At 28.1% G+C, this 123,618-nt stretch overlaps 10 protein-coding genes and 1 long non-coding RNA gene across 14 annotated transcripts in view; 4 read left to right on the top strand and 7 right to left on the bottom strand.

The window, feature by feature from the left end:
* Nucleotides 1–3,476: 3,476 nt before the first annotated feature.
* On the bottom strand, nt 3,477–9,724 carry LOC112690503 (PX domain-containing protein kinase-like protein). Its single transcript, XM_025564521.1, has 10 exons — nt 9,329–9,724; nt 8,705–8,899; nt 7,612–7,708; nt 6,466–6,692; nt 5,735–5,975; nt 5,425–5,676; nt 5,064–5,275; nt 4,702–4,788; nt 4,516–4,627; nt 3,477–3,672 (listed from the first exon to the last, which is right to left on the bottom strand). Exons 1-10 carry the CDS (start codon nt 9,428–9,430, stop codon nt 3,497–3,499), a joined length of 1,701 nt encoding a protein of 566 aa, XP_025420306.1. The 5' UTR covers nt 9,431–9,724; the 3' UTR covers nt 3,477–3,496.
* Nucleotides 9,725–14,650: 4,926 nt separating this feature from the next.
* LOC112690508 lies at nt 14,651–17,794 on the bottom strand. The gene is made up of 2 exons (XM_025564527.1): nt 16,381–17,794; nt 14,651–16,312 (listed from the first exon to the last, which is right to left on the bottom strand). Exons 1-2 carry the CDS (start codon nt 16,387–16,389, stop codon nt 15,860–15,862), a joined length of 462 nt encoding a protein of 153 aa, XP_025420312.1. The 5' UTR covers nt 16,390–17,794; the 3' UTR covers nt 14,651–15,859.
* A 1,793-nt stretch (nt 17,795–19,587) lies between these two features.
* Nucleotides 19,588–24,553, bottom strand: LOC112690504 (H/ACA ribonucleoprotein complex subunit 4). Its single transcript, XM_025564522.1, has 12 exons — nt 24,363–24,553; nt 23,153–23,313; nt 22,058–22,274; nt 21,833–21,948; nt 21,524–21,773; nt 21,290–21,450; nt 21,117–21,237; nt 20,521–20,639; nt 20,234–20,337; nt 20,116–20,158; nt 19,783–19,920; nt 19,588–19,713 (listed from the first exon to the last, which is right to left on the bottom strand). The coding sequence occupies exons 1-12, from the start codon at nt 24,373–24,375 to the stop codon at nt 19,666–19,668; spliced, it is 1,491 nt and encodes a 496-aa protein (XP_025420307.1). The 5' UTR covers nt 24,376–24,553; the 3' UTR covers nt 19,588–19,665.
* A 9,560-nt stretch (nt 24,554–34,113) lies between these two features.
* LOC112690510 lies at nt 34,114–38,993 on the top strand. The gene is made up of 6 exons (XM_025564528.1): nt 34,114–34,843; nt 35,357–35,444; nt 36,201–36,300; nt 36,588–36,707; nt 36,889–37,047; nt 38,559–38,993. The coding sequence occupies exons 1-6, from the start codon at nt 34,114–34,116 to the stop codon at nt 38,640–38,642; spliced, it is 1,281 nt and encodes a 426-aa protein (XP_025420313.1). The 3' UTR covers nt 38,643–38,993.
* A 1,811-nt stretch (nt 38,994–40,804) lies between these two features.
* Nucleotides 40,805–42,735, bottom strand: LOC112690500 (26S proteasome regulatory subunit 6A-B). The gene is made up of 5 exons (XM_025564517.1): nt 42,569–42,735; nt 42,166–42,477; nt 41,892–42,092; nt 41,219–41,833; nt 40,805–41,043 (listed from the first exon to the last, which is right to left on the bottom strand). The coding sequence occupies exons 1-5, from the start codon at nt 42,623–42,625 to the stop codon at nt 40,933–40,935; spliced, it is 1,296 nt and encodes a 431-aa protein (XP_025420302.1). The 5' UTR covers nt 42,626–42,735; the 3' UTR covers nt 40,805–40,932.
* Nucleotides 42,736–42,874: 139 nt separating this feature from the next.
* Nucleotides 42,875–46,887, top strand: LOC112690501 (mediator of RNA polymerase II transcription subunit 6). Its single transcript, XM_025564518.1, has 5 exons — nt 42,875–43,151; nt 43,321–43,480; nt 45,480–45,654; nt 45,849–46,149; nt 46,601–46,887. Exons 1-5 carry the CDS (start codon nt 43,118–43,120, stop codon nt 46,741–46,743), a joined length of 813 nt encoding a protein of 270 aa, XP_025420303.1. The 5' UTR covers nt 42,875–43,117; the 3' UTR covers nt 46,744–46,887.
* Nucleotides 46,888–49,954: 3,067 nt separating this feature from the next.
* On the bottom strand, nt 49,955–71,909 carry LOC112690497. 2 transcript variants are annotated; one of them, XM_025564514.1, is made up of 30 exons: nt 71,449–71,909; nt 67,355–67,537; nt 67,158–67,298; nt 66,664–66,846; nt 66,436–66,579; nt 66,056–66,370; nt 65,812–65,994; nt 65,610–65,741; nt 65,227–65,541; nt 64,717–64,899; nt 64,474–64,605; nt 64,078–64,407; nt 63,829–64,011; nt 63,596–63,733; nt 62,295–62,477; nt 57,218–57,349; nt 56,971–57,153; nt 56,758–56,898; nt 56,489–56,677; nt 56,187–56,324; nt 55,756–56,067; nt 53,325–53,425; nt 52,780–52,864; nt 52,539–52,670; nt 52,026–52,208; nt 51,814–51,954; nt 51,556–51,738; nt 51,321–51,461; nt 50,995–51,177; nt 49,955–50,336 (listed from the first exon to the last, which is right to left on the bottom strand). In XM_025564514.1, the coding sequence occupies exons 1-30, from the start codon at nt 71,681–71,683 to the stop codon at nt 50,146–50,148; spliced, it is 5,415 nt and encodes a 1,804-aa protein (XP_025420299.1). In that variant the 5' UTR covers nt 71,684–71,909; the 3' UTR covers nt 49,955–50,145. The 2 variants fall into 2 exon arrangements, with proteins under 2 accessions (XP_025420299.1, XP_025420300.1); XM_025564515.1 differs by lacking the exon at nt 55,756–56,067.
* On the top strand, nt 68,927–87,940 carry LOC112690499 (kynurenine 3-monooxygenase). The gene is made up of 12 exons (XM_025564516.1): nt 68,927–69,346; nt 80,762–80,834; nt 80,919–80,988; nt 82,113–82,306; nt 82,451–82,499; nt 82,571–82,658; nt 82,719–82,881; nt 82,965–83,222; nt 83,311–83,400; nt 84,348–84,488; nt 87,427–87,588; nt 87,770–87,940. The coding sequence occupies exons 2-12, from the start codon at nt 80,787–80,789 to the stop codon at nt 87,851–87,853; spliced, it is 1,347 nt and encodes a 448-aa protein (XP_025420301.1). The 5' UTR covers nt 68,927–69,346; nt 80,762–80,786; the 3' UTR covers nt 87,854–87,940.
* A 45-nt stretch (nt 87,941–87,985) lies between these two features.
* On the bottom strand, nt 87,986–88,706 carry LOC112690502. The gene is made up of 3 exons (XR_003149220.1): nt 88,672–88,706; nt 88,316–88,318; nt 87,986–88,147 (listed from the first exon to the last, which is right to left on the bottom strand). It is a non-coding gene; the product is annotated as an uncharacterized LOC112690502 (long non-coding RNA).
* Nucleotides 88,707–89,554: 848 nt separating this feature from the next.
* Nucleotides 89,555–97,489, bottom strand: LOC112690505 (2-acylglycerol O-acyltransferase 2-A-like). Its single transcript, XM_025564523.1, has 6 exons — nt 97,344–97,489; nt 97,044–97,273; nt 92,664–92,929; nt 92,124–92,295; nt 91,850–92,043; nt 89,555–89,805 (listed from the first exon to the last, which is right to left on the bottom strand). The coding sequence occupies exons 2-6, from the start codon at nt 97,265–97,267 to the stop codon at nt 89,648–89,650; spliced, it is 1,014 nt and encodes a 337-aa protein (XP_025420308.1). The 5' UTR covers nt 97,268–97,273; nt 97,344–97,489; the 3' UTR covers nt 89,555–89,647.
* Nucleotides 97,490–107,023: 9,534 nt separating this feature from the next.
* The window catches only part of LOC112690496 (myosin heavy chain 95F), a 23,521-nt gene continuing 6,926 nt past the window's right edge, over nt 107,024–123,618 (top strand). The window contains exons 1-3 of one of the 3 annotated variants that reach the window (XM_025564513.1): nt 107,024–107,397; nt 123,319–123,503; nt 123,587–123,618. The exon at nt 123,587–123,618 is cut by the window's right edge and continues 42 nt beyond it. In XM_025564513.1, the coding sequence (XP_025420298.1) occupies nt 123,320–123,503; nt 123,587–123,618 (216 nt within the window). In that variant the 5' untranslated portion in view covers nt 107,024–107,397; nt 123,319. Of the gene's footprint in view, nt 107,398–123,035; nt 123,047–123,117; nt 123,221–123,318; nt 123,504–123,586 lie in introns of those variants that run through there. The other 2 variants (XM_025564511.1, XM_025564512.1) reach the window with 2 other exon arrangements.

The following is a 123,618-nucleotide window of genomic DNA, read 5'->3' as shown; positions in this document are numbered from 1 at the left end:
GTGGCGAATAATTGTAAAAGTATTTTAATGTTAGGTCGAAGATTGGTACGATAAGAGAGTGAATCTAGAGCAGAATTCGGTTTTGAAATAGTATTTTGACTCCATTGTTGCCTCCATATGAACAGGTCAGCCCTGATTGTAGATGAGGTATCATCATGGAGATCTTGGACATATATTTTAGCAGCTTTTATAATATTTTTATCGTCATACATATTTAAATTGGCCGGAATAAGTCCTTCAAGTGGCATAACATCAATAAGCCTTTGATTAAAACGAGCATTGATTCTATTAAATAGTCAAGATACATTATACATATAAACACGGCCCATGGGGGAGGCCATAGCCCCCTTAGCCACGAAGTCCAAAATTGGTGACAATCCCGGTTTTTCGGGACGTATGGCAACCCTACCATATAGGTCAAAATCCAAGTATATGTTGAAAAAAGGGAATGGGTAAACCAAATATGTGAAATTAATAATGGAGTGATGGAGAACCTAAGTAAATTAATAAATGATGAAGTAATCGATGTTTCGATTGATATTGAAGTAAGGACAAAGGTGACTTATTACGCGTAGCTAAATCAAGAGTGAATCCTTGTTGTATCTATATATTTGTTAATTAAACATTTGGAACCAACAGTAAACATTTCAGAATGGGTTCTAAATAACAAGTTTACCAGAACATTTTTAAAATATTTCTTTAATCGCAATCGAGTGATCCGTAAAAATAGGTAGCATTTTTACGTTATAAAAAATAATCTAGGCTAGTTTTTTTTTTTTTAGCTTTTAAAGTCTATTCAGGGCTTTTGCTGCCTCCATTATTTTTCGCCAATTCTCCTTATTTTCACTCTCTTCTAGCTTCATTCCTGGTGTAATTTTTACCAGATCTATTCTTAAGGATCTTATCTTAATCTTAAGTGTCCATCCATCTTTGCTAGTTACAAACAATAATTATATTGTTATATTTTTTTTAAAAACTATTTTTTTTATTTTCTTACGCGCAATAAAAAAAAATTTAACCGAAAATCGTTTTAAAACAGAAGCCTAAGTTTGGGCGTTAGGATAAATGTAAACTATTGTCACAGCTACGAACGACGTTTCTTTTACGACGATGCAGCCCCGTTGTTCTGATGTATGTTGTGATGATTGATTTAGTCAAAATAGTACCTAGTAATCTATCCAGTGAAACGGGAACTTTAAATATGTTCAAAAGTATACACAAACTTATCGAATTCTGTAGAAAAAAGTACAAAACTCATATACTCGGAGCTCGAAACCGACGAAGAGTGACATAGAAGTAGAACTGGCAAACTAAGAAGTTGATAAGATTATAAAATCTAATATAATAATAATAATAATAATAATAATAAAAGATTATATTTAAGTTGATTATAAATACTAGTACTTATAATCATTAAGAGGATCTATGAAAATATGTTTCCTTGGAAGATTCATAGCGTAGATATTTGTTTTATTTATAATGTAAATTTAATCATGATTAATAAATGATTAATGTTAATGGTTCAGGTAACGCAGTTTATAGTGAGTAATCACGATAAAAAAAATTACTTGCATTGTGTTTACATTTTGATACACACCCAACATAAATTTGCACGAGTGTCTGTTTTTACTATACTCAGGCCCGACGAGAGGGAGGCAGCTGGGGCTGTAGCTTAGGTGTCCGGACTTCAAAAAAGTCCCGGGGTCTGACCAAGTTCACTAAGTCTTAGTCATGGTGTCGAGTTATTTATGGATCACCAATATTAATCGTGCTAATAATTATAGCGTATGCTGTATAGTTATAACGAGTCTACAATAAAGTGAACACTACAATATTGATCTAACACGTAAACAAATAACATTTTCAAGAAAGACCCATAGGCTATAAATAATTTTCATTTAGTCTGTGGACTACTCAATGATTGCGATTACATTATCTCTTTGGTATGTACATCTTAAAAGAAGACACTGGATGTCAGTGGCAAGTTTAATAGGTACGTTGTGTGAGAAGGGCCTGGATTCATTGAATTAATTTGTCCCTGGGGCTCTTGATTTCTCTCCACGGCCCTGATTACACTTTGTGAAACATATGCATTTTTCTTAACTTTATCAGTTACAGAAGTTAACTATGAATGAAGCTATAAAGCCAGCCGATAATAAGTTATTGACTAGAGTTTCGTACATGGTAATTTTCTTCGTGAATACTTGCGAATAGTACATCAGATCAATAGAGATAATCATGCAATTTTACGATTTTCGTAAGGCGTCGACACACACTCCTCACTACAAATTTTTATTTTTTACAAGACTTGAGTAAATTTTTTGTCATACCGTTTGAAGCCTCTGAACACGTTTTAGATGCTAAGTTACAATCCAAATATCAAGATATATAAATGTTTATTATTGATATATTGATAACAAATAACTATAAATTATTTAAAAAAAAAAAAAAAAACCTACAATATTACACAGGTAATATTAATGTAAACAAAAATAATAACAAAAAAATAAAATAGAATTTCATATTTGGTATAATGAATATAGCTTACTTTTAAAATAATATTTAAGTGCACATAATTACTTAACAACTAAAACATTTTTATAGAATTTCTGTTTATTCAATTGAAAATAGTATGAGAAAATAATATGCACTTAAATAATTAAAACAATTATATTTAAAAATAGACTACAATTCATTATATTCTATGATGCAACCTTTTTTATAACAAGTATTTATAAACATTAACAAATGAGCATAGAATACAAAATTTAATGAACCTAATAGGTGTTCTATATTAATATCTACCTACTAATATATTTTGAACAATTGATTTTTGATTCAACTTTTAAAAACTATAAATTACAATTAATACTGACATTTTTAGTTGTACTGTTCCATTATTATTTAGGATTATAAATAGTTCAACATGAACAAATATTTTTTTAATGGGTACAATAGAATTTTAGTTTTGGAACATAGTTTGTCATTAATTAATTAATGTAGACAGGAAAACATTTTTAACAATTCATATTTATCCATAAATACCTCTTTTATTATATTTTATACATAAAAAAAAAAGGTAATTTAAATTCTACTTTACCATATACATAAAATATATAAAAAAAGAAATAGGTATGGTTGGAAATCTGTAATCCAATATTTTTAAATAGATTGAGTCAAAATATCAACATGGACAATTTTGTATAAAAATAGTAGCTTTATACAAATATATTTTACTTATTAGAAAAATGGTAAAAAAATATAATATTGATTTAATTATTTTTTTTAGACATTAATCGATTATTTATACAATTTTAACAAAACGAAGACTAATAAAATTTATAATTTTTGTTAGATTAAATATTACTTGTATCAAAAATAACTATAAAAGTTACGATTTTTATCTAAAAATAATTTATAGCACCTTAGGAACAAGTACAATATTTACTTTAATAATCTAAAACAATAGTATTGCTATTTATAGTATTATACATTGTTATTGTTTTGCAATTTTTTTCAATTTGTTGGGATCAAATAAATTAATTGATGATAACAGAGCCATTCTCTGATTATCTGGTTGAATTAAATGTGGTGAAATAACAGGAATAGTTGATGGAGGAAGTGGTGGTGGCGGTGGTGGAGTAGCTATTAAAGATGATGAGTTTCCAACAACTAGAACAAAATAAAAAATATATATAATATAACTGACATTTTTATTACATTTTTTTATTTTTAGTTCTTACAAGTTATGATGATATCCTTAATAGTATAAGGTTAAACTAAAAAATATTATAATTTAAAATATTTGCTGAAAAATTTAAATATTAGTATGTTCTACATGTACATATGCAATACTTAACTAGAATGATAAAGGGGAAAGTCTGGGTTAATAGCTCCTAAGAATTTATAGAAGAGATACATGGGTCCTAATTCCTATTGTTGATTATATAACATATTTAGAAGAGCTAATCTCCCCTCCAATTGATGCTCTTAAACATATATAAGCAACTTTATTAGATAAGACATTAAGTGGACTATTCACTGTGTGAGTTGTCAATGGACACAGTTTACTGTTCAGTACAATGTGTATAGAGTTATTTTTATGATACTATGAATTAGACTAACAGTTTAAATGGATTGAGTGGTGATATGGTGCCTACTGGGCATATAAATATGAATATTGTATTATCTGTGGAGGAATTTGCAAGGAAATTTATTTATAATATCAAACTAAATACATTCGGGCTTGGAAAAAGTCTATTTATAATGACACATAAATTAAATTTTACCCTATCAAGAAAATTATATCAGATATTACTACTATGTATGTACATAATTCCAATATGGAATTTATTATTTCAGTATAAAATAACATATTGTATTTAAATTTAAAAGTCACCAAATTACAAAAAATAGAAATACAATTATTCTATTTTATTATAAGTAATGAATAACACATTAGCCAATAGGCATATATTATTTTAAAATAAATTATAAACATAGTATAATACGCACTACTATTGGTCGGTGTATCAGAACCATTCGAAGTCAATGTACTGTTACTACTCGAACTATGTGATCTATTACTATTGTCAAGTGAACTGCTATTTTTAATTGTATGAAATTCCTGTTTAAAAATAAAAATAATTACCATAAAGTAATTACAAATGTATATTAAATATATAATCAATAAATACTTACAAAACTTTTAGATTGTATTACTTCAGGACAATTTTCAGAATCATGAATAATTTTATAAATTTTTTTATGGCGTTTTTCTAATGCATTCTAAAAATACAAATTAATTAGTACTCTGTAATTATAAATTTTTGAAGTTTAATATACTAAAATATAATATATAGATAAGTTAACATTTTTTAAAAGAAAAATTAAGTCACTTAAGATAATTCCTGTCTTGGAGTAGTACTCAAAATTCATAGTTTTTAATAATTGCATTCTTAAACTTTATAATGAAAAACTTACAGATAAAAATATATTAACTAAAAAAAAAATTTAAATTAATTGCTTAAAAAATTAGTCTTTTGGTTCTATATTGTACATACTCTTTTTTGATCTTCAAATATTCTAGCCATGCATTTTTCAGCAATTAGAATAAAATGTTCTTTTACTAAAGCCGGTATTTTGTACTTAAAATAGGATGGGTCCTTTTGGTCTTCAACCATTCGTGCATGTTTAAAATTTGTTAATATTGTATTCACATTTGGCATTAATAACTTTGATGAAGAAGGTGCAAGTATAGTTTTCATTTGTTTAACTGCAAAATATTAAGTTATTTTTTTATATATAATCACTAATATTTATGTAAAATTTCTATTATATAGAATACTTTAAAACTTAGGATAATAATTTACATACTTTTATTAATTTAAAGATAAATAGAAAAATAAAAAAGTACTATCTTACTTAAAGTTAATGAAGTTTTTTGTGAAAAATGTTCACAGTAAGGCCTCAATAAAGGTTCATTTTCAGTTAATTCATATAAAATATGACCAAATCCATAAATATCAGCATCATTTAAACTTTGTATACGTTTTTTTCCAAGTTGCACCAAAAAAGAACGGAAAAATGGAGGTAATCCTAATGTACTATTTTCAATTCCAGTCAATTTAATATTCTCAATATCACAAACTAACACATTCCCAGAATGTAAATGACCTAAAAAAAGTTTTAATTAAATAAAAAATTATATTAGATTAAAAATTTACTAACTCACCATAAGGAATATGATTATCATGTAAAAATTTAAGTCCATATAAAATTTGTTTAATAAATGACACCATAGTTTGGTCAGGTAAATAAACATGAGAAGAAGTATCCCAATATTTTTTTAAGAATGGTTGTAAAGGAGTTGTTTGATAAAGTAGATCTCTTAGACTTCCAACTTGAATATTATGAATTGATAATGTATATCCTTCAGGACTTGGAAGTATCACAGGAACATCTATAAGTGGATGCTAAACAAAAATAAATTTAAAAATTCAAATTAGAAAATTAGTTTCAACTCTATAGTTAATTCATATAATGATTTTAATTAATATATTAAAATGTACAGATATTTATTATTTAAACGTTTGTTTAAATTGAACACATGAATTTTCTATAATAAAACAAAAAATACTTCATGAATTTTAGTTTATATATATTTAGGTAAGTAGTTCAGTAATGTTCTGCATTAATCACTAATTATTTAATATTAATGATATCTATACTTCATTGAATATTATTAATATATCAGGATAGTTTTAATTGTTGTCATATAATAATATTAGAATTAATATTGGTTACATTTGAAGTTTTATAAATAAACAGTAGAGTAAAAATTTAAGACCTATAAATAATTATAAATACAATTATTTAAATACTTTTTGATTTTAACTAAGTTTTAATCAAATTTTTATTACAGCACTAAAAAAAGGGTGATCAATTGTTACAGACTAAACTTACTCTAATGCTAGAAATTGATTTTAGTACTGTAACTAAGTCAAGTGATTTAAGTGAAAGATCAGGACCACATTCAGTCCATGATAATAAAAGTTCTTGCTTTGGATCCTTTTTCCATTTAGATAAAAAAGATTTTCTTCTTAAACGCCAACCAATATTTGGTAATTCTTTGGATAATTCAAATTCTCGATTACCTCTTAGTACCATGCCAACTTTTTGGAATAATGATTCTAGAAAAAAAAATATATATATATACAAATTAGTCTTTAAAATATTTAATTATTTATTATACAGGAAAAAAATGTTCCATTTAGAAAAATGTACGTAACCTAATATTATTGCATTCAATATAACATTTTTAGTTTTTTTATAATAATCAGTAATTCAAAAAAGTATTAGATAAGTAAGACTCCAAGGAACAAATTCTAAAATCATCAATCTACATATGTAATACTAGTAATTCCAATTTATTACAAACTAAAATTTTATATTTGCTGATTTTGTGAAATTTTTATCACTCAAAATAGTATTTTCTTTAACTGTATCTTTAAACATTAAAAAGTAGGGATACATTTTACCACTATTAATGTTAATAAATATAAAAAAATTACCAATATCAATAAATTATTTCCAATCCTTAGAAATTAATTTATCAATGGTGTTTAAAAATGTTCTGTTGGATTTTTGTAGATTTCCTAGTACTTTGGCTCAAATCAACTTTTAATCCTAATTTTCATATTAAGATTTTTGCTGTAAACCTTCAAAATTCCTTGTTTTTATATTGATTATTATTATCCACAAAACATAATATACCTACTGTATTGAGTTTAGTTTATTTTTACCTCATGTTAAAAACAAAAAATAAATATCTACCTACCTTTTTTCTAGTTTTTTTGATATTTTTTGATAAAATAAGTACTAAATTATGTATCTAAGACTAAGAGTTATAAATATATTAAATAAAATACCTAAATATATTTTTACCAATTTTTGTTCAGAAATTATTTCTATTAAGTGATAATTTATTATTGATATTAAATGAAAAAAAATGAAAATAGTGGAATTATATCAATTAAATCCAAATATCTAATCAGATTTTTTACTGTTAAAATATTACACCTAAAATTCTAATACCAATATTTATATTACCTTTACAGTATTCACTATAGGATTCTGGATCCAAGAAGCTTCTGACTAGTAAAGAATTGGCTAACAATATATTCTCAACCATGTTGTTTAAAGAACTCTAGAAACATAATACAATTTTGATTAATAAAATAAAATTTAAAATTATTGTTTTTTTTTTTTACTTTATTCAAGAGAAGAAAATCAATAATATTGAAAAATAATAGATTCCATTAAATTTGAAATTATTAAAAAAAGAGACATTTTAATTCCTTATGTAATACATTTTTTGAAAAAAAATAATTAACTTTTGATCCCGTTTCCCTCCATAAATTCTTCTATATAAGTTATATAATGAGGTTAAATATGTTGATAATACGTAACATTAAATAAAAAATTACATAAAAACAGTAGAGTAATATTGTAAATTAGCATTTTTAATCTTTAAACAATGATTCTTAGGTTTAAGCGCATTGGTAGTATCCAAAATGAAAGCGTTTAGTTTTACTTCCACTAAATAAAATATTGTACATTAATATTTTATACAAATTATTACAATAATAAATAAATATTAAAAATAAACAAATCACTTTAAGAATAACTCACTTTGAATTTATACATTTATATGACATTTAATAGACATATATCGTAACTTTAATTTCAGTTGAATAAAATAAAATAAATTAATAAAAAATTAATAATATAATATAATTTTTATACTCAATTATAAACACAATATTTTGAGAAATTAATAAATTAAAATTTATCAACGTATTCAGATATTAATTAATTTATATTAAAATAAACTTTAAAAATTACTATAAAATTAATTATTGCATGCATAATAACATAAATTATTTTTAAATATTTAAATTCAAAACAAAATGTATTTTTGAGTATAATCAGTATAAAATTTTTTCTTTAAAAACTTGAAACTAGGCATACATTGAGAAATCAAATAGAATATTTTCCATCTGATCATCTCTAAATTTAAATTTATTTATTATTGTTGTATTAAAATAAATAATAGGTAACTAGTACAAGTATATTAACTGTGCTCGTTTAATACATTTTAAAAATATAATACATATTATTTGTATTCAAAATTGTTTATTACTTGTAAAGTATTTTGTCGTTGCATTATTAATTTTCTATCCATATTGCCAATGTATTTTTTTGGGGGCAAATCTAAATTAATTTTTGATGACAATTTATGCAACATATTTTGCAATTTGACAAAATCACTATACCGCTTGAATATTTTCCAAGTGCAATTCTCAGCTCCTATCCGAGTAACTTCTATTACATATTCCTTTGATCAACAAAAAAAATAAATAAATAAAATTAACATTAAATTTAAATAAAAATATCTGGGTAGGTAGGAGAAAACTTAAAAAATAAACAGGTACATTTACAAAGAAATTATTCGAATAAACAAAATATAAACAATCTACTAATATTTTAATTTTAAAATTATATTTAACACTAATTAAATTATAAAACATTTTTTTTTCTTTTTTTTGATTCATTATTATATGATAAATTAAATTCATGATTGATCAAATAAATTATTTTTAATCACTTAAAAAGAAAATAAACATAAACAATTTGGTCGGAAAGCAAAGAAAACTAGGTCTCCATTGTTTGTTAATCTAATATAGTTACTCCAATCACCAATGCCTCAATAATGAATTAGAGTGGTAATTATTTATTAAATTAAGAACTACACAAGTAAATTTACCGTGTATCCGTTGGTATTGCGAGTATTCAAAATTGTACATTTTAAAGGATGTGTGTCATCAACCTTGTTCTTAAGATTTGAGGAATTCTCGAACATCGACATCGTTGCTCAAATATCAACACTACAGATCGATTCGGGAATAATGAAAACAATGTTCATGCATCGCGTGAATAACGTCGATTGCATAATCAGTAATCGTAATCATCGAAGACATAATGGAGCATGGCTAGCAAGACTGGTTAACTTTGTGACGCACATTGTCCAACACTTAAAATGGAACGATTAATCTGTAGGGCAAATATTTGTACGGGAATTCAACGGCGAACCATAATAACAACGAGTAAATAATAAAATATGTGTGGTGATAATATTGTTCGGTTATTATCAAGAAAAAAAAAAACATCCTTGAAATATTATCACACAAAAAACGTAACTTAATCAGTGGCAATATGTGGTTTTCCATCGTATATATATATATATATATATATATCTATATTTATATATTGTATATGTATATGTATATATATATATATGTTTGAATTTTTATCAATTTTTAAATGTCTGTATTGTTTCCACACGGACAATATTTTATGTACGGATATACGGTATTTAATGTTCGATTATCTTCGTACAATATAATTTTTAGACATATACTGTACGGATTTACATCCACGAAGAAAAACTCTGTTATTGGGTTGATACGAACTAACGGACGTAGAACAACACGTAGAACAATACGCAGTGGCGTAGCGAACATTAAACCATATGGAAGCGAACAAATTATTTATGACCTACCCCACCCACCCTTCTCCAACTGATGTATACGATACTCGTATAGTTATATGCTCAAATAGGGGGGTGGGGTAGCACCCAAAATAAAGTTGTATCCCCTCTCAAAAAAAAAAAATATATCAAAAAAACTTTAGAAGTCAAAAACTCAAAAAAGTCACAGGAACGGACAACAATAAAAATGCGCAGGTTAGAAGCGTAGGCCGTAATGTTAAACTACAGAGTGCAGAAGCCGTCTATCGAGACGTCGAGTGTCGATGTGAAAGTGTGGACTATTTCAATAATTTAATACATTCAAAATAATATTTTTCTAAAAATATAAATCTTACATGTACATTAACCACTTATCCACGGGTCAGGTACCACCCCCCCCCCAAAAAAAAACCAGAAGCAATTGCTTCTGAAAAACATGATTCGCTACGCCACTGACAATACGAGCGATCGGCGATTGGAAACGACCGAAGGGCAAGGATTACGCGACGACCTCGCAAGGCTGACAAGTGACTCTAAACGGTGCGCGTTAATGCTGCACTCTGCTGGCTGAATATCAGTACCAGAAGAATAGTCTTAATGGGCGGTCGTCAACGTAGCCATCTGGCGGACCGTCAAATCTTTAAGGCCGTCGCTTTGAATACTACGGAAAAGTAATTTTGGGAATACGGGGGGGGGGGACAAAAAAATCAATGAATAATCGTGATCCTTATTACTGTTTCAGTAGATTTCAGCGGTGCATTGATAACTGTTCGAACTATCGAAGTGAATATATGAGTTGTATTAAATTAATTTATAATACAACGAAATCAGTGGCGGGTTTAAAGGTTCAAATGAAGTCGGCAAATCCAAAAGAGGGGGCCTCGTATCACTAACATTCTTAGTCCCGTTTTAAAAAGCTGCTCGCTACACTCGCGTTTCCGCGATACGAAAATCGAAAATAGTACATTAGAAAGAAGGTGATGAAGCGAAACTGATAATATATCATTGTTCATATACTCGTATAGTGTTCATGCTCGGAAATTATATAGAATTCTATGATCAATGTTAATAGTATTTCTATATTTGAGCTTTTCTACTTTGTTTATTAATAACATATTAAATATTCTATTTTTGAAGTATTCGGAGTATTCCTAAGTATTTACTGTATATTTAAATTATTTTGTTATAAATAAAAATGGTAATTGTAAACGATAATACAGTTTGTATTATAATTTTTTTTTTTTGTAAAATAAAAAAAAAATTACTACAACGACGGGGCCCTGTCGGCATTCGTCGACTAAACGACCTTTAAATCCGCCATTGAACGGAATATGGCGTTGTACATTAATTATAATCAAACATTGAACTGTGTGTATATATTATGTTAGAAAACAGCTTTTAACACACCCAAGGATCAGCAGATGTATTAGTTTAACAGATAGTATAATTAAAAAACTATTTAAAATATTATTTATCGATGGCTCTAGTACGTAGGTATCATTCTTCTTCTTCTTACAGTACTCCCTCGTTAACACGAACACGACGGGACCGTAAAATAACCTGTTCTTGTTAAAAAAATTTGTGTAAGCCGATACGCTTAACACGAATTTGTTCGCGTTAAGCGAATTATACTTACACGAACGAATATTTGTGTTATCAGAGGACGTTAAATCAGATTAGCTCATTAAAATACACAATAAAATACGAGTACATTTACTTACCAAATTTTAATATGCATACATATAATAAAATTCATATATAGTAGTTAATTTACATTATTAATATATTATACTATTATTTGAGATACTTTATATATATATTTACTAAATTGATTAAATAAATTAAAACTCACGTAAAAGAGTACTATGTATTGGACGGTTTGAAAAAGTACATGATGGGTGTCTGGGTGAACATAATTTTATAGTTATCCGTGTATTGCTTTCTAATGCTGTTCAACTAGAATTTGCAGTCCACCTCTGGTCTGGTTTGGGAAAATTTGACGAACGTATCAAAAGCTGCCATCACATTAGCTCGAGAAGGTTTATCCACTGGTGGTTCAATTTCTGGAGCTGAGATTTCGGGGTTTTTGTATAAATACAGTTATAAAATATCTAATAAAGTATCTATATGTAAAACAACCAACTATTTCTCAAATGTATACCTTCATTCATTTTTTCATATTCAATCGCGATTTTTTGATTTTGTGGATTTAATTGGAAACCGATCCTATGATACACATATCTTAATATTCCGGGCTACGTTTTTTATTTATTTACTATTGTATAGGTATAAACTATTTATTTACGAGTATTAACTATTTGCTAATTTTTGTTTTATTTTATTATTTATTGGTCATGATATGTTTCATCACAAATGTGAGGAAGGGACATTTGAAAATGTATATAATGAATGCAACTTTTAAATTGCTTTGTGTACAAAAATTTCAAAAACTTATTTCGTGATTTTTCTATTTATTAATATCCAAAATAGATTTCCCACAAAAAAATTAAGCAAATTTAAATACGTTATAAAATACTTTTTTAAAAAATTTTCGGGTACTGATGAATATCATTGGCTTTTAATTTTAGAATGGCTCTCTGTGAAGTATCAAATATAATACAATTTAAATTATCGTAAATAAATAGTACACAATTAACGTTTAATACCAAAATAACATCTATGAGAATCGTTACATCGATACTGGAAATTATAATTTACTGGAATAGGTACCAACATTTAAATTTTTTGAAAAATATAAGAAGTAAAAACCACTTTTTGGTTCTGTATGTACTCTAGCATTCTTCTGTACACATAGCCATCCAGTGGTCGACAATTGTCAAAATTTTAAGCGTGCACTATATTTGATGTCATTTTTTGAAGTTAGATAGCGCTTTTACGTTGTTTTAATAAAAAAGTTGTATTTTTGATTACTGGTAAAATCGAATGTTAATTAGATAGTCTAATAAACAATTGTAAATTAATTACCCTTATTGAAACATTTTAATTCATTATTATTTAGTGAATTTTGGTTAAAAACAATTCACCAATTTTTCACTAGCGGTATCCTTAAAATTACGAGCTGTTTTTTTCTAGTTTATTCTTTTTGAGTAACAAGGATTCGTGATCTACCATGTGTTGTCGATTCTCAGTGGTAAAAAACAATTCAACTTTACTATAGTCATTTATCAGTACGCAGTAGCTGGGTGTGTTGACTCATAACCGAGCAAACAGGGTTTCTCGAACCACATATGGAACTACCGACGATTCAAACTGTTGACCTCGCCGAACACCCGAGTCTCGACCAAAGCTACTGAACACGACACCGACACGAGCAGAAGGATGATCGGCCACTAGCCAACCCAGACAGAAGTCGCTGATTACCCCTCTGGGGAACATGAGGGAGTGTTTAGGGAAACTCACGGTTCCATCACATCCGACGTTTGGGCGCAAGCGAGGAACGCATCGAAACGACTGGGGCTTGGAGCCGACCCCTCCATCCAGAATGGTGGTTCCACGCTGAGAGCGAAGCAGAGGCGGGACGTGATGAGGACAATCCGAGACGGCAAATGACACCAGCGGAGTGAAGTTCTCATCGAGAAGCCGGACCAGGGGCGGGCTATGCAATGTGTTGGAGCCCACCCCACCTCACATCATTTTTTACGGAACGGGGACTTCACGCGGTTTGTCCATTGCGCCCGCCTCGACCACGTGCCGCTCAATGGGGCCTCGACATGGAAGGCTGGTGACCGCAGGTGTAGGTAATGTGAGTACAGATAGAAATTTTAGCCCACGTCGCTAATCACTACATGCGATACACCGCCCTATGCATGGCGAGGCACAACGCCATCATCGCATGGATTAAGAAGGCGGTGGTTCGCAAGTTCGAGGTTCTCTACGAGTACCAGTTTATGAGCAACCATTGCCTGCCCCCGGATTTGGTTCAGAAGAAGGGCTTGAACATCTTCATTTTAGATGCGACCGTCGTCTTCGAGAACAGGATGGCGGCGTTCCAGTCAGCGGCAGCCGAGAAGAAGGTGAAATACGAGGAGCTTCGCTCGGAGATGGCAACTCAGCACGTGATGGAGGTAGCTGTGGTGCTATTTGATGTCGGGTCCTTGGGAGCATGGGATCCCGACAACGACAGCTTCCTACGGCGAATTTATAGCCGCTCATATGGGAAGCTATTCCAAAAACGGTGCGTCAGCAAAACTATAAAGTACAATAGAAATATTTACATTGAACACCTGATCGGAGTCCGTCAAACGGACTAGAACCGATTTTTTTTTTTTTACTGTGTTTTATTCTCTATGTACTATTTTCGTGAGTTGTACTCGATCATCTTTTTTATATGTTGTTTACTATTATTTTTTTACTCATATTATTTTTTATTATCCTTATTTATTACCATATTTTTACACTTCATTTTTATTTTAATTTTTTTCGTTTGCTCAAATATGTTACCATTTATCTATATTTTTTTTCTTGTTTTGTTTATTTATTACCAATTTATATTTATTACTAAAATTTTTATAGCATTTATCACAAATTACTATTTACATGTACTATTATTAAGCCCACAATTATGTGCCCCCTCTAAAAATAATGTATCCCCATGAGTGTTAATCAGCCATAAAAATGTATAATAAACTCTGTTCTTATCAGTTTATCTACGGTCTTTTTGATTCTTGACTCTCGTTAAATAGGTTCCGGGACAGCAATCTCGTTGTGAATTAATTTGGTGTGATTATATCTGTTCTATATGTTACCTCGTGTATTGTATATGGTGTCGTCTTGACTAGGCCCTTCTCTGTATCAGGTCTAGGTGAAATACCACCAGTCGGAATCCGTGAGGACACCAGGTGGTCGAATGACAGACTAGGCCCGACCCATCACCACTCCCACGCACCCCGAGTCCGGCCATACCGCGGGTATTCTTACCTTGAGGTCCTTCGCCGACGCCTGGCCAAAATCAAACTACTGAGTTAGTCACTCGTTCTTGGTCGATCCCCGCTCCCGAGAGCCCGGTGCTGTCCCGATCGGACTCTAAACGTTCCCGCCCGGCAGTTCGAGGTTTCGAGCTGAGGCTCCCTGCTTGTCGGGCGCGTCGAATGCAAAATAGTCGTAAATGGACTTAAAACCGACGTGATGTAATACATAGTAACCATACGGCGTTTTTTAAAAGATCTTTTTCCACGGCAAACGCTCCGCCACAGGTGAGTCCGAACCAACACACCGGAATCAGCTAGGTACCGGGAATGTCCCGACAACCACCGAGAAGAGCCTTTTTACTTGAAGACGACGACGATGAGGCGATGCCAAGGACACTGATAGGTAACAGACCACAGTCAAAGGCGGCCCCCCGCAGGACAGGAAAGGCCCAACCCGCTACGACCAATGTCAGGAAGGCTGTCACTCACAAGGAGCTCCCCCGTTTCACTAACATCGAGACGGGAGGCTCCGCAAAGCGAGCCGTACGGCATGATGCACGCGAGCCTGGACCTATGGCGGTACAACCCGCCCATCGATCACCACCGTCGGACAGCCTGAAGTACAGACACCGGGGCAGGTACCTACGTCCGGCGAACCAAGAATACCGGTAGGTACCAGACCACCGGACACAGGTGGTTCGCCGACTCGGTCGCCGTGTGAGACGCCGGCCAGCTCGTTATCCGGCAGCGTGGGAAGCGACGGATTCGCGGACCATGGCGTAAAGGCCCTTGGGACGATCAGCCCCGACGACGACATCCTCAAGTCTCACCACATAAAGCACTACACGCGATCCTCCAGTGCGCCAGCCACGGAAGCCAATAGGGAAACGTTCGTTGGACTCGTTGACAAACTGACCGCGGCAGCTGCCGTGATCGTCAAACTCCCGGTACCGAGGATAGACTGTCCAGCAGCTATAAATTCTTGGATCCCAACTTTGCACAGGGTATCCAGAAGCATTACAGACGTAACAGACGCCGCGCAGTCAGGCTGATAGTTCAGGGCCAAGACGTGCGATGTGAGGTGCCCGTATAAACCGCCGAGGACAATTTCTGACGAGTCTGGCACCATCCACCTGTGAACCCGCCATATTCCCCCGAGTGACTGGCCGTGAGCCCGTTTCCATGGGCCCATTTTCCAGCGGAGACGTGGCCAAACGTCTCCGGCAGTTTGAGAACACGGCGCCCGGACACGAAGTTCTGACACTGGAGGAAACTGGACCCGGAGTGCAGCGTCCTTAAAGAGATCCTCAAAGTTTGCATCAAGCACAGGAGGATACCTCCAGCTTGAAAGTAGTCGCTTACCGTACTCATTTACAAAAAAAGTGAGCTCTATGACCTCTCGTACTGGAGGCCAATCTCCATCTGTAGGACGGTGTACATCAGCTGTGTGGCGAGGAGGCTCACGAGATGGCTGACGACGAACGATGTGCTGAGCCCCTGCCAAAAAGGATTCCTCCCGTGTGGACAATGTTCTTCTCGACGTCGTCCGCGACATCTACTCTGGGGCCATTTTTTTGGTGAGCACCGCGGGCAGTCGAACGAGGGACATCCAAATCGAGTTAGGTAACAAACAGGGATGTCCTACCAGTGGACTCCTTTTCATCATGGCCATCGATCCCGTCGTCAGCCGTCTCCAAGGTGACAGCGTGGACCATCGCAGATGACCTCTGCCTCATTCAAGACGGTCCAGACGAACTGCAGCGCGGGAAGCGCTGGGGCTGAATCCGGTCAAATGTGCGACGCTCCATCAATCGGAAAGGCGGCCAGTGGACGTTAGGAACACGGAGTTTTAACTGGACAACAGAACCCTCCACCCACTGGCGGAAGGCGAGGCCGCCACCTTCCTAGGCGCACAGGTCGGGTTTGACATTGTGCCACCGATGTCTACCTTGGCCGAAACTATAAACATTGGCTTTAAAATAGCAAGGAGCATGCTCTGTGGTAACGAATCGACGCGCTAAAAACGTTCTTTTTCCAGGAAAAATCCATCTAATGTGCGTCGAATCATTCCCAAAAACAGACTGGGCAAAGGTGGACCATATTCTGAGGCCAGAACTAAAGGCGACACCTTATGTGACCCAGGAGGCATCCAATGAATACATATACGGGGTGTCCAGAAAAGGAGGTGCGGCATCAGGCCGAGGACGACGACATAGACTGAGCATTTAAACTGCTGAACTCGCCCGATCTGCGAGTCTCCACCAAAGCTATTGAGCACGTCACCGTGTCGACCAGAAGGAAGATCGGCCGCCAGCTAACCAAGACAGAAATCACCTACTTCCTCTGGTGAATGTGAAGGCGTGTTCAGGGAGACTCGCGGTTTCGTCATACCCAACGTTTGGGCGCGGGCGAGGAACGCGTCGAAACGGCTAGTCAGCTGGGGACTGGACCTGTGCCCCTCTAACCAACAAGGTGGCTCCACACTGAGAGTGAAGTCCTCGTCAAGAAGCCGGACTAGGGGTGGGCTATGGAATGTGTCGGAGCCCAGTCCGTCTTACATAATGTTCTACGGAACGGGGACTTCACGCGGTTTGTCCAAAATATTATTGGTGATACTGAAAAAGATAATCTGATTAACATACTGAAAAGTAATTATTTTTTCTTAATGGCTGATGAGAGTACAGATAAAAGCACTATAAAACACATGGCACTTGTGGCTCGTATAGTTGATAATTATTTTAATGCAAGTGATTACTTTCTTGCTTTATTACCTGTGAAAGAGGGGAATGCAGAACAACTGTATAATATTATATTGAATTTATGGAAAAAAAAATCTAATCAATTATAAAAAGAATATGATTGGATTTGATTCAGATGGAGCAAATTTTATGATGGGGAAGAACAATTCTGTAGCAAATAGGTTAAAGAATGATAATCCATTTGTTTATAATGAAATGTATCTGTTAAAGTTTCCATCACTAGGCATCTTATGCACGCACAAAATTAGCAAGTTTTGTAGAACAACTAGCCAAAAATGTTTATAATTATTTGAATAGCAGTCCAAAAAAACTTGCTGAATATTTTGAGTTTCAAACATTTTTTAATATAAAACCACATAAACTTTTACAGCTAGCACAAACTCGCTGGTTATTATTTTTCTCTGTTGTGCTGCGTTTAATTAAGCAATATAAGTCTTTAAAACTATTTTTCACTAGATTAGCACTTGAAGATTGTAATGATTGTGCAAAATCGATACTTTTGATATTAACTGCTCCATTGACCCTTCTCTATCTTGAGTTTTTGGAATACATATTACTTGTATTTGATCAACTAAATAGAGAAATGCAATCAGAATCTCCAAAATTATATATACTTTATGATCGCTTTTATGTTCTATACAGGCAAATTTTAAGTAGTCATATTAAACCAGAATATTGAAATTCTACTGCTACAGAAAATGTTCAATTTAGAAATCCTACATATTTTTTAAATCTAGATCAGATGTATTTAGATGGGAAGTTAGTTGATCGCCTATTACCTATGAACTGTCAAATAACGGAGACGAAAAAAAAAGAATTTATAACAAATTGTCTGAGTTTATAAGTAGAAGCCGCTTTTCAGATTTACAAAAGATTTCCATTAAATGATTTGCAAGTTATTCATGAACTTTAAATAATTAATCCTTAAGAAGTTTTTTTTATTTGATATACAATCTATTGTACCATTGGCAACTCATTTTAAAAATATTATTCTTGATACAAACCTAATTGCTCTCGATAATGAATTTTGTTTGTTAAAAAACACATTGGAAATAAAAAAATTAATAAATGATGATATATCAACGTTTTGGCACAAAGTGAGTACATTCAAATATGGCAATGATACTTTGGTTTTTCTCTACTATCAAATTTTGTGAGAAGATTGCTATTTTTACCACATCCCAATGCTAATGTTGAAAGAATATTTTCTTCTGTAAATGTAATTAAAACAAAACAGAGGAATGCATTGAACACAGAAAGTCTTGAAGGGATATTACATTCAAAAACAGCTTTCAAAAAAATATCATGATATGATTATGATATTCAAAAGAACATTTGAATAACATCAATCAGTTTATGTTTGATTTAAAGCAAAAATATTGAATTTAATTATATTTTAATTTTCTACTCTTAAGTATACAGGAAGTTCCTAGTAGTAAGTATTTATTTTCTAGTCATAATTTCACCAAACAGTTGTTACTAATGAGAAATATAATTTATTTTATTTTTAAAATGTTTAATATCTTTTATATTATATAATAGATTTGAGTATATATTTTATAGAATGTTTTGTTTTCATATACTAACTTAGTACCTTATGAATATTGTTTTGTTTGATTTTAATTCAAAGATATAAGAATGTTTATGAATTTGTTATGTTATTTACCTACTGTGATTAAAAAAAGAAATTGTAGATTTTAATATAGAGATCAATTTGTATGATGTTGTCATTATTTTATAATTTATTAATTTTATAGTTAAAATATTTTCTTGTATTAAAAGAGAAGAATACACATCTATAAAAACATTATAAAAAAATTATGGATTTCGTGCATTATCTACGGATTTTTTTTATACATAGTAAGATTTAAAACATTTATAGTTGGCATCACTGTACAGAATCATTTTTGTCTTTCTTCTTCTTTTTCTTCTTTTTCTAAAAATAATTTAAAATATTATTGAAAACGTTAATTTTATTTAAAATGACTAAACAGTTAATTCTTACTTTTTCTTCTACATCATCGGGTGATGACTGAACTTCAGGTGTTTCTTCTTCAATATACTCGGTTTTAATTTTCTTTTCCTTTTTCTCCTTTTTAACTACTGATGTAGGAGATTCAGGTGTTGTACTTATACGTTTTCTCTAATAATTTATTATAATATGTTAGTTTCAGTTATCAGACCTACATATTTATATTTAAATAAATAAATTATAATAGACATAAATAAAAATATTTATGTTTCTCAGCTACATTTTTGCTTATAATATATTCATATTATGAAGCTGAAGAACATTTCTTTTAAAATCTTAATAAAATAACCACTTAAATGTCATTACCTTTTTACTTTCATTTTCATTCTCAGTCTTCATTTTTTCAAATCTAAAACATTTAATTTTTTATTTCATACAATAAATTAATATAACACACAAAAGGAATTAAAAATGAAGTACTTACACATCCTTAAAGAACGTTTGTCTCCAATTTTCAGGGGTATTCTCATTTGGTTTACCATATTTATCTAGCAAACCTTCTTTAATCATGTTCTTTTTAGCACTTGCCTAAAAATAAAAAACCATTTAGATTACTTTTGTATTGACCATAAATTAAACTAATACAACTATCTTGACAACAAAAATCATACAAGAATTATAGATTATTACATGCAAGAACTTTGTTAATAATAAAATTCAATATCTTGGCCAATAAAATTATTTATAAGCTATATACTATAAATAACATACCATTGGTCCAAGACCCCATTTACGGGGATAAGTGTCTCGGTCCATCAACACTCTTTTGATTTTAGCAATAATTCCATGATCACAACTTGAAATTGTAGATGTTGTCATAAGTGCAATACCTAAAACAAAAAAAAAAAAAAAAAAGGAAATAATAAATATATTTATTTTATAAAAAGTTAGTCAAGCAATCAATTATTAATAAAATAAAACAAAAATTAATAAATGGTCAATATTCGTAAATGAATATACAACTAGTTTATAAATATTAATTAATATGTAGCATTGAATATTATTATAAGAGTAATATGGTTTCTGATTAAAACTTCATCAGGTATATATACAAAATCAAGAAAATAGTGACTCAATTATTAACATTAATTTCAGTTATCTGTATTATCAACACATTATAAATACATGAACTTGAAAGAGAATGTTAATAAATTAAGTTATTCATTTTAAGTTATTAAAAATTGAAATTGGTTAATAAATGTAGGAATGCATAGTTGTCAAAAGTAATGTAATATTTTGATGTGAAAAAAATCTTAAAATTTGAATTCACATGGATTTAATTTAAAATTATACAAATTCATAATTACCTAAGGCCACAGCTTCTCCTTTTGTAGAAACTATAACAATTTCCATATTTAACTCAATCCCATCATCATAACGGAGTACTCCAGGTAACATAATTTTAGCTCCATAGCAAATAGCGTTTATCTAAAATATATTATAGTTAAATAAAGAATATATTATAATAGGCTGTACTTACCGCACTATCCTTAACAAATATTCTTTTGTAATTAGTAAGTATACCTTCAAGAGGTCTGACTACTCGTCTTAAATAAGATTCATCTTTATTGTTTTCATACATCCACTGAGCATCTAAAACATCGTGCAATGTTGCAAGGCCATTTTCTTCACTGGTAATTCCTGTTGATTTTAATAAATAATCATTAAGCATGAGTTAAAAATTTTTTTACTTAAGTAAAATGTATATAACTACCAGAACGATTTCTTCGGAGTTCAATCATTTGGCCTCCAGTACCCAACATTAAACCCATATGAACACAAAGTGTTCTTACATAAGTACCAGCCTCACATTTAATCCAAAAAACTCCTATATTACTTTCCTCATCATAATCCAATAGCTTATTTTCATAAATAGTACGAATACGAAGTTGGCGTTTTACAGCTGCAATCAAAGGAGGTCGCTGAAATAAAGCTCCACGCAATGATTCCATAACTTTCTTAATCTAAGTAAAAATTAAAATATTAGTTTGTATTTAATCAAATAAAATAATAAAATATCAACCTCAAGAACACTTTCAACTGGATTATGAAGTTTGAAAACTGAAATATACTCCTTTCCACTAGATTGTTGTGACTTTACAAGCCGAGTTGCTCTTTCAATACATACAACCAGTACACCTTAAAATTAACAAATACATTTAAATAATATTATACCATTAAAATAATTTTAATATAAAAATATTTAATAAACTCTTATAAAATATTATTCAATAATATATTTAAATACCTGAAGTTTTTGGATCTAGTGTTCCAGAATGACCAGTTTTTTCAACTTTTAATATTCGTTTAATCCAAGCTACTACCTCGTGGGAACTTGGATTGGATGGTTTATCCAAATTAATATATCCTGATCGGATATATTCTTTAATATCTCTTTGCAGTGGATTTGACCCAAAGGGTAATGGAGTGTAATGATTTGAACGCACATTTAATGCATCAAAATTCTATAAAAAATTAAACCAGAAATCAGTTTTACTTTAAATATTATTATCATTTAATTATAATATTTTAACTCCTTGTAGCAATTTAAACAAATTATAGCCCTAAATTAAGAGTTAATGTGTACCTGAAACACAACTTCTTATTAAATAATTTATTAACAATAATTTATTTACAAATTAAAATATGAAATTAATTTCTTAGGAACAACTAAACTAGTTCACTTTAGTTATTTTGATACTTGTAAACTAATATTGAATGATTCAGAAAAATTGATAAAATATTATTTATAACAGTTAATAATTAAAGACATATTTTATAAAAAAGTAGGTTATAATTAAATTTATTTATTTTTTTTTATATGCACCTAATTGTTTTGAAATATTTCAACACTGCTTAATAAATTTTCAATATTAATCATATTCAAAAATTCTTAAAATATAGATTTTAATAGAGATCATGCAGAACATGCATGTTATTTAAAATTAAGGAATTAAGTTTTGCTGTCATTTAAAAAACATTGTTTTGTTTAGTAATAGAAAAATTATTTTTATAAAACAGGTGTATGTATGCCAATTAAATGAATCACAACATGCATATTTAATAAGAAGTAATGAAGGCCATTATGTATTGTACAAACAAATCTTGTGGTGAATCTAAAAGGACACCACACTTGCATGAGTTATAAAAAAATATGAAACAATCAAATGTTTAATTAACATGCTTTTTAATTAAGATCATTTGAACATTCATATTTAAAGTATAGTATTATACTATTATAGTAGTAGTATTATAGTATTATATTATTTTGAATGTACATTGTTATTTAATAATAATAATATATTATTTATACTTATATGTAGGTTGATATGCTAAAATTTACCTTCAAAAGCAGGGGCCATTTTGAAGAGTCAATTGTAGCAATTTTTTCAGATGGTTTAATAAAGAATGGAATTTCAGCCTGGACTTGTCCTAAAGTATCTTCATCAATAAGTATTCCTTTAGATTTTCTACTTTTCTTTTTCTTTGCAAATGGTAAAGATTCTAAAACAAAAATGTTTATTCTCTATTACCAATTGAAAGTAAAACCAAAACTGACCAGTTATTTATATAATATTATAATTAATCAAATAAAATGATTTCTGTTAGTTTTTAAAAGATAATTTAAAATTATTTGATGTTTAATGTTTTTGAATATCGTTTTTTAGTGAGTTATGTAAATAGTTCTAAATAAATCTTTACTAAAAGTATAATCAAAATTTAAATATTTAATGCATTTAACCAATATTTAAAATCTCAATTATTTTATGTTTTAATACTTAAGTTGAGTAACTTGTTCAATTTTGAGTATACATTTTAATTGTACTAATGTTTTTTTTATCTATGAAGAACTATGTACAATATAGAAGATTGCAAAGTAATGGTAAAATTGTGAGTTACATTATTGTTTTAAAATATATAGTATGAAAATTTCTAATCTCTAAAATAAATGACAATTTTAATATTTCTAATTTTGTAATTGATCTCATATTACTGTTTCTGAAAATAAGCAAAAAAAAAGATTTTAATAATTTTTAAATTGATGGGAAAAGTAAAGGCTAGGGGTTTTTTAAAACCATAAGTATGATGGGAAATAAAAACATTTGGGATATATTAAGTTATACCAACAAGTTATTTTGGTATATATACAAAACAGATTAAATTATTGATGGATGTTAAATTAAAACAATTAATCATCATTAAATAATAAGGTAAGCAAGTAAGACATCAAAGGATAGTTAGGAAAACACAATAATTCTAATTCATTATTGTATATTTTAGAAACATTACACCATCTATATCGAGAAGTCATTTTTTCGAAATTAATCATTTACGTGATTAAACATCAAAAAAAATTTCGTACCAAATAATAATAATAATAATAACTAACGAAATATTAAAAGATCATCTCGGGTGTGTATCATACAGTTAACGAGTTTGTTTATTGTTTTGTTTTTATCGAACGTAAACATGTATGGAGTAGTTTACTCTCAGTACATTCTTATGACACATAACTAGAAGCAAAAAGTAATTGTAGAGAACCGTGTACTTACGTGGGCTGGCCATTTTGAATAGTTGACAATAATTTGGGCAACAAAAGTTATTAAGACAGTGAAGGTAAAAAAAAAAAAAATCATTGACAAAAATCAGCGAAAAATATTCAACACTTGTAAGGAAGCGATAATGGAAGAATCACGTGCGAGCCGCGCTGCCGCTCACTCGCTTGATCAACATGAATTATAAACATTCGTTCGGTTTTTAGGTTAGTTGATCGTGATACGTCGCACTCCGGCTTCCAATTGATAATGCAGCGCGCCGCATTATCACTCGTTCCTATAGATCAGTGGTTTTCAAAAAATTTTAACAATGTGGCACCAGTGCTCGGCTTGCGGTTGATCGCGGGGGGACGGAGTACCTCAACTAATTTTCAGAAATTTTAGAGTCCTCCTAGTAACATAACGTTATAATTACAACGGTTAACAAGTTTTGGTAACGTTATTTTTTTTCAAGTGAATAGAGTTCTCCTTCTTTGATTTTGTCAAGCGAGCACTGTGCGGCACACTTCATCTCCTACAAATAGTTCGCGGCACACCAATCCGTATAATACGTGCAGCATATTTTTTGAATATGTACATCAGGCGCTTACACAAAAAGAGGTTTTTTAGTGGTCAAACCCTTCCGGAAATTCAGGAAAATTTTTATATTTGTTTTTATATAGTAAAAGTGGTATAATAATTATATGATTATGAAAATGTACAACCTAAACCCCCCTCTCCAAACATATATATTTTTTTTGTACACGCCTGATTTTTATATATAGGTGCACTGTTTACATTCTACTCTATTAGAGGGTTAATGTGTTGGGAAGGAACTCGTTACAAAAGGAACGGGTTCCTGAAACGAGTTCTTTTTGTAAGAACGAATCTTGGAACTGCTTCCTTTAAAAATAAAGGAAAAAGAATATGAACGAATTCTTTATATTGAGGAACGCGAACGAAAATCACAGTTCCTCTTGAAATTTTAAAAAACAAACTTTTAATTTTAATTTAGTTTTTCTTTGTTTCTACGCGTTAACAACTAAGAATGGATTTTTAGTTTATTTACACGATTAATGAGCAATAACATGGGCCCCTACGCATCGCAGTGTTAATGCTAATATTTATGTACTGGATTGTAAGAATACTAGGAATGTGGGATATAGAAATGAATCGATTGACTATAAATGTTATTACTTATATATTTATGATTTATTATCGTATGGTTGATTGATACCGGTTAGATATTATCGTCATAATAATATTATCGGTTAAAGATTTAAATAAATTTTGGTGATTTCCGAATGATTATTACGTAATTGTTATTCTTATGTAGTATGTAGACCGTATAGTCGTGTAGACATCGTGTTATTTTAGCGTTATTATGCGTTGCAAGTTGTCAGATGCAATAAGTATTTTACGAACACCAGTGACCGGCCCGGTATATTAAGTGAATAAAGTAAGTGTTGTTTAATTATTATTGTTATTATTTTATTAGTAAAAAGTTTATTAATTAATGATTAGTAATTACTAATTGCCTATTAGGGCTCCGATATTTATGAATTTACAATTATATTGTATGCAATTATGAACTAAAAAATTACGAAATATGCAATTAAATATGTTAGGTATATACCGTGTGTCCTCAGAAACAGATTATACTTTACCACTCGTTACATTTTATATATTTTTCAATTCTGTTTTCGGAACATTAAATTAGACTATTGGATCTTTAATTTCGATGACTTATAATTTTTTTTATTCACGTATTTTACACATGCGCAACACAATTTCACTTTTTTTTAATAGCAACCCCTATTTTTAATATCATTTTCGGATTAATGGATTTTTTTTAAATAATTATTTTGTTGACATTTATTTTTTAATTTTAATTTTGCGTAAGGATTTGCAACTTTTTTTAGATGATTTACCCTTAGATACACGTAAAAACATGTATTATCAACAAGACGGGAGCACCTGCTCATAATTCCCGAATTGTACAAGAATTTTTAAAGGTTAGATTTGGTGAAAAATGTATTGCAACACACGGACTAGTAGAATAGTTAGTATAGCCGGACACGAAGTCCTGACACTGGAGGAAACTGGACCCGGAGTGCAGCGTCCTTAAAGAGATCCTCAAAGTTTGCATCAAGCACAGGAGGATACCTCCAGCTTGAAAGAAGCCGCTCACCGTATTCATTTACAAAAAAAGTGAGCTCTATGACCTCTCGTACTGGAGGACGATCTCTATCTGTAGGACGCTGTACATCAGCTGTGTGGCGAGGAGGCTCACAAGATGGCTGACGACGAACGATGTGCTGAACCTCTGCCAAAAAGGATTCCTCTCGTCCGACGGCACGTTCGAACACGTTCACACTCTCAACAGAGTGCTCTACAGACCTGGAGACCGCGATCAAGGCAAGCGGTGCGGGCTTCGTTCTCTTTGACGTCGTCCGGGACATCTACTCCGGGGTCTGTTCTTCGGTAAGCACCACGAGCGGTCGAACGAGGGACATCCAAATCGAGTCCGGGATTAAACACGGATGTCCCATCAGTGGGCTCCTTTTTATCATGGCCATCGATCTCGTCGTCAGCCGTCTCCAATGCGATAGCGTGGACTACCGCGTCCTCGCGTTCGCAGATGACCTCTGCCTCATTCAAGAAATGATGCAGAGATCCATTGAGTCAATGCGGGAAGCGCCGGGGCTCCTGGAGCTGAAGCTCAAGGCGGCCAGTGGACGTTAGGAACACGGAGTTTTAACTGGACAACAGAACACTCCACCCACTGGCCGAAGGCGAGGCCGCCACCTTCCTAGGCGCACAGGTCGGGTTTAACATTGTGCCACCGATGTCTACCTTGGCCGAAACTATAAACATTGGCCTTAAAATAGCAAGGGGCATGCTTGCTCCGTGGCAACGACTCGACGCGCTGAAAACGTTCTTTTTTTCCGGGAACAGTCAATCTAATGTGCGTCGGGTCGTTTCCAAAAACAGACTGGGCTAAGGTGTGCCCCAGGAGGCATCCAATGAATACATTTACGGGGAGTCTAGAAAATAGGGTGCGGCATCAGGTTAAGGACGTCGATATAGCCGCCATAGACTAAGCTTTTAAACTGCTGACCTCGCCCGATTTGTGAATCTCCGCCGAAGCTATTAAGTACGTCACCGACACGATTAAAAGTAAGATCAGTCGCCAACCAACCAAAGCAAAAGTCGTCTATTTTCTCTCTGGTGAATATGAAGACGTGTTCAGAGAGACTCGCGGTTCTGTCATATCTAACGTTTGGATGCGGGCGAGGACCGCGTCGAAGCGGCTATAGGTCAGCTGAGCCTGGACCCGTGCTCTTCCATCCACCACGGAGGCTCCACGCTGAGAGCGAAGCAGAGGCGGGACATCATAAGGACAATCCGAGACGGCAAACGACACCAGCGGAGTGAATTCTTCGTCGAGAAGCCGGACCAGGGGGAGGCTATGGAATGTGTTGGAGCCCACCCCGCATCACATCATTTTTTGCGGAACGGGGACTTCACGCGGTTTGAAGACTTGTGGTTTGTCTATCGCGCCCGCTTCGACCTCGTGCCGCTTAATGGGGCCTCGACATGGAAGGCCGGTGACCGTAGGTGTAGGCAATGTGGGTAATTTTAACCCACGTCGCTAATCACTACATGCGGCATACCGCCCTATGCATGGCGAGGCACAACGCCATCATCGCATGGATTAAGAAGGCGGTGGTTCGCAAGTTCGAGGTTCTCTACGAGTACCAGTTTATGAGCAACCATTGCCTGCCCCCGGATTTGGTTCAGAAGAAGGGCTTGAACATCTTCATTTTAGATGCGACCGTCGTCTTCGAGAACAGGATGGCGGCGTTCCAGTCAGCGGCAGCCGAGAAGAAGGTGAAATACGAGGAGCTTCGCTCGGAGATGGCAATTCAGCACGTGATGGAGGTAGCTGTGGTGCTATTCGTTGTTGGGTCCTTGGGAGCATAGGATCCCAACAACAACAGATACTGTGCATCAGTGAAACTATATAGTACACTCGAAGTATGTATATTGAACACCTGACGGGAGTCCGTCAAACGGACTAGATCCGATTTTCTTTTTTACTGTGTTTTATTCTCTTTGTATTATTTTTGTGACTTGTACTCGATTATCTATTTTATATGTTGCTTACTATTTTGTATTACTCATATTATTTTTACCATATTCATTTATTACCAAATTTTATACTTCATTTATATTTAATCATTTTTTAATTTTTTGCGTTTGCTCAAATTTTTTTTCCATTTTTTTTTTTTTGTTTTGTTTATTTATGTTATGATTATTTATACAGATGTACTATTATTAAGCTCACAATTATATGTCCCCCCTTTAAAAATAATGTAACCCCATGAGTGTAATCAACCATAAAAATTTATAATAAACTCTGTGTCCCTCATAGAGGGACTCAAATGTTAAACTATTTTTTTTAAATTTGGTGTACATTTTGAGGCTTGCTCCTGCTCCACCGGTATCGTAGTACCACTGGGAACGGCCCACATATAAAAATGAATATTATACATTACCTTTAGGTTATCTTTCAACACACACACTACATTACTTCATAATATTTCATAAAACGTAATTACCCAAGTAAGCGTCTATGACGATTTTTCCTGTTACTAATTCTATTTAATTTTGTTCTTTCTAACGACTAGTATTTGAATATTAGATTGAATGTAACATAATATGTATATTATACAATTTTATGCACTTTTAAATTACAAGTTAAGAATTCAAAATGTTGTCTAGAAATAATCTAAAATTTGCATTTTAACTAAAAATCAAATATAAAAATCTATGGATCTTATTCCGTATATTTTGGTATTTTTTTTTTAATTTACCTACTGTTTGTATTTTACCTTTAATATTAAAAATTAATTATTATTTGTAAATTGTTGATATTAATTAATTGTTATTTTTATAGTTTTTCAATATTTTATACTAATTTAATGTTCACTTAGATACGGTGGCGTAATTGGGGGGAAAGTGCCCCCTCTGACCATTTTTTGAGAGATAAACGTATAATTTTGCCCCCTCCCTCCAGATAATTCAACAGTACAAATAGCACCTTATTACCTATATTAATGAACTCTTATGAATATTATTTAACAATATTGTTAACAAGTACATGCTACCTACAATTTATGTTTATCTAAACCATAAAATGAGTTAAAAGACGTATGTAAAATCAAACAATTAGATATATTGTACAAAATACATACAATAAAAATGTTTTAACTGGTGAGGGGGAGGAGTGTCAGGGTTTTGGTAATAATAAATATATTATATTGTCCTCCCTCCCCTAGATTTTTTTCCAGTTACGCCACTGCTGTGATACATTGTTTTTTTTTAATTTTTTTTTTTTATCAAACTTATATTTAAAAATATAAGGTAGGGACAAACACAATAACAATATTGATAATTTATTTACCCATTAATATTGGAAAATTTACCAAAGTATAAATTTGAAATATAAAACCATAAAATATGAAAAATAAAAATAGTTTTATTTGATTTAATAAAACGAATTTGTATTCAGGTACACCTTAAACTCAGTATTTGAAAATAATATCGTTTGTGAACGCATGTTCATATTTTGTGAACGATACGCTAACGTCACTCGCTTTTTTTCAAATAAAACGTGAACGTTAATATTTTTAGTGAATTTGAACGATTTTTGGCGCGTTCAAATTTTTTTACGATTTTAATTATACATGTATTTAATATTGACTATAATATGTTTATGGATTTAAACATAAAGTTAAGTAATAAACTAGTTTTTTTTTGTGTATATTTTTCGTATTTTAATTACTTAATTAACATTTTATTAAAATATATTTTTATGGTAACTTTAAATGTTGGTATATATATATTAATAGAAATGTATCTAAATCATTCTAAACAATTTTACAAGGTTCATTTATTTCTTCAAATAATCACATTTGTTGAGTTATTTGTTATATAAGTATAATGTGTAATTACTAGGGCTCCGGACTTCTAGGAACTTGCATGATTTTAAATAATTATAAAAAACATAGCTAAGTAATGTATAAATTTGTTTCATTACAATACAAGTTTATATTTAAAATTTATAGTTGCATATTTTGCATATTTGTCCATTTTTCATTTATAAGTGCATATTTGACCATTTTCCATTTTATAAATGCAAATTTGACAATTATTCATATGAAGGAGTAAGTTTTTAAATTTTATAAAAAAAAATTATAATTTATTTCTTCATATATCATGTGACTTGGAACTGAAGGTGTCTTATTGGTGAACTAACTGAATGCATTAAAATAATTAAAACTACAAAAAACGTATACATTCTGCAAAAATTGAAGAATCTGCACAAGCTAAGGCTAACTACAAAAAATATCGAATATTTTAAATGGAAAAATGAATCTATGGATGGATTGTCCGCAAATATTAGTAGTAGTGACCTACGATTTTTTAAGTTTACACCAATAAGTTCCGTAGACGTGTAACGTTCCTTTTCTAAATATAAAAATATTTTGGCTGATAACAAGCAGTCATTTAAATTTTCCAACTTATGAAAATATCTTATAGTCCAATGTAATGCTCAATGTTAGAAGAATTATAACTATATTAAAAATAAAAAAAAAATTATCAATTTAATTTATTTTTAAAACCATTTTAAATATTTTGTTATAGACAAAAACTTAGTATAAGATAAAAACAAATTTGAAAAAAATAAAAAAATTATCTCAGATCATATCTATCATATATAAAAATATTATTATAATTTATTACTAATTAATTTTTTATTTAATTAATTATTACAAATATAATTTTTTATAAATGTTTATTTTAATAGCATATTTATTGATTATTTAGGGCATAAATGCATACATATTTTAAGGTTTGTAAAGGCATGAAGTCTCTAGCCCTAGTAATTACATATAGCCATTTATAAATACATAATACTAAACATTAAAAATTGGAAAATAAAAAAAATTATATTATGTAGGTTTCTACAAAACATGAATACAAAAATAGGTGGTCATGTCATGTTCTTTATTATAACTAATTCTTCAAAGGTCAGTTTTTATTTACTATTGACTATCACAAGTATTATATCTTTTAATTTCTAATTTTTAATCGGGTTATAAGTATGTTAAATATAACAATTAAAAAACCATCATAACTCGCTAAAAAATTAAAATATCGGATAAAACCGACCAACAAAACACAGATTATGTTCTTCCTTTAACGTTTGATTATAGGTCAGCTAATTTCACTACATTTGAATCGCTGGACGCAAGTTTGCTATGTTGTACGTATGTCAGACGGAGACAACACATGCGGGTGTGACGTCCTCTTAATATTATTATATTGTTATTATTAAATAGTAATGAAATAAAAGTTGAAACTAATTTATTTATTCGTGAAGTAGAAAAGAGATCGGCCATAATATAACGGCATTATGTATTAAAGTGAACACGTTTATTTAAATGTTTTTATTTTATATTTATGAATCACCAATCTATACTGTATAAGTGGGACTTTTATAAAAATGTATTAGCTATATTTTACTTTATGTTTAAAACCTATACTTAAACATGTTATAATCAATATTTATTATTTTTACATATATTATTAAAACGGTAAATAAATTTTAACGTCTCAAAATTGTTCAAATTCATTAAAAATATAAACGTTCATGTTCTAATTGAAAAAAAACTAGTGACGTTCGCGTGTCGTTTACAATATATGAACGTGAACGTGTGTTCACGAACGACGTTTTTTCCAAGCACTGAGATACTACCTCATATAGTTTATAAACTTCATCAATTATTAAGATCTATAGGTATCGCCAAACTTTGATAGTGATTAAATTTTAATTCGAGCTATACTTATATTTCTGTACTTCAAATGGGTTTAAGTTAATTATTGGTTTGATAAAATTACCGTATAGCATCGTAGGAAATTAGGAAAATGCTAAGTAATTAATGCGAGTCGCTGCTCAGTAGGCATTATGTTGTGTTAGTAATACCCTGTGCGTTAATTATGTGCGTTTAAAATAATACCAATCCATTTCAGTTCAAGAAATAAAATAAATACAATTAATTTTTAAATTTAATATAATTTTCAACGATATTTGAAGGTTCGTAAAAATAAGAATTCTTATTTGGCAAACAATGTGAAAAACATTTGAATTAGAAAATTATTAATAAATTATATTTTATAAAATTAGTTTATATACTGCCAAACCTTACTATAATTTTTAGTTATAAATCTGTTAATTTATTGTATTATTTCGGTAACATTAAAATATCTATTTAGTTAATAATTCGAATAATAATAGAAACAAAAATATTGAAGTAAATTAAATATTTTATACGTAGGAAAATTAGAGTAAAATTTACATGAATCATCTATTTTAAACATAAATGTATTGTAACTAATTCTTTAGATAATATAATTTATTATATATATTTTTTTACTCTCTCTATGTCTTAGAAAAAATTAAAAAAACCAAATAAAATTGTTGAGTTTCTTTGTATAAGCATGGTTTCTCTGTAATTTTAATAATGTATTAGTGTTTTAAAATAAATAGTATACAGATATATTTATTCAATTTTATTTACATTTTGATGAATTAAATAGTGATCAAAATTATTTTTTAAATGTTGTGAGGTATCTTAATTTTAAACTTCAAGAACAAACGGTTATTCCATCACATAATATCGTTAATTAATCGAAAAAATAATTGTAAACTATAAAATATTTAATTTTCATTGCATTTCAAGAATAAATACTAAAAAATAACATTTTATGTTATAAATGCCTTGAGAAAGAAAAAATATTTATGATATCAATAAAGTTCGTCTAAAACATTTTGTTATTTATTTGTTTATATAATTCATATGGATACAACATCTAATTACCATAAAATGTAAGAATATTGTACTCGTAATTTATTGCTTGGAATTAAATTGAATTTTTAAAACTATCTATAAAAAATAAAAATATTATTTATATTATACCTATTTATCATATATACAATATAATTAATTTTGTTGTGATACAAAATGTTAATTTGATATTGCAATTTGTGACGTAAGTATAGTATAGTTAGTATAGGCTATAGAAGTGGTTGCCAAATTGTGCACCGCGGTGTCCTAGGGGCACCGCGAGCACTTTCTAAGGGCACCGTGGTTTACGGTTCTTAACAAATAGTTTAAAATGTTTAGATTTTTTTTCCTTAATTGTTTTCGTAAAAACTTCATAGCAAATAATGAAATATTTTCTATTGTATATTCGGACATTCTCATTTTAACCTTATAATATTTTTAATAATAATTAAAATAATGATAACAATAATTTTTATTTATTTAATTAAGTTAAATTTTAATAAAATTTATAAAATTAGTTATCAATGAGTATTTTTTTTTGTCCTGTCTTTCATGTTATTCACAGCAGGACACCGTGGCTAAATTGAGTCCAAAAAAAGGCACCACGGAAAAAAAAGTTTGAGAACCGCTGGGCTATAGAATAAATTGATTATGGAAAAATATGTATACTAACTTTATTAGATTTTAGTCCCCCTGAATCTGGCCCCGTATCGTATAATTCCAGAAAATATGAAAGTTCTACAATTATTTCCTAATATTACCTAATATAAATATATATATATCATATTTATATTTGTATTTTACATTATTGTTGACTAATAGTCTTCATATGTTATAGATAAGTTGATAAAATGGACGCAATGAAAGACAATGAATATATTTTCAATTTGAAACTATCAAAACTAATAGGTTTATATCAAATCTTGGATCCCAATACTATTCAGATTTTCGGTTATAATGTGTATCACATTGGTATCGTGTTCGTGAGCTTGTACATGATGGCCATATCATTGTTAAGTCTTATACGTTTTTATTACTTAATAAATAATATAAATGAATATACTTTCTACTTGGGATGTGTGCTAAATTACATGTTCTCCTGTTATAAAATCATACAAATTGTATACTGTTCAAATGATATATGGAAATGCACCGACATAACGAGCATCAGATTTTTGTCGTATCAATATTACGACAAAAGTATATTTAAAAATTGGCAGGTACGGTCTATACGACTTACAAAAATATACGTGTCACTATCATTCATAGTTACACTTTTTTGGCTAATAATTTCAAAATCGCTCAGTAAAAATATATTCACAAGTAAAAACCTTGATGGTTCACTCAGTAAATACCGGATGAACATTTTCAATTTGTACTTAATAGCATCCGACGAAACGTACAACAGATATTTTAACCTGTTCTACCTCATCGAATTGATCGTCGGAGTAGCGTTTATGTACTTCTCAACACTTTTCGATGTCCTAATGGTTATGATGTGTTTCTCATTTTTGTGTCAACTGGAAACAATCTGTGACGCTATGAAATCATTGGGACACCAATGTTCAAAAAACGTGTTGAGTACGTATTTACATAAAATTTCTATTTTGAAATTTAATTTATAATACTTAAGCAACTACCATAAAGCAATGGCATAATTACGGGGATTTACAAATATACCAATAAGGAAAACTTACATTCCTTGACGTTACTAAGTTTGAACCCTCTGTATTTATAACTATAGTGATTAAGAAGATGACTACATATTTTTCTATTACGATTGTTGAGCCAATCATTATAGAGTATTACACTTTTTGATCTTTGGAAAAATCATGCCAACTTATACTTACATATTTTATTAAAATTGTTTTATACCTATTGATATACATTTTGTACGAGGAACAATTTTTATTTATTTTTGTTTTAAATTATTCAAGTTAGTAAATATTTTTATGTTCCAAAGTATATTAAAAAATACAATCGGAACGTATAGGACATTGCATATGTTTTTTGATTTTCATATAATATACAGTATAATATAATTATATATAAATCAATAAAATGCAAATACCATAATAATATGCATATTTTTAGATATCTGCAAGGAAATAAAATCAGAAATAAGACATGCCGATTTCGATGATTTAAAAGCAATAATTAATGATCATCAAAATGTAATGAAGTATGTGGAATTTTTGCTTTATTAAAATTTTTTATGTGTTGTTCATATTATGAAAATATAAAATGACAGTATCCAATATTACATATATTATCATTGATTTTATGTGCTTAGTTTAAGTGTTATAAAAAACATGAAAAAATACATTTATAAATTATAAAAATGCTTTAATAAATGTTCTTATGTTGTCAATACTTAAAATATGACCATATCTAATAATTTAATTTTTAATAATTTTTTTTTTTGTCATATAATAAATGTTTATGATACATTTTATATTATTTTAATAATTGAATGCAGCTTCGAAGAAATATATAAATAAATATAATAAAAAATGTGTGGTGATAACTGTTGCTGTAGAAGGGGGAAAAATATTTACCTAATATAAAAATAATGTTTAATGATATTTTAAGTGGTAAACTAAATAATTAAAAATATATGAACGTCGAGGATAAATACAATTAAAAGAATCAAAAAAAAAAAAAAAAACGCTTTAAACTAAAAGAATATCCGTAAAATGTCCAAAAAATAATATAAATTAAAAATGTCTGAAATGCAAAGTAATAGTTTAAAAATCTAGTAAAATCTTTGAAGAAAAATTTGTGAAAATATTTTCTTGAGACACCCAAAAACGACTTAATGATTTTTATGTTAAATTCCTGAGCCCTGGGCTTAATCCTAGATGACGTATATTATTATACTGTTAGAATAGTATTAGTAAATATATATTACAAAATCATTGTTTGTTTTGGCTTACAGAAAAATGAATGATTATTATATTATTTTCCAATCAGTTATGTTGACTCAGATCTTTGTAGCATCAATTACACATATATGTATTTGGTTTAATATTACAACGGTGAGGTTAATTAATTAATTATATTCATGCATTTTAAAATATATATAATTATAATATGTGTAAAGATAATAATGATGAAGATAATTCTAAATATACTATTTATAAATTGGACGTTGGTATATTGAGCTCTATGTTATATTATATATTATACATTCTGCATAAATATTGAATTTACAATTAACTTCTTACAGTCTTAAAACATAATCTAGTACATCTAGATATAGTAAATTTTAGGGATTAGAGATCAGAATAATATAAAAATACTTGTATTATTTACATAATTTTAGGGCTTTTTTGGGGACAAAATTGGAGAGTCTGTGCTGTCAATAAAATTGTTTATTATACTTCCATTATTTACTTTCCAACTATTAATGACATGCCGTTTATTCGGGACAATAAACGAAAAAGTAAGTAGACTTTTAATTGTATTTATTTAAATATATTAACTTTTATAAAATATCAATTATATTTATTATATAAGATTAATTTATATATTATTATAATATGTTTTTATCTATTGAATACTACATTAAAAAAAAATATTTCTTCTGACTAATGAAACTATAAGTATTTTATTTATATGTTTAGAAAGATTCAATTATTTACATGTTATACTGCAGTGATTGGACTGGTAAGGACATTAAGATTAAAAAGTTGATTCTGTATACCATGTGTATGAATAATGGCAATCAGATGAAATTAAAATTTACGGTCACCAAAGTTTTAAATTTGGAAATGTTTACTCGTGTATGTATAATTTTAAAAAAATATGTAAAAAAAATTATTTAGGAATGTACTTGACGTTTGATTTTTGGTGTGAGAATGAGGACTGAAGAGCCAACGTGAAATCAATTCTCTTGAGCGATCTATTTTATTATATTCAATAAACCATAACAGTGGCGTGCCGAGATAAAAATGTTTTTGATGCCAATTGCAAAGTCTAGTTTACCACCCACCCACCCATATTTAGATTCATATTATTATTATACATATATTATATACATATTATTATCCAACAACCACCCACCCATTTTTAACTTGATGCCTGGGCATCATTTAGACCTATATTCGGCACGCCACTGAACCATAATATAATATAATCTTTTATACAAACCTTTTCATATGTAAAATGAATCATTACATTTTTAACTTAAAATTTTTCGCCAATTTTTTTCAGTTTAAATTATAACAAGATCACTTAACCTTTATTGGTTCATAGAAGACCTTAAATGGTTTTTGATTATTTTTGACTTAGAAAAGCTCCGTTGACCTGATTCAACCGATACAGGCATTGTTAAAATAATACGAACTGCTACAGCTACTCGTTCATTTAGTACAAAATTGCCCTTGTTTAAAATAAATTGAAATATTTCCAATGGAATATTACTGGGTTTTAATAATTCAGATATTGCTACTAGCTTATACATCATTTCTATTGCATCAATATCTGATTCATTAAGATCTTTTTTATTTTCTAAAAGTAACGAATGAATTTCATGCAATTTTTCATATTTTGTTATATTATAAATCACTTATGTCATACAAAACTTAAAATTATCACAGTGGTTGTGCATTTGTTGAAATATTTCTTTAAGAGAACTGATTACTACGTCTAATACATAAAAATAGAACTCAACTTAAAATTTAGTTTTTATATCAATTATGGTTCATGAGTTTGTCCATAAGAAAAGAAAAAAACAGTTAAACAGTTTAAATAGTTTTTTCGAAAGAGGAGCTTGTTGCGTGAAAGAAGTCTTAATCGTATCATCAACTACCGAGATATTATTATAATATTAAATTTTTTTCTTATTTCATATTAAATGTTTTTCATTCTCAATTTACCGCCCTGGGCAGCTGCCTATTTTGCTACCGCGTTGGATCGGATCTGGTTGTTTTAATAATAAATTTATTATTAAATAAATATGTAAGCCAATAAAGAATTTTAAAGAATTTTTATATGATGATTAGGTTATAATAATAATGGTTAATAGGTAAAGGGTTTGGAAAAATTAAAATTATTTTAAAAATACCTACATTTATATTAAAATTATACCGCCCTTAGCCATGGCATTGACTTTTTCGTCATCATTCAACTGTTTCATTTATCTAGCGATAAAAAATACTTAGAAGAAGAAAACTTAATTAGTAAAACACTATTATAATAGTAATAGCATAATTAACAAGTTACAATATCTTTAAAAAAATTGTTCGTTGTATATTAATAGTTCTTATAATCGTTCTTTTTTAATTTTTTACAGACGATACGGCTGTGTTATTCAATATTTTCGATGCTTACAAATTACAAAAGAAATATTAATCAATTGGATGAAATAAATGACTAATGAATACTCTCACAATCAATAACGTACCCACTCGTAATTTCGTTTTTCCTTTTTTAAGTTTTGCTGTAACTTTTACTTCAAGATGATTAGTATATTTATACACGAAGCAACATAAAAAATAGACGATGGTCATTAAAAATCGAACAAGAAATTGATAAAATATCAAGCATTAATAATCATTGCACAAACACTATAATGTATGTGTGATATTTATTATATTATTATTATGTTCTTTATCGCATTAGGCTCCCACCGCGGCTGACACGAGCAATTTGAAATATTGTATCGTACTATACCTTTCTATATGGTATCATACTCGGTACGTTATTTTCCGTGTTCGGGCAATGTGGCTCGCGACCAGCCAAAAAATCTTTATCATAATAAATATATTCTATAATATATCTTTCTCTATTATTAAGTAATAGACCACCTACAAACATTACAGTATGCCTGGCTCTGTTCTAAAAGAAAAGACAACGGATGGCAGTATCAGTTTTCGTTCGGCGACGAACATCCCCATCAAGCACCTATTTTAGAAAATGCTATTTGAAGACAATCAAATCTAATTTATTTCTCATTTTCATTATGTGAGATACAAAACTACTTGCATCTAACTTAGGGTAGTAGGATACTTCATTTATTAATAGTTTAATAGTTTATAGACTTGTTTTATTAATCAAAAATGCATAGCTAATTATGGCGATTTATTTACATTACTTTTCAATATGAATATTTACATTGTTTTTATACTAATTAATAATTATTAAGCCACGTAGTTAATACAATTAATTTGGAAGTGTTTATTTTAAATACTAGTTTGGCCTGATAAAATGTAATTGTATTTTAACATTAATTTGTACATGCAAGCAATTTGATTTAGGCGAGAATAAAAAATTATATGCTAGAAGATATAAGACTATAATACTAATAGATTTTATTCATTATTTGAACATGAATACTGAAAAAAAAATAGCAAAAATAAAAATGGGTTAAGTTAGGTCTCCGATATAAATATATTTATATAACATATATAACGGTACACTAATCCATAATCAAACTTAAAGAATTAACACTTGAACATAATCTGTGATTGTACATTAATTTTTAAAATATTTAAACTTTTAAGTGAGTCTTGAATAAGTAAAATATTACAATTTAAAAAAACTCATACATTTATGAAGTTAACAGTTCAATCACAATCCATAACTACGAAGTTCAAAGTCATAAGTACTAAATATTTTTGTTAAGAAAAATTATAGAAACCCCCACAAAAAATTTGAAAATACACCACCACTGGTTATATATATTCATAAATTATCATTAAAACCATAACTACTTAGTGATTAAAAATAAATTGATAGTTAAAGTATAATTTAATGATACTCTAAGGAATCATGAACATCGACATTAGATGAAGTGTTCAAATTGTTATTGATTCATGTATAATTGGATGGCTTTTGTTAATAATTTATTAAAATGTACATAAAAAAACATCCAATAGTATTATCTAATATCTTAATAGTAAGCATTACATCGCTGATCCAAATATTGTGCAACCCACCAACTATGACTGAAATGCTAATAACTGTGACTAATGCTTATAATAATACATGTTTCATAAATACATTTTTAACTCCTTGTACTTGAAATCAGTGTAAATTACTGAAATTAATATCACGTGTAATTATACGTATATGATCATATATGTGTCATATCATAGGTGTCACAAATTATATGTTTCAATGGGAATATTAAATAGTATATAATCATGTTACAGATTAATATGGCATACTAGTTCAATATTCTGATCAAACAAAATATACGTTTGAAAATATTATATCATACCAAAATTAATTATTCATAAATATATTTAACATTAATAATCTTACTAATAAATCAGCATTTTATAATAAGTTATTTTTTTAATAAAGTTATTATAATATAAATATGTATGATATATATAATTATAATTTTAAAAAATTATGTTATACAATTGAATAGAACTATGACTTTTAGCTTGTATACAATTGTAAAAATTATCTCCAAATTAAAAATATTAATTTCATTGTTATACAGTTTTATACTCATTATAATAATTTCTTATTTTTAATCTATTTGAATACATGTGTAGTAAATATTTTTTTAATAAATAAACAAAGGACATTTATTTATTAAATTTATTGAAAATCCATCAAAAATGTACTATGAATAATCGAACATTGATAAATTACTTAAAATATGAAAAATTCCATACAAAGAAAAAGTTATAAATGAAAATTGTTTATGTTTTTTAAGCATAATAGTTTAAGTTGGATTTCTTTTTTGCTTGTACTTCCATAATGGCATCCATAAAATCTTCATGAGTCACAGTTGATGCACCTCTCCTTAAAGCAATCATACCCTAAAAATAAAATGTATTACAATATTTTATTTAAGAATTGAAAATCATTTTTAGCCTGTTACTAACAATAAATAATATCAGGAGTATAAACAAAACTCTGAATGTTGTGTTAAAAGAAACTTGAACAGAACCAGAAATGTTAACAATTTATGTTATAAATTATAGTTTAACTTACAGCTTCAACACAAACTGCCTTGCATTGTGCTCCATTAAAATCATCAGTAGACCTTGAGAGTTCTTCAAAATTAACATCAAATTTGTTCATTTTTCGTGAGTGAATTTGCATAATACGAGCACGAGCTTCTTGATTAGGATGTGGAAACTCAATTTTTCTATCTAATCTACCAGACCTTAATAATGCTGGATCCAAAATATCTACTCTGTTAGTAGCAGCTATCACTTTTATATCAGCTGTTGAACTAAAACCATCCAACTGATTCAGAAGTTCCAACATAGTTCTCTGTACTTCTCGATCACCAGCTTTCTCAGAATCAAAACGTTTTGTACCAATAGCATCTAGTTCATCAATAAATATAACTGCTGGTGCTTTTTCTTTGGCAAGGGCAAAAGCATCACGCACTAATTTGGCTCCATCACCAATAAACATCTGCACCAATTGCGGACCCGCAAGTTTTAAAAAGGTCGATTTTGTTTGAGCAGCACATGCTCTAGCTAAAAGTGTTTTTCCCGTACCAGGAGGACCATATAGAAGAACTCCTTTAGGTGGTTGTATACCAAGATTAAGGAATTTTTCTTTGTGTGTCATAGGAAGTACTACAGCTTCAATAAGCTGAAATCATATAATTTATAAATTCAGATTGAAATAAAGAAAAAATACAATAACTTACTTCTTGAATTTGTTTATCTAAACCACCAATGTCTACATATTGTTCAGTTGGTCTCTCATCAACTTCCATTGCCTTAACACGAGCATCATATTCAGCTGGCAATGTTTCTAATACTAAATAAGAATCTTTGTTAACACCAACCAGATCACCTGGTTTCAACTGTTCTGGATCTACCAGACCAATAACCGGTAAGAAATAAGTCTGAAAATATAATATTTTGAAATGTATACAGTAATATGGTATTATTCATAATAATTTAAGTAAAAACACTTACTTGTCTTGTTGATGTTTTAATTACTGCACATTTTCCTTTTCTTTGACTGTCCAAATCTACTACGGCACCATCTTCTTCTGTGTCTTGTGGATCAACATCTAATAACTCAATGACATTTGATACCAAGTAAGGTAATGTCTTGTTTACTTTTATCTTTTCTGTATTTTCTTTAATTTTATCAGCTTGCGATTGCAATTCATGAGATATACGCATAACATCACTTTTCATTACTTTAATATCATTATCAAGTAAACGTGTGCGTGAGGTTATTTCTTCGTTTGACATGAGTAAAATCTCATCCTCAACTCGATCCTATAAATATAAAGGATTATTGTTTACTTAAAATAATAATTACCGTTATGTATTAAAAAAAAAAAAATGCAAACAGTATAAATTCACTTACACTGTTCTCCCACACCGAGGGATCTTCCAATGTCTTACTGGTTCCTTCTTCAGTCATTTTGAAAATATGTTTTAAAATGTTAGTGAATAGATCTGAAAATATTTAGTAAGTACAATTGACGGGACAATGATAACTTTCGTTTGATTTAGAATGATTGTTGATTTTCTGTTGATATCACTTGGCCAATTTTCCTAACCTTAAAATATTATTATCTTTGGATTACAGTGAACCGTCATGGTGGGAAAAAGTTAAAATTGCCCAATTTCCCAAGCACTTTGTAATGGTTTGCAGCTCTTTAATTCAGTCTTATCAAATCGTCACAAATCAATCCCTCACACCTCAGTAGAATTGAACACAGTACATGTTATATAAATACATTTTTATTTTTCGAAAATACGAACTCAACTTGTAACGATATTATACTTAGACGGCTGTAATTGTTGTAATTGCATTTGTGTGATATGTATTCATTACTTACTGAAAGTTAATGAGCTTTATTGAAAAGTGTTATTTCCGTTTTACGTATTGGCTGAAAGAACGGGTTGAACAATGCTCTCAGGACGTGGAGTTGGTTGTTTGCCGGGTAAGTCTAATGTAAAATGTATACAATGCTTATAAGTTATAAATAAAATATAATGTAAATATGGAATATAAAAAAATGTATACGTTAATGTTATAACTTCTAATATTAACATATAGATTTCTTTCCCATGTAAGCATGTAAACAATTATTTCAAATTTTGTTTTTACAGATAATCCTTTGGGCCTATCATGGCATGATAGCAAATGGATTCCAATGCTCAACTCTAACAACATACTCGATTATTTCTCGGAGCTCAGTAATCCGTTTTATGACCGAAGTTGTAATAATGAAGCTATTAAAATGCAAAGGCTTAGCATGGATCAGTTGAGGTGAGTGATTTTAGTGAAGTTAGTATTTTCCACTTTTACACATCTTGTTTTTACAATTTCTTAGATTATTTTATTTACAGTATAGATTTTATCTGAAGAGCTAGTCTTGATTATTATTGATTAGTACATCCTTATTTTTAAAACTAGTTTTTTTTTATCATAGTAGTTTGTAGTCGAAGTTTATTATGGTTCTCTTTATAATTTTATTGATACCCCTTGTCTTAATGTAATAATATTACTTTTGGAATTAAATTAATTATTTATACTTTAACTTTAAGTTTTAATACTATTAATAATAACTATTTTATAATGGCCTAAAAAAAAAATCTGATATAAATAATTTTTCTTTTATAGGTATAATATTTCAATAACAATCCAGTGTAAAAACTATTTAATGAATAACTTTTCTAAGTCAAATTTATTATACACTAATAACCAAAGCTCAGGATTTTATGTGCTTAAAATCTTAAAAATATGCCCATACATATACATCAAAAAATATAAAAATATGCGCTTAAATATGCATTTATTCTTAATTAAAAAAGAAGTACTAATACAAATTTAATTTTTAAAAAAACATATCTTGCACATCATCCGTGGTTCGTTGATTACTGAGTATTGACAGACAAAATAATACTGTGAAAGAATGAAAAATAAAAATAAAATGGGTTCCTGAATAAAATAAGCGGAATAACACTATTGAGTATCGCCTTGTCGGCATTATTGCATAGATAAAAACTGATTTAGAATGATTAATTTATCAGTGCATTTTGTTTTCTAAATAAAATTTTTAAAACGTGTCAATAATAAAAATTTTACATTAGTATTTTTGATTAACTAAAAAAATTGATTTACGAGTAAATTATCAATAATTATTTTAAAATATGCAAGTTCAAATTAATAAATCTAAAAAATATACAATTGAAAAAAAAATCTAAAATATGCAACAATATGCACAATAAACTTTTAAACTTCAACTCCAAACATCACAATACAAATTTGTACCATATTAGATTTATTCTATATACTTCCCAAACTAATATGCAAATGCATAAAATCCCGAGCCCTGCTAATAACCATATTCTGAATTAGTAACATATTTAAATTTAGTGGATCAATGTAGTTAAATTATTTATCAATTATCTAAAGCTTTCCTAAATGTGTCATATATTGTTCAATTAATCAATGTAAATAAATTTGATTTCCAGTTTTCAAATCTTTATGTATATCTTAATAGTCTTATTTAACCAGGACTCATAAGTTCATGCACAAAAAAACCCGTAAATAAGCACGCAATAATGCACTAAAATTTGATAAAATATGCATTAAAAATCTTAAACTATGTACAAAAAAAAAAGAATGTATAAGTATTTTTTAAAATAATAAGAATTATCCATTTATATTTTTAAAAGCTTTATTTTATTTCTTAGACTATATTTTATTACAATTTTAATTAATGAACACTCATTACAACAATATTAAATATGATAAATTGCAATGCACACATCAATAGGAAGAGGGTGGAAGCAGTGTGCGATAACATTATTTCCATAGTGTTACTTTTAACTTATAAAACTCAATGTCATACAAAAATATAAATACTGATAAAATACTAAGATATTGTAAACATATTCAGAAAAGTAATGAAGAATGAATTCAACCATTAATTCATAAAATTTTTTTTTAACATCTACCAAAAAATAATTTTGCTGAATATACATAAAATAATACCCGTTAATAACTCAAAAAAATCAACTATATACCAATACACACAAAATATGTTCTATTAAACTTTAGGTTTTTATTACCATTGTTATACAACTGATTTGTATCTCACTTATCATGTTTTGCGATGTAACATAAAAAAAACATACACGAACTTACAAGTCCTGATAATTACTATTGATAGTTAATTTAAAATTTAAATTATTATTCGTTTTAACTGATGTATATATATATATGTATGTATAAATACTTCTATCTATATTTTATATTTCAGTAATATGATTGGGCTAGAGTATTGCCTTCTACATGTTCAAGAACCTATTTTGTATGTGGTACGTAAACAACACAGGCACTCTCCAACTCATTCAACACCCATTGCTGATTTTTACATTGTTGCTGGAATAGTTTATCAAGCTCCAGATCTCCTTTCAATTATTAACTCTCACTTGGTAATTTACAATTTAGATATTATATAAAGTAATCAATAATTTTCCTAATTTCATAAATGTGCTACAAGAAAAATTGATTTTCTTTTTTAAATTAACATACATTTTTTTGTTATTGTTACATATTTTTTTTTTTAATCAAATATTTTATTTTATAGAAAAAATATTGATAATATGATTATTTATTTTATTTTAAGATGTCATCAGCGTATCATTTAGAGACCGCATTTGAAGAATTAAACTCTTTAGCTAGATTTCATCCATCTAAAGGTTATTCATGGGAAAATCGTAGACCTGGCCTATCATCTGGTCCTGTAACAGCACCTCCACCATCTCCAGTAAAAGTTCCAGGCAAAAGAGACACTGAAGAACCCAGTTCCCAATTCCAAAGATTACGTGTCGATATGTTATTAGTTGAATTAACTAGAAAGTTTCCATTGCCTTTACCTCAATCACTTGCTGCACCACCGCAAAATACTATAAATAATCAACAAACAAGTAATATATATATTTATATTTTATATAAAAATATTTTAATGCCTTATCAACTTAAAATATTTTTTATTTCTTAAATAGTAATTGTTTTATTAACTCTTACATGTTGTCATGTCTAGACTACTTAATGTTATCAGTATGTAGTTTTACTTTGAGTTTGATTGATTACTTGCAAAAAAGTTTGTTTGTGAAGTTCAGTAAGACCCTTGTCCATGGTTTAATATTTATTATATATAATTCTAAAGTAAACCAAAATAAAAATATTCAGTTTAGGTTGTAAATTATTTATGTTTTAAATTTTAATTATTAAGACTTAAGATTTTGACTAATTAGTTATCAGAGGCACTTGTAAATATGAGTCTTAGGTGAGAAAAACTATTTATATTCTATTATTGTTGCACAATATCATTAACAGTTATGAAAATGTATCTTATTATAAAATTTTATGTTACAGATGAAGTGATGAAAAAAGAAGTAAATCAAGAAATAAAGCAAGAATTGATTCATGATATAAATATTAAACAAGAACCACAATCTACCAATTCTTTATCACCATCAATGAGGCCACCTCCTGAGAAAAAGTTTAAACCTGCGTGATATACTTTCTATTTTTATTTATATTTATTATTGATTATTAATATTTATTACTTTATGTATTCAGGATTTAATGTTATGATCCTAAAGATAGTATTTACATTGTACTATATTTTATTGCAAAAATAAATTATAAAATAAATGTTACTTTTTTATTTTTATACTATAATAAGTATAAATCAAAGGCATTTCACATTTTTTCATGGGATGTAAAACCAATATTGAAAATCTAAAGTAATACCAGATGCTCGCATGATCGAGTCATCCCATGAATTTTTGTCAACAGGCTTTTTGTGTAAATGTAAATAACTTCATAGAAATTATTGTATAAAACAAATAACAATAATTTTGTTAGAAAAATGTTATTTATTTTGTTTTAACACAATATTATATGGATTACAACAGCTAATTGTTCAATGATCAATTAGATAATACAACTGATCAAAATTAACTTTATTTTAACATTGCCTTTTAGTGCAGCTTCCGATAAACGCTAAAAAAAAAAACTAAATTACCTAATAGATTTTCATATAAGAATGTGTATAAACTAAATAATATAATTAATAAGTAATGTAATTACAATAAAGAAATCTTCTATATTTTAATTTAGCGAAACTATCTACTGCTTTTAGTTGTGTCTAGTGTATCAGCTTCTTCTTTTTCAATTGAAATAACCATTGAGCCACTTAACCTATTACCTTCCATAGTTATGCGCAAATAATTTTTCATTTTTTTCAATGTTGAAAAAAGCATTTATTAGAAGCAGTACTAATAGGCAATGTTAAAATTATTGTTAATATTTTTAAAGTTTCTACAAAAGCAGATGGTAGTTTAGATAATTTTTCTGTTAGTGTTATTATATCAGGATTAATTTATTTTTCTTTAAGTAGTGCTTGGATGGAAGAAAATTCAGAAGATAAATATATAGAATAAATTTTAAAATGCCTTTAATGATTAAAACATTTTTCAAGATAAACAGAATTTGATTTCAAAAATTGATCACTCTTGAAGTTAAAAATGTCCATAAGCATCAAAATATCATTATTAGCATTAGAAAACTGTTTTTCTATTTCAGCTACAAATCTGAAAAGCAAAAGTCAAAAAAGTATACTAAGCATAGTATAAGCATTTTCAAGGAAATAGAATAAGGTGTAAAAAAAATCATTGTAAAATTAACATTTATCACTCCGTTCAGAATCTAAAATATTATAATACGTGCATGAGTGGCGAGCAAGTGTGTCCTGTGGTATTTTGTATTATAGATATTTATTATATAAGTATGAACATTTAAAAATATATAAATACTTGTCAATTACTGTGTAATAAACATCTAACATCTGCCTTATTTCATTTGCCTGAGGATTGTCTGGTTTTTTACCCACTGTTAAGTAAAATCCAACTGTCTTCATTTCTATAAATGAGAAGTTCATTTTTGGTTGATTGTATGAGTTCAATTGCATTTTGTAATACAATTTAATCTGATTTTAAAGTCACATGAAACAGTGAATATTTTCAAGTAAATTTTCCATTACACACAGTAATGCGATAAATTATATGGTGGATATTTGTCATACAAGGCAACATGATGTAGTTTTTGTAGCTTCATCACCTTTATCAGTGGATGTGTCTCCTAATATTTCAAGTATTTCTTTGATTTCTGTAAATCTAAGTTTTATTTCTTTTATTGATGTATACTAGTATGACCACTTTGTATTTACTAATCTTTCTAAATTAAGTATTTCTATATATATATTTTTTTTTACATTTTTGCAAATAACTCATATTTTGTTTGACTGTTCATTAGAAATTTTTAAATATGTTGAATTGTATCGAAAAAATAAACTATCTTAGGATTATTTTGAAGAGTATTTACTAAACATAAATTTAGCCGATGAGCAAAACAATGTATGGAAATAGCATGGGGTACAATTTCTTGAATTCTGGATTGAACTCCTGAGGATTTTCCACACATGACTGCTGCACCATCATAATATTGAGAAATACAGTTTTTAATATTTAGTTTTTGACTACATGTAATGTTGATAATTTCATTAGCAAGGGTTTCTGCATTTGAAATTTTCATGTAGTAGCAGCCTATGGATTTTTTTTTTCATTTTTATTGTTAATATATCGTATAATGTAGATACCCGTGGATTTTAACAATTAGTTAATTTCGATTATTCAACGTCTCAATGAACTAGTTTCATGTTGTAACTGGGATCAACAAAATATTTTGACTAATCAAAAAAAAATTACAAAATTATTTTTATTTGTTTTATACTATACATTTATGAAATGATCTACAAAAAAGTGTGTTAAAAAAAACATGGGATGCATTTGCACATCCTTGCATCTCACAAATGACGCCACTGGTATAAATTGTATTTATGCTTTAAAACTATAAATGTACTAATAGTATTTTTATTTCGCCAGAAGTATTGAGTATTTTATTAATATTTTGCTTTTGGAAAGCATATGAGTTTTGTATAAGTTCTTAGATTATTTCTATATTATACACATTCTAATGATTTTTTTTTTGTGTAAACAAATATATAGTATAAAATTAAAATTAAATAATATACATCTGCTTTAGATTGTACTTACTTTTTTTATCTAGTTTTTTACATGTTAGTTTTCTATTATATTTTATGATTTTTTTTTTTTATCATAGTTTCAATTATTAAATCATTAGTTGGCTGAATAAACTGTTGTGTACTGTAGTCAGCATTTTTGTTTCAGTACAATTTCTAAATGTTGTTTATGCACAGATAACATCAATTAAATAACAGTTTAATATACATAGTTCAAACTTGATAGGGTAAATTATCTCCTTTTTTGTATAAGAGCTATGACATTTTTCAATTATTTATTTATAATTACTTTAATTTAACATTCTGACTAATTTTTTTCAAGAGTTATATGTTCAAAAATGATTGAGATGCAATATATTCATTGGAGATCGTTGATCGTATTTTATTGAGTTTGTATTGGTATAGTATCTTCAGCTCAAAGCTACTCAAAAAACATTCATTTTTGAAAGATGATTAAAAAACATACAGTTGTTATGTTGTACAACATTATATTTTCGAGTCGGAAAGCTCGAGTTTGATCAAATATTTTGGTAGTATATACATATGTAATATAATAATATGTGTGTACAGTTATTATGCATAGACAGTATACACATACAAATAGCGTTAAAAATTACCAGTAATTGAAGGTTATTGGTTTAATTTAAATACATTTTTAATGAGTATCAAGTAACACACATATAGGCAGTATTTATATTTTTCGAATTGTAACGGTTTTCAACTGGGGGTAGGTTTGTGGAGTAGGCGCCAACAATACGAACAAACGATGCACTAATTATAATTATTATTGGGTACGGACAGTAGGTACGTCAAATCATGACGACGGTGACGGTGGTTTTGGAGGAGCCATCGTGATCTTTTTGAATCCGTACACCAGCAGGATGGTGTACAGAACGAACGCGAACGATATCGTTATCATCACGTACATGAACAGATTGAGCTCGGGCTCGCGGAAACGGGTTTTCTTCAACCACTCCAACACCTCGGTCTCCGAGTCCAGGCTTCCTGCGTACAGACAATGCATACCGGGTGTTAACAACAACGATTCGTAGACAATCCGTTTCGTTTCACTTTTTTTATTTTATTTTTTTTTTGTTCACCTATTTGAATGCAGTGGCGCGGTGAACGGCGTTTGTCTAATGCTATTGCTTAGCCCTAGAGATCTATCAATCCAATAACTCAGTGGCGCCGAACCTTTAAAATTGTACCCGGGCCAAATAAAAATACAACGGCATCAAGAACCCCAGCGGCCACAAGCCTACATTTTTACTTTGCATAAAATAATGATTTGTGCACTCGAATTACAAGTGATTCATACTAGTCAGACACCTACCGTTGTGCAAAATATCTTATTATGTGTTATAATTTAGGTAGTTCACATTTGAACGTTACTGTATGCATGTACCGATCCGACAGAGTAAGTCCGGCATTCGTCGCGAGGTCAAAATATTGCAAACCATAGATCGGCCCTTCTGATTCCCGGGCTCTTTTTAAAAATATGGTCGGGCCGCGACCTGATCTATGCATAGGGTTCGGCGCCATTGCAATAATTAATTTAAGTAACTAGGAGTTCCGTAGCTTCCCGATAACCGCTGGACTATTAGGTAGACGTAGTTTTCAGAGTTAAGAAATTCGATATTCTACAATTGTTTTAATAACGTACCTCTGTAAACACTAGGGAACTTATTCCGGAAGTAAACTACGGCCGGCAGCTTGGTAACACCCCATTTGCGTGCGTAACGAGCGTCTGCCATTTTGACGAATGTAATGTCCATGTTGTTTGTTTCGTCGTCTATGGTCTCTAGCCTAGCCAGCACTTCTGCACTTTCCGGTTCGTCATTTTCGTCTGTTGCAAAACACAATATTAAACTTTGTATTACACGCGTATAATAATGCTAAGTTTGTAAATGGATCAAAAACCGAGCATTGGAAAATATTATTACAATGATTAATCGGTTTAAGAATGTAATTCACGACGACAGTGCTTACAGAAAAATACGGTGACGAATTCATTTTCGTTGAGTAATTTCGTTAGCATTTTCTTGTTCACCTCGTCGATTTCGTTTTTTATTTCAAATACATCCTGCGAAGTTAACCACGATAACACCTTGTCTTCGTCGGTCAAATCTCCTGCACAATATTGTAAACAATGTTGGATTTTTTTTTTATTTTTTTTTTTTAATTTGTTCGTGTATTTTTGTGTCCGAACATTTCGAATTATTACCATCAAATATTTCGGGTACTCTTTTTCTAAAATACACCAAAGACGGCAGACTTATGATGTTGTACTTCGACGCGACGTCTGGATCTGATATCTTAACCATGTCAATACCGAACAAATCTGCTTCGCCGTCAATAATTTCTAGTTCTTCTAGAATGTCGCCGCATTCTTCGCAGTTTTCCTCGTCTGCGGATACCGTTTAAGTTATTGCTACTTTCTCGTTACGTATGATTAATGACATTCCGACTATATTATATTTACAGAAAAACACTGCTAACAGTAATGACTCGTCCAAAAGTCTCTCCAGCATGCGGCTGTTTACTTCTTCAATTTCATCAGCCAGTTCACGGTTGTCGTCGTCTATTAGCCACTCGAGAACCGATTCTTCGTTTTGTAAATCGCCTAAAACGAATATTTTTCATAATTTAAACTACAATATGTTCAATCATATCTTGTAAAATTCGCAAACCGACCTTCGTACAGTAGAGGATTTCCGTTTCTAAAGTAGACGAGTGCTGGGAATGTCTTAATTGAATACCTTTTGGCTAGCTGCGGGTCTTGAATTTTTACCATGTGTATACCGTACAAATCACATTCGTCGTCTACTCGTTCTAAATCTTCGAGAATTTGGTCGCAAACATGACATGCCTGTTTATCTGTACAACAATAATAGGTGATGATTGAATTAAATAAACTAAAAGTTTTACATTTTATTGAAATAATGAAGAATACATAAAAAATAAAATAAAAAATTACTGTTATTCTAAAGTCTAACGTTTGTCAATATAAATCTATAATAAAAGAAAAACTCATCTTAAACACTTATCTCATTTTATGTAATTAAAACTGCTTAAATCCATCAGCAAAATATTGTGAAAATAATAAATTGAACCACGAGTCACGAGGTATGTGCTTATATCAGTATGGTACTGCGGTAACCAAGTTTAACGTGAATAGAAAAAGATTCATTATTTGGTTATACTTACAAAAGTATACCGCTAAATATTGTGTTTCTTGCACAATTGTCTCTAACATCGATCTTGTGACTAATTCAATTCTGTCCTCAGTTCTTTGAGTTATTAACCATTGAAGAACTTCTTCTTCTTCTTTCAAATCTCCTAAATAAATAAATATATATATATATATAATGGTGTGTATAATTATATTAATTCACATTAAATATTTAAATCCAAAATATTATTATAATATTATCAATAATGAATTCACCTCCAAACAGATTTGGCACCGAATGTTCGAAGTACACCAACGCCGGTAATTTTGATACACCATATAGTTCAGCCGCATCGAGATCCTAAAATATATTTAATAATTATTGCAAAAATATGTTAGTAATAATAATTAATTATATATAAAAAATAAACATAATAAATAAAATAATAATAAGTAAAATTAAATTGTTTTGTAATTAATAATCTTAAAATAATAACTAAGTATTATTGAATACATGAAGATCTAAGATTGATAAGAAATCCCATCATTAGGTATAAAAAACCACAGTGAAGATGAATTTTTTAAATAGCAAGCGATCGTAAATATTTATAGGCATCAAACGCAATAATAAAATTCAAGACAAGAATTTTAGTTTTTTTTTATAAAATATTTCTATTACTATTTTAAGAAATATTTAATATTTAAATATTAGTTTTTAATAATACTTTGTTATTGATAATAGCTTTTGCTGTTACAGTGTTACAGCATATTATATAATGACATAAAATAATATATAAATATTTGTTTTATTGTTAGTTTACTTGAGTTTTAATAAAAGTAATCCCATGTCGTTCACAATCATCGTCTATATTTTCTAATTCTTCTAGAATACTTGTACACTTATCACATTCGTCTTCGCTATCTGCAAGTATTTATATTTTGTATATAACTAGAATTAATATAAAATATGCATATTGTATGTTTGACTAATTTTAGCTGTGATGTTTGTGTTTTCATAATTCATATACATTCATGTAGGATAGCATCTAGTCTAAGCAAATATTATTTCAAGACCGACATTTTTTACAATTTGAAAATCCAGCTCAATCTATTTATACGTATCATTTGTTACAGTGGTAGAAATTGGAGGGGTTACAAAAAACTGAATAGTATTAAAAGTCCCACTACTTTTTTTTTTAACCTAGTTAATATATATATATATCTGCCATTATAATGATCTTCTATCCATGAAATGATGAATTCATTGTATATTATATTATTTTTAAATCGATAATCACGCAAATAAAAAAAAAATCTTTTAAAACTACAGCTTGTAATGTCAAAATCAAGTTAGCCAAATTAAACTATTTTAGTTTAAATTTCTATCGATTATTGATAAAGAATTAAAGTACAAAAAGTTAAAGTATATTAAGTTTCTAAAAATTATTTTTATAGTAGTATGGCAGTATCTATACAGTGGCATAGCGAGGATATAGCAACCTCTAACTACGCCAGGGGAGCGAATTTTAAAGGGGTGTACAATTGTGCTAAAGCCGTATTTTCATTCTCCCTTTCAAAAGAAATTTTTCAATTATACTTTTTTTGAAGTATGTAGATTTTGTCTAATTGAATATACTATGTGTGAATTGAATGATGAAATTATGAAAATAGTACAAGGAAATTCATATAGAAAACTTCATATGAAGAAATTATCGATGAATTCGCCAGTCGTAAAACGAAAACAGTGAATTTTCAGTTTAAAATGTACACTATAATAATAACTTATGAATATAAATTTTGTTCTTAAAAATTTTTAAAAAAAAATTAGTAAAATTAAAGATTAAAAAAAGTATCATTCCGTCAAATTTTTAATTGGTTTAAAGTAATTTTCTTCAAAGTTTGCCAGAGACGCTAGCGAGTTTTTCTACACCACTGTATCAATATATAAGTAATTGACTTATTGACTAGAATAAAAACTATATTTTAAAGTTTATTTTATTTTATACAAAGTGATTTTTTAATGTCCAACACTAATTTTCTATGACAATTTATGTATTTATGAATAAATTATTTTGACATTATCTTTTCAATGTTTACTATTATCATAGTAATCGTTTTTAAAGCAATGTACATTTTTAACTTCGTATAATGTTATCCTAAAAATGTCTATAAATAACAATCAAACATCAAACTAGTAGTTAATTACTTTGAAGCGTTTTAAGTTTAGAAGGCATAGTGAAGTAGAAAGAGATAGGTGTCTATGCTACAAAAGCATTGGTGCACTATTACGTTCATACAACCTTTTAACTGACATATAAATAATTAACTATAGGTTTAATATGACATATACAATTATTATAGGTATATCAAAACTGAAAAGAAAATTCAGGTTCAGATTTTAAAATTAAAATTGAATATTTCCTTTAAAAAAATCAAATACCTTGGACGTATAATGATGGTACATAAAATGTAATTGTTTTTCAAAAATTGTATGTTATATATTAACTTAAAATCATAACTATCAAATTAACCCGGATTATAAAAGTTTAAGTTTAATTACTTAATATGTGTAAGGTTTTATAGACGTTGTATTTACAAAATCTGGTTTCTACATTTTTAGTATCTACGATTGTCAAATATAGTTCACGAAGCATTTTAAACTTATTATGACATGCGAAATGCAAATTTTCGGCAAAATAAACAAATCGTATTTAGTATTATATAATGAGTTGAATATATGTATAAGTACTCATTATTTTTCCAAAAAATTAGTACATTGTATTTTCAATAAAGTATTAATTATTTTAAATACATCTTTCTCTGTGTATTCATTAATATTTATTTGAATTTTTAATATATTTTTTTCATTATATGTGATATATACATTATACATACATGCACATTGATTTATATTTTTAAATATTTTTTGAGTTTTATATTTAAAATTAAGTCGGAAATTACTCCGTAATAAACGATATTATTATTATTATTAAAATGTTCATAATTCATAAAATGGAAGCCAATCTATAAATTACATTATTCACACAATGTTTAACTATTATATAAACGATTTGGGGTGAAATATAATAGATACATTACTATATTATCAAATTGTGTTTCTAAATCTAAGCGTGTAGACACAATTAATTTACATGCATATTCAGCGCACCAAAAATTATAAAAAGCCAATGATTCGCAGTCTTGATTGCGCGTTATTATCAAAGTCTCTATATCCATTCTTTGGTGAGGTACCATAGTTATTGATTCCTTGAGCACTAGCATGAGTATCACTATTATTTTCCGCATTATCTTTATCATCATCATTAGCATCATTATCATCGTTATCATTATTATGATATTTATCATCATCATCATCATCATCATCGTCATTATTATTAATTTTATTATTATCTTCTGCGGTGACTGATTCCGTCACGACATCCGGTTTCGCTTCTTTTTTTTTCATATCGTTATGATGGGCACCGTTTGGCTGTTGTGATTTATGATGTCTACGAAACGCTTTGGTGTTTGACGCCTTACAGCGTTCGCACAGCGTTCCATTCCCTATACGACGGACAACAACACACACATATTTGACACCAGACCACAGTATTACCGTTATATTATAATTTTACTAGTACAAGTCAAGACAGGCATTTCGTCAAACAAAGTTAAACACTCACAGAAATATACAGCGATTGATTCCGATGACGATATGGTGTCCCTTAACTCTTGTCCGTTTACCTCTTCGATTATTTCTCCATGTGGATTTTTTTGAACTAGTAGCCAATTTAATATATCCGATTCTTCGTACAGATTTCCTAAATAATTGTTTTACAAACATATGGTTTAAAAGTATCGCAACGGCGATTTCATTCAAATAAAAATCAAATGTTACACGAAAATACAGTTCTAATCTTTTTATTTTATAACATTGAAAATTAGTATTATTAGTATTATAAATCAAAAAGTATACGATTAATACCTGCGTAAATTGTAGGATCTTTGGATCCGAGTTTAAAGAAAACTATGGCTGGTAATGCAAACACCCCACACTCTTTGGCCATTTTTTTGTCATCGATTTTCACAAAATCTATTCCAGCAGCATCGGCATCGTCATCTATATGTTCGATCTCCGTGAGCACTTGTTTGCATTGTTTGCAATCGTCACTATCTGTAAACAAAACACACCAGACATCACCATCGTTCCAGTGCTGCAATTTTTTAGTGCAGAAAAATGAATAAAAATCTTACAAAAGAATACCGCTACGTTTTCTGAACTCTGTCTGATTTTTGCAAACATTTTACGGTTTACTTTTTCGATGTGTTCAGTTAACTCCATATTAGAGGGATCGGTTAGCCAGTCCAAAATTTCTTCATCGTCGTCTATGTCACCTACAAAACATAATATATTTAGAAATAAAAAATATTTTTATTAAAATTATAAAATTACTTCTAGATACTAACCATCGTAATTTATATATTTGCTTTTTCGGAAATAAGTGATACCAGGTGGACTTCGGAATCCATGTTTTTTAGCCATCAATCGATCACTACATTTAACTACTTTTATACCATATTCCGCAGCCTCGTCGTCAATTAGTTCAATGTGTCGTAAAATCCTCGGTACTCTAGTATCACCCTCCACATCTTAACGTTCGAATTACAGTTAATTAAGTACACAATTTATAGTTAAAATGCAGTGTTTACTTACACCACACAACCGCTAAAAAATCTTGACTTTCAATGTATTCAAATAACTTTTCTCTATTTATGTGTTCGATACTTTCATCTGTCTTTTGTTTTATCATCCATCGAAGAACTTCATTTTCATTAGCTATGTCTCCTTTAATAATAATTTTAAAGAAAAATGCAAAATATTAAAAATTTAAACTATTTAAATTAATAAATGGTGATTTATTTTGATACTGAAACGTTGTAATAAAAATATTTATTTTTTTAATATTCCAAAATCACCTCAATATTTATTATATATATATATGTATATATATATAAATGTAAGAATATATTATAATTTATGGGCTACAATTGAAAAAATAAATAATTATAAAGACTGAAAGAAAATATGTTAACTTCAATAACAGTAATGGTTTATTAATACATTATTTTGTACAATTAAATTTGATGACAGAACTTAAACGTAACATCTATAACATACTTATATTTAAAATTACAAGTGGGTTTATTAATAAAATAATTAACAAATGTTAGAAGTAGGTGGTTAAAATATATTTGAGAAAATCAAGCTAATTATCAAAACTGTCCTAAATTTAGTTCCTACATATGAGCAAAATCAGAAAAATCATTACATATATTTACAAGGAGAAAAATAACAGCCTTTTTCAAATTGCATTTAATATTACATTGTAAAAATTACATTATTTTTTAAATTAATTACTTAAACATTTCTGTTAATATTATAATTAATTCAAATCAAAACTAATACATTGTATAAAGTAATTAAATACTATAATATAATGAGCAATTTAACTGAATTATACATAACTTTTCAATAAAACAAAAAAAAAAAAAAATCCAAACGGCTAATGTCAGTAATCCACTTATACTCAGTATTATTTTAAATAATATAATATTTTGAATTACACATATACATATATATTTAAATACAACATGGCACATACTATTATTTAACTATAGAATTCGAGGTACAATGGAAAATATAATTGTAGAACAAAAAATTAATAATAAAATAGCATTACATAATATACTATAAATAAGTGAACTAAACTATTTTAATATCAATTCTTTATATTTTAGCATTATACTACACAACAGCCAACAAAATTAGGCTATTTATATATATATATTAAATTGATTACATTACCTCGTACTTGGGATATTTTATACTCTTACAAAGAATATCTTAAATAAACAAATTTCTGAATGCTATAATAAAAAAATTAATCAACATGTATTTGTAAATATTCTGCGTCTCAAATAATGATGTAGGGCACAGGACAATCTTTGTTTTTTTTTTATAAATAATCATGCCCATAACTATTTAGGGAACTCTTGTTAACTATATACTTTTTAAAAATATGATGTACTCGTATTTTTATAACAATTATTAATCTATACTCAGGAGTGACATTATTGTGTAGTTATGACCGTATCCAAAATTAACTATTTTAAAATCAGTATCTGCTGTTTTTTTTTAATATATCCGAAACATAGCTCGCTATTAATTTATTTCAGAAATGCCCATATCACATAGCTAATACCTAATATTTTGAATATTATATTTTTTAATAATTAAATGGAGAATTAGTTTAATAATGCAAAAGTTTATTTCTAAAATAATCTCTATTTTCTCCTTAAATTAATCTGCACATTATAATAAGCGGTCAAATGATAGATATGTTTTATTTTTTTTTTTTGTGGTTTTTTTAGGTTTCTAATTTTGTGTTCAACTCTAGGTTGGTTTTGTAGCAGGATATGTGTTCTCATATTGAAATATATGTATTTAATATTTTTATATGAGTAATTTATATATTTACTGAAAAATGTTGAGTAGTAAATTATTGAAATATTTAACTGTCATGTAATGTTGTAAATGATAAGAACATTTTCACTCAAGGTCTTATATTAAAGTTTTTGAAAACTTATACTTATAAATCAAATTGTTTTTGTCAGTATGCTGATGTTTAAATAGGAAAATATATACGTTTAAGAAATATTATTAAAGACCTTTTAAGTTTATTTTTTATTTTGTCTCATTCCAGATATTAATTATAACGGTTTACCACCACCAGGAAGCTTTTCCGCCGTTATCTTTCTTGTTTCTTTTTTCTTTCTTCTTGTTATAATTATCAGACTTGCCATTGGCTTTCATTTCGTCGTCTTTTGTTTCTTTTCTTGTAGACTTCCCTGATTTATCCTTTTTGACTTCGGGTTTTTCATTTCCAGTCTGTGGTTGAGACGGTTTTGGACAACATTGGTATGGCTCAAATGTCGGTGTACTGGTCTTGGTATTTCCCAGACCGATGTAAAAACAGCTGTCGCCTGCAGCAAAATCCAAATCGTATTAGCAATTTTTTTTTTTTTATATTATATGACATTGTGAATAAATTATAGACGAAAAAGGTGACAAATACGTAAATGAATTTCAAATTATCAATGCTAAACAAAAGCTTAGTATAACAAGGATATGATGGAACAAAATGCTGCAGACGACAAGCTGTTAGTAAAAATAAAAACAACATTTACAAAATTAATTTTAAATACATAGGTTTCAGTGTAAATTATTAATATATGAATACTCGAAATAATATATTAGTTTAGGTCTTGGAAATTAGTAGGTGGTGTCATTTTGACATTTATGTTTGAATTTTCATGGTTTTATTATTTTATTGTAATTTTATGTGTAGTTTAGATTTATTTAATATTTTGGTCATAGCAACTATCATACTTCATTGAATATTGGTGAAGATTTTGTTAATACTTGGAACCGAAGTACTTTATTACGTGTGATATAGTAATGAGAAATATTTTTTTATAACTTAGTGCATAGGTACTTGTAAAGTGTATCCTATGGTTGGATTTTGGTATGTAGGTTTTATATGATATAAGAACATTGTGAAAACCGAAATTAGGTATTAAATTATAAAATACCGATAAAAAATTTAATTTGTTACACTGTATCGATGATTTATTCATGGACTATTTTTGAATTTTAAATGTAGATCCAATACTAGAGAACTGATGCGGTGAGAAAATGAATTTATATAAAAATGTAAAATCAAGTGATTTGTAAAATGGTGTGCATCCATGTCAATGAAGACATTTTGTGTAGTATACAACCGCATTACATAACCAAGTGCATTAATGTGTATATCATTTATTTTGAAACTTGATATTCATTTAGAAAATTAACTAATTTATTCATAGTATATACTATCAAAAAACACGCTTGATAATGATTTATTTAAAATAAATCACTATTTTATCAGTGACTAATTTATAAATACTTATTACTGAATAATTTAGCAAGACCACTGAACGAATCATTATTCAAATCAAAACCTCCAGTTAAAATTATAGTGTTTTAAGATTTTATTTTACGATAAAATTGTATAAAAGTTATTTTATAAATACATTCAAACTGTGATATTTAAAATTAAAAAAAGAGCATGAAATCATCCTTTATAAAAATTAGGCCGTGTCTTGATATAGGAAGAGAGGAATTATGTTACGAATATTTTGTTATTATAATTAGCTACTGGACAGTTGCCGATTTTTTATTTTTAGAAAATCGGCATCTGATGTCTAATTCAACATTAAAACGTTTTTATACTTTCAACACACGAAGTTTTTTTTTAAATTTTTATACCTGTGTGTTCAATTTTTTGCAAATATTTAGTTGATTTTGAATCTTGAGTTTTTTTTTTTACCATCTAAATACCATAGAATAATCACAATTATTGGGACGAGTTCTATGCATTTTTTTAAAATAATTTAAGTATAATATATATTAACACGTATCGCTTACTTTTTTGATCAATTAGCCAATTTAACACTTTTCCGCTATTCTTAAGGTTACCTAAGCACAATATAATATAATATATAAAATTATGTTTTTACATAGTAAATAATATTTAAAACGAACAAAATTTACGCTTATATCTAAGTACACTATGTATATATAAGAAAAAAAAATACATATTTAGTAGATAAAATATAAAAATAAATTGCTTTACGTTTCTGTTACAAATATAATTTGTATTCGTACACTATATACACTACATGATGTATGACATAACATTTTCCTTACTCTAAAGTCGGTGGTTACAAAATAATTTTATAATGATTAAATTAAATATTCTAATACATACTGGATGATCAAAATTTCATAAGAAATTGGTTTTCTTTTCAAACGTGCAATAAAAAAAAAACGTTTAGTAAATCAAATAAATTATTTATATTATACCATTTCATAATACTTCATTATTTTACATATTTATTGATTTTACATAATTATTTGAGAAAACTTTTGTGACATGAAATCCAGATCACCCAGTATATATAATATAATATGGGGGTATTGTATTCATAAAAGCGTTGATTTCTGTCCCTTTGTATATACGTGCATGGTGCAACATAATCATTCAAACGGTTTCTTCGTATATCGGTTAATTTAGGATTTAAAAACATTTTTTAATTTTTCGTGAAATGTTCTGAAGATTGAATTTCCCACATTCACTCCTTTACTTCAATGACATTGATTATTTTCAATTAGTTCAGAAGTAATTTTAAAGGATAATATTGAAAATGTAAGGTAGAAGATCTCGAGTATACATCACGATGACATCAAATTTATTTTCAAAATTCTTATAGTATCAACTTAATATATTATGTGTCATGATGGACAGATAGTAATTCAACACTTCCAACCTAACTCCTGACGATGCTGCATGTATGAACCTAGTACCTACCTACTATTACGGATAACAAGTATCTATCCCTCATAATATAATACACCTATCTTATTGTAAAATCAACTTTACATGTAGGTAAGTAAAATATTGCAATGCATTTATTTAATTTAACTGTTTTACATTTATTACTTAATTTTAAATTATTAATCAGGTACGTAAGATTTTTTTATTTCTAGTTAGGTACCTAGAATCTGAAATTGATTGAAGAAATTAGTTGTTTCCTATAATAACTCTTTTATTAATTTCATTTCTTTTAATATTTTATAAAATTTTAGTTCTCAATTTATGTAATATTTACAAAGTGTATAAACTTACCATCATACATGATTGGAACTCCAGTTTCATAATAAACTAAAACGGGAAAACTAAAAATACCAATTTCTGATGCTAACTTTGAATCAGTCGACTTGACGAATTGAATACCCTCTTTATCAGTATCATCATCTATAGTTTCTAACTCTTCTAATATACTAGGGCAAGCTTCACATTTATCATCATCTAAAACCAAGCATGATATAATATATTATTTATATTTTTTATTTAAAATAGAAATATTATTATTTTTATTATAATCATAAAAATTACTATAATTCTTGAAGAGAATGCATAAGAAATACATTTTTATTTTTAAAGATTTTAATATCCTCGGGAATCGAAAAAAACCATGCGATTACTCTTTACTTACCCATCCAATAAAATATTATATTTTGGTTATTAATTTATATTTAATTTTCATAACATGGTAAATAGTTTTATTGAACTGTAAATAATAATAGTTTTAATTATTTTTAATTATTTTTGATGAACAATATCTAATATTGATATTATAAATAGCAAAAAAGTGATGTATTTTTTCAAAACCTTATAAAAATGCTATGCACGTACTTAGTATATATGAATACATAGTACTATATTTCAATATGACAGCATAATTTGTTCGTATTTTCTCTAAAGAATTATTTTTAATTTTACTATAAAATCGTTAACCTTAAGATATTCATAGTTAAAGTGGGAAGATCTAGTCATGAATGACAAGAAAGAAGTGAAACCGAGTATATATGTTCGTGTTTTAACGAGAAATATGGCAATAATTATAATTTGAAATATTTACAATGATATTGATTATTAATATGGTAGGAAAATTTAATATGTGTGTTAATATGATAATTGGTTTTTAGGAGAAAAAGAAAATCACCATACTTTTGTAGACCAATTATAAAAATTCGCCTACTTTTTGTAACTGACAAATGTATATATATATATATATATATTTCTTTAATTTTATTAAGTGATTTTTAAGTTTTTAAGTTTCTATTGCAGATTTAAAAGTTTTAAAAGTGTCATTGAAAAATATGCCATAAAAATGAAATAAAATAATCCGTAAAATAATTCAATAATATAAATACATTATATATTTAATGTGTACTAAATATATATATTATAATGGAATCATAAAATAATTATTTTTAAATACCTATTTTTTAGGTAATAGTTAACTTATTTCGTAGTAATATTTAGCGAATAGACTGCTCAAGCAAAATACTAAACCTCTTGTACGATTTTTAGCTGTACCCACTGTATTAAATATTATATTATGTTATATGACTTATACGTACAAAAGAAGACTGCCAAGTGTTCGACATCATTAATTAATGTTTGCAGCGTCTTTCTATCGACACTCTCAATAAAATCTGGTTCAGACTCATGTAAATTGAGAACCCATTCCAAAATGGCTTCTTCGTGCATCAAATCTCCTATTATATAGAATTTTGTTTTAATAGAGTTATTTTATAAATATGTATAAAATATATTATTATAAATATTATAATATTTTTTTATCAAATTTTACCTGTATAAATTTTGCGGAATTTATTTCTGTAAAATAATAATGATGGCAACCCAGGTAAATCGTATTCCTTTTCAATTCCTTCGTCGGAAGTTTTTAAGAATTGAATATTTTTTTCTTCGCATTCATCATCAATATTTTCCAACTCTGCGATTATTTTTTGACTTTTTTTGTCTCCTTCTTTGTCTAAACAGGATTTATAAAAAGACCATAATATTAACCGAAAACATTTACTGATTATTAAAAACTTACAGAAGAATACTACAACAAATTTTTTTTCACTTAATATTTTTTCTAACATCTTAGTATTAACTTCTTCAATACGCCCAGGCACCTTAAGAGTATCCTCATCGATGAGCCAAGTCAATACTTCATCTTCATCGTCCAAATCACCTGTATACACTAGTGGTTCTTTGTTTCTAAAGAATACTAGCGATGGGAATGTTCTAAGTCCATATTCTCTAGCGATAGCTGCATCTTCTGTAGTTACAAAAACAATTCCGGTTTCATCTAACTCGTCATCTATGTTTTCAAAACCATCAAGTATACTATCACATTCTTGTCCTTCTTCGCATCTTCCACCTATATTATAATTTAAAATTTTTAGTACCATATAAAAATGTATTGAGCATTTTTATTTAAACTTACTAAAGTAAACCAAAACGTATTCATGTTCGGCAATAAGAGTTTTGAGTATCTCGTCAGTGACTTCTTCGATAGTAGCAGTAGTTTTTTGCTCTATAAGCCATTTCAGTACTTGTTCTTCATTTATGAGATCGCCTAAAATTTTAAATGTTGTTTTAATTCATCGATTTAAAAAATAATTATAGTTTAAAATGGAATTTTCGTTAATTATAACTATAACTGTATATTATTATATTATAACGATACCTTCATAAATCGCTGGAATTTTGTTTTCAAAGTATACTAATGTGGGTAAATGATCTATGCCATATTCCTTTGCTTCATTTTCATCATCTAAACGTACAATCACTATTCCTTCTTTGTCCAATTCATCATCAATGTTTTCCAATTCATTTAGAATACGAATATCTTCTCTGTCATCCTTATCATCTAATTACATCAGATATAACATAACGATATGATTGTAAATGTAACCAATTAATTTAATAATTTAAAGTTATTTTTTTTTCTTTTTGTTATTAAGATTTTCTTTTTTATACAATTTGTGTATAGCTATTCATTAAGACTAAAAACTTAACTATTAATGACTGAAATTAGAAAATAATAGTCTCTACGATTGAAAATTTAATCAGTCCTAATCTAACTATTCACCATTATCAGTATATTAATACTAATGTTTCCTTACTAAGTATCTAATAATATAATTGAATAATATTACATTTAATAAACAACAGTTTATTCAAAATTAATACTTACAAAATAATACTGCTAAGTAAGGCTCAGAATCGATGAGTTTGTCAACAATTTCATCTGTAACTTCTGGTATTTCTGAATGTCTTTTTTGGTGTATGAGCCAACTTAAAACTTCTTCTTCTTTAAGTAAATCACCATTATATAAATGTGGAATTCTCTTTTCAAAGTACATTAGTTTTGGTACAGTTGTTATGCCATACTCTCGAGCTTCGTCAATATTACTAATTTTTACAAAGGCTATTCCACTCTGATCACATTCATCGTCAATATTTTCCAGCTCAACCAAAACCTTTTGGCTTTTTTTTTGTGTCTTATCATCTAAAAATAAAAATAAAATAGACATTTTTGTATTTATTTGTGTTTAGTATCAATTATATTGATTTTACAGAACAGAACAGCCACGTTTGATAGCTTATTTATAAGGATATCAAGCATCTCATCAGTTACGTCTTCTATTTCATCATGTTTTATTTGATAACTAAGCCATTCTAGCACTTTTTCTTCGTCCTCCAAGTTTCCTAAAATGTAATTTGATAACTATTATATTGTATAATTTATTTTAATATTATTATTATAAATAATATGTACCATTATAGAGGGTTGGAACTCCATTTTCAAAGTATAATAAAGCTGGTACTTCTTCAATCCCATATAACTTTGATTCTTCTTCGTCATCAATTTTAACAAATACTATTCCAAGTGTATCGCATTCATCGTCAATATTTTCAAGTTCGTTTAATGCTTTCTGGGATTTTTTATCGTTATTATCATCTAAAAATATAAGTAACATAGTTGTAATACAAATCGCTAATTATAGATGTGAAATACTTACAGAAAAGCACTGCGATATTTTTCCCTTCTTTAATAAGACGATCCATCATTTCATTCGTAATATCCTCGATTTCATCTTTTTGAAGTTGATCAATAAGCCAATGCAATAGCGCATCTTCGTTCTCAATATCACCATCATAAATGTTTGGTATTTGCTTTTCAAAATAAACCACTGCGGGTACCGATTCCAAACCAAATGAAGAAGCTGCTAGTGGATCTTCAATTTTCACAAACTGTATGCCATGGCGATCACAATCATCGTCAATTTTCTCTAATTCGTTCAAAACTCTTAAAGAATCTTCGTCATCGTTATCGTCTAATCAAAAGTTTAAGATTTTGTGATTGAAAATGTTCAAAAGTTAAATTATTTGATAGGCTTACAAAATAAAACAACAAGATTATCCACAGAACCAATAAGGGTATCTAGAGTTTTTGATGTCACGTCCTCGATAACATCTTCTTCGTCCCCTGTAGACTTATTTTGTACCAACCATTCCAGAACATCTTCTTCTCTCGTTAATTCATCTAAATGTCCAAATTTAAATACTTAAAAACACAGTTTATAGATGTATAAACTTATTTAAACATGTCGTTTGACAAACCACTGACGTTCATAAACAATTGGTATTTGATGCCGATAATAAACCAACTTAGGTAAATCTCCTAAATTGTACTCTTCTGCTAAACTTGAGTCATGTATTTTTACAAACCCAATGCCTAATTGATCTGCTTCATCGTCAATATTCTCCAATTCTTGTAATGCTTTTGCACATTTTTTACAGCCAACTTTATCTAAAGAGATAATATTGATTTCAATAAATTTGAACAAATTCGAAGTACAAAAACAAGGTTTTCGCTTATACAAGGATAAAGCTGTGAAAGGTTATACATTTATAAGTGGGGCGCCGAGGTATGTAGGTATACTATATAGCTGATATTGGGTTACAACCGTTTCACTTACGAATATCCTTTAAAGTAGTGCATTCTGATCGTTCGGGGCCTAGTTCAGTGTAATTTATTATGTTCAATCAATTAAACATGTTTTTATTTTATTACATCATAAAAACAAATAGTGCTACAAAAATAAAAATTATTTTACTCACAGAACAAAACTGCTACATAATCTGTGTCTTCGATAATTTTTTGCAATATTTTGGAATTTACTTCTTCAATACGATCTGGTAAGTCCAAAGCTTCTAAACTCGTCAGAAATTCTAATACTGATTCTTCATCCATTAGATCTCCTAAAAATTATCAAATGCAATTAATACAATTTAATAGTTCGACAATTTTTACTCACCTTCATATATAATTGGTTCTTTCTTTCGGAAGTAGGTGAGGGCTGGGAAATTTTTAATTCCATAATGTTTAGCTAGCCGTTTGTCATTTATTTTTACAAAGTCAACTCCAAAAGAGTCAGTGTCATCGTCAATATTTTCAAGTTCCTCTAGTACTTTATCACACGTATGACAGCTTCTGGTATCTAAAAGCCCAATTATACAACATTTTATTTTATTATGTAATGGGTAATAGTTATTTTTATTGATTTAAACATTGAAAAAATTATTTATTATGTAAAATTTGATGAAAAATACTGATTTACTAAGCTTATTTTTCGATATAAATTTTGTTTGAAAGGGTGTTGCAATTAATTTTACACTTTTTATTTTATACATATAGATACATAAATATATTATTATTTCATTATTACATTAATGTTTTATGAAGATATTTTTTTAAATTTTGATATTTGAATTTGACAAATGTATTTTAATTGTATTTTTTTAAAACTATTTCTACTAAAACTAAATTAAAACTTTTATAATAATATTTAAATAATAATTTACAGAATATTATTGTTAATTATGTAAACACTGAGTACCGGGGCATAGTCTTACTATACTTACATAAATCATCTATTTTGTGGTATTGTTGATATTTCAATAGATGAAGTTATAGACCTTAACAAATAACTTCTTACCATAGATAATAGGCATGCAATTACTATTTTATAAAGTTTCCGGTTGAGTATATTTATATATTTATTATAAAAGGTTCGTATAGAAATTGTTCGAAAAAATATTGATGATGAATATTTTATAGGCTTAATGAGAAATCCACCTTTTTGCGAGAATTTTCCTATTTGTAATTTATATAATTTTTTTAAATGGACGGTTATTGTCAGGTTGTTGCATACAGACTACCATGAATTTAGTAGTTTAGAAACTTTTTTTCTTAATTTTTATAATCTGTATTTATAAACACAATAAGTATAATAGTGGACAGATATAGTTATACAGATAGAGATACATATTAGTTATATACATATACATTAATTTAGAAACTACTTAATAATTTTTATAAACGGTCAAATTGTATGTTATTTATTTTTGTATTACTGTATGATATACATATTAACTTTTACAACTAGAAATAATACAATTTAAAACCAAACGAGTCATGTGTATTAAATTTATTTTTTGAAGTACATTAAATTTCTATATAATATATAATATAATACAATGGTGCGCAATCTGAGGGCCACCATATTTTATTAGAGGTCACCAATAATTTAACACCAACTGAAAAAGTTAAATATTATGTATACTCGTATTATTTTATATTTATATTTTATATTTTATAAAACTTAAATTTTGTATTTTTTTACGTTTTGGATTATTTAAATAAAAAAAAAAAAAAAAAAATTGAAATTTCCTAAAATTAACGATTATTCATTTATATAAATAATATTTTTTTAAACATTAAGAAAGTTAATATTATACACTTACAGAATGTTGGTAGGAAGGCGCGACCTGACTCATTAAAATAAATTAATTTGGGGGCATGGATAGAAAAAAATTGCGCATCGTTGATATAATACATTCATATTTATTTATTGGAACTTATATGGGTTTATGGAATGTTGTACTACACAGAATTATATTTTCCGCAAACGCATCTATTTGCTTTGCGAGTAAATTTTTGATACGCTCAAATTACTACGTCACTTAAATTGTGGTTGTATTTTTGTTATTTCTCTTATTAGTACACATTTGGTATCTCATTAGTGAAATCGGCATCAGTTTTTTTAATGTCCACTTCTGTAAGCTTATAATTCCAAACCATATTTTATGTTAGCAATAATTACGATCTAATTTTGAAATGTTTACCAACATTAATTGTAAATAATTTTTATCGCTTGCCTTTATCATTTATTTTGTCCTTCAAAAATGTCTTCTCTTTTTTCCAAATTTATTTTTCACAAAAATCTTACATGGATTATTTGTCTATGGTAAGTACTCTAGAATCACTTATGAAATTATTATTAAAAATTATTTCTCAATATTTTAATTTTTTTATTATTTTGCTTTACTTTTAGAATATAATCAACATAATTTATGGATATTATATATCTGCTTCATTGATAAAAAATTTTGGTGAACCTGTTCACTAAAAATTCTTAGTAATTAGATAACACGGAAATATACTAAAAGATAATTTATCTTTTTTCAACAATTATCCATAACGTCTCGTTTCATGTCAAATATTCAATTACAATTACAAATAATACACCTTGTACTTGTAATATTATTTTCCTAGTAATATTGGGAATAACTTTCATGAATATAGTTTTTAAAAGTCAATGAAATATTTAAAATTTAAAATCATAAAATTATATACTTATGCATACATTTCTATGCGTGTTATATTGGCATGTATGAATATAAGTTTTATAAATTTGAAAAGATTCCCATTATAGAATTTATTATTAAAAAAAATTGTCTAGCGAAAATTTCGTCGGTTATAACATTTAAAAACAGCTGTTCTATGATGTCAGTTCAGCAAAGACAAAATGGAACGGGCCACACTACCTCAGATGGAGTCAGACGTGTGCTATTATTATCTCCGGCGCACGGCCTCCGCGAAATCGTCAACAGCCGTCGGGGGATAGTATAACCATAATAATAATACCATGGCCGTCGCGCGTTTTACAATCCGAATTTCTCTCTCTTCTCCACCGGAATACTTCCATTATAAAGGTCAGAACTCGAACAATTCAGAACCTTTGCCAACAGTAAAAAACATTGTTCCGTACAACTTTTATTTTCGAAATTTCGCTCGCCTCTCATCAGCTTTAAGTTTTCGACTTTTGAGTTTCGTTATATATAACTGTCAAATAATGTTTTTACATTTTTATTTTCAGAAGGAGAGTTATTAATAAATTCATCAACACATTATCCTTCTTTGACCTAGTGAATTCACGATATTTTCGTTTAGTCTTCACCGCTATAAGCTTGTTAAAATCAAAACTAAATCCAATTCGAATCATACGAATAAAAACTATATACGTATACACACAAAACCATAAATTCGCATACATTTTTTCGTACTCTCAATTATGTAATAACAAATGCCGTGTGTAATAATAACATCTGTCATAATATAACTGGTATCATATTACGATTTGGCATTGTACGTTTACGAATATATTTTTACAATAAAAATGAAATAGTTTTCTTCGTTTCAGCTGCGGGCCTTTGACGGCGAGTCTATTTATTATATAAGTAGTTTTAAATTTATTTCGATAATTATAGTTAAAACGTTGTTGTTTCAACGAAATAATTTGGCAATTCATTTAAATATAATTAATTTTTATTCTTATAACTGAAATCCCAGCCAGTGACTCATAATATGCATCTGCCAACTCTCAGGCTTTACAATTTGGGGCATGATCTATAGATTTTGCCAAATGACTGGCTATATACTCCAGCGTTCTTATATGATATTTTATATCGAACCTATATGGAAGTGTCACATGGCGTACGATGAATAATAAAATTAAGTTCCTCTCAGTTCAACTCATTTGATTAGTGTAACAGAAACGTATCGGTTGTTTGTAACAAAACGTTTAGTTGCTTACGCGAGTTAGGATATTTATTTTTTTTTTACGAGTTCCTCCCCACTCGGTATTCATACGAGAGTAACCTATGTAGATTTTGGATTAATACCACAAACCATGGCCGTTATTTGATTTCCTTTGATATGGAAAGGTATGTGGACCCAAGGGCGTACATAAGGGGAGGATTTTCGGGTCCGGACCGCCCTCCCCATTGAAATGTCTACATACTCAACGATTTAATAGTAAATAGTATAATAATAGTATATGGCGTATTTTAATTTCTCATTATCGGATAAAATGAAAATGTTGGACCCCCCCCCCCATTCCCCATAAAAAATTCTTGGGTACGCTTCTGAGTAGACCACAACGTACGAACCCCGATTTCAGGGGAAATCAACACAAGAACACGTGGACGGACAATGCGGCCCGGGGAGTCGGTCGGAGCGATCAACCGTCGTCGGTTAACGTAACGGATTTCGAAGTGCGTTACTTACACCAGAACACGGCGACGTAATCCTTTTCGTTCAGCACCCGTTCCAGCTGCTTGGCCGTCACCTCCTCGATGATGGGCTCGGCGTTGCCTTTTGCGGGCCGGTAAGCGGCGGCCGGTTGCTCCGACCCGGTGCCCGGCAAGTCTTTCTTGGCGGTCACGTGCTGCTGCTGGACCGCGATCACGATCAACGCGAACGCGACGAGCAGGCCCCGCCGCGCGATCCCGACACGGGCCATAACGGGCGAGAAGTTGGCCGGGCGACGGCGCGCGCGCGGTTACCGATCGATTCGAACGGATCGAACGCGATACGATCGCAACGGAACACGAATACGAGTGCAGCGGCTGCGGCGGCGGACGACGAGAACTGTTGGTGCGGTGTGTACGCGGGGTTTTTTTTTTTTCACGTTAATTTTTTATTTTTTATAACTTTTTTTTTTCGGTTTTTCTTTTTTTTTTCTTTTTTTTTTTTTTTTTTTATTTCTTTTTTTTTTCGGTTTTTTTTTTTTTTTTCTTTTTTTTTTTTTGTTTATGAACCGTACGAATCAGTTTTTTTTCGTTTTATCGACGCATTTACTGTCGTCCGCCTTACGGGTGTTTTTTCGGAACGGAAGAAGACTGACCAGCAGCCGCATGACTAGCTAACGCGCGCACTGTGCCTGGGCAATGATCCGCTCGGTAACCGCCGCTACAATCACTCCTACACCCGCGCGAGCTTTGCGAACAAGCTCGAACAGTGTTGTACGGCCGCCAAGACGCGTTCAATTTTAATATCTTTAACGCATTCAGACTGGCCCAGAGCTACGTTTTGATTCGTCAACCGTGCAGTAGTAGTATCAAGCAGGTAGTGGTTAGCAGTGGTACTACGGTGCAGCGGTTCATTTATTATTAAGTTCGATTTCTCGCTAATGGTTTTTCGTCGATAAAACAGTATCGATAAACATATTGAAAACAACCGAAGGGAACACCTAAACACTCGTACGCGGTTTCAATCAATATTTTAATTTACCGTTTGGCTTTTTGTTCGTCCGGCAGTGCAATTCATTTCAAACCACACGATCCCAATCCGTTGGCTTTGGTTTCGATCGAAACTAGTATATTTTACGTTACGTGGGTTGAGTTACTAATATCCTCAATGGTTTTATCTTGTTGAATGGTTAATAATCACCCAATGATGTACTTTAAAGGGTTAAATGTATATCCCCTTCAAAAAATGTTTAACCTATTTTAGCATTAATGCATTTAGGTACTTATTACTTATTAGCATTTAGGTACTTAAAAGTCGAACATAATTGTTCTTTAAATGGGTAGTATTATAATTAATAGTTAACTGGATTAATTCACTTATTACTCGTATACTAGTCCATCACCCGCCACCCTAAAAATATGGTGTGGTCATCCGTCGGTTATCAAATCCGCACACTTACCGTTCATAACCGCACATTTTACATCGTTCAATACTGCACATATTTATTCTATTGTTAAAACGAGAAATTTGAAAAGTCGATAGTTCAAAACCGCACACATTTGGTTAACATTTCCTTTCTCTCTGCACACTTTGCATGTACAGTTTACGTTGCCGGTTTCATATGAGTCCCACACAAAATCTTTTTTTTATCGTGAGATCTTTTTTTTTCTTTTGAATCATGACCGGGGTGGGAACCGCTTTCGCATTACTTCCACCTTTATTCTGAGACCTACTTGGGGTGATGTTACATAGAAAATCGGAGGATATTTTCGTTTTTAACTGTCCAAGCGATCAAGTGACCCCGCTCGGTCTCGAGGTGCACTCATGTTATTTTAGATAAATGTATACGTAATTGATATATATATATATATATATTAGGGTGGTCCTTATTTTTTTTTCTTAAGAATATTGTTGCGGTGACCCCTTAATTTTATTCTATGTTCTGAAAAAATATTTGTGGTAAAGTTTTAGCGTGATAAATCAACTCCTTCACGTGCCCCAAAGAGACTAAAGTTATATGAAAATGTGTGAATTTTCAGTTTTTTGAATATTTTCACTTAATTTTTAAAGTTATACAAAAATTATTAGAATCTTTATTGTAGCAATTAATGTTTTCTAAAAAAAAGGTATCTTCGTATATTGCATTAAAGTAGGTGGTTTTTCGTAAAATCAAGAATAACCATTCAAAGTTAACCCGCCATGAGTCGCATCATTGTGTGTAAACTATGTGGTCGCACACGGTCTTTTTGACCGTTCTCTTATATCTCATATCTTTTTTTAACATTTTGCATACAAATGCATTTATTAATGATATACAAAAATTTTACTTTATTTATTTATTATATTTTACAATAAAAATTGGTATTATACTATTATACTAGAGATTTAAGTGAAAATAAATTAAAAATAATTTGATTGAAAGAATATGTTTGAATATAATACAGTTTTAATATTATAATAAAACTAAATGATATCACCTGGCAGAATCACTAAGCCCCAAACCAGACAATATCGTCAAGCTCTGCCAATTCCTCACAAATACACACCTCATCAACCTCCTGTAACCAACCTGCACCAATCTATTTGTTTATTTTATGTATTAAGTTAAGTTAAAAAAAAAAAAAAAAATTGTAACGTCCAATGGCCATAGAAGCCGCGGATATATTATATAATAATAAAAAAAAAAACTAAATGAAAATATTACATGCTTCGAAAAAATAAGTAAATTACTCACAATGACTTATTAGTAAAATAATAAACTCACGGTATTTTAGACCGTGATGTGACTCATAGCTGGTTAAATATGAGGAAGATTGTTCGATTTTTAGTTTTTTTTACTTTTATTCTTTTTAAATATTAAATTACATAAAAATAGTCAATCAACACAAATTATAGCATACAATATTTTATACAAAATAAGATATATATTTTTGTAACTTAACTCTCTAATCAAGGAAGTTTAAACCAAAATATTATACGTAGTAACATAATAGGCATTTTATGTTTATCAACTTCAGTATTTATATAAAACTAACTATCTCTGTAGAAAAATATAAACCATTTAAATTATACTCGTAGATGTTTTCCATTAAATTATGTTAAATATTTTATTGTGCTTAAATGATTTGACATAGGTTGGTTTTTCTATATAAATAATCTTATCGCGATAAAAGTTGTAAAGACATATGTATTGTGCAGTACATTGTACTTGCGTCTTATTACTATCGAAGTATCGATGTTATTACGTGTTGGTTTGCTGTTCAGTAAACATGTCGTCTTAAAAACGTATAATTATTTTTTGAGTTTAGTACTTTTAATCATTTTAATAAAGTATGTCACGAAAACCAATATTTCTAGTCGGTTCGATGAAAAATCAAATAACTGGTGGAAAATTGCCTTCTAAGAGAGATTGTTTGAGCGTACTTTTCTATAATATGCGAATAGTTAATTTGAATTTACATGAAAGTACATATCTTGTTATTGATGAATGTCTGATATTTTGGAGAAAAGCACATATACCCACTCAGTATCGTTCAAACTGCATCATAAAATGTAAGAAATTATACGAAGATTTATGCAGTTTAGAAAAACATAAGACTCGAACAAGTGAATTATACAAAAATAGGGAAACTACATTTAATGAGGATTTAAATGATCTGTTTGACATCGCTGCAGCTAATGCATTAAATATAATTAAAAATAAAAAAGACGCGGTATTTTTGATTTTTTTAATGGTGGGTTTTTCTTAATTTCACGAAAAACCACTTTACCATAATTCATCATAATACTTTTTTTTTAGAAAATATTGATTGCTATAATAAAGATTCTTATGCATTTTTTATAACTGTAAAAATAAAATAAGTATATTCAAAAAATTTAAAATTCACCCTTTTTTATTGAACTTAAACCCTTTTGGGGCACGGGAAGGGGTTGAAGTATCGCGCTCAAACTATACAGTAATTATATTTTTATACCAAAGAACAAAATTTAGGGGTCATCGTAACAAAATATTAGAAAAAAAAATTAACCTCCATAGCTAAGGACCACCCTAATATATATATATATATATAAATTTGTGCGGTGTTAAACGGTTTAATTTAGCGAAAATATGTAGGATTAAGATATAAAAGTGTGCAGTTTTGAACGACGACCTGTTTTTGAAAGTGTGTGGTTATGAACGACGCCCGTGAACAGACTTGAAAACCGATTTCGGTGCCACTGCTCAAGAGTAGCTGTTAAATAGTTGGCCAACTGTTTTGAATTCGAATGGCAAAAAGAACACCAACAATTAAATTTATAGTATTGCAGACATGTGATAATTTATTTTACATCTTATTGTAAATTTTAAAAATGAAAACGTGTGTTACATGATTGCGTGTTCATTTCTGTTTACAAGTTAAATAACAAATGTTCATTGATATTAATTTAAATGTATTTTTAGTAATTTTTTTTTTAGAAAAAATATGAAATTATTAAATTTCTGTACGTATGTTTGTATCTATGAAATTAATAGAGTACTTATGTATGGAATATTATTATCGATCAGTGTTGAGTCTAGCTGAATATTTTTATGTTGTTTAAAAACATCATTATTATTCAAAATATATGTAAAATATATTCCTATAAAATATTAAATAGAAGTAATATTCTTCATTGTAACATTTTATTATACAGTTTTAAAAATAGATAATATTTGTACTGTATTTATAGTTTAATATCAATAATGTGAATCTATTCTTTTAAATAAAATTAAACAACAATATACATACCTACGAAATTAGAATTCATGGTGGATAAACTATTTATAATAAAAACTAAAACAATTTGATTCATTACGTAGTTCAAACTAGAGGCACTCTAGTTTATACTAATTACCTATAAATTCACTTAATATTGATTAAATATAACTATGAATTATAAACACTAATGATCATTAGGTATTCTGTTTACCGCTGATATTTTGGTATTAAAAGGTCAGATTATTCTTGGATCTAAATATACTTACTCTTAAATATACACTTTTAAACATTCCCACGCTAGTTTCAATTGTATTTAAAATGTAAAACGTTTACTTAAACTGTTTTGTTAGTAACGACAGGGCTAGGGACTTCATGTTCTAAAAAACCTAAAAATATGTATACATTTAAAATTAAAAAAATTAAAATATATAGTGGGTTGTACATAATACATTGTAAAACCCTTTTTTATTTTTATATCTAGATTATACTTACAAAATTATAAATTGGTTTTTATAGTAAAAAAACTTATGACAAATAATTATCTTAGGTTCAGGAAATTTATTTAAAATTATATTTTGTTTTATTATATATTTATTAAATTTAAATAGGTATTTGCATAAAAAATGGTCAAATATGCACTTAGAAATGAAAAATTGCCAAATAGTCAAAATATGCAACTACAAATGTAAATATAAACTATGGCTATGAAACAAATTTTTATATGACTTGGCTATGTTTTGAATGATTGTTGAAATACATGCAAACTCCTAGAAATTCTTAGCCCTAGACTAATATTGAACTAAATCAATGCTGTATATTTTTATTTACACTTTTGCTTACACTTTCCACCCTTCCCCCCAACAAATTAAGCACTGAATCCGCCACTGAATTATATAATAATATTAATTAAGTCAACCACTCATAGAGTTAAGGATGTACACAATAAAACAGATATTATATTTTTATAATAATTATATACATAACACCATACACGTCTAGTCATTTGTCTCACAAATACACAATAATATCTGTAATGCTGTAATGTTTACATATTTTGTAATTATAATTATTAAACTTAATAAGACGTACTTTAGTTAAAGGTAAAATAATAATTACGAGTACATTTTTTCGACAGGAAATCGTGTTTTTTCTTGCAGTCAGTCGAATCATAAAAATTTGATTTTTAAATAATGTTTTGTACAGTTTGTGAAGGTGATTTTTCTTTTTTATCTCTATTTTAATCACGTATAAAAGTATACACGACAAAAACATGTTACTTGCAAATAATTATGAGTTCATATTTGATAAGAAATGACTGCGAATACTTGATAAAAATAATATATATTATTGGAAATGTACAATATGATATGGAACAATATTTCGGACAATATTTGAGCACGGTAAACATAAAAAAGACAATTGTTTTATTAGTAACAAAAAGAGCAGAGAACTTGTAGTCCTAAAAAAACTCTAAATATACAAGCACGTGTGCATTTAAAAACCCTATAATATTCTCTAAAGATAGGTATGCTCTTATATTTTTTTAAAGCGATTTATTTATAAAATATATAAATCATTTCAATATTGGGTAACACTGAATCGTTTTTCATATCCAACTTTAACATCACAATACTTACAGTATAGAACTTAACAATTTTTCGAAAACACATTGACACTAAATTCCGATAAATAACTTTTAAACCGATTTTAAAAAGATTGCTTATCTTTAGACATTTGAATGTTAAAATAGTACACATAGACGAAAAGTTGACACGAATTACGAATAGATACACATACACAGACTGTAAAACTAAAATTAAATAACTAGAATATTAAATTATTTATAAACACTGACAAGTCTGTGTAATGAAATGTTTAGTATCGTTTATGGAATCGTTAACATCCTATCAGAAAATATATGATGTAAGCTACGTGTTTACTGTTTATAAATAAAATGAATCTAATTACCGATCCTGGAGACGCAATATTAAGAAAAACGTGCGTTTACAAATCCTCAACAACCATATTATATAATGAAAATTTAAAATTATTTTTTATTAGACAATAATTTGGTCGAATATCAGATGAAATAAGAACGTCAGTAGAAAACTATTGATGAAGTGATAAATTTTGAAATATGAACATACATACAATGGAAGAACCATGGCCTTAAAACAAAAATCTCAAAATGTGCATTTTGAAAATAATAAAATAAAATTTCAAGACTAGCTTTGTGAAAACATGAAACATATTTGTTTTATATTCTGCTATTTTAATGATTGTGCAATATGAATATACAATGTTAAAAGTCCTCTGCCCTAGTATAACAATTAAAATAGTTTTTTTTTATGTATAAAACATATTTTATATCAACTCTGATTAAGATACATAATCTTATAGTAATGTACTTTCATTGAATGAAAATTAAAAATGAACAACAATTTACTAATAAAATCGTGCTCCAGATTAGTTGCCACAGGAAGTTAAATTTTTATTTATTACAGAAAAATAATTGATATTTTTACATCAATCATCAGATATGACAATAGTTTGATTATAAAAATAAATCTTTTTATTTTTATTTTTTTTTTTTTGAATCATTGTACTCATATCTAAATATTTGAAAATTAAATCATAAATAAAACTCTCGAAGTAAGGTTGAAGTACACTTTACAATTTAAAAAAAATACAGAGTATTAAATTCAATATGAATTATAAAATAATCATGAGATATCAGTAAAATATTTAACTAATTTAATATTTATAAAATAAATAATGATAAAACAGTACGATGTCTTAGAAAATCAAGCAACATTGGTTTTAATAAATTATAAATGTTAAAACGAAAGTCTTCACAAAGAGATATACTGATTAAAATTAGTAATTATTAAATCAACAATACAAGTACAAGAAGACTTAGTTTTTTTTAATTCATCCATTTTATTTTTATTTTAATTTCTTAATGGTTTAATAAATATTATTTACTATTTTATTACACATTTTGATGTTTTTGAATTTTTTTAAGCATATAATGAAGTTTTATTGAGAATATTTTAAACCTTTATAAAACATATAATATGATGATTTGGAGCATAAACATCCGCTTTTTAGTAATTACTCATACACCAGACATTATAAGATACCTATTCAATAGTTGGTAACGTAATATTGAATACACATTACGTATAATAGAAGCCTAACATAATTGTATGATATCATCATATCTTTAACAAATTGTTTTATTCGTATTTATAGAACTATTCAGTACTTGCTAATATTATAATATTATAATAATAATATAATTCGCTTAATATAATTTAATAATGACAATTTTAAATTTTGAACAAATTTCATATTCGATTAGGTGATTTGAAGTTAAATGTATTTATTTTTTATGTTTTGTTTTTTAATTGCGCAATCTGTTAAAATATATTTTTAAAAGTGTAAAAATACAAGAGATAATTTATAAACAAGTAAATAATACGAAGTATAAATAAATTAAATTATAAGTAATCAAACGTATATTTAAACTTATAAATCATGAGTAAAAGTAATCAAATCTATTCAAATCAAAGATATATGGTTATTACATTTTAAGTCAGAAGATACATCTAAACTTCGCATAGTAGTTTAATCTCAAGCGAAAACCCATCAACCGTAAAGGAAACACAGTTTTATTATTTTTTTGATGAGAGAAAAAAAATATATTTGCATTTTTCGGAATTGAGAAACTATTTTTGAGGTACCATTCCAAAAGTTTAAGATCATGTTGAAGCAAAAAAGGGTCATCCATAAGATTTATTGGTAAATAAATTTTTAAATCTTCAGCGAATAATAGATATTTACATGAATTAAATATTAGACCAACATCGTTAATAAATATTATAAATAAAAAAAGAGATAAATGGTCACCCTAGGATACACCAGAAATAGCCACCTTACTATTTGACAAAACCTATCGATCATGACTCTAAAAGATCTATTTAATAAGTAAGAGGTGGACAATAATAATGAAGGATCATTAATACCGTGTTTTTTAAATGTATCATCAAAATACCATGGTCTACTGAATTAACGGCCTTTTTAAGATCTAAATAAATAAAATCTACCCGACTAACTTATTTTATAACATCAGTTAAATGAGAGTAAAAGATAATTGAATTATTTTCTGTGAATCTTAATTTTTAGGAGCCATGTTAAATGTTTACATTTAACTAACCTTAATTTTTGTTATTATTAATATTAATATTTCCTTTTTTTTTTAAATGTTAGCAAACATATTTTCAGAATCAATAGTTATTCTGTTCATAATTTACAATTTTTTAAATTTAAAATTATATGAATTATACGAACGAGTGTTAATTTATGTATATTGTTTCTTCATTTTAATACCTGAAATATCGTAGCATGAAAAATGTATTTTCTTTACAAATAATTACTAGTTTTTGTCAAACTATCTAAATCGTACATTTATGGTTTCTTCGGTATATTGGTATTTTGATATGGTTTTCATAGTTATATAATCACTCCCTCCTCTGAAGTACCTATATATACATATATATTTTAATATACACAGAAAGTGCATGAAAAATATAATCATTTCATTTCAGATATTGAATAGAAATAGGTCTTGAGATGACGTCTCAATCAAAAGTCAAAATTGCTATAATTGGCGCCGGACCGGTAAATATATAATACATTATTGAATTAAATTTACGTACTGCGTAACTTAAATTAAATTGGGAGTTCATAAGAGTTGTTTTTTAGGTCGGATCGTTGTGTGCTTGTTTTATGGCTGAATATGGTTATGACGTTACCATCTTTGAAAGTCGAACAGGTAAACTATACTTATCTTACAAAATATTAATCTACAATACTAATAATATATAAAAACTGACAACATAATTATTAAATGTAAATAAGTTTATAGTTTTAAAGTTTTATACTATTAAAAGTATTGATCTAGTTATAAATGTAATTTTTAAGACAATTTAGTCTATAAATAATTTAAGGTATATATAACATGTATAGTGGTTATAATTTATTGAATATTATAAATACCTGGTTAGGTTACATCCTTATTATAATTTACTATTGATCTTACAAGACTTGTAAAATAACACTTAGTGTTATCAAACATTTTGTCTGCGGTTCGGAAATTTTGTTTATTTATAAAGTAAAATAACCAACACTATAATTACAAAATGGCAATTTGACCTAAGCTATTGCAAATATTTTTAATCAAAATAACTAAAATTGTAACATTAATTTCCGTGTACCTTAAGTTTTTTTGGAAAGACCAAAGAATCGGTTGATAAATATATGAATTTACACTAGGTAATCTAGAAAATAAATAAATATAATAAATATAGAAATATAATCTAAAAAATGTGTTAAATTACATTATATACATATGTATTTAACATTTAAAAAATTCATAGTACTGTTTTTATTTATTTATTTATTATTTGTTATGCTAATTGATTATAGCTATTGCTAATTTTTATTAGAACATTACATTATTTACGAAAAAAATTAAGAAATAATTGGTATCTTCTTAGATTATAATTGTCAATGTGAACTATTAATATATGTTTTTTATAAAATACTACACATTTGTTCATAATATTTTTGAAAAAATATGTCTTATACATAATGAATAATATAAGAGATTATTGATTTCAAACTACTTGAAAAAATCCATCCATTGATATATTTATAAATCTTTGATTTTTTGATAAATATATTTAAAAGTTCTATAAACTTACTTTTTAAATACCATAATTAAATTAAATGTTTGATTATAATATCAAAATATATTTTATAAATTAAAATACATTCGTAAAATTAACAAGTAATTTTTTCTGTAAATTAAATTGTTTCGATAAAGTATCTCTCGATGAAAGAAAATATGTTTATGTTTTATTATTTTTTATAATTTATGAAATAACACTATTACAGACATTAGACTCATGCAAACCACAACTGGACGGTCCATAAATTTAGCATTGTCGGAAAGAGGCATAAAGGCTTTACAATTTGTCGGTCTCGATAATATTTTAATTGAAGAGCTCACGGAACCTATGCACGGCAGAATGATCCATTCTACTGATGGTCATAACTACAGCATTCCATATGATATTTTCAAAAAGAAGGTTACATTTTTTTAATATTATAATTGTTATTAAATGAAAAACCATACACATTATATATTTTATATTATACACAACGGTATAAGTAAATAAAATACTATGATTGCAATCATTTAAACATAGTGTGAATAACTTATTGTTTTTTAGTGTTTATATTCTATCAGCAGAAAGGAGCTGAATGGGGTTCTATTAACAAGTAAAATGTTGTCTTATTTGATAATAATTATTGCTAATAATAATGGATAAATAACAAAAATTTGTTTGTAGAGCTCGAAAAATATCCAAACGTGAAGTTAAACTTTTCTTACAAGCTCGTTGATATTGATTTTAGTTCAAAAAAATTAACATTTCAAACGTAAATATAAAACAATTTAACATCGAGTTATTAATTTGAATAACTGAATATATATTTTAGAGTGGAAAATCAACAAGTAATCATCTTACCTGATATCGTTTTTGGATGCGACGGAGCTCATTCCATTGTTCGACAACATATGATTCGTCTGCCTATGTTTAATTATTCCCAGTCGTACATAAATCACGGTTATTTTGAAATTAATTTACCAAACACAAAAGAAGTAAAGAACCTCAAATTTAAAAATTTCTAAATTACATTTCATAATGTAATCACCATTATTATAATATCATCAATGCCTTTTAGAATGTTTTAACTCCTGGACATCTTCATATTTGGCCAAGAGGTACATTCATGTTGATAGCATTACCAAATAAAGATAGCTTTTGGACTTGCACTTTATTCATGCCAATGGATAAGTTTCCATTGATATTAGAATCTGGAAAAGAAGAGATTTTAAGTTTTTTCAATAAACACTTTAAGGACTTTGTGAATTTGATTGACCCAGAAAATTTAATTCGCCAAGTGATAAGTGGAAAAGCACGAACTCTTATTTCTATTAAAGTATATCCATAAATATAATATACATATATATCCTTTAAGTCAAACTTTTAAAAGTTTAATTTTTTAAGTAATATATTAAATTTAATAGTGTAACCCGTACCACGTTAATGATAGCTTTTTGTTGATGGGAGATGCAGCGCACGCTATCGTACCTTTTTATGGACAAGGAATGAATGCCGTAAGTATAAAAAACCTAAAAAATATATATGCTGAAAAGTTATATATGTGAGAGTGATGTGCTAGTTATCTAGTCAAAATTATAATTACATTATTCATGTGACGCGATGAATACATGATGTAATAAATTATTTACAAAACATTTTCTTATAAGAATTTTTCATAATAATTCTTATTATATATTTATTTATTTATCATTCATAATAAAATTTAATACCGTAACATATTTAAAAAACATCATTATTGATCTAGTTAAATATAGTATACATTTGAACAGAAAATAATAGAGGTTTTTTTTTTTTTTTTTTTTTATTATAAATCCGTGGATTTGTTTGTTATAGCCCTCCATGCTTCTCTATCATAAGACAATTCCTTCAGGTCTTTGTAATTTCATTTATTCATATCCTGCATTATCTGTATCATGTATTCTGCCATTGGTTTTCCTCTTGCAATGTGTCTTTCAACATTTATTGAGTTTATTATCCAAGTTTCGGATCCAAAGAGCGCTACACTCCATATATAACTTTTTAGGAATTTCTTCCTTATTTCCAGGCTAACGCTATTGGTAGTTAGTATGTGGCTTTTGTCTTGAAAAGGACTTTTCGCTTGTGCTATCCTGCATCTTATATTGGTTTTGCTGCGGCCATCCTCTGTTATAATGCTTCCTAGGTATGTAAATTGGTGTACTTGGCTTATTTTTTCATTGTCAATGTTTATGTTGAGTTGGATCGGATTAGATTTACTGCATATTATAACTTTCGTTTTCTTTTTGTTGAGTTGAATTCCATACTTATTTTTTAATATTCTATTTATTGCTATTATGGTATTTTGTAAGTCATCTTAATTTCCTGCACAGAAAGCTATATCGTCCGCAAATCTTAAGGCATTGACTATTGTTCATTTAGTAGTGCTTATCAAATATTTATTACATTTATTTATATTTCTTAGGGTTTTGAAGACTGTACTATATTGAATCAACTTCTCAATGAATATGACCATGATTTAAAAACTGTTCTGAGAATGTTTTCATTAAGAAGAATTGAAGATGCAGAAGCAATCAGTGATTTAGCTCTTTACAACTATATCGAAGTAATAATATTTTTGTATTTTATCATCTAATATATTTAAATTTTCATGAGAAATCATAAATTAATTTTTGTTTAAAAAGATTTGGATACATTTTAAGATCGATATTTAAGTACCGGATAGAAATATTTTTATTTAAAAAAAAAATAATAAGTTTAGTATTTTTATATATTTTTATTTTTAGAATGTCAAGGCAATAAAGTTTTAAATTGCTACAATGTCATAAAATCCAAAAATACACTACTGCAAATGCGTGAATTGTTAAATATATTGAGTTTTCTATTAAATAAAATAACTACAAATTTTAATCAATAGAGCTACACTATAAATAGTGTAATTACTATATGTATATAAACTGCATTTGTAAATAATTAATTATATATGTGTAATTAATTGGCACGATATTAGAAATTTTAAAATATTAATGAATAATTAATACTATCAGAATAAATGTAATATAATAGATTATGCTTATATTCGCAAGCAAATTTTGATGGGCTAAATCAAGCTTAAATATTTCTTTAATGTCTGTAGTTTTTGCTTTTTCTATTACTCGTTAAATTGATACCACATTTTTTGGTATTTCTATAGAACCTATAATAAATAAATTTATAAATTAAATATTTAATATAGAAGTACAATTGTATCACAAATAATACCCCTATTTTTAATTTTGCAGATTAATTTAAGTATTATCCATTTAATAACCCAAGACCAGCTTATAAAATCCAATTTGAATTTTAAAAATAATGAGTTATACATTTTAAAATTTAGATATATATATGAAACAATTTTTCAAAGTCTTCTCTCAATTAATAGTTGAATTGAATAACTTTAAAATTAGAATAGTATTATTTAATCAAGCAATCCTAAAAAAATACTAATAGAACTCTGATTATATCAGTTTTTATATTAAAAATGTGGTTATATTGTATACGTTTCCCAAAAATACAGTAAGTTAAAAGAAACATATTGTTTCGAATTTAAATTATACCAGTGGATGTCCAAACTTTTTTCCTTGGCGGGGCCACTTTAGTAAACAATTATCTTAGAGTGGGTCACCAAATATTTAAGTACGAATAATATAAATATTAATCTTATAATATTATTTTATTACACATAGAAGGTATACAATATACATGTAGTTAAATATTGAATATGTTTTCAAATATTTAATTTATTACTGTAAAGAGTACAGATCAAGGGTGCCCATATGGGGGGGGGCAAGGGAGGGACATGCCCCCCTGGAAAATGTCAAAAATCTTTGAAAATTGTTTACTATGATCAGAATATATTTATTTAAATGGAATTTAAAAATTTAATTTAATATATGAAAATCTATAATTTATTTATAAAAAATCTATTTATTTAGTTTAAAAAATCAGGTTATCAGCTATAAATAACTATACGCTTTCTCGTTTCTATTCTATGAATAATTATCAATTCTTAAAATATTGTGCATTTCCAGAAATGCGGTATGTATATGTGTGTGTGTGTACACCACCATAATACTTATATAATATTTGTAAATTAATATTTTAATAAATATAACTAATGTTTTAAGTGTCAAATTTATATTATTAATTAAATAAAAATTTGAATAAATTACTTTTATGGTAAATTGGTTAAATAATTATTATTTTATAGTCTTCCAGTTTGATATATATATAATGTAATAGTATAATGTAAAATTGTAAATCCGTTCCTATATCGTGGGTCATTCCTATTTATGAATAGATTGATAAATTTTTATTGTGCACGAGTTATATCGTAAAATTTCTATTGAAAAATGCTTGAAAATAAAATGAATACGTTTTTAAAAAAATCGTATTTTATAGTTATTTTACTTTTTTTTTTAATAATTTGTTTCATTCAAAAAACATTTTAGTAGGCTAAATGTGGTCAGTGGGCCACGGTTTGGGCACCACTGAATAATAATGTCATAATTTACATTTATATTGGATTTTCTATACTTGTAAATAAACATTTCGTAATGCCTATAAAAAGAAAGATCCTAATTAAAATAATAATGATTAATGCTTATGAGTAAGGCTCGGAAGTTGATGTATTTTGCATTTTTTTTCGAACTTTTTAGAAGATAGCTATTCTGGCCACAAATGTGTTTCATTAGCATGTAAATCCAAATAACTAATTTTTATTTTGCATTTTCTTGCATTTTTTGATGTTTGTTACTTTTTAAGTCATTTTTTGACATTTTTAGGTGATTTTTCCACATTTTTAGTCATTTTTTTCTGATTTCACACTAGTTCATTTCTTATTGTTTCTTATCGACCATTATGCCGATAACTTAAGACTTGTCCGATATTATCTCGTCGATTACAGTGGTCGCTCCATTGTCATGTTATAGTGAATAATACTTATACTAAATTTTATTATTTTTTCGTAATATTTTCGAAATGGCAAAAATTGAAACGTCGGTTAGTGCTCATCTGCATCTCCCAATCACTTCAGTGGAGAGAAATTTTTCCAAATATAAATATTTATAAACAGATAACCTTCATTGATTAACTTTTGATAACATAAAATACGCTCTAATCACACAATACAATGATTTTGATTTTTGGGTAATTTGTAAGCTTTAATAAATTTTTATAGAATGTTATAGTAAAATAGAATAAAATATTTAAAAAAAATGTATTTTCATTAATTTATAACAAATATTTGTAATTATTTAGGTCATTTTTTAAGGACATTTTTTGTCATTTTTATGTCATATTTGCATCTTTTTTGGTCATTTTTTAATGTTTTTAAGGTCATCAACTTCCGAGCACTAATTATGAGTTATACTATTATAATATTTCGGCAGAATATTTAGATGAGTTAATTAAACTATCAAGAAAAAAAAAGTATACTTACTGTACTTTTAACATTATTTTTAATCAATTATTCTAATACTAACTTCTTCATTTTTAATTAATAGATGCGAGATTTAGTTACTCGAAAAAGTTTTTTGTGGCGGAAAAAAATTGATAAAATATTATATAAATGGTTTCCTCAAAAATGGATTCCACTTCATAGTTTAGTTTCTTTTACAACAATCGGATACAAACAATGTAAGCTAATAAATCAATGGCAAGATCAAGTAAGCAAATATAATATACAATTTATTACTAAGAAGTATTATGAATCAACTTAAAATAGATTAAATCAGATTTTATTAATCTACATAAATTATTTAATATTATAAATACATTTACATGTACCTATAACAACTCTTGAATTTGGGATTTTTTGAATAATATTTTACTATTTTTGTTTTGCAGGTCATATTTAGAATGTTAATTTTATTTTCATTGTTCATCGGAATCACGCTATTTATTGTTCTTACTTCAATAATATTAAAATGATTGCAATAATAATCATTGTACACGAGTACAATAAAAACCATTTCAAACTGTAAAAGATTTATTAATAAATGTTTTATAAGTGCTCTCTATAAAAAAAAAAAAAATAAATAAATAAAAATATTAATACTTAAAATTGCAACTATTTAATAATGGGAATTGTATTATACATGTAAATTTACTATAAATTTTACAATAATTAAGTATGATATTCTTCTACACACTCTTATTTATAGATTATTCCATACGTGTAAACCCAGATTTAAAGTAGTATTGCAACTCGCCAGATGTCAAATCCTTAAAAAACCACCGCTTTTCCTTTTACCAATTTCACGAAGATAAGTTCCCTTTAATGACGTTTCTTATTTAGGGTATAGGTAAAAGTTGCAACTATGCAAATATGAAAAATGCTTGATTACTGAAATACATTTTTTAGGTAAAGACTGCTTAACAGACACATTAGACTTCCTAATTTGGTCCTAGCAGAACCTGAGTATAATATTTTTTATTAACTGCTTGACTTTGAAGAACTCATTCATTAATTAAATATTAATAAAAATAAAATTATTTACTTAATTTACAATCAAAATACAAAAGCCAAAGAGAAAAAAATATAAAATATACATAATACAGAATTACAAATAGACAGTTGATATAAAACAAACCCGATTAAAAATTAGCATAAATAACAGACCTCATTTACTTAAATATTTTTAAGTAAGTTAACCTAATGTATTGATCAATATTTGTATATAAATTGCATGTACTTTATTTCTAATATTTATTAACAAAAAAAATTATTTTAAATTGTATTACAAAACATTTATGTAATCATTATATATTTTTTTTATTTAGATATATTAAATATTTTAATGCATTTCTATTGGTTTTTTTGCTGTTTATTTATTTAATTTTTTCATTTTAACTATTTTTTTTTTATCATACATGTTATTTAAGATTAACAATTACGATTATGTTAATAATTACAAACTGTACTCAGAATCAGATTTTGATTGCAATGTTTTATTTTTTAAATTTAAAAATACGATTAACAAATTTTCACACATTTTATATTTTTCCAGTAAGAGTTTCTTTCATGTCACATATGAATTTCCAAAATTCAATTTTGTACTTGGTCATTTAAGACTTTTAATATAATTATGAATTTATTATTAAACATAATAACAATCATTAATATAGTTTTTTAAAAATGAAGCTTTCAATTTATCAATTTTGTATTAATTAAATTGTTCTCATTCGGTTTTTATAAATATTTATTTTATAATAAAACGTTCTACTATGATAATAATTGTATAATGTGAATTTGGAAACTCATACCTTAATGCGATTGTTAGGAACTATTTGCAAATATTCTAAGCTTATTATTTGGGTTGAAATTATATCTCATATGGTACAATTATTTTTACTTACTGAATGGTTTTTATGAAATCTATGAATTAATAATATTATTCACTCGAATAAGCCCACAATAAAATATAGAATAATTTACAATAAAACAATAAAAATTAAACTGTAATTATCGTATACATTTATATAGATATATAGATAAATATAAATACAAATTTTATTTACTATAATTAAAATTTTTTTTAACACTCACTCACCTATACAATTATATAAAATCGGTAAATTAAATACAAATAAATATTAAAAGGAATTGACGTATTTTTATAACTCAACAGGTTAAAATTTTAAAGATTAACGTTGTATTATGAATAATTTTTAGTGAGTACAAATTTAAGTTTAGGAAAATTGTACTGACACATTGTATTATATTTAATCTAATATTAACTCCATTTCGTTTGGATGCAATGAGTACTTAGTCTTATGTTCTTCGAATAATTTGGTTAATTCTTCGATAAAGATTTGGTGATATTTCTCGATAATTTCTTCTTCTGGATTTTCAATCTTTGGTAAATCGATTGGTTTGCCCACTAAAAATTATATTTATTGATTAGTTTTGATATTATACTAAGTCATTTTATAAACCATATGAATAAATATAATTCATTTTGTAATTATAAAAAATAACAATTATATTGGTTATGGGATATAGTAAAGTGAAATATGAACATTTAAATTGGCAATCAAACATGATAAGATGCAAATTTATTATAAAATATTTATTTTAATTTAATTTAGTTAGTAATCATGCTGATAAACATATATAAATAAGTATAGAAAAATTGTACTCTAATTAATATAATACGTTTCTTATATGATAAATATAAAAATATATTTACAAACATATATCCCCGCAGGGGTACATTAAATATATTAACGAGTTTAACCCGTGGACCCATCCAATTAATCATATCAATCACAGAGGGAATTTTTAAAAGCAGACGGAAAAGCTGGTCTGGCCACGTATGAAGAGCAAAGGGAGTACCAGTGTATGAGATTACAATTTGGAAAATAGACAAAAAATGATCAAGAGGACGATCAAGTTGATGACCGAGTTAGAGAAGATCTCAAGCTCCTGTGAATTAGTGATAGAAAAAAATTTGCTAAAAAAAGGGAGGTATAGAGAGGTGCAGTAGATGTGGCGATGGACTACAAGGCTTGAAATAAAAAAAAGAAAAACGTATATCAACAATTAAACTTGTTTTATTATCCTTAATAATTTTCTTCCTTCGTTCATAGTAAAAATGTATGTATTTTCATTCATTCAGAATAGATTAAAAGCAAAATAGGGTGGGACTCTTAGATCAGGTGATTTACAGGGATATCACCTATTCTATTGTATTGCTGTATGGATCTTTTAAATTTAAAAATAATGTACCATTGTTCCCTAAAAAATAATTATAAGTGAAATTGATCGGTTGGATCAGTTTATTTTTTTGAAGAAGATATAGTAAATTAACCATATTTTTAATAAAATAGTTTGAACTGCTAAAATTCTAACTTTGGTAACAATAAGAAAATTTCAAGTAAAACTTGAACACACAGCACAAACTTCATCAAAATGATCTAAAACCATGAAATTTTTTTAACAAAATAATAAATTTCGTTTAAGTATCCGATTTTGTCAACATTTATTTTGGAAAAAGATTTATTGATAGAAGATACAATTTAAAAATGAATAACAATGGGTTTTGGAAAAACCTTTTACATTTTATCTTATTAATCGACTTACAATTAAGTTATTTCTTAAAGGTAAGAGAAAATATAGACTGTAATTAATAATAGATAATAAATAATATTCTATTTCGAAGGTTATAAAACTTAAAACAATTTTAACTATGACTAAACAGTATGCCTTCTGTACCGTTTAAAGATACGTTCAGCATCATAAAACTGCAGCATGCATTTAAATACATCTATAATTAATTTTGTAATGCATATAGATGATTCAAGTAGGTAAGTAGTAAAACGAATTTCTATAAATTTTTAGTGATTATTTTATTGGTTGGTCAGCTAAAATTGTCAGCAGAATGACTTGTTATTTTTATTAAGCCTTAAAACAAATGAGTACAAGAAAAAATATCTATAATATTATGGGTAATTTTTCGAAATACTCATAGTATATTTTTATTGGAATATAAATCATTGAGTCTGAATTAATTGATCTAAATTAGTATTAAGAATATCTAGTTCTTAATATGCTTAAGATTAAAACGATTATAATAAATAATTTAAATAAATCAAAAATCTCAAGTATGTTTTAAAATAAATTTTTATCCAAGTGTTATTGAAGTATAACATTTAAAGTAATATTTTTCGGTATCTAACAGGCCTTTTTAGACAACAGATTTTAATAAATACTTGGTGAAAAATTTTTAGAAACCCTCAAGTTGTTTTAAAGGAAATTGTCATGCATTATTATAACATCGAGCATCAATTTAAGAGTAAATTAATTCCAACAACATGCCTGATATCTTTAATATTTATATATTTTTTAAAAATGAAAGTTATCCAAAATGTATAGAAATTAAAAAAATAAAACAAATTTTAAAATATTTTAAAATAGACGCTTACCAACAGTAACGATTGGATGCCTGCGGGGTACGAGACCGAAACTGTATTGGAAGAATCCACGTCCTATTGGTACTTTATTGCCACTCTTCCATTTAATGAATTTTAATAACTTTTCCCAAATAGAATTAGGTTCTGCTTCGCTTAAGCCATACACATTTGTCTCACCAAAAGAAAACACGGGTACCAATGATGCACTAAATATCGAATACGTATTATATTATAAATGTATTACAATCGAAATGTTATGTGACAATAAAAAACACCAATTTTTTACCCAGCTTTTATTGCTACCCGGATAAAACCTTTCCTTTTTTTTAGAATCAGATGATATGGTCCTGGAAAGGATTTAAACGCCTCGGAAACACCGCCTACCATAAGAACCGCCACGTTACCTTTCGTGTTATCCAATAAGTTCATCAAACTTTTTTCTGATGCTTCTCGAAGACCTACAAAAAATAATTGTGCCTATTATAATATGATCATGACTATGTCATATTATGTGTATAATTTATAACGTACACTAATATAACTAATATACGTTAATAAATACGTCAATATTATAATTATATATGTATATATTCGTAAATGATATCGGAAAAATCAAATGTTGATGAAAAAAAAAAGAAAAAGTTTTGTCGTCTGATTGTAATTATTTTCTTATGCCATAGAAAGGAAGAAAGTGCTTTGCCTAACTTCAATAATTATTGAATTCTAAATACACAAGTTGTCTTAAAATAATATTTGTTTATTTTGATGATTGTATTTTTTATATTATTTTATAATATCATATAAATATGTACGCTAATATACTCACATAAACCAATACCGATCTCACGGCTAAATGGCATGCTAAAATGTAAACTTAAAGTGGTGAGAAATGATGTGAGGCCAGGAAATAGTTCAGAAAATTGTCCTGCGTCCGTTGCGAAGTTTGAAAACGAGCCGGCACATAATACTCCATGCGGATACGTAGCAAACAAATATGATTTATCTGCTGGCAAATCGTGAGTCTTGACTAGTGTTACTGGAAAATAATTCTTAAAGTTTTTCCACCATGACCACCTTCTCACAAAACGATATCTGCAAAGATAATAGAATACATAATTTACATAATTATAGCCATAATAGGACAAATTATTATTTCTATTTAAATAAGTGAAAAAAATATGAGAATATTATAGGTACTGTAAGGAATATGCTAGTATTCTCTTAAAACATTTTTGAGTAATAAAATTATTCAACAAATTATTTGTAAAAAACAAAATTATTTCAAGTTAAATACAAAAGATGTTTCTGAGTGATAATTTTTTTATGTAAATTTACATGAAAATATTGACGATCTACTGTTAAAATTTGAAAAAACTTTAAATATTATTAATTATAATTTGCTGCACATTTGTCTTGGACAATAAAAGGTAATTAGTTTTATTTAAGTCTAAATAACAAGTATTCTGAGTATAATAATTTATATAATTATAAGTTATACGTATTTAGTATATATATATATATATATATAAAAATAAATCTTCTCAATTTTATTTTACAGTTTTTTTTTCTGAGCTAATATTAGAGATGAACCTGGGAAAAGTTTATACTAGGAGTTTATACATAATTTGTAATTCATATACGATCACATGATCAGACATATATCATATATTGTATGTTATATACATTTTTTTTTATGTAGAGTAAAGCCCTCGAGACCTGAATTGCTTAGATATAGGAGTATTTAAGCATATGTAATATACTTTAATAATAATCTAAATTTAATTTAAACCAATAATATTGTCAGCATTTTTATTTTTCATTTCTTACATTAGTATATAGGATGATCAAAATTATATTTACAATAATTTTCTCATAAAAATAAAATATAATATCGGAAATTCAAGTATTCGAAATGTTATGAAATCGAAAAATATAAAAAATACTTAATAAAATAATTATTATAATTATTAGTATAGATAATAGTGTAAGTCTCAGTACAATTATTATAATATAATAAACAATAAGTAAGTACTGAAAATTGTAATTTTTAGCTATTCCGTCTATTTACCTACTACCTATAATAAATCATACCTTGATCAGCTAAGAGTCTTTGTTGCATTAGTTTTAAGCGTATATTATAGGATTGTACTTGAGTTTTCAATTTTTTTATTACCACATCTATAAAGTGAAATCTCAATTTCTACTTCTGTTTCATTTTGAATAGACTTTAATGTTTTGATTTATTTATGCAGTATTACTATAATATGCCTACTACGATAAGTCTGCGTACAGGCTACAATTATAAAAATGGAAAAATTAATTGAAAATCTTATGATTATATTTTCTTTGACCAAAAAATCCATTCGGCCACAAAACATTTCGACTATTTGTTTTTCGACTGTAAAACGATTCGATCACATGATATTTCGATCATATTTTATCGATCAATAAGTCTTCGACCAAATAACTCGCACCGGTCAAATTTTGGGAGCAGGTCATGTCTTCGAATGTCATGTTTTCGAAGGTCATATTTTCGAATTACGAGCGTTAGAAAAGTTATTTGTTCAAATCAGTGGCGGACATTCAATCTTGCTCTGGGGGGGGGGGGGGTTAACAAAAATAATCGTTATCTTTTTTTATTCGTTGCACAGATTTTATTTATTTATTCGTATGGCAAGATAAATAAGATAAATAACTGTTATAAATATATATTATTTTATACAACTTTTTTACCAATTTACAGTTTACTTTTATATTACAGTAAATTAATAGCTATTGGAATATAAAAACAGCATAGTTAACAAAACTTTTCAAACACCTATCAATATAATTATTTAATTATCATAATATTTGTATAGTTGTATATTTTAAGTTCAAAGCGTAATAATGAAACTACGAATATATTACACGTCATCAATAATAAAACAATTTTTTTTTTTTTTGGACCTGTAGGAGGTTTGAGCCCGGAACGCCACTATGTACGCCACTGGTTCGAATAGTAATGTAATCGAAAAATTATTTGTTTGGATAGATATGTGTTCGAAAAGTCGTATGTACGAAATAATATATTGAACGTCATTATTTTATGGTATGCAACATTTTAATCTTAAATTATTTTTTTAAGAAAATTTTGGTGGTCAACTTTTATAAATTAAATAAAAATTCATTCTTAAACAAAAAAAAAAAAAAAATATGAAAACTATACTTTTATATAGTGTGTTAATATTTTATTTATGTTATATTCGGGCTAACTATCAAATGTCATTCTGCTCCATGTGTAATACTTCGTTCTTATTAAAATGAACTGCCGTTCAAAATATAAATTTATATAGCAATCTAATTATTTGATTAAATACAATAATTTAATAATAATTATTAAAGGCTGCTTGTAGCAAGTGACATACTATAAGAACTACTGTACACGATTACACTAGTCTACTTGATCAGGTCGATATATTACTTACTTATCTAAGGTTTCCCATGGCTCGTATAACATAGCCTAATCCACAATAAACCCATCTTTTTCGAATCACGTGTTATTGAGTGACGTATTCAAATCTTAAAACCATAGATTTCACCATAACACAGGCCCTGATAACTAACGTTACAATACTTTATTCACATTATCTGTATGCGCACAGATATTGGTTATTCTTGTATGGATCTCATGTCATTTTATAATTTAAGTATATATAACTCAAACGGTCCCATTATTGATTTTACTAGATTTATTGAGCCTCATAGTTTTCTACATTAACGGCACTGTAAGGTATAAATTCTAATTTGAAAATTGTATTTGTTAAATTTTGTTCGCCTCAAATACCTACTATAATACGAGTATAACTGATTTCTACTTATTTTTGAAATATACGAAAAATATTATAATTTTTTGATGTATTATATAGTAAATTTTTATAGTTAAATTCATTAAGTGTAGATGTTCGTTGTATCTATTCATCTTTCTATATTTTATCCAATTTGATTTGAATGTTCATAAATAATTTTGTTCAACGATATTTTTATATATTATATGTTATTTTGCTAAAATTGCATTAATTAAATCTTTTACGCACAAATCGTATACTTTTATTTTATAGATCAGGTAATTAGTTTTTATCAAATTTTCTTTTGCCATGTTTACCTGTTTATCGTCTATAAATATTGATTTGAACTTATTGAATTTGATTACGTAACATAATTATCAGTTATATTTTCATACTCTTCAATTATATATAAAAACCAAGAAATTATTATTGCCACATTATATATATATATATATAGTGTTTTTCCTTTCCGGATTTTAATTTGAATTCACAATAGCTTTATATTAATTTATTGAATATGATTTGACAGTACTACGTGTGATAATAATAACACAGAAATAATACAAGACTCGTCAGAATAAAAATTCATATAAAAACGATTAATTCAAAGTTATATAGAAAACCTTTTGTTTAATTTATACTACTCAATTGTAGACTTATTTTTAGTTAATTTTCCATTTCATTAAATTTATTCCATACTCTAATTTTTCAATTTTAATTTTAAATGCTGTTCACATTTTAATCTTCATAGAATTTAAAAAATATATAAAGAATACACACGTTAAAATTTAAATTCATCAAAGTAAATTTACAGATTATTATCATATGATAGATCAGATTTTTAATTTAAATTGCGGAATATAATTTATACATATGGATGTATCAGTATGTCAATCTGTTGTATAATATTTAAGAAAAAGGAAAATATATAATAACTTAAATTTAATAAAATTGTATTAACAATTATTAAATGAAACGTTTAAATTATATTGTAAAGTTAGAATTTTCAAGTAAAAAACAATTTTTTAATATTTAATACTATTGGATAAATAAGAAGTTTATAAAAAAAAATGTATACTGAAGTATTGAATTTGTTTTTTTGTACTTCCTTAAAGCTTTTTATTTTTTTTAGTTTTACTTTCAAGATATAATCGATTTCCGCATATAATACACATTTTGTACAAAATGATCACATGCATGTGTACTCACTTAAACGTATATTTTCATCATTACACGTTAAATTGTAATGCAGTAGAAACTGAGTCAGTAATTTTGTATACGTATTACGTGATAAAAAGTAATTGCTCTCATTAACTTTTATGAAGTTTTTTTTTTTTTTTGAGAGTGTAAAATAAAACGTAATGTTTTTTATTTTTGTTTACCTTATTTGATTTGACCACGCTACAGATCGGTCGATATACATCCATGCCAAGTACAATAGTCCAAGCCACCAAAACCGTGTAGCCATAACGATGTAAATTAGCGCAGCCCATCCGGTAAGTCCTCCGAATACGACTAGGTAAATCCATCCGGCCGCTGCGAGTGTCTCGATCCTCCGGCTGAGTGGCACGCACAGAGGCGCGAACTCCACGTCTTTTAGCTTCATAGAAATCTGAAAAGAACGTTTTTAGAGTTAGAACCTACATGAGGTTTGAATAGGATTCATGAACCAACGGAATTACCTTTATATAGTATGAAGAAAAAAACTAAACGAAATGTATTATTATTTATGTCTGGATGTTATCGAGCTAATTAACTAGATAGTTTTGGTCGCAAGTACCGCGTTTCTCGGAGCATCTTAAGTTCAAGACTAAGTCGGCAGCTGTTGTCGTGAAACGTGAAGCGTACGTCAGTGTTCGCATCATGAATCTAGAGAGGTGGTATTTTCATTTGTACTTTGCCTTGGGTTCGTATTTATCAGTTGGTCATTAATTAATTTCTACTTTGTTTCCTTAATAATAAACCAACACAATAACGGAGATAACGCAGTGTACAAATATTGATTTGAATATACATTATACTAATGTAATTACGTCCGCTGACGAAATAAATCTCAGAAGAATGATTTCATTATTACTTTGAATTTTAAGGAAATATAATTTATTTTTCCCAAAACTACAGTAACATGAGTAATATGTAATTAAAAAAGTCTTGTACCCTTATACATTTCGTACATATGACAAATGGTATAATTGACCATAGTCAATAACATTTGTCATCCGATATTAAATCATCAACTGTAACGTACATATAAATATGAAGTATAATTTTACAATAATTAATCGTATTTTAGCTAATATTTCTCATTAAAAATACAAAATTATTAAATGATTATATAATTGTATATATGTTGTTTGAATTTATTCGTATGATTTAAAATAAGTTCACGTACTAGTGTATTCCAAACCATATTGATAATCAATAGTTTTATTTAAATCTGTAAACAATTAACGTATAACTTACGAAAATAATCATACACACACCGTTGATTTCTCCATATGAAGATTTTGATAATCTTAAATAATCATTAATATCGACCAACAACATAATTTTCAAATATATAAAAACAGTTAAATTTGATTAAAAATAGCTAATATTTATGTAAATAATAAATATTAAATTTAATACAATATACCCGTACGAGTATATCACATAATTAGGGAACGGATTTTCATGCTCTAAAAAATATGTATGCATTTATGCGGTATTAAATATGCATATATACTTAGAATTTATTCAAAATATGCATTAATAAAAATTAATGAAAAGTAAAAATATAATTATTTATTAAAAATGTTTAATAATAAATAAAAGGTATTTAAAATTAAATGATGTGAAATTGAGAACTATTGTTGAACTTTTTGTTAATCTGGAAAAAATGTAGATATCTCAGTATTAGAAATAAAATAATTATTGAAAAATCTGAAACTTACCAGATAAATGGATAAGTATCATATCTGCAGGGTTTTCCCATTTGAAATTAAATTTACATGAAATATGTACTAAAAGCATGGTGAATATAAAAATCTAATCAATCAAGTAAAAATCAAAAAATATGCATAATTGAATTGTTTATTTGAAACATTAATTTGAATTTTATAGAAAAATATTACAAATGCATGAACATCCAATCTTAATGTATAGTGTTTGAATGAGCAGTAGTTAAATTTTTGCAAGTTGACAACAGACTAAGATATTCTATTAACTGGTACTTAAATATAGATTGTGGATAAAAATTATAATTAAAATCATTATATTTTGTGGTTTTTAAAAGAAAATTTTTATTATCAAGATCATATAACAGCTCAAACCCTTAATGCATTATAAATTTGTTTATACCTTATTAACAACTGTTAATAATTATAAAATAATTTACCAGCTCTGTAAAAATATGTAGTTACAGAAATATGTATGTGAAAAAATTAAATCTTAGTTTTTATAATAATATTGAATCCATATCGAAGAGAAATGTGAAATTAACGTTCATTATAATCCTACTTTATTTTAAAAGAATATAATATCAATGAGATTCCAACGCAAGAAAACTACGAAAAATATGTCCGTCAGTCTTATGTTGGACTTACATTAAAGAGACATAAACATAATGTTTTTTTGAACACAACAAGAATAATTTAAAAACAGAAATATCATCGGTGATAAAATGTTCTCGATTTTTGAAACATTTGCTGTTTCACCGGCTTTGGAAAAAATAGAAACAGTTTGTGCTTTGTTTTATTAAAACTTTATTTTCCACTGTAAAATGTGTCCGTTTTGTTTGTGTTTATTGGGTGATAAAAATATTGATATTTATTTTTTTCTTCTAGTATTATTTTTTCGATTAAGGAAATAATATCCAGTCAGTAAAATAAAAAGAAAATCATTATTAATACTTTGGTTCAACATTTGTAACATTAAAATGTCGGTAGGTACACAATAAAAAAAAAACTGAATTTAAAACGAAATATGTCCAAATATTGTATTCTGTTTATATTTATTTTCGTTTTAATTTAAAACTAGTTTAAACAAGAATAAAACAAAACAAATTTTTATTGGTGTTTTGTTTTCAAAATTGAAATTTATATTTAAACGGTATGTTCATGTTTTGTTTAAGTCTTATTATACTGTTGGAAAAATTTGACATTGACTCAGTTTGTGTTTTGTTTGCGTTTTTATTTGATCACTATAATGTAAACCCTGTTTGAAAAGACACATTATATATATTACGTTTCCACATTTACTCATAATAAATAAGATGTTAAATAAGATGTCTAGTACTTATCATCACGTACCATATTCGTGTTCGATTTATGTATATGATTACATATATAATATTATTAATATTAAATGAGTATATTATATTTATATTCTATTTATAGATGTTTTGATTTACATTTGATAATTATTTACCATTTAAAGATTACCACATTTATACTGTTTTATTATTATATTATTTTTTTTATAAAATTAAATATTTTTGTATCGGTCAGTATGCTGAGTCGTATGGCAACATATATAATATATCCAGCACGTTTTAGTTAATAAAATTGTAATAAATATATTTATATACTTCCATGAACCTCGTTCATAATTATTAACAATATTTATTCTTTAATATCAATAAAACTATCTATCTATAAATCTAATTTTATGGCTTGAAAATTGTGAACATCTAGTTCTAAAATATAAGACTACTGTAAATTTCATCAATTTTCAATAAAGTTTTTAGTTTTTTATTCATGACGAAACAGTGGTTTATTTTCATATTAATGGACGATTATTATTTTTATTTTTTTAAATTCTATAATACGAATATTTTCAAAATATTTTTAAAAAAAAAAAAAAAGTTCATAATTTTTGTATTTACGTAGGTTTTAATACAGGAATATTAATTATAAAAGTAAGATAAATATAATTAAATATATCAGAAATAGCACTTTAAAGACTTTTTTTAATTAGACTTATTTCAAAATTGGAAGTTTATAGTGCACAAATTATTATGCATTTATACAAAAATTTAAGATACTTTTAAAATGTTTAAACATATGTAAATTATTGAAAACAAAAATGTATATAATTCATCTTCATAAACAACATTTTATAGTTATTATTGAGTTAGGTTTAAATACATTTTTCTTTTTTATTAGAATATATATATATATATATATATATATAAATAAATCCCTATTTCTCTTGTTTATAATAATAATTACAATAAGCATATGAGTATTTAGAGATATTGAGTTAGGTTTAAAAACCTTAATTCCGAAAAATGCTAAAAGTGCTAAAAAATAAATCAATATTTTATTTAAATGTAAAAAGGTATAAGTCATTCAGATTGAAACTAAATTGATCAAATATTTTAAATTTAATCATTTGAATTATTTAACAAGGTACGAAGTGCACCATATAAATTTTAATAATATCACAGTATTAATAATAATTTATTAATACATTATTTTTTTCAGTACTATTTTAGGACTATGGAGTGTACACTATGATGTCACTTTGTTGATAAAATTAAAAATCATACATAACATCCATTTTAAAATGATGAATACATTATTTTTGGTGAAACATTTTTTTTTCCTTAGTTTAAAAAATCATAATTGAACTTTTGCATTTTATACTTGCATCAATGTCATAATTAAATTATTTTTAGCTGACACCAAATTAATTTTACCATAATTAATTTAACCTTCCCAATTCCCCTATCATCGTCAATATCAAAATTTTTAACCTACATAGATATATTATTAAATGTACGGTACTGTATGAATTTTTAAAATTAATAATCTAAATAAATTTACTAGTAATACTAGTACAACTGTCCTTATCTCTTGCCCCTCGCTCCAAAATGAGTTTCTGATCGATACTCAAAGTGTCATGTAAACAAGTAATTTTATATTTCGTCACACACGTAAACACAAATATAAATAGCATTAAAATGAACGAATATATCAGTATATTATTAAAATATACTCTACATAAAGTGTGTAAAAGAGTCTTCTCCCGCATTAAGACAAAACAATCACAATAATTAAATATAAAATAAAAGTGATTTTGAATAATTTTGAATCCTACTTATTAATTTCCCAACAGCAATGACCTACAGTGAATTTTATGTACCGTTAATAACATGATGCTAATCTTTTGTAATAAAAACTAATCATGTGTTTGTTTTTAAATTGTGAACAACAAATTATTGTTGTATTGCACAGCGTTTTAGACATCATCTTAACTAACTCAAAATATGATAATGTTATGGTACAAATGTTTATAAAGGTATGGGATCAAAGATTCTCATGAATCTCTTCACGGTACATTTTTAGTATTATGCTTTCAATATTTACACAAAAGATATTACACAATTAAACATAACTAAATTTTATTATTAATAATTATATAACTTTAAAAAAATTATAATATTATTTTATTAACTTAATAATTTAACATTTAAACTAGAGAGAGAGAGAGAGATAGAGAGAGAGAAAGAGGGAGTTAGAAAGATATATTCTACGATTATCTCTGGTCTATTTTGGTAAATTATGACTGAAAAAACTAAAATGTCTGTTTTTTATTTATTATAATCTCTTAAATCTCAATAAATATTATGAGTATGAGTTATGAAATATGTTTATGTACGAGTATAACACTCATAAATTAACAGCATATACATTTAACAGATAGAAAACTTTTCAAAGTTATTAAATTATATTAATTTTATATCAAATATAATATAGACAATAACTAATATTAATATAATATAATAACAATTTAATTTTTCATCGTTAGTTTAATACATTTTCTATATAATATAATAACATTTATAATACTTGAAATCCTATTCAATACCACACCATACCAAAACTCGAAAGAACATTTAACATATCAATTATACAAAATTTAAATGTTTATGATGTAAGTTATCAGGTTTATATTTCTTATCTTGTTTGTAAAATATTGATGAACTAACCTGTAATGAATTTAGCCATAAATGTTTAATTTTTAAATTTTTCTTTGATTTGGCGTTGAATTAAAGCCATGATATTCGATGTTTAGATGACATATTTAAATTCTTTACTTATTCCGTTAATATATTAGGATTACGAAATAGAATTTGACTCTAATGATATAAAAAATCATTCTTGTATTTTCGAAAGAATAAATTTTCATCAAACGTTTTTATCGATATTTTATCTAAAATTAATGATGATACTGTTAAAATTGTCCACTGACATTTGATATTTATATTATAATAATTTCTTTTTGGTGTAATTTATTCGTTTGGTTTCTTATTTACTATATATACATTATAAATACTCAAATTGATGGTTAATCACCTTGATGTAAAAATAATAAAAACTTAATTTTAGAAACAAAAAATTGCAATTCAAAACTGATAATATTTCCGGTAAGTCTAACCAAAACAAATTTTAAATTAATAATTTGTTAAATTTTTCACCTAAAAATTTAACTTTTCTTTTAGCTTTAATTAGGACACAATAATAAATGTTAATGGTTTGCAAAATAAATGATATTAATATTTATGTGTTAAAATGTATAGAATTGTGATTATTGTGTGATTGTGTAACATAACCAAATATGGTTTTTATTAACTATAAAGTGTCTTGAAAATAAATAATATACTCAGCATATTTACAAACATAGGTTATTCAAAATTTCCTGATTTGAAAACCCAAAACTATTTTGAATCCTATTATATGAGACTCTAATTAACTATAGCTGTTTTACTACAATAAAATTTTCAAATTATTGATGAATTTAATATTACTTTTTAAGTATACGTAGGTACCTGTATAATTCTAATTTGTAAATTATAATAAATCTAATACATTTTGTTTTTAATTCATGGAGAGGAAATAGAAAAATAGAAATACTTTTATAATATACCTATGTAATTATGAATTATTATTATACTCGAAAAATGCTTATGGTAAAAGTTCGAATTAGTTTACTTATACTGATCTTAATCAATTTTGTTTACAAAATGTTAAAGAACATACATATAAATATATACCTGTAGATATAAAATAATCATAGGCTATTTTTTGTTACTCTCCATTATTAAAACTATAGTTATAAAAGGATCATTAATCAAATACAAATTAAAGTTAATATTAAGTATTTTGTTTAAAAACATTTAATTAAAAATGTTGGTTATCTTAAAGTTACATTTTGCTTATTATTATTATTATATGGATTTAAAATGTATATTATTTAATGTACCTATCTGCATATTTTGTTGTCTTTTAGTATAATTTTACCTCTGTATATTCAAAATGGTACTTTAGCTTTCATAGCATTAAACAAATAATCGAAGTTAATGAATAGTTATTATAATTATCTTATTTACAATTCGCCATTCTTAATGTTGGCATTCGTTAATTAGTAATTATTTTTAATTTTTAATTCGAAAGCGGTCGAACTTTTCAAATATGATAATACTCCAGGCTAAACCTTTTTTTATTTAGTTATTTTTATATATAAACCTTTCGTTTATTTATTTATATTATATTACCAAATATTAATTAATAGAACATTTTCAAAGTTGTACAATATTAATATAATCAAATAAAAAATAATGAAATTAATATATTTATAAATTGTTACATTGTTTAATCATCATAAATATCACATTGTTACACTATAGTGCATGCATAATTAATATAAATCTTTCAATTTAATATTGTTTTTAAAATATTGATAAAAAATAAAATAAAGGCCATTAAATAAAAAAATAAATAAATATATAGCCATTCGGTGGCATATTTTAAAATTCAAAATACACAATTGCCATTAAGTTGCCTATACGAAACACCGTTTTGCGAGTGTAGTAAATCTTATAATACGTATATATACACGTAATATGGTGCTTTGCACAAAAATTTTGGTGTTCAAAAAGTATCATAAAAGTACTATGTTTAAACAATATTTATATGTATACTTTATTTTCATAAATTTCAAGTCTCATTTCTTCTGAACTATAATTATGACGAAATTCCATAAACAATAGAAGTATACAATTTAATAGCACATCATATTTTATTTTTGAAAGTATGAATAAATAATCTATGAACATCAATTTTAATATAAATGTTACCATATGTATTAGTATCTAAATTTAAAAATTCAAAAACTATATTCAATTTTTATAGTAATAAAAATGATCATTATCAAACTAATATTAAAAATTATAGGATGAATGTACTAGTACAAATATGATGACAAATCGAATGTGGAACGTGGTAAAGAATAAACCCTGAATTACACTAAAGAACATGCTTATGCATATTGTGTTAAAAATATACATTCGTTTAAACAGTTATTTAACTTTTTCTATTTGAATAAAATATATATTTAAGTATTCAAATATCTAATAGTAGTCGTGTTGTAATGTTTCATAAATAAATGCACTTTTTTTTTAAAAAAAAAAACAACTTATGTAATCTTCCACAGCAAAAATAATACTTAGAAATCTGCTAATATAATTAGACAGAAACCGCCAAAAACGATATACATATTATTCTATAACTTATATACTCGTATTAAAACTTATATATAAAAAAAACAATCAGTTAAATCAGTCAAGTCGTTAAAATCAAGCAAGTTATTTTCTTACATACATAGGGAAATTAATTTTTATATGAATTGAGATATATTCAAAAAGTTTCAAAATTTGAGAGTGATTGAAAAGAATATTTAATAACTTACGAGTAGAACAAGCGTTTTTGAGGGGACTCCGTGCGTAAACTTTTAAATCCTCTTGGATTAGAATCCCGCAACGATATTTATACTAATCCACTAAACTTTGAACATTTAAGTCTTCTAACTTTTTACAGTTGTATTTCAGTCAGATTTCAGTTACTATTTATTACAATTTGGTTCCATTTTAATAATATGAATCTTTAAAACACACTGTTATTGTTTTTATACTTCCATAAACATGGATTTTACTCAAAAATGTACCTATTGTGTTTATTTTGTATGACCATTATATTTTTTGATTCATTTAAAAACTATAAATGTTAATAAATCCCTTTAATAATTTTTTATTAGTTTTAACGATTTCCTAATTTGTGGAGCTTTACTGAAAATCGTACTTCGAATATGATTACAGTCGTATCACCTATATTTTAAAATATAATTATAACACCTTTGTCGTAGTGAATCTAGGATAGGTTTACCGAGCAATTCGCATCAGTTTTTCTCATCTTTTTCTTTTGTTTTGAATAATGAATTATTAAGTTTAACGATAACTAGTAAATTATGATCCGAAAAAAGAACATTTTGATTTCGGGATCACCGGAATATTACGAAAAAATATATTTGCTCTGAATAATAAACCGCCGTTCGAAATACTTCATAAGACCGTTTTTTAAGTAGATATTATATATTTATTTTATAGCTCCCCGATCTCAACCAGTAGTTAACATTTTAAAATGGATTCGGCATTTGAAACGTCGACACGTCGTTTAAAAATCTTAAAAACCGGCAGCGACGAGAAAACTACGTTGTAGAGTAACGTATCGAAGCAATGGTGAGTATTTTAAGACATGTCGCATTGAAGTCGTCACAGTCGAAAAATGTATCTCGACTAAACGGTACACGTCTTAGCTAGAAAGCAACGAGTCGATAAATGGCGATCGGCATGTAAAATTAGAGTTATAAAAACGGAACAGTATGGCGAATCGGAAATACTACACGGTCGGAAAGACACCTGGTCATTGGACCGAAAGAGTTGCAAGAGCCCATCGTTTCAATCGGCTCTGCGGAAGTTTCAGCGAAACGAACGCGTTCGTACCGCTCTTGTTCGCGTGCGCGCTGCCGTTGCGCGAATAGCGGACCGCGGGATAAGCCATTGAACCGTTGCGCGTCTCTTGTCGCGCCGACACGCGAAACTTTTACTGTCGCGCGGCGCGCGCGTAGGACATGCCGTAAACGGGATCTCCAAGTCGTTTGTTTTCGCGTTTTCCCAGGAAACGTCCGGGTTCTACCCGGCGGGTGGGTGGGGAGGGGGTGGGGTACATCTCTTTCGGAAACGGTCGAAACGTCAAATGCGTCCGATTGTGATCTCCGTCGTCGGTGCGCGGCGCAGTGCTCGCACGAACGAGTCCAACGGCGTTCGCGACCGGTCTCGAGCACCGGATACGGAAGCGGTGACACACGCCTACGCGTAACGCGTACCCCCGTCGCCGGGTTGGCAGCCGTGGTTCCTTCCTGCCGCCGCCGTTCGAATCGGATACACGGTCCGATGCACTACCACGGTCTTCGCCGCCGCCGCCGCCGCCCCGTCGTCCACCGGTTCGGCCTTTCCGAGAGCAGCAGCGGCGGCGGCGGCGGTAGTAGTAGTAGTGGAAGTATCGTCAGCGGTCGTTGCGCAGGTAGACCGAAATCGACTGCCAGTTTGCTCGCGCGCGCGTCATCGTCCGTGCTTGGTGAGTGACCGTCGCGGCCGTGCAGTTCCCGACCATCAGCGGCGTCCACCTGCGTCACTGCTGTTCGCACCATTCCATCGCCACCGATCGGTTCTCGCCCGCGCAGCCCCGGCCCCATCGTTCGCCGCTAAACGGTTCACGTACACTTTACGTTGAACGCGCTTCTGCGAGGCTTGGACGGGCGCTTTTGGTGTTAAATCACCCTCCCGTCCGTTCGCCGGATTTGATCCGAGAACACTTTGCACGCCAAACGCTTACCTAAAAAGATACGGAACGTGAAGTAAGATTATTCTGTTTTACACGCATTTGATTTTATTGTCATTATTTATAACGCGGTCGAATATTTATATTATTTTTTAATATCTATTTGAAAATCATTTACGTACGTCGCGATCGGGTAATTCGTTTTTATGAGTCCTTTCCGAGTTTTATTTAAATATATTATCGAACCCCTCCCCTGTTTTTGAGTCCTGGCTCCGCACCTGCATTTCCACACGGAGGGGAGATGTGCGTGCAGGATATGCAGTTGCGAGTTTAATCATAATCATAATTTTGTATTGTAACAATAATAATATATTGAAATGTAATAAAACCGATGAAGTAAAAACGCACTGAAGTAAATGGCACTGTTTAACTGACATAAACATCTAACCACTAAGTGGGTCCCGCGCACTGTTGAAACAGTTGTAGGCAATTACGTGGTTAAATTATCGTGTTAGACGCTGTAGTAATGGTTGTGAGTAATTACAATAATATTGTATGTTATATATAAATATTATTACATTATTTATTTGTACATGACTTACAAACATTCCTGTAAATTATAAGTCAAATCGGTATTATATTTGTTTTCCTTTTAATAAACTTGACAATAATGTTTTTTTATTTAGAATTCTAAGTTTATGGTACTATGGTTGAAAGACATTTTCAAAAATCATATGCCGAAATTATATTTCACGTTTATCCCTGCAGTGTAACAACGTGTACTCTATACACAATACGGTCTGATAGGTCGTTGTGTTACATACATTTGATAAATAATTTAAATAAAAAATAAAATCCCCTTGGAAAATGTTCAACAGAAATCGCATATATTTTTCCGCATTAATTCGGTTAAAAAAAAAGTCTGGGAAATAATCGTTTTCTTTAAACAAAATAAGCATTACACGTGTAAAATTATGTTCGAACTCATTTCACAATAATGAGATAAATAATTAAACAATTGTTGATGAGCAACGATATTTTTCATACGACTAAATAAAAATCTATAAAAATATCTATAAATCCTCTTGTGCCTCAATTTGTAAACAACCGCATTCATAGAATTTTAGGTCGTAGGTCGTGTATTTATTATTGGTGTTGCAAATACTTCATTTTTGAAATTGAAATTATACAAAATAACAATTTACGCCTTCACTACGTTTAAAAATATATTTATTGAAAAACTATTATTTAAATATAAACAGCATAATAACTTTAAACATGCGTTCTACATATACGAATATGTATATTTCTGTATAATCAAAACAGTAAAAACCTTATAATTTTCTAAAATTCAATAATTGTCTTAATAATTTAATGGAGTATTTATTTAAAAAAAAAACATACTTGTATATAATCAGATGTTTAACGTCCAATTGTAAAAATGTCTACGTAAATCAAAATAATTTTTATTTTTATTTAACTAAAAACTATGATTATATAATTATCAAAACAGATATTTTTAAATCTTTTTTTTTAAAAAAAAAATATAATATAATATAAAATATGATTCTCAATTAACTCATATGAGAGGTATATTTATTATGTAAACATTTATATCGTGTATATTTAATTTAAATAATGATAAGAGAACTTGAAAACTATTATGTACGGTACATATTAACATGTTATAGATGTATACATACTTAACAGCAACGTGCAATATACTTATAAAATGTAATTATTTATAATGAATTATAATAAAAACTTTTAATACAACAGTTAATCTTTATAATATAACTTATTATTTTTTACAAAAACAAAAATAACGGAATATTATGGTCATTTTAGATCATCAGAAATAAGGAACCCTTCTTCGTGCGAGTTTGGACGGGCTCGTGTGTGCGTGTTCAGTCGTGCACATCAATAATAACTAAAATTTTGATTTTTTAATCTTCGCCGAATTCAATTCTTTATATACATAAAATGAATCAAACCCTAAAAAAAAAAAAAAAAAAAAATAACGGTTATATAGTTGCTACAATAATATTCTTTCGTATATAAGTCAAAACATCACGATGACAACGGTGAGAGTGTTCACACGTTTTTACCGAATTCGTACTAAAAATTAAATACAACTCGTTAGAATATTATTACATTGTGCGATTGCCTGCTGTCGTTTCCGCCGACCGATAGGAAACGTAAGTAAAACTACGGCATAATCCTTTGTACGGGCATGTGCGTTTTATTATTAGAATATCTGTTCAGTTTTTTAACGCCATGCGTCAACCATACGTTATACGCGATGAACGCGATTCGGTGAAAACTCGAAAAATGTACTATAAGTATATGATTGAAATCATGTGGTTTAATTATAAATACGCTTAAAGTGAAAACTAAGAAAGCACTGCGCTGTTGTTGTGACACTAATAGCATTAAGAGATAGATCAAGAACACAATGATGTATACACGAAAACATTATAATTAAACAACAGCGAGCAAAAGTTGTAGTGTATGTTAGTGGTATAGAACTGTATGGTTGATAACCAAACGATTCAAAAGTTTGCACGCATTACACGCAGTTACGAGATTCATTTGCCATATAACATTACGTGCCCACTCATCACGAGATTTATATCGTTTCGCGTATAATATTCAGTTTCCTCGTCGGTGCATTAATTTTATGACTCTTGATCGTAATATGAATACGAGTGTAGTGTGTTCATACACGTGGTTTAGATGTGTATTATTATTTCACCGAAATTAAACACTTTATTTATTTATTTATAAATGTTTATAATGTATACTCTTTCACGTGTTCAACATTTATTCGCGGTTCAGTAATAATTAGCAGACATATGTTTTTTTCCTGTACAAATTTCCTTTCGTTTTCGTTTTTTTCCGTTAATTCGACCAACCGCATCAATAATAGTATGCGTTAAAAAAAAACATAAAAAAATGTTAAAAAAAAACAATGTGAACACCTGCATTTCATTACGATCAACTTACAACCGCTAAAATAACTTACGTGAGCCATACGGAAAGGGATCTTTAAATATTTATCAATATTCAAATTATATCCATTTATATTTTATCGTTAACACGAAAATAGTTTATTAAAATTAAAACAGCATTTTTATGAATCGCAGTTTTTCCCATGCATGCATCTGATACAAGTTATAGTTAATAATTTCTTACCAATAACATAAACAAATACGTGCACGTATTATGCAACGAGCAACCTTATTGTTTCAATATCATTCATCGTCAGCTGTAATACATTATGGTTAACGGATTGTCTCGGACAAGGTGCTTAAACACGGACAACCCGGTTTATTTTTCAATTATTTTCCAATAATGGTGAGAAACGTACTATCTGTATATACTCATACATATATACAAGTATATGCATGAGTGTTTAAATGTATATCAGTGTTTCTTATGTTTTCCAAAGTTGCCAAATGAATTACCTAAGTATAAATTGTAAAACATTTACGTTCAGTTTTCATAATGGAGGCTATATAAAAATATAACAGTTCGTTGACTTCCAACTTATATAGTAGTTATCGATACGCTTCACGAAGAAATGATGGTCATCCACGCTATCTTTGTATTACATTTTTTCATCATGGTAATATTATGTGTTCCAGTGAAAGTATTAGAGTAAAATTTTTTATTATACCGAAATCCAGCCTTATATCGGACTGCGCATACGATCTATATACATAAAATATATTCTCAGACGTTCACGATTTACTATAAAAATAACGTACGCTCTAAGTTCATCTACAAAAATATTGCTTTGTCGAAAATAGGACATAATACGCTCCGGAATATAATCCGTCTTATCTGTAAATATTTAACATACAGCGAGTGTGTGAAAATTAAAGAAGATTTTACGGTATAATTTTTCGGTCCCTTACATTTTTAACGGTATACCGTTAAGAAGTCGGCAATTTTTCGACGTCCAATATCATCCATAATGTATACCTGGTTATAATAACGGACAACATTTGTTTCAAAACAAATTTAAAATACTTACTGGTTATTATAAAACGAGTAGAATATATTGTATGTGTTACAGTATTGAAAAGTATAACCGTAGTGGAATTGTTTTCGATTCGTTTCGTTAATTTTGACACGCTTCTTTGGTATTCAGATACGATATCATCATTGTTCACTGGAACTGTGCCTATAGAAACACCAAATATTTGTGTACAATGTACTCCGAAATTCCCGACAATAAACCGATTGTCAACAAAAATATTATTTTAACGCATTACCTACGTGCGGATGTGATGCACGCACACGCGCGCGTAGGCGTTCATCGTTATGTGTACGCAAAGGTACCTACCAAGTATAATTATCAGTTTATTAGCTTACGACATGACTGTTTAAACACTTCTCAAAAGTTAAAATATCATTTTATAATACAGACGTTACACAATCGCATATTCGCGTTCATGGTTTTTGCGCACGTTTTAAAGTGCACGCAACCATTAAATCTCACAACGATTACTTCCTGGAACTGTTTAACACAGACATCAAAGCCAATCAGACAACTCCTTTTTTTCTTTTTAAAAAAGAATGCCACGTGACATGGCCAGTGACAACCACTGTACACGTAGACTACACACGAGGTGATTGCACAGAGGGTTGGCAAAATGAACAGTTAGCGATACTCGTTAAACTTGGGTATGAGAAAAACGTTGCATTGGATCGATCTACAAACTACTAATAAATGTCATTTATTAGTACCTGCGTGATTTTATTAAAACCATTTATGTTATCTTATAGATCTACGAAATCCATAAAACGTGCTGGCACGTTCACGATACTTTATTATATAGAATTAAAACAAATGCATTTCTTTTAATTGAACTGGAAAAATGAATTGGTCTTGAACACTTGATTATATAATACTAGAAAGCTTATTTAATAAATTACACGTTTATAATATACATAACTATATTATTGTGTATATTTGTTTTTCAATTGCTCAATCTGTGCACTCCTCGATGTATTAGTTTTTTTTTAAAGTAAATATTTTTTTAACGTCCAATTATATGGCTATATCTGTGATGGATCCAGAATTTAATTTTAACTTAACTTAGACAAATGGGGAGATCAAGGACCCCTTGGTCCCCTTCTAAAATCCATCACTGTGCTTACTAGTGTAGTCGTAATTATTCTCAATTTTTGATTTCTGAATATTTTGACTCCACTTTTTATAAGATTCGGTTGATAATAATTCGAAACATATAGGTATATTTTTATAATAACACGTTATGATTAATTATTGATGATAACTAATTAGTTATTATTAAACGTAATTATTATAATATACTTTACGTCACAACTAACGAATACTAACGGTGATAGCATAAGATTTCACATTTTGTAAAGATCTATAGGACACCATATTATCTCGTATAGCTCTGGGTTGTCATTTCCTTTTGTTTTTACTGTTAATCTTATGATGATTACTTTCTGTTGCCGAATATATAATATAACTATACAACTAAGATTAAAAATCCGTATGAAGTAGCACACATTATGTGAAGTAGAAAATGCAGAAAGTATATGTTAAAGAATTTATTAAATATTATGTTATGTAGACTTATATTTGATATAATAAATATAATTATAAAAAAAAAAATATATATATAGCACATAAATCTTATATATATATATTTTTTTTATCAATATACATTTTGTTTTGTTTTCAATATAATATGTGGGTAGTAAAAAATACAATTTAATGTACACTCAGGCAACAATTATTACTGTACAATTCACAACCTTTTGGTATTAATGATCTTTTTTTTATAATATTTATGACTAAATGAGTAACGTGTATAAACGGTTTTTAATCCCATGTAATATAAACATTTGGAATCAAAATTTTGGTAGAAAACTAATTACATTTTATCTAATACAAATTATAAAAATCACCTCAAAAGAAGTCGAACAAAAAGTAGACTGAAAGAGGAGGCGCTTCCGGCATTTACTGACCAAACCGACAGTAAATCAGTTAATTCTGTAATATGTACCCTATCTGCCATCTTGTAGTGTTATCCTTAATCATATAAAATAATCGATGGAATTATATATTTGATCAACGACAACAATGATGTTACAGAAAAAGCAACGTGCTTCGCGCGTAAGAACACTAAACATAATATTTAAGCACTTGCCGGAACATGGTTATGTATTACGATTCATGATACACGGTCAAGTTACCGTGATGTCCATACGACAACAACGATGACCATAACGAAACAGTAACACGTACATATATACGATACAGAATATTATAATATAACGGTAAAATATTATGAAAAATATTATAATAATGATACGGATACATATAATACTACTCTTCAGCCCCCTTAAACGGGATGAATTTTTCGAATAATGCATCAAGCCAAATATGTGTTGAGAAAAAATTTGATTACAACCCCTAAAGTAGAAACTTTGACCAAACTAGTACATTAAAAGTTAAAATGCATCTATATTTATCATGATTAATATTTATTTATACAATAGTGTTATAAACAATAATATTTATACAACAATATTTATTTAATGCATCTATTAGCTGAGAAAATCTGGAACAATGCTGCAACGCAAATTGTTTAAGAACATCAATGCTAGCCCAAATGTAGAAGAATATTATGCTCCAGTTTTAATGACGAGCGCCCATTGTAACAACGTGTATGTACAACTAAATAAAGTTATGCGAACCGTAACTAGTATAGTCAAAAGCACCTGAATGAAATTACTATCCGTTCTTCCACCTAAACTACGTAGACAAAAGACAACATTATCTATTTTCGAAAAAATTGAAAACATGACACATCTATCAGTTCATAATGATATTTTCCTTCGCCCAGATAAAAGGCTCAAATCAAAACACCCAGTATGAAACGATATTATAGGATACGCAGTAACTGTGGAAAAGGCAATGGTAAGAATGCGGCATTAAAAACAGTTTCTTAATTGCTGACCTAAACATAAAACCACCTGGTTTTGAACTGTCTCGACCAATTTGGACAACACTAAACAGGATTTGATCTGACCATGGAAAATGTAATTATCTGTTAGGTACACAAATTAGGTTTTTCAAAAACATCTGCTTGCACGTGTGAGACGGAACAAATGGTGAAACATATAATGCCTGAGTGCCCTCAAACCAAATTTGAAAACATTTATTGTTGCAATGTCAAAGCAATAAATTGGATGCACAAACTAACTAAGCGTAGACCCCTTTTCCTACAACACCTTACTGCTTACCCTCTTTTTCTATCCCAATTTACTGAATCTTACTCGTTACTCATAATTTCATGATTTCATTATTAATTATTGTTATTCATTCCTATTTAAATTTATTCTTATATTAGTATATTTATGGTTATTGTAAATGTATTTCTTAACAATTATGCCAAAGCCATATACAATAAAAAAAAAAAAGTAAAAAAAAAAAAATGAGCATTTTGATCATTGGCATGCACATCCCTCGATATGTTGTAAATGGGGCCCTACAATTTAAATCTAATTATTAAAGGAACCGTATTTTAACTGACGATGATAAATTTAAATGTAATTTATTCTAAAATATTTGATAAAAAATAAATTATATTTCGTAATAGAAAATATAAAACTAAATTTTCTAAATTTTTGTGCAAAAACCTATTGTGATAATGTAACAGCTACTATTGGTTACAAAAATACAAGTCATAAATAATTGCAGCTATTTGAGAAAAATGTATGAGATTTGAGGAAAATCATGGGACGAATGTACCAGTTTATTAAATAAAAATTAAATTTATGTTTATTTAATTATTTATACATTATAATTTATTGAATATACATTAGGAGATAGGGCTTAAAAATATTGTAGTTCTGAAATTGAGGTTTGCGCGCGTCCATGATGTTGATGTACTACTATCCGCTTATCTAGACTTAAAATACCTGTGATTGATTAGCGATACTTGTTCGACATTGAGCTTCAAAAAATCATTTTGCTTAGGAATTTGATATTAAATGTGTTAAGAAAACAGTAACACATTTTTGCAAAAATGTTGTGCAATAATAAATTGAACCCTATTAAAATGACTTTTTCATAAACATATAAATCGGTTGAGACATAACGAGTGTTTTTAGTTTCAAACAATAACACTTTTCATTTGAATTTCTACTAACCGATAAAAATCGCAATATGATCGATATTTACACTGCAGTTTTAATGTTTCTAGGATCTACCGTGACACTACGAGTTAGCGCAGAATAACATCAGCTATGGTTAATTCATCTTTACGCTTATTATTATGATGATCCCGCATTGGTTTTGAAACATGAAATAATATTTATAATGAATGACACAACATAACTATAACACGCAAATATCTGTGTAATATATTATTATTATAAGTGGTAAATTGGTCGCACCATGTGAAACGCGTACGCATCCGAATCCGCCGCCAGTGCGGTTACTGACCCATTACCGACAGCGCCAAGACTATAATAATATTTTACGTACACTAGTACGTTTTATACCATCGCTGTACCTGAAACGTCGACGACAACATTTCTCGTAAGCCCATTGTTGTTATTTTTTCCAGCCAAGTAATATACCAACTACATATAATAGTATAATAATATACTAATACTCGTAATAAGCGCCGCAGCGGTGACATATCGTGACTACTACGGCTGAGAGGTCCACAAGAAATTTGTAAGAAATGCCGAGATATGAATACAATTATTTTCCTATGGGCCACGTAAACGTACATACAATGGTCGTTTTTATCCACAAATTCGATTAAACGTTAATTAAATGAAAAATTGGGTGTCCAAGTGAATTCCTTTTTTTTTATAATTTAGACAAGTTATTGTAGTTTTATTATTATGATTCTTATTAATTTATTTAAAACCCAAGTGGCCATGATAAATTTTCATTTAAATTTCAAAAGAGAAATTTTTTTAGGTGCAAGATGATGTAAATAATAATAGCTCTCAAAGGCGTAGATCCCGTAAACAAAATATTATATAGTTATTAATACGACATTAATCAGGTGTTTGTAATCAATAATAACATGATATATACATAGTTATATATCAATATCGCCTTAATAACTGTTGAAAAATAATTGTAATTGAAAACTAACTTTGAATCCTCGAGAGTGCTCAGGTCATTTATTGACATTATGTCAAACCGTATTTTTTCATATGATGAATTCGTGTAATAATACATTTAATTTCTATTACCAAATCTAACGAAAAAATTAAAATAATACGAAACGTAAACCAAATACAATTTTGCGCCCTTGAAAGTCATGCTATCGTTTTAATGAATTAATGAAATACTTGAAAAAATGAAAAAATGATCGAAATCTCACGCTCCTTCTCAGATTAATTTACATAATGATTTTATTTGAAATGTTTTAATCTTAAGAACGTCATAATGCAAATCTTATAAAATAATACTCCTAAATAAAAATGTAATATTTTAATATAATTATTATTTATTTATATACTAATAATTCAAGAAATTGCGAAAGTAGTTAGTTATAATTTACCAATTTAACCATGTAATTCAAAGCAAATAATATGTGCTTTATCCTATATCATAAGCTAGAACTTAGTAGACACAACGATGAACGAGATATAGATTGTTACTTTCTACACGATTGACTTTCTCGCTTATACAATAGAAATTGAACTATTTTTTTTACAAATGTGTCACTTAAAATATATTATAAATCCAAATTCTAATAAATTCAGTTATGCATTATAATAATACTCATTTAATTGTTGTTAAAATAGTTTCATAGTCTAAAAAATAATTACATTTTATATATTTTTTGATTAATTATGTTTCAATTTTACCGTTAAATGTTTTGTCACACTTATTAACATTATTTGTAGAACATTTAAAAATATTGAATCCAATTTCCAATTATAAAATAATGTAATAATGACTTATCACGGTCATGTCGATGAGATGACTAGGTAACGTTTAATATTTCGAATTTATACATACAATTAATAAAACAGAATTATTTGTGACTTAGTAAATATACTTAACCAAATTATATATTATTTTAACGTTAATTATTAATAAACTACATAATTCTAACTGTCTACCTGTCACATTCAACAACCAAGTCCTACCAACAACATATGAGGTTAAGAACTTAGAATTAACATTTCGCTTACTTAGATCACAACTGTAATAACTCAAAAAACAATTATACATAATTTAATTTTTTTTTTTAATCTGACTAAAAATGAATTAATAACTAAATGAATATTATTCGTTAACTTAATAAATTTAATTTATTCGGCTATTTTCAATTGTTATTTCCAATATATATATATGTTTCAATTGTAATCATTATATAGAGTATGACTTACAAAATATTACTCTTCTTTTATATAGTATTATGTTATATTTTTCGTTTTTATTGTTATTATACGTCTTAATATTATCGTATGTCAGATTCGAGCATTTTAGCTCAGTTGACATACGTATCAGTTGTTGTAAATTATACTTAATACTCAATTTCAAGATACTAAATAAATAATAAAAATAATAATATGTATTATAAATATTATGATAACGGTTTTATTCATTTATTTCTTTTACTGTTGAGGCTTTAATATGATTTTTTTTATTGCATACGATGTTCACTAGGATAGTATATCAGTGAATTAATTAAAAATAATTAAGTATATCATATTTTAGTTTTACACTAAATTGGTTGATCATTATATTTTTATAAACAATTTTCTTTTTTAATTTTTTTTTTTTTTTTTAATATTGATTATTATTTATATTACACAGGTATACAATAATTGTATTTTATTCACCTAAATAGTAGTAAAAAATAGTAAGTAGTAAATAGTAGGTAGTTCAAATAATTTCAATTTATAGAAAGTAGTATTTATATTATCTGAATAATAATAATAATTTAAATACTTATTTTTATTAGTATTAAAAAATATGTAGATTTATTAATATAAAAATAAAAATTACAAACACTAAAATACTTGTACGATTGCACGTTAATATTTGTTTTTAATACTTAAGATGCATTCAAACGTGTATGAATGTTTGACCTAGATAAGATAGAATGTAAGTAATATATTTAAATAAACTAAAAAATAATTAAGAATTATTCCGCAGTTTTTAGAATCCTTAACAATTTACATAAATTTGAGAAAGTAAAACTATAACGGGTTCAGTGTTCGGTTAAATTATTGCGTGGATGGAACATTAAGTCTTCGACTTTTATTATTTATTTAATACTTCGAGTATTTTATTACCTACCAGCACATTAATAATTATATTAATAATCACATTAATAATTATTATACATAATGATTGTAAATATAACAAGTTTCAATAATACATTTATTACCATTATCTTTAACTATATTAAAAATCATAGAACTGGATTCCTTTACTTGGCACAATGGTACTATTATAATAATGTAAACGATTAAACTATTATAATAGTTAACACAAATCATGTATAATCATGTAAATAAGTAACAATTGTTTTAAATAATAAAAAAAAAATTCTTTATGAAATTTTAAAATATTTGTTTTTATAAAACTCTAATTAATATAAAATGTTAACGTATTATTCAACGATAAAAACACAATAAACTAATTTTAAAATATAAAGCGAATGTCAAGGTCAACAAAAATCAATATTTGTTGTAACCTATGAATAAAAAAACATAAATCATTTAAATGTGGTCATGTGAGTGTATTATTATTACAATATTCTATACAAATAATTGTAATATTTATATATATTTAAAGTATTACTTTATTTGCTATAAGTCTACGACTATAAATTATTTCAACTAAAATATGAATATCACGTATAATAATGTTAAAATTGAGAAACATGTACATATATGAATTCCAATGACGTAAATCTAATTATTGATGAAGTAGACATCAGACTATGTCCTTGGGCCTCACGTCTTTTAGGGAAATAAAATGAATAAAGATTTTAAATTTCAAGTCTCATATTTCGGTAATTTCTTTAAATATTAGTATATTTAATATTGGTTTTCTATTTACTAGGATTATCCATTTACATTTAGACATTTAATAACTAAATAATGAGTATCATATAATAATACATCAGATAGGTACAGATTACAGGCATTACAACATCTATCAATTTAGTAAATAACAAAGATTAAATAAAATATTATATATGCCGTTAGGTTAGGGTAATCCAGTGATACTAGAAGGTAAGAGTTCATAACTCTTCCAAATGACTTCATTAACATGTTAATGTTATGCTATGTTTGCATAGGATCATAGAAAATTAATCTCTGTAGTAAATTATTAATAGTACAACCCCCACCCCTTCAAAAAATTAATCCTGTGTGCGCAACTGGAGTAATCAAAATTTAAACAATATGGTCGGCTTTTATTAAGAGTTATAAGTACTCAATATTTTCACCAATAATTATGTTCGTAATTGTTGGTTGGATCTATTCTAATGTATGGTTAACTTACTGACATAGTTATAAGTCTCAACATCTGACATATGCTAAACGTCCAAAATATTAGGATATGAAATATTTTATTAATGTACCAAACGACGGTCGGCGTGTTATATAATGATTACCTATCTAATATATACGTCTCCCAGCCTAGTTCTAATCGGTTATCATTAATGTGTATCTATATTTCGAATTGAAATTATGTAGACGGACAAAAATATAGCGTTCCTCAAATCGTCTGAACCTGTTAAGCCTATGCAAGTCGAACAGGACATGATATCGCGTGTTTTGGTCACCACTACCACGCAATCAGACCCGCGCACACAAATAAAATATACATTAGTCCTACACATGTGCATTATTATAATATATTCTATACCACAATGTCATGCATAATATCACAGTATAGAATAGGTAAGCCAGCGTAGCCAGGGCAGGTAGTACAATTGTATAGAGACGAATTATTTCGTGGAAAGGTTTGGGGGAGATCGTCGGTCGATAATATCCCCTTTTCGCGTCAAGGAAATAATCATTTTGAGATATACTCATTTTTTTAAGATTCTTTGTGGAGTGTTACGGTTGAAGAATTATTCGTTCATTTACTAGGCCGTTAAATTTATTGTTGTAGACCATGAATTAATGACGATTTCATTACAATGAAGATATATGATTCATAGAATCCACAAAATGATCACGAACTGATCATTATACTGAGGAATAAGGAATAATTACCTATTCTTTAGGTACCAATTTAAATTGCTATATATATCAATAATAAAAAAATATACATATAACACGATAAAAACGTTTTTGTGTTTGTTTAGTTATCAATGCTTTCACATTAGATGGTTATTGAAGCAAATGGTAATATATTTGTGTGCTCACTATACGGCGAATAAGGGTACCAAAAGTGTCTGAACAACCCCTAACGTATTGTTATAATAAAAGTGGTTTATTAACAGGAGCATCATTTCAACTTTTGAAAGGGTGGGGCAACTGATTAAATATGCAGACTTCATAATATTTAAAAAATTATGGTTACCTATATATTTAAATTTTTAATATTTATGGACCATAGACTATCAATAAAATATTTTTCAGATCAAAACATGTAAGGATTAGCAATGAATAATAATGTAATGATGATAAACAATTTACCCAATTAAATAATAACATTAAAGATAGTAAAAAATTGAATTATTTACTTATTCTATAGGCTATAAGTTACCTATTAATAGGTTTAATGGAATAATAATATAAATATAATAATGTACCGTAGCTTGGGGTAAATAGGAATAATTTTAACGATTTTTTATAGATTATGAGCTCAATTTTTATGGTATCGATATCATGAAAACTGTTTTATAAAGATCACATATAAAGAAGTATATAATATACCAAAAATAAAGTTAATAAGGTTCGCGTTATAACGGTTGTCATAAACCGGGAAGGAGCCAGAGTTTCCCAACTTTTAATAAACTGTGAACGTGTATTTAATAGACAATATCATCTAATTTCTGAGTACAAAATAGTAAATAAAAATTTACTATTTACTGATTTTAGCATTTGATAATCGGATAAAGAATTGCCAACTTTTTAAAATGTCTTAGAATGGGGCATTTGCCATAATCTGTCTCCTCCCAAATGACGCCTCTGTTTATAAAATTGACAAAAAGCGATTAATGCGCGCTATTTGGAAAACTAGAATGGGGAATTAGCATCTTTCTGATTTGCTTTAATGAAATTAACGATATTAATTAAACGTGCCTACAATTTACATGTAAAATAGCTTAAAGATACTTAAATTACTTAAAAAATAAATAAAATTTAGAATTTAGATATATATTTTACTATCATGCATTTTAATCGAATTCGATTAAATTTTTTAGAACTAAAGTCATCTGTAAATTATAGAATCATATACGAGGTACTTAATAATTTATAAAAAGTGACCTAGTGTGTTTTACCGATGGAAATATCTCCGGATAATTTACGGTGTTTATAAATCGTTTTAATATCCAATTGTTTTCCTTCGGTAAAATTGTACTATAAAATTATAACTTACGATGTATTGGAGATTCAAAAAACTCGCAACTCGAATCCAGTTCGTTGGATAGCCGATGAATTATAATTATAATACAATTTGTTGTGAAATTAATGATCGCATGATCAGCTGATCGTGAGACGTAAATACCATGTTGAACCTATATGTTACTTATTTTGCTCTCGGAATTTCTTACAACAATAGCCGACTAATGAATGTAGATAACCGCATTTTTTTCAATTATTTCTCGTTATCGTGTCTTACGTATGTGAAAAAAAAAACTTTCCTCTTTCCTTCATTACTTGCTCCTACAACACAACACCCGTAACCCATACGATAACGTACGTTACTCCGTCCCACTCCCCGTGGAGGATCCAAGGTCTGAAACAAGCACTGGAGTTTAACTAATTAAATTATAATTAACGCGTGAATCGGTTTGTCGTTCGGGTATCCGTGGGTACAACCGAGTGTTCGCAACCGCGGACCGCGTGACCGAAGCGCGGTCCGGCGGTGGTAGAAGTGAGCTCGAGGTGATATCGTGCGACGACCACCTGCGCAGCCTCGTGTTATCTTCGTTATCGGCCAGTCGCAATCGTCGTCGTTGTAGTCGAGGTCGTGTTCGCGAACGATGTCAATATTTCACGTAACAATCTAGCTCGAGTGCACAGCGTTCGTCCGGGTTCACTGCGATGATAATATTGTTATTGCATTATCGCGTTACCGGCGACTTTGTACGATAAGTACTACGCAATACCGCGCGTGTAGGCGCGATCCGACCGCGGAATAGATTATTAGATATCCGTTCTGCGATGATCGCGGTCGGTGTATACCACTCCGTTGCAGGAACAGAGACTAGCTAGCAGTAGTAGTTCCCCCCCCCCCCGCACGCGCCTCCGCCCTACGCCGCCGCGTGAAATGTTAACGGTGAACTTTCGGGCGGCGGCAGCCGAGAAACGAATCATCAGTAACGGCCTTGTACGGCCCTTGCGCGGTCCGTGTTAGCGCGTGCACCGCCACTTGCCATTCGGCCCGTGGTCGTCGTGTTGCGCACCTGCGCGGTACCGGCACGCGTGCCTCCATAAAAGGTCACAGCGTGTGCTGGTCGTCGTCGGGTTCCTCGCACGGTCCACTCGAAGATGGCTAAAAGGTAAACGATTTTGTATCCCGAGCCGAACGGCTTTTTCTCGTGCCTTTTGTGCAACCGGTCGCAGCTCCTCCGGTCGACTTTCCACCGTTAGCCGCCAATTCGTTTTCGTTTTCATTTTTCCCCGGACGTCTGCGGCGTGTCCGTATAACTCGTTTTTTCGCGCCCGTTTCTGATGTATTATTATTTTTATAATTATTATTATTATCATAACAATAATAAGTTAGACGTTGTGCGAGTGTTTACGTCGTTTAACCCTAGCTTTAATTTTGCAGGATGGAACAGGTGGTATGGGTGCCGGAGCCCAAAGAGGGCTTTATGCTAGCGTCTATCGTGGATTTGGGTATGGATGAGGTCACCGTGCAACCCGTTGGAAGGTCGAAATCCCGTTTCACACTGCCCCTGGACCGGGTATACACGGCCGATCCACATTTCGACAACAAGGATGTTGATGACAACTGTAAGCATATGGATTTTTTTTTTTTATCGTATACCTGCTGCATGGCAGAAAGGATTTTATTAAATTTTATATTGTACTTATAGGTTCTCTGATGCATTTGAACGAAGCTACTTTA

Source organism: Sipha flava, unplaced genomic scaffold (assembly GCF_003268045.1).
Source record: "Sipha flava isolate LNK unplaced genomic scaffold, YSA_version1 507_pilon_pilon, whole genome shotgun sequence".
Classification (NCBI taxonomy): domain Eukaryota; kingdom Metazoa; phylum Arthropoda; class Insecta; order Hemiptera; family Aphididae; genus Sipha; species Sipha flava.
Note: the sequence above shows the minus strand (reverse complement) of the source record. Positions and strands in the feature narration are given on the sequence as shown.

Excerpts from the sequence above, each read along its gene's own strand:
- LOC112690503 (XM_025564521.1), bottom strand. The coding sequence starts at position 9,430 with ATGTCGATGTTCGAGAATTCCTCAAATCTTAAGAACAAGGTTGATGAC. Across the intron at positions 7,709-8,704 it reads AACGACAAAATACTTTACAA|AGTTCTTTAAACAACATGGT; the intron begins GTAATAAACAAT and ends TTATGTTTCTAG. Across the intron at positions 3,673-4,515 it reads TGATACACCGACCAATAGTA|TTGTTGGAAACTCATCATCT; the intron begins GTGCGTATTATA and ends ATTTTGTTCTAG.
- LOC112690497 (XM_025564514.1), bottom strand. The coding sequence starts at position 71,683 with ATGGCCCGTGTCGGGATCGCGCGGCGGGGCCTGCTCGTCGCGTTCGCG. Across the intron at positions 63,734-63,828 it reads ATTCCGCAAAATTTATACAG|GAGATTTGATGCACGAAGAA; the intron begins GTAAAATTTGAT and ends TCTATATAATAG. Across the intron at positions 52,671-52,779 it reads GGTGCCAAATCTGTTTGGAG|GAGATTTGAAAGAAGAAGAA; the intron begins GTGAATTCATTA and ends TTATTTATTTAG.
- LOC112690505 (XM_025564523.1), bottom strand. The coding sequence starts at position 97,267 with ATGAAGCTAAAAGACGTGGAGTTCGCGCCTCTGTGCGTGCCACTCAGC. Across the intron at positions 92,930-97,043 it reads GCGTGGTCAAATCAAATAAG|ATATCGTTTTGTGAGAAGGT; the intron begins GTAAACAAAAAT and ends TTATCTTTGCAG. Across the intron at positions 89,806-91,849 it reads GCATCCAATCGTTACTGTTG|TGGGCAAACCAATCGATTTA; the intron begins GTAAGCGTCTAT and ends TATAATTTTTAG.
- LOC112690500 (XM_025564517.1), bottom strand. The coding sequence starts at position 42,625 with ATGACTGAAGAAGGAACCAGTAAGACATTGGAAGATCCCTCGGTGTGG. Across the intron at positions 42,478-42,568 it reads CCTCGGTGTGGGAGAACAGT|GATCGAGTTGAGGATGAGAT; the intron begins GTAAGTGAATTT and ends TTATATTTATAG. Across the intron at positions 42,093-42,165 it reads TTAAAACATCAACAAGACAA|ACTTATTTCTTACCGGTTAT; the intron begins GTAAGTGTTTTT and ends TTATATTTTCAG.
- LOC112690499 (XM_025564516.1), top strand. The coding sequence starts at position 80,787 with ATGACGTCTCAATCAAAAGTCAAAATTGCTATAATTGGCGCCGGACCG. Across the intron at positions 83,223-83,310 it reads GAACTCTTATTTCTATTAAA|TGTAACCCGTACCACGTTAA; the intron begins GTATATCCATAA and ends TAAATTTAATAG. Across the intron at positions 84,489-87,426 it reads CTCTTTACAACTATATCGAA|ATGCGAGATTTAGTTACTCG; the intron begins GTAATAATATTT and ends TTTAATTAATAG.
- LOC112690510 (XM_025564528.1), top strand. The coding sequence starts at position 34,114 with ATGGACGCAATGAAAGACAATGAATATATTTTCAATTTGAAACTATCA. Across the intron at positions 34,844-35,356 it reads ATGTTCAAAAAACGTGTTGA|ATATCTGCAAGGAAATAAAA; the intron begins GTACGTATTTAC and ends GCATATTTTTAG. Across the intron at positions 36,301-36,587 it reads TTTGGTTTAATATTACAACG|GGCTTTTTTGGGGACAAAAT; the intron begins GTGAGGTTAATT and ends ACATAATTTTAG.
- LOC112690501 (XM_025564518.1), top strand. The coding sequence starts at position 43,118 with ATGCTCTCAGGACGTGGAGTTGGTTGTTTGCCGG. Across the intron at positions 43,152-43,320 it reads TGGAGTTGGTTGTTTGCCGG|ATAATCCTTTGGGCCTATCA; the intron begins GTAAGTCTAATG and ends TTGTTTTTACAG. Across the intron at positions 43,481-45,479 it reads CTTAGCATGGATCAGTTGAG|TAATATGATTGGGCTAGAGT; the intron begins GTGAGTGATTTT and ends TTTATATTTCAG.
- LOC112690504 (XM_025564522.1), bottom strand. Across the intron at positions 21,949-22,057 it reads ACTAGATCCAAAAACTTCAG|GTGTACTGGTTGTATGTATT; the intron begins GTATTTAAATAT and ends GTTAATTTTAAG. Across the intron at positions 20,338-20,520 it reads AATGGGGTCTTGGACCAATG|GCAAGTGCTAAAAAGAACAT; the intron begins GTATGTTATTTA and ends TTTTATTTTTAG.